This window comes from Triticum aestivum, chromosome 4B (genome assembly GCF_018294505.1).
Source record: "Triticum aestivum cultivar Chinese Spring chromosome 4B, IWGSC CS RefSeq v2.1, whole genome shotgun sequence".
Lineage (NCBI taxonomy): Eukaryota > Viridiplantae > Streptophyta > Magnoliopsida > Poales > Poaceae > Triticum > Triticum aestivum.
This window is the reverse complement of record NC_057804.1, coordinates 97,739,268-97,883,446: the sequence shown is the minus strand read 5'-3', so window position 1 is coordinate 97,883,446 and position 144,179 is coordinate 97,739,268. Positions and strand designations below refer to the sequence as shown.

Genomic DNA, 144,179 nt, shown 5'->3' with positions numbered 1-144,179 from the left:
CTCAGCCTCGAGGGTGAACTACTCCCTCCTCGTCATGGAGAGCGCCGGGATGATGAAGATGGCCACCGGTGATGGGTTCCCCCTCCGGCAGGGTGCCGGAACGGGCTCCCGAGAGGTTTTTGGTGGCTACAGAGGCTTGCGGTGGCGGAACTTCCGATCTATCTTGATATTCGGTGTTTTTAGGGTACGTAGGCTTATATAGGCGAAAGAAGTCGGTCGGGAGGTGCTCGAGGGGCCCACGAGACAGGGGGCGCGCCCAGTAGGGGGGGCGCGCCCTCCTATCTCGTGGCCTCCTCGAGGATCTTCTGACTTGATCTTCAAGTCTCCAGGATGATAATCTTCCAAAAAATCATGTTGCCGAAGGTTTCATTCCGTTTGGACTCCATTTGATATTCCTTTTCTTCGAAATACTGAAACAGGCAATAAAACAGCAATATGGGTTGGGCCTCTGGTTAATAGGTTAGTCCCAAAAGTAATATAAAAGTGTATAATAAAGCCCATAATCATTCAAAACAGATAATAATATAGCATGGAACAATCAAAAATTATAGATACGTTGGAGACGTATCAACACTGTTCCTATTTTTTATATATACTGCCTTCGCGGCTAAGGGTTGTGTTAATTATGCAAAGTCGAATACAATACTTTTATGGAGGAAAGCTAAAGGAACCCGCCTCGCAATGCCGAAGACAATCTGCATGACAAACACATCGTCATTGAAAACTTGTTCAGGGGATACTGAGGGAGTCCTGGACTAAGGGGTCCTGGGGCGTCCAGTCTATCTAGTATGGGTCGGGCTAATGGGCCGTCAAGATACAAGAAGAAGACCACCTCTCGTGTCCGGTGGGGACTCCCGTATGCGTGGATGGCAAGTTTAGGTGTCCGGATATACTGTTTCCTTTCTGTTAAACCGACTTTGTACAACCCTAAGCCCCTCCGGTATCTATATAAACGAGAGGGTTAGATCGAAGGCAGGATCATAACATTGATAGGCTAGCCAAGCTAGGGTTTAGCCATTACGATCTTGAGGTAGATCAACTCTTGTAACCCCTATACTCATCGAATATAATCAAGCTAGAATAGGGTTTTACCTCCATTAAGAGGGCCCGAACCTGGGTAAACACTGTGTTCTTTTGATCATTGTTACCATCGACCCTCAGACATACAACTTGGGCCCCCCTACCTGAGATCTACCGGTTTTGACACCGACAACCTCCTCCACATCATCGGGGTCTGCTTCACGCAACAGGCTATACCAGTCGTTGTCAGAGCCAGAGTCCCCACCATAGGCAGCGCTGCTTCGGTCGCCGGCCATCGGATGCCTTTGGAGGGGATCGACAGTGGAGTGGACGGAGAGGGGAGTGTAGTGGAGTTCGGATCGACCGTGGTCTAGGGTTTTCCGGATGGTGATATTTGTGGGGCAGGTGTGGGCTAGGCTGGGCCAAGTCGACGTGGCGGGCGCACCCGGACGCGCCCAGACCGCCCCATATCCGCCCCATATTTGGGCTGGATATGAGGGGTGTTGTTTAGTCCGGGCGTTTGAGGGCGGTTGGAGAGGCCCGGTTGGGTCGAAATTTTGTGATCGGTCAGTGACCGGGCGGCATGTCTGTGCCTTTAAGACGGGTTTGAGAAGTCCGATTGTAGATGCTCTAAGAGATGAAAGGAGTAATTGAGCAAACAGGACTGCTACACAAACGATTCTTCACGGACGATTTAGGACAACACTCCATATCACACCATCCATTCAAAACCCAATGTACAGAAAGTTTCGTTGAGTAAATTAACGCTATGTGCAAAACTTGTATTTCTACCCCAACTTCCCCTTTTTTGTCCCGGCACTCTCCTTTGCCAACCCCAACTTCCCCTATTTCATGCGCTGGTGCAAGAAGGCCAACTGTGAAACACCAAGCACGAGCTCACACGGGAAGACGTCGTTGTTCTCCCGGCTTGCGGCTTGCGGCTGTGAGACAGCGAGCACGAGCACTGGTCTGTGGTCTCCTGATGTTCCGGCTTGCGGCTTCTTTTACATCCGCTCTCTCCGGCCCTTCTTTGGCGTTCCCCTCGTAGATACCTCATTCCTGTAACCCGAACTCTATAATCAAATCAACTGGTACCTGCCAAGCTGTGACCCACGGTAGTATTACCAAAAAAGGCTTTCGCCCCGCTTTATAAATAAACCAAACCGCCAGAGAGCACACATACAAGGACTAGTTCACACACACACATCCAAGTCTCACAACACAGTACAAAGGTTCTGCTGAGGGCACAGCTCAACAAGCCCATGAATAAAAACAAGAAAAAGCCGGAGGGGGGAAGCGTCTAGTCTGGTTCCGGCGGTGGCGGCAGGGGCGGTGGCGACAGACGGACGGCCATCGAGCGGAGGTCGGTGATGAAGGCGGAGATGGCGTCGCGGTCCTGAGGGCGGCTAAGCGGCCGACAAAGCTGCAAGAAACCCGAAAGTTTGAAGAGCCCGTCGAAGAGGAGTGCGCTGGATCACAAGCTTATTGCAGCTCGTCCAGAGGGTCCAAGTAAGGACCCCAATCTCAAGCCACCTAATGTGGCGAGATGACAAGGGGGATGTCTGGAGTTCGGCAAATATGTCGGGAAAGTTGGTGTGGCACCAATTTCCACCGACCGCTTCGCGAAAGCATCTCTAGACGAACTGAGCGGAGATGCAGGAGAAGAAAATGTGATTCGAGTCTTCGGGGACACCACAAAGCGGGCAGATGCCAGTGCCCGGGCCATTCCGCTTGTGAACCTCAACCCCGGACGGGACCCGACCGCGAATCCATTGCCACATGAAGATACGGATCTTCAGAGGTAGGCAGATGGACCACACTGTCGAGAGGGGGAGGGGGCGGAAGAGGGGGCGATGGCCAGGTACAGAGACTTGGTGGAGAATTGGCCTGATGGCTCTAGGCGCCAGCGCACCTGGTCAGGGCCACCGTCCACCATAGGTTCGTGGAGGGCAACACAGTCTAGCAACCCACGCCAGGAGGCGAACTCCAAAGGCCCAAATGGCCTTCGGAAAGCAAGGTGCCCTAAGTCAAGAAGGGCCCTCTCGACAGAGATCATGGGATCGACAGAGATGGAGAAGAGGCTGGGAAAGCGTGCCGCGAAGGGGGTGTCTCCGGCCCAGCGATCAAACCAGGACAGAGTCGAAGCTCCGAAGCCGACCGAGATGGAGGTCCCGATACGGAGAATCGGAAGGAGTTGGATAATCGATTGCAAGAATTGGGATCCACCAGATCTCTGGCAAAAGGTGAGGGGCTGTCCGCACAAGTATTTGTTCTGGATGATGTTGAGCCAGAGGCCACCATGACCTTGCGAGATGCACCAAAGCCAACGGGAGAGGGGGGCGATATTCATCCGTTTAGAGCACATAATGCCAAGGTCGCCTTGCTCCCTGGGCTTGCAAATGTCCGGCCAGCTGACCTTTTTATACTTCTACTTATCGTTGTCGCCCTCCCAGTAGAAACGAGACTGGACCTTGGTGATCTCATGGTGCAGGGTCTCATGGAGACTGTAGAAGCTCATGAGAAATAAGAGGAGACTGGAGAGGGAAGAGTTGATGAGAATAGTACAGGCCGCCTTAGATAACCACCTCCCCTGCCATGGCTCGATGCGCGTTTGGAGCTTGGCCACGGACGGGCGCAAGTCCGCGACGGTGAGTCGGGAGTCACTAATGGGCGTACCCAAGTAGGTCGTGGGAAAGGAGCCCAGGCGACAGTTAAGCCGGTTGGCAATGGCCAAAGACTCCGTGGGGGAGTAGCCCATCACCATAACATCACTCTTGTCGAAGTTGATCTTAAGGCCAAACATTTGTTGGAAGCAGAGGAGGAGGAACTTGAGGTTGGAGATGTCTGTCTCCGAGACTTCGACCATGATGATAGTGTCGTCAGCATACTGGAGGAGGGAGATCCCGGAACCACCGGCGAGGTGGGGAGTTATCCCACGGATATGGCCAGCAGCTTTCGCCCTATACAGGATGGAGGCAAGCGCGTCCACGACCATATTGAAGAAAAACAGGGAGAAGGGGTCGCCTTGTCGAACCCCATAGAGGGTGGGGAAGAAAGGGTCGATCTCGTCGTTGATGTTCATGGCCGCGCGACCACATGAAACCATCTGCATGACTCTAGTGATCCACCGGTCGTCGAAGCCCTTCCGAAGCAAAACTTCCCGAAGGAAGGGCCAGCTAACCGTATCATAGGCCTTATGGAAGTCAATTTTCAGGAAAACCGCTTTGAGGTGTTTGATGCGGACCTCATGGAGGACTTCGTGAAGAACTAGGACCCCATCCAGGATATATCGGCCCTTAATGAAGGCAGACTGGTTGGGGTGCATCACACGGTCAGCCAGCAGGGTCACCCTATTGGCGTACCCTTTGGCTAGGATCCGAAAAATCACGTTAATGACCGTGATCGTGCAAAATTGACGGATGTCGGATGCACCAGGAACCTTGGGAATGAGAGAGACGATCCCATAGTTGAGTCGTCTGAGATCGATGGAGCCCACACAGAACTCGTCGAAGATGGCCATGACCTCCGGTTTGATCACATTCCAGAAGGTCCGGAAAAATTTAACCGGGAGGCCGTCAGGTCCCGGCGCCGAGGATGGGTTCATGCCCTTGATGGCATCCCAGACCTCACGCTCGGAGAAGGGGGCCGTAAGGGCCGCGTTCTCTGCATCAGAAACCAACTGGGGCCCAGACCAGCAATCGGGGGCCAGGGAGAGGCCGCTTCTAGGGGCGGCAGAGAATAAGGGTCTATAGAACCCGTCAACGTGGGATGATACGTCTCCAACTTATCTATAATTTTTTATTGTTCCATGCTATTATATTACCCGTTTTGGATGTTTATGGGCTTTACTGTACACATTTATATCATTTTTGGGACTAACCTACTAACCGGAGGCCCAACCCATATTGTTGTTTTCTTGCCTATTTCAGTGTTTTGAAGAAAAGGAATATCAAACGGACTCCAAACGGAATTAAACCTTTGGAAAAGTTATTTTTGGAACGGAAGCAATCCCGGTAACTTGGAGTGCAAGCCAGGGAAGCATCGAGGAGGCCACGAGATAGGGGTCGCGCCCACCCCCCTGGGCGCGCCCTCCACCCTCTTGGGCCCCTCGAGGCTCCCCCGACCGACTTCTTTCGCCTATATATTCCCATATACCCTAAAACCATCGAAACAGAAGATAGATCGGGAGTTCCGCTGCTGCAAGCCTCTGTAGCCACCAAAAACCTCTCGGGAGCCCGTTCCGGCACCCTGCTGGAGGGGGATCCCTCACCGGTGGCCATCTTGATCATCCCGGCGCTCTCCATGACGAGGAGGGAGTAGTTCACCCTCGGGTTTGAGGGTATGTACCAGTAGCTATGTGTTTGATCTCTCTCTCTCTCTCGTATTCTCTCTATGGCACGATCTTGATGTATCGCGAGCTTTGCTATTATAGTTGGATCTTATGATGTTTCTCCCCCTCTACTCTCTTGTGATGAATTGATTTTTCCCTTTGAGGTTATCTTATCAGATTGAGTCTTTAGGGATTTGAGAACACTTGATGTATGTCTTGCCGTGCTTATTGTGGTGACAATGGGATATCACGTGATCCACTTGATGTATGTTTTGGTGATAAACTTGCGGGTTCCGCCCATGAAACTATGCATAGGGGTTGGCACACGTTTTCGTCTTAACTCTCCGGTAGAAACTTTGGGGCACTCTTTGAAGTACTTTGTGTTGGTTGAATAGATGAATCTGAGATTGTGTGATGCATATTGTATAATCTTGCCCACGGATACTTGAGGTGACAATGGAGTATCTAGGTGACATTAGGGTTTTGGTTGATTTGTGTCTTAAGGTGTTATTCTACTATGAACTCTATGATAGATCGAATGGAAAGAATAGCTTCGCGTTATTTTACTACGGACTCTTGAATAGATAGAACAGAAAGGATAACTTTGAGGTGGTTTTGTACCCTACCATAATCTCTTCGTTTGTTCTCCGCTATTAGTGGATTTGGAGTAACTCTTTGTTGCATGATTGAGGGATAGTTATATGATCCAAGTATGTCATTATTGTTGAGAGAACTTGCACTAGTGAAAGTATGAACCTTAGGTCTTGTTTCCTAGCATTGCAATACCATTTACGCTCACTTTTATCATTAGTTACCTTGCTGTTTTTATATTTTCATATTACAAAAACCTATATCTACCATCCATATTGCACTTGTATCACCATCTCTTCGCTGAACTAGTGCACCTATACAATTTATCATTGTATTGGGTGTGTTGGGGACACAAGAGACTCTTTGTTATTTGGTTGCAGGGTTGCTTGAGAGAGACCATTTTCATCCTACGCCTCCCACGGATTGATAAACCTTAGGTCATCCACTTGAGGGGAATTTGCTACTGTCCTACAAATCTCTGCACTTGGGTGCCCAACAATGTCTACAAGAAGAAGGTTGTGTAGTAGACATCAAGCTCTTTTCTGGCGCCGTTGCCGGGGAAGCTAGGTAAGCGGCACTCATACCCCATCAACTAAGCTCTTTTCTGGCGCCGTTGCCGGGGAGGTGAGTGCTTGAAGGTATATCTTTAGATATTGCAATCGAATCTTCTTGTTTCTTTTTTATCACTAGTTTAGTTTATAAAATAAAACTACCAAAAAATGGAATTGAGTTTGCCTCTTACGCTTCATCTTTTTAATATCTTTCGTGAGAATGATGAAAAGGAAAATTGTGCTCAAGTGCTAGAAGAAGAATTACATAGAATGCTTGGCATAAAATATGTAGATGATGAGCATGATTGCAATGTTGTTAGCATGAATTCCTTGAATATCCATGATGCTAATGATATGCAAAGCCACAATATTGGGGAAGCTATGTTTGATGAAGATGATATGTTTAGTCCCCCAAGTTTTGATGAGAATATTTATTATGATCAAATCATGCCTCCTATTTATGTTGATTATATTGATGAAAGTGGGTTTGGAAGAGTGTCAACTTTAGGAAGTAGTGAACCCACTATTTTGGAGGATGTTGAATCTTATTGTGATGAATATGAAAGTGGATTTGGAAGAGTGTCAACTTTATTTAGTGATGATTCCACTATTTCGGAAGAGGTTCCAATTGATTATGAGAACAAAGTTGCTATCTATGATGATTATTGTGATGACTTGTATGCTATTAAGAATAATGAAAACCATGAAACTTGTCATCATGATTTTAGTTTTCAATTGGATTATGCCTCACATGATAATTATTTTGTTGAGTTTTCTCCCACTACTATTCATGAGAAGAAATTTTCTTATGTGGAGAGTAGTAAATTTTCTATGCTTGTAGATCATGAAAATAATGCTTTAGGTGCTGGTTATATTGTTGAATTCATTCATGATGCTACTGAAATTTTTTATGAGGGAGGAACATATGCTTGTAGGAATTGCAATAATATCAAGTTTCCTCTCTATGTGTTAAAAATCTTGAATCTATGCTTGTTTTACCTTCCTATGCTTGTTGATTATTGTTCCCATAAGTTGTTTGCTCACGAAATCCCTATGCGTAGGAAGAGGGTTAGACTTAAATGTGCTAGTCATATGCTTCATGATGTTCTCGTTATGTTTCAATTCTTATCTTTTATGTGAGCATCATTGTCATCATCATGCCTAGCTAGAAAGGCATTAAAGAAAAGCGCCTGTTGGGAGACAACCCAATATTTATCCTTACTGTTTTTGTGTGTTCACATGATTATGCTACTATAGTAATCATGTTTTATATATTTTGTTTCAATAAAGTACCAAGTAAGACCTTTAGGATAGCTACGGTGATAGTTGTCTTGATCTTGCTGAGAATCAGAAACTTTTTCACCTAGTAAATTAGTTTTGATAATTCAAAGAAACGTGCTTCTGATCTGATTCTTTTTTATCCTACAAACCTCTGCACTTGGAGGCCCAACAACGTCTACAAGAAGAAGGTTGTGTAGTAGACATCATGGGACCGGATGTCTCGGGGGTCTTGAAGGAGGGTCTCACCATCCCACAAGAGATGGATGGTGTTGCGTCTACGGTGTCTGTTGGCGATGGCCTGGAAGTAGGCCCTATTTGCGTCACCCTTCAAGACCCATTTCTGGGCACCACGGAGGCACCAATAGGCCTCTTCATCGGTGTAAATCACGGAGAGCTGGTCTTCAAGGTCATAACGGGAGAGCCACTCGTCAGGAGAGAGACCCACCACATCCGCACGCAAGTCAAGGGGCTGGATCACGGATAACAGCACCTTCTTGCGCTCACGGAGGTCACGACCCAGGTTAGCACCCCACCCCTTCATGAGCTGTCATCCGCGCTTCGCGCAGAAGTGCCACGAATCAATGGCCGAAGGGGGATGGGGGTGAGGGTGGGCGTGGGCCTTGATCCAACAAGCGCCAACGGCGTCAATGAACCCGGTTTGGGAGAGCCAGGTCTCAAACCGGAATCAAGGGGTGACCGGCGGATGCTCATCAGCAGAGGACAGGAGAAGCGGGACATGGTCCGAGACAATCCGAGTGATGGATCGAAGGGAGGCTAAGGGACAATGGATGTCCCAATCCGGGGAAACTAGGACCCGGTCCAGGACGGACTGGGTCGGGGAGGCCTGTCGATTGGTCCAGGTGAATCTGGCACCAACCCTATCAATCTCGCGGAGACCAAGATCAGCAATGAAGCCATTGAACATTTGCATCCGCGCAAAGCTGACATTAGCATTGCTCTTGTCTTCCACAATGCGAAGGAGGTTAAAATCGCCTCCAACCACCACCGGGAGGGAGGCCGCAGAGATCTTCTGGTGGAGCTCCTCGAGAAAGGCGGCAGACCGACTATGGTCTGCAGGCCCGTAGACGATGATGACCTCCCACTTGAAGTTAAGGGACCTCTCGAACAACTCCATGCTCACAAAGAATTCCCCCCGATCCATGCTTCCCACCTCAAAGGTGGCATCCTTAACGCCTAAAAGGATGCCACCCGAGTGGCCGGCGCTCCCACTAGAAGGGAGCCAATGCCACGCGAAGAGGTGGGAGCTCAAACGGTCAAGCTCAGGGAGCGACAATTCGGAACGCATGGTTTCTTGGATGGCAACAATGTCAATGTGTTCATCGCGCATGTACTCCACTAGTTAGCGGCGTCGGCCGTCATGGCCGAAACCGTGGATGTTCCAGAATAGTGTATGCATTATGGCGACATAGGGGAGCTGCTTGACCCCAGGACACGAGAGGCGCTTTGAGCCCGGAGGGCCGCGGTGCGGGAGCGAGTGCGGCGACGGATTTCAGCCCCCCCCCCCCCCAAGCGGGAGGAGGCCACCCGTCCGCCTCGATGGTGCCAGGGGAGGGGTCTCGCCGGTCGTGGGCGGGACGGGTGGCAGAAGAAAAAGCCGCACGGGCCATAGCAAGCCTTCCGTCCAGAATCTCGCGAGCTCTAATAGCCTCGATCTGGACTAGGGGGACCAGCTTCTCCCCTAAATATGATGACGGAGTCAGATGCAACCTTCGCGAGGTTTCCGAGAGGGATAGACTCGAGGGCAGACAAAGAACAAGACGAAGCGGAAGGGGGGACGGCAGGTGTACCTAGCTCTAGGTTCCGAGTAGTAGCACGGATCTCCGCCCGCTCAGGGATGGGCAGAGCTGGACTACCCTCGGGGTGAGCGGCATCCAGCCGAGCACTCCGACGGGACGCAATCACCAGGGAGGAGGCCGACCGGTCGCGGTGAGAGTAGGCGACGGATCATGGAGGGTGGGCTGGGCGGCCATGGAGGTGATCACCCGAGCCTCCCCATCCGTGGTCAGGGCCTCCGCGGATGAAGCCAGAGGAGCGGACATGATGCAGCTGAGGAGCAACGGAGCCGGGGACGGGGACAGAGGTGAGCACAGCAGAGACGGAGGGGGGACAGCATGGCACGAGGCTGTGGCCACTAGAGGAAGCGGCGGTGGGAGTGGCGCCTTGGCCGGAGGGGGCTGTGCGGCCGAAGGCGGAGACGCCGGAGGAGGGGCATCATCCTCAGTAGGCACAACCACCCCAGGGGCACCACCAAAGCCGCCAGGAGGAGGCCGGGAGCCGGAGCCAACGCCGGGGGGAGTCTGACTTCGGGGCCAGCGCGACAGGAGCAGGCGAGGAAGGAGAGCGCGGGGAAGAAGATGGGCAGATGACCAGGCCGACGCTGGAGATGTCACTCGCCTCGGAGGACGTCGCCACCGAGTCCGTGGGACCGAGGAGGAGCTGCCTGGGTGCGGCCTGGCAGCCCTTGCCCCTAGCGGTAGGGGGACGGGGAGAGGGGACGGGCAGCGGGAGTCCTCCGAGCCCCCTCCTCCTCCAAGCGGTGGTAGCGGGGACGGTGACATCCATGGAAGTCCCCGTCGATCCCCGGGTTGCCACCGGGAGGTCGGCGTCGAAGGAGCGGGGGCGGCCGACGTGGTTGGGGGGCTCGGGGGCGATCCTGAGGTCATAGCCCTGGTCGTTGAAGAACACCCAAACGGCGGTGCGGAGCTTGGAGGAGTCGAGGCACTTGACCTTGACCCGGACCTCCTCCTCCTTGCGCAGAGAGAGCTCATCGACCACCACCACCTTGCCCAAGAGTCGGGACATCTGGCGGATGACGAGCTCGGACCGTGCAATATCAGGGAGGCCGGCCACAAGGATCCAGGCGGTGTCAAGGACGGCCACGGCCTGAGCATCGAGGATCGGCTCAGAGATGTCGACGACCAGCTGGTTGAGAGTGAGCGTGATCCGGCCACTGCGCGTGGCGTAGCCGTAGCTAACGGAGTTGGGGAATACGACGGTGAAGATGTGGCCAGCGGTGGGGGTGACCATCCAGTCCCACTGGCGCCGGTAGAGGTGGTTGAGCTCGGCCTCAATCATCTCCGGGGAGGCCACCCCATTGACCACAGTGACGACCGCCTGGAGAGTGGGAGAGGTAGGCGGCACGTCGGGGACCTCGAGGTGGAAGAAGCCCAGCCCCTCGATGCCGTGGACGTACATCATGAGCTTCGACACCACCAGTCTATCCGGGCACAGGAGGGCGGGATGGCCCGAATCCTTGCAGAGGTAGCAGCATTGGGGATTGACACAATCAACTTACGAATGCCCCCCCCACCCCGCAGTTGAAGCAGGGGGGCGGGGAAGGCCGGAGACAGGGCCGGGTGTGGCGAAGGATCCCGAGGCCGCCGAGGGGGGCACGGGCGGAGAGCCGCGAGCACCACGACGCTTCTTCTTCTTGGCCGGCCCCGAGCGCCTGCGAGCGGCGCCACCGCCCGAGGCTGTCGCCGGGGCCGTAGCCGTGGGAACAAAGGCGTGAGGCGGCACATAGCGCCGGGGGGCAGGGACCGGGGGCGGGCCTTGGGTGCGAGGGGAAGCGGGACGCGACATTCGGGACGGGGAGGGAGATCGGTCGTGGTGAGACGCAGGGGAGCGGGAGCGGCGACGAGAGCGCCAGTCGCCAGAGGCCGATGGCCGAGGCGAGCAGGAGCGGCCCCGACCCTCACGGCGCGGGGAGCGACGGCCCTCTCGGAGCTCATGGAGCTCGCGGCAGAGCTCTTCCTCACGTCGGAGCGCATCCGGCGAAGGGCGGGAGGCGTCACGGTGGTCATCCGCCCGGCGCTTGTTCCGGGCCGCTCCGTCGTCCCATTCCCGTGGCATAGCAAGCCGCGGCAGGGGAGGAGGGGACAGGGTAGGCGCGAGCACGACGGCCGGACGGGGCGGGAGGGAGGAAGGAGCAGCAGGGGGGAGACCGAGACGGGGGAGGATAGGGGACGTGCGGTGGCGGCGGGGATGGGGACTGGGGGTCGAGGGAGACCACAGGGAAGCCAGATGGAAGAGGCCAGCTCCCTGGGCCAAGGGCACCCCAGAGGCCCAGCGCCTAGCCGGCCCAGACGGGGGGAAGGGGGGACTGGCCAGCCTGGAGGCACAGGAGCCGGGCTGGCTGGGGCCCAAGAGACCAGGCGCAGTGGAGGCCCGGTCCATGGGACGGGGCAGCACCGGCTCCCGTAGGGTTTCCCCCGCAGGGGCGGGCGCCGGCGCAGCACCGGCAGGAGCAGCCACGGGCAAGTGACCAAGGCGGATCGAATGGAAACGGAGGGACGAGGATCCGAAGGCCGCGATGAACGGCCGAAAGGGAGAGGAGCGCGCGACCGGGAGCGAGGGCGAGGGAGCGCAAGGAGCCGTCGGGGCCGCCGGAGAAACCACCGGACGGACCCCCGCCGCCGGGCGGCAGCATGAGTAGCGGGTGGCACCCTTGTCGGGGCGGCCAGCCACGCCCCAGGAGCGTAAGCGCCGGCGACGCGCAAACCCACCGGCCAATCCCACGCCTTGGTGTCCACCCGCCCGAGACGAGTTCGAGGGCGCCGTTGGCGACCGCAGCGGCCGCGGGCCGGTAGCAGAACCCCTCACGTGGGAGGCTGAGCCACCGGCCTGGCAAGGTTGCGCGGCGCGACGAGGAACGGCGGCGGGAGAGGGGGTGAGGTCAGCGGGGGGGTGGGGGGTCATCATCGGTGAAATCCGCCCATCGGACCTGAGGCGGGGGGAGGGGGAGAAGCGGGCACGGGCAGCGGGAGGACGGACGCAGCCTCCGGAGCCGAAGAGGGGGACGGGGCCGCGGGAGCCGGAGCAGGGCAGGCGCCGAAGGGGGCGCCGGCGGCGGTGGCAGCCACGGGCAGAGGAGGGGCGCCGGCGCAATCGCCAGGATCGTGAGAGCCAGCGGAGGCCATCTCCAATGCACACCAACATCACGCTTTAACGGGGATAGCGACTAACGCTCTCCCCACGGTAGTATTTCAATTGCCACTCTAGTGCTTAAACTTTTTCTTGTCATTTTACCCATTGGCACATACATGCCCTCCACTATGGCTTGCCGTGTCTGGTGGGGATAGTGATTAGATACTGGATGTCATGTGTTTGAACTTTGAACTTTGAAAGAGTCAGAGTTGACTTGTACTCCCTCCGTTTCTAAATGTAAGTTTTTTTAGAGATTCCACTACAAACTACATACAGATGTATATAGACATATTTTAGAGCGTGGATTCATTCATTTTGCTCCGTATGTAGTTCATAGTGTAATCTCTAAAAAGACTTAGGTGGCGTTTGGTCTGAAGGCAGCGAGGATTGGCTGGTGATATCCCTAGCCACGTGGTTGAGGATAATCAATTTTGCTTGTTTGGTTATAAGGATGGGAGACAGAAGGATAGCCAGGTTTTTTGTTTGGTTTGCATGGATAAAAATTGGATGACTGGTTCACCATCTGCCGTTTGTCATTTGTCCATCAGTCTGCACTGTCGTTTGTAGTTCCCCATCGCACTAGTTCACCATCTCACATGCACCGAGCTTTGGGATAGTGAGAGATGACCGGAGGAAGGTGAAAGGAGAAGGGAAAGCGGCTGCAACTTGACCGCGCCGCGGCCCAAGCTTGAACGCACCCTCGCCGATCCAAATCATGGTTGCCTTCCCGCGTCTAGGGTCAGCGACGCAGCCGTGACATGGCTAGCTCTACCGCCCCGCGCCCTGTATGTAGTCACCGCCGCTTAAATCCGGCCACCAATCTCGCCTTTGATGTGCCGCCGCCGTGACTTGCGCCACCGCACGAGGCCGGAGAAAGACGAGAGAGAGAGGAACGAAGAAAACGTTTCGTGAGCGGGGTGGTTGGCTATAGCCGCCAGATTTTCGCGGATGGTCTCAGCCACGTTTTTAGAGCATATTCTAAGAATCTTGGCTGCCCATATCCCTAACCATCACTCAACCAACCGCTGGGCAACTACCCGAAAAGTGGCTATTCCTAGCCACCTGAGAGATAACCACGGAACCAAACACCACCTTACATTTAGGAACGGAGGACGTAGTTGCAATTAATACAGGAATAAATGAACAGGTAAGTAGCTAAAATTCTTAAACCGCATAATGCAGCAAGTGGTCATATAGCGGATCAATCATATCCCTTAGGGCACTCCTGACCATGGCATACAGGTCCTCACTAACCAGGATTCGCTTCACTGTCGTCAACCACTCAACGAGGTTTGCATATTCTGGCATGATTTCTAGCAAATCTATGGACATCTTATGGCTCCTCTCATGAACTAGTTCGCAGGCGCTTGCAGTATTGTCAAGTATTCTGATTCTATCGGTTGGTGAACCATGCTGAACTATGTGATGAACTAATTGTTTTCTATTTGTATGCGAAAATTCATGCCGAAGCATGCCGAACAGCATCGAATATGGGCCGATTCACGCAGATATCGGGCTATTTTTGGACATAATTGGGCCGAACACTCGGCCAAAATCGGCGCCTAGGGGCGACGGCTGGGTGCCAAACCGCCCCCAGCGCCGAGTTCGTCGCCGGCTCACCCCCAGGCCGCTCTTTTTCGGTGCCCTGGGGGCCGAACGGCTGGAGATGCTCTAAGCCTGGGGGAAGCTGGTGGTGACGGGGTCTCTCCTTCTCTTCTGCGGGTTGGGGTGGGGCGAGGCCCCCGACATTTGGAGGTACGGCTGGTCGGGTCCTGCGGCGCGGCGGCCGGCACTGCCTTGCGGCGGGCGTCTTTGTGGCTGATCGGAGCTTGGATTGGCAGTGGCGGCATGGAGGGCCTAGTGGATGGGTCGGCTGTTTGTGTGGTCTGGCCAGTGCAGCCTGCTCTTCATGCGGGGCAGCGGTGATCGGTGGCGGTGTCGTGCACACGAGGTTGGATGGAGGTTCCTCGAGCGGATCCATATGAAAACCTACTCTTCGCTCGTTGCCAAGGCCGATGATGGCAGCGTTTTCTGCGTCATCACTCTTTTGAAGGCATCGTCATGGTGAAACTCTAGACCCTATCCGCCACCTCTAGGGCCTAAATCAGTCAATCAGATGATGGCGGCGCTCTTGTGCTGTATTTGTTAGATAATAACGAGAAATAAACGAGACAGAGAGACACGATTTTTTACGTGGAAACCCTTGTGGGAGAAAACCACGGATGCACGAAAGGCGCAAGCACTATGAGGAGGAGTATTACAAGCACAAGACGACAGACTGTCCGAGGTGCGACTACATGGGGTATATATGAGGGCAATACATGAGAATCCTTGGAGGACAAGTAAACGAGTTGTACTCATACACGTCAGTACCAACGCAAAGGCCCACACCGTATGTACTACGTCTAGTCCAATACGGTATAATTTGGATCACAATTTAACAATCTCCACCTTGATCCAAATTCCCTCTAGTAGTCGAGAAAGTGAATAACTCCATCCAAATCAACATAAACACCTTGTTTGTCAAAGTCCATAGGACTAATGAGAAATTCCAACTAAGCCTGAGCAAAGCTCAAACTTATTGGTCGGAACTGGGCTTTGTCATCATATCAACAGGATTATCGTGAGTACTTATCTTGCATACCTTCAAATCACCTTCAGCAACAACATCTCGAATATAGTGATATCTAACATCAATGTGCTTTGTTCTCTCATGGTACATTGGATTCTTGGTAAGATATTGTGATGCCCCCGATTCAATCGTACACTAATCATACACGCAAATGTGTACGATCAAGATCGGGGACTCACGGGAAGATATCACAACACAACTCTAGACATAAATAAAATAATATAAGCTTTATATTACAAGCCAGGGGCCTCGAGGGCTCGAATACATAGCTCGATACACAAGAGTCAGCGGAAGCAACAATATCTGAGTACAGACATAAGTTAAACAAGACTTCCTTAAGAAGGCTAGCACAAAAGCAACATGATCGAAGAGGCAAGGCCTCCTTGTCGGATTTCGGGTTCCGGCAGACCCTCCAGGTTCGAACACTGGAGTGCGCGCGGAGATCTCGCCCTCTACCTACCTGCACCTCGCCGCCTCGCTAGGATCTAAGCTATGAAAGGAACAACACAAGAGACACAGGGTTTATACTAGTTTGGGCCACCATTGTGGTGTAATACCCTACTCTAGTTTGTGTTGTGGTGGATTGCCTCTTGGGCTGATGATGAACAATACAAGGAAGAACAGCCTCGCGAGGGTCTGTTCTTCGCTGGTGCGATGAACTGCTAGGGGGAGTTCAGTCGCTCTTTCCACTGGTTTTCAGATGATGCATTTTTAGATGATTCTACCTTGTGGGTGGCTAGTCCTATTTATAGAAAAGGCCCTGGGCCTCTTCCCAAATATTGAGCGGGAAGGGCGCCAACAATTGGCCATTTTGAAGGGGAACATCCAGTACACTTATCCTGACTAAAGTTGGTCCTCGCCTGTCAAAGGCTCTGGTGGTGACGCCGGCTTGGGCTCCACAATGACTTCCTTCCTGCCGTTGCGACGGTCTTGGTCTTGTTGCACCGAAATGGATGCCTTTGCTTGATGCTCTCGCCTGCGCTTGCTCCCTTTGCACCAAAGAGGAAAGGAGGACACTGCGCGGGCTGGCGCCCACCTGGCGCCCTTGGTCGTCATGGCTTGCGTCATGGGCACCTCGTGAGGTATCCCGCCTTGATCTCTCCACCTCCTCGCGAGCCAGCCTGACGAGGCCGTGCCTGAGGAAGCTCCCTGTCGTCCACCCCACGAGGCTTGGCCCCTCGCGAGGGTCTTGAGCTCGTGCTGATGAAGATGGGCCATGCTGGGCCGCCCCTTGAGCCACGCCGCAGGCCACAGGCAGGCAAGTCTGGGGACCCCATTCCCAGAACGCCGACAGTAGCCCCAAGGCCCAAGGCGCCCGGACTTGGCTGAGCAGAGAAGCGAAGGGGCAAGTGCGAAGCGCTGCGGGCCCTAACAGCCTGCGGCCTCGGCCGCCGCGTGGCGGTTGATTGGACATGGGCGGCCCTGTTTCCCCACGCCTCCTTATTTTGCGCCCAGCTAGGCGGACCCGTGGTTGCACACAGTCATTCCTCTTTTCGCTGCTCGACCGTCCCCTGCTCTTCCTCCTGTCGAGCTCCAGTCTCTGCTTCCAATCCAATCTTGAATCCTCCCTCTTCCCATTGCCATGTCTCCGACGAAGAAGGGAAAGGGGAAGAAACCGGTGCCTCCGCCTCGCTCGTCGTCGTCGGCGGCTCCCGCCGTCGATCGGTCGATCATACTCAACCGAGAAGGCTTGGGCAAGGTTAGCTCTGCTCTGGCCACTATCTTCAATGAGTGCGGGAGGACGACGGCCTGGCCCGCGTCCCACTTCTCCATCAACAGAGTAGTCACCGAGGTCTGGTACTTTGCCGACGCCCTGTGGGCGGGATTGGTTCCCCCCTTTTCCAATTTCTTCAACGACGTGCTTTCCCATTACCAGATCCATATGATGCATTTGGGTCCTGAATCCATTACTCTCCTTGTCATCTTTGCCTTTGTCTATGAGGCAATGATGGGCATCCCTCCTTCAGTTGCCTTGCTGCGTCACTTCTTCTCTCTGCGCCTCGTCGACCTCACCCAATGCTCGGGGTGCGTGAGCTTGATTGTCGTACCAGAAACATCGGCCTCAGGGATTGATTTCAGCCTTCCTTCATCCGCGCCTGGGTTCCGCGAGCGGTGGCTGTACGTGGATGTAGGGGTGCCCAGCCCCCTGCTTTCGGAGCCAACGTCGCCCGCTGTCCCCAATTCAGGCTGGGGCCAGGAGACGCTCATGATCCCCTGGCTCATCTTTGTCTGGCGTCGCTTCGCGTTCTTGAGGGCGCTCGGCGTGACGGCGCCTAGGGTGGTGAAGGAGTTCCTGCTATGCCGCATTGCTCCTCTCCAGCGCCACTCCCGCTGGATGTGGGTCTTCAGCGGGCGTGGAGATCGCATGAGGCTTCAGGAGGAGGACCTGACGCCCGAAGCACTGAGGAAGGTGCTCTTGGTCTTGACTGGGGACCCTTCCCCTGGCAGCGTCCGGCAAGGGGGGGGGGGCTTTGCTATACCTTTGCTCGAACAGGGGCGACTTTGTGAATCAGATGCCCGGCTTTGATGAATGGGGGTTGCGCCCCGCTGGCCTCACGGGGCGTCGCGAGAACCCAGTGGTGGTGACTGCCCTTCCAGTCGCCCACGGCGGTCCTTCCTCGAGTGGCGGAGCACGGAGGCATGGGCCGCCGGAGGCTGAGGGGGTCCCCGCCGAGGTGACGATGCCAGGCGGCACTCCTGAGGGGGTAGCTTCTGAGGCCCGTACTGCTGCGGCTGAAGGCGTTCAGCCGCTGCCCGCGGCGCCCGTGGTTGAGGCCCCTGGGGCCCCAGCTACCGTTCTTAGTGAGGCGACCGGCGGCGTGCATCAGGACGATGCCCCTGACGCTGGGCACCTTGACGCTTCTTCCTTGTCGCAAGCTGACCCCTGCGCTCAACTCCTAGGCCGCTTCCGCGTGGATTTCGAGGCTCTCCGGAAGAGAAGGGGGGCCTTGGGTGACGATTACCCTTGCCGCCTGCTGAAGCGCAGGAAGTATTTCGCCATTGATGAGTAAGCCTTCCCCTTTCCTAGCTCCTGATCCTCCCGTTGCTTTCGCTGATCCTTGCTCTGCAGGGCCCTTCCTGCCGAGCTCACGGAGATGGCTGAGGAGCCACCCCCCAGGCTCCGCCCTCTCCATCGTCTTCGAGCACTCCGAGCTCAAGCAGAACCCTTGCGGTGAGGCCGGTCGGAAGGGTGAGCCATCCTGTGGCGCATCGCGGCTCTGCGCGCCTTGCGACCCTCCTTCGCGACCCTTCTCGGGGCATAGCCAGCCTGCCTTGGGCTTCGCGTCTGGTCGTGGATGGATATTGGCTGACGTCGGCCCTGCGCTCTTCATTCGGGGATGGGCTGGCTCCAGGCCGGGCTTCTAGCGAGGCGTGCCCGGCCATCGCAAGGGCGCCAGCCCCCAGCCCCCTGCCCAGAGGGGGAGTGCTGATTCGTGGCCTCCCGCGCTTACTTGGGGCGGATGACGATGCAGAAGACGTGCTCGAGCGCGCCCGGAGGTGTCACGTTCTTCGCCAAGGGTTTCTCCGGAGGGCGGCTGATGCAGTGAGCCGGCTTGGTGAAGAGCTTGCTGATGAAGACGCGCACCTTGAGGCTGAGGGTCTGCGCCTGGCTGAAGAGAGGCGCAAGCTGAAGGCGGCTGTCGCCCTTGCGCGCCACCAGCGTGACCTCGACAATGAGGAGGCCGAGGCGTCGCTGGCGGCCTGTCGGGAGGCCTGTTCCCGGGCCGTCGAGGAGGCCCGAGAGGCTGACCGGTGGCATGAGGCGGCGGAGGAGCGGGCGCGGGAACTCCAGGCCCGATGCCATTCCCTGGAGCAGCAGGTGGAGCTGCGTGAGACGGCTCTTGCGTCGATGAAGGTGGCTTCGGTCGACCAGGCAGAGCTCCAGAGGCGTAAGGAGGCACTGATGCTGGAAGCTACCGAGCGCGCACGCGATCTTGAACGTCTGGAGACGAGGTAGCGCTTGGTGATGCAGGCGGAGGATGACGTCACTGCGCGTGAGGCCCGAGCCCTGGAAGAGGTTGAACACAGGGTGGCGACGGCCCGCCTGAACCTTGTGCGCGAGTTTGAGGAGAGGCTGGGATTGATCCGGGTCGAGGCTGAAGGCAGGACAGCCGCCCTGAGGGCCAAGCTGGAGGAAGTGACGCGGCGGGCCGATGCTTCCCGGGCCGCCCTCGGCGTGGCGCAGGAGGAGCTGACTACCTCCCGCGCCGAGGCGCTTCTTCTCCGCCAGCGGGTGGACGAGGCTGAGGCCGTTGCGCAGCAGAACGAGGACGAGATACGCCGGCGGTGGATCCTGGAGCACGAGCACGGCTCCATGCTCACCACGCTCTGGGAGAGAGCCAACACAGCCTTGGGTAACATCTGTGAGGCGGCCGTTGGCGGGCCCCACACAGTCAACTATGCTGGCAATCTTCAGTTCTTCACCGACGTGGTGACGCAGCTGGAGGTGCGGTCGGTCAGAGCCGACAGGTTGGTGGAGGAGAGGAGCCGCGCCCTGCTCGGGCGCGCCTTTTCTCGTGTCTTCAGCCACCTTCGGGGCATGGACCCCAACTTCGACTTTGACGCCGCCATCGCCCCAGTACCCCAGGCCGTCCGGGGCGACCTAGCGCACTGGGTGGAAGACAACGTGGATGCCCTTGTCAGGGCCTTCTCTTCTGATAACAATGGCGTGGTCGTGGCTGCTGATGAAGGCGACGTGGTGAATGGCCCTGACGCCGCTGATGGTGACGCGGAGAGCGATGGCGAGGCCAGCGACGCCAGCGACAATTTAGGAGGTGCCCCTGAGGATGCATTGGGGGATCTATCCGACTGACCGTGTGTTGTCCCTGCTTCCTTACCCTGCGCAGATAGAGTTCGGGCCTTGCCCTGAAGGTTGTAAGAGCATTTTGGGAGGGGGAGCCCCTCGTGTAAAAACTCGCATTCAGCGTATTAGTAGGTGCGATATCACCCGTACGCCTGCGCCAAGCGGCTGACTTTGCGATGAGCTGGCTGGCTTGTTTACCTTCAACCCGCGTGGTCCTCAAGTTAGCCTGCGGAGGGCTGTGGTGTCTCGAGCGTCTCCTGAACGAGCCCATCGAACCTGTAATGAAAACCTCCTGAGAGGGTGCGGCGACGGCAGTCTGGGCTGCACGCAAGCTAGGCCTGACCCGGCTCGCGAGGGGCTCACGACAGGAGGCAGCTGACGCAGAGTGGTAACCAGAACGCGAGAGATTGCTCGAACGAGACTAAACACCCCTTCCCTGAACACACGCAAATCTTCGAGCTCAAATCCAACTTAAATCCAACGAGGGAAAACGATAGCCAAGGGGAAAAGCAATGAAAGCAGGAAAAAGGCCGCGTCCGGCACCTAGTCTAGCCTTGGACGTCTTCTCACCAGCGCGGAGCTAAGTGCTGCCACTGGGCGTGGGACGGAGCCCCAGGGCCTGAGGCCGGCACCCCTAAGACTCCGGGGCGTGTACAGCCCCACTCATTATTACCTGAGAGTGTCACAGGGCGGCGAGCTTCACAGGCACTGGGCCTTCTTCACAGGTACCGGCCTTGCTTCATATCGCCAGACGAGGGCCCCGTCTTACGCCACACTCTAGTGCCACCGACGACGACCGGAAACCAGGCCACCGCCGATGGGGTAGAGCGGTCGCCAGTGGTTCCCCCGACGACCATGGGTCCTCTGCCAGGGGCAGGCCCTAAGGCACCTCCCCAGCAGAGGTCCTACCTCCTGAGGACGCCTTGCTCCGAATGCCGCGATGGTGATGCCGGATCTTGGCCCCTCTCCTGCAGCTACCGGTGCCCTCCTCCTGAGGGGTAGGAAGCTGCGGGAGTGGGGCAGCCGCCCGTTGTAGCGACATGTACCTCCTGCGATCCATGGTTAGCGTACGCCTGCTCCTGAGGAATTAGTGGTACCCGATAATCGTTGCTTTCAGCGTGGCCGACGGGGCCTTCCCGGGGCTCCTGGAAGAGCTCAGCTTCTGGTGCCTCGTCCCCCTAGCTTGGGCCGAGGAGCGAGCCTTGTTCGTCCTCATGCGCGCGCCCTTGGTCCATCATGTGGGGCACGTACTCTTCTGGGGCCGCCATCCCGAAGGCCGCGCCGTAGTGCTCCACGTGCCACGCAGTTCTGCTTGAGGCGCCCACCTGGGGGTGGTAGCGCGGCGGCCCACTAGGGCCGTGGGTCGTGGCGAGTCCTTCGCGGGCCAGCGGCAGAGGCAGCGCCGCCGCTGGCCCGGTGCTGACGGCCTGGCCGGCGTTGGGGTGGCCTTGGAGTCCGCTTGGGGCTGCGCGGGCGTGCGTGGAGCCTCCGCGCGGGCCACCCTGGACCTGAGGTGGGAGTTGGGTGCAGAAGGGGTGAGCCCCCGAGGCGGCGAAGCCCAGGAGCTCTGCCACCCGCTCTAGCAGCACGTCGCGACCGCCTTCCAGCAGCCTGCATTGCAGTAGCTCTCGGGCCACTGTGAGCGCGGCCCTCAAGTTCGCCTGCTCCCGTTAGGTGTACGGCGTCGTGGCCGCAGCGTGGTTGGAGGCCCTCGCCGCCGACCGCCCCTGCCGCGGCGTGAGAGCTGTCGTTTCCTGTCCGCGCCGCCCGCGGCCCGCAGCGCCCTGCGGACCACGAGCTCCTGGGGCATGGGGTCGCCCGGGGCGAGCGGCTCTGCGTGGGCGGGCCAGGCCGCCCAGGGATCAGGGTTGCCTGCCTGGTCACCGGACATGATGATGACGATGCGACGGGACGTGAAGCGGCAGAAGGTGGATTCCGGCGCACCCCTACCTGGCGCGCCAAATGTCAGATTTCGGGTTCCGGCAGACCCTCTAGGTTCGAACACTGGGGTGCGCACGGAGATCTCGCCCTCTACCTACCTGCACCTCGCCACCTCGCTAGGATCTAAGCTATGAAAGGAACAATACAAGAGACACAGGGTTTATACTAGTTCGGGCCACCATTGTGGTGTAATACCCTACTCTAGTTTGTGCTATGGTGGATTGCCTCTTGGGCTGATGATGAACAATACAAGGAAGAACAGCCTCGCGAGGGTCTGTTCTTGGCTGGTGCGATGAACTGCTAGGGGGAGTTCAGTCGCTCTTTCCGCTGGTTTTCAGATGATGCGTTTTTAGATGATTCTACCTTGTGGGTGGCTAGTCCTATTTATAGGCAAAGGCCCTGGGCCTCTTCCCAAATATTGAGCGGGAAGGGCGCCAACAATTGGCCATTTTGAAGGGGAACATCCAGTACACTTATCATGAATAAAGTTGGTCCTCGCCTGTCAAAGGCTCTGGTGGTGACGCCGGCTTGGGCTCCACAATGACTTCCTTCCTGCCGTTGCGACAGTCTTGGTCTTGTTGCACCGAAACGGATGCCTTTGCTTGATGCTCTCGCCTGCGCTTGCTCCCTTTGCACCAAAGAGGAAAGGAGGACATTGCGCGGGCTGGCACCCGCCTGGCGCCCTTGGTCGTCATGGCTTGCGTCATGGGCACCTCGTGAGGTACCCCGCCTTGATCTCTCCGCATCCTCGCGAGCCAACCTGACGAGGCCGTGCCTGAGAAACCTCCCTGCCGTCCACCCCGCGAGGCTTGGACCCTCGCGAGGGTATTGAGCTTGTGCTGATGAAGATGGGCCGTGCTGGGCCGCCCCTTGAGCCATGCCGCAGGCCGCAGACAAGCAAGTCTGGGGACCCCCGTTCCCAGAACGCCGACACTCCTGCCTGGGACCTCCTAACTACTCCTGGTCATCAGCGGTCTCCATGTAGTAGCATCCATCAGCGGTGGCATCTGGCTCCAGGGATCCAACATCTGGTTGCGTCAACCGGAAAGAAGAAAGAAGGGGGAAAAGGGGTAGCAAAGAAACCGTGAGTACTCATCCAAAGTACTCGCAAGCATCAGATCTATACTAAGTATGCATTGGTATCAAATAGAAGGGTTGTATCTGTGGACTGAACTGCAGAATGCCGGAATAGAGGGGGGAAGGCCTAGCCTATCAAAGACTAGCATCTTCAAGCAGCTCCAAGCATCTTGCAGCATATAGAAGAGTAAAGAATAGCAGTTTAATTAACAAACATGTTGTAACATTAATGCCCAGAGATCCTTCCTCGACTCCCTGCGAGAAAGCAATCCCGGAGCCACATATTCAAGTATCCATTTGTAGTTGTATAAGATCAGGATATAAGTCTGAACGTCCATTACCGTGACACGGTATTCGAATATATAACTTCCCTGCAGGGGTGCACCATGTTACCCAACACGCTCGATCACTCTGGCCGGACACACCTTTCTGGGGTCAATGCCCGTCCTCGGAAGATCAACACGTCGCAACCCTACTGACGGTGTCCTGGACTAAGGGGTACTCAATGCGTCGTCTCCCGATCAGTTGGATTGGGCCGAGGACCCCCATGGCCGTATACTCATGGGCCAGTCCGGACAGCTGCCGCATACAAGGAAGAATCCACAAGACTTGGAGATCAAGACAATGACTCCTCCCCCACCGACGTATTCGGCTAGGACTCTTGTTATCCTGGGCCTCTGGTGCATTATATAAACCGGGGCCAGGCTAGTCGATAGACATACACAACAACAATCATACCATAGGCTAGCTTCTAGGGTTTAGCCTCCTTGATCTCGTGGTAGATCTACTCTTGTAACACACATCATCAATATTAATCAAGCAGGACATAGGCGTTTACCTCCATCAAGAGGGCCCGAACCTGGGTAAAACATCATGTCCCTTGTCTCCTGTTACCATTGATCCTAAGACGCACTGCTAGGGACCCCCTACTCGTGATCTGCCGGTTTTGACACCGACATTGGTGCTTTCATTGAGAGTTCCGCTGTGTGATCGGCGAAAGGATCAATGGCTCGACTGCAGGTCAACTGCGATGTCGGCTTCTTCGTCACCAGCTCGATTGGTGACCGAGGACTGCGCCCTACCTCCGATCGTCATGTTCGGATGAGGGCCTTCATCAACACCAACTCCAGTCTCTATCAAGATCATGGAGGAGTCATCCATGGAGCTCGGGGGCTCAACGTCAACATTGCCCTCAGGCGACCGTGCTGTTTTTCTGGACAGCAAACTTGTATCCGCTGCCACCGCCTCCTCGAGTGTCGCTTAAACGATTACTTCGGTGGAATTATGCGGAATTAAGTCTACAACAACCCTGCAAAAATTTCGTCGAGTTCCGATGGAGGAATCTCCAGCAATCTCCGATATACCTGAGCCCTGTTGAATATGGACGAGAATCCGGACGAGTTTAGGGCGTCGTATCCAGCATCTAGCTCGGATGTCCTTTGGAAGATCCAACCGTTGACTTGCTGCGGAATTACCATATCTACCACCTGCCAAAAATTCAGCTCGATCCGACCGTCCAAACTCCGGGAAACTTTCGATTAGTGCATCACTTTTTGGATCTACTTTCTGCGCGAGAACGAATCCGACCCGAATTCATCTTCTTTATGAACGGGATCTCGGACATCCTTTTTGAAGGAAGTTTTCGTATGGGGTGTTGTGTTTTATTCTCAAACACATCCCAGTAGTATTAAAAGTATTCTCGCAATACGAACTTCACCGTCGCGCCGGTGTCAAACCAGCCCGACAACATCACTCCACGGCGGCCGACCTGCGTTAGACATGTCGTCGCTTTGTTGAGCCGAGCTCAATTTCTTCGGATCATCATCTCGGCCAGCCGAACAATAGTTCGGCATCGCGAAGGACAAATCGTCACCAACATCGCCGCCCCACGGATTACATGGAGCGGGCACACCTGCATCGCCACGCGGTCACTTCATTAAGCCGGCATCGACCACGTCACGACCTGCATCACTGGACCGGGGGCTTCATCATCTCTTCATCAACCTACTCCGGAGACTTCGGCGTTGCTGGCCGACTAGCTCCGTCACGTTAGCTGGACCGAGGGCTTTGCCTCGGCGAGCCAAACTTCGCCAGCATCGCCATGCCGTTGCTTTATCGCCCATCAGGCGATAGGTGTGCGGATCGAGTCCTAATTTTGGGAATCACTTTTCTTCGGATTGCTACAACAAATAAACCAGGTGCTATTAATCTAGTATTTTTTGCTTGTTAGGATTCATTTTTCCCAATGAATTATTACTCTGGTTTGTCCGTCATATGTACGCAGGTCTATCAAATGGTGGTCGCATTAACGACGGTCGCATGGTGGTTCGGTCAGTTTCCGTACATAGTCCGGCGAACGCCGCATCCGGAACTCGAACCGACCTGTGAATTCAGGCCTTGCCATGCCTTTACCGCATCACGCCGCCGCCCTGCATCGACATTGACTTCGGCGCCAGGCCATATTTCTTTTATTACTCACTTTGCATAAATTATTTGTTATGCAACGATTTTTTTTATTTTTATTATTATTACTATTATCTCCGGTTTGCACTATTTTTTGTGCACAGGAAAATGATCCAGCCGGACTATATCCTTTGGCGTCACCTCGGCTGGACGGGGGGCTTCGTCAACACTTCATTACCCCATGCCGGGGACTTCGGCATCACCCTGCCGTCCTGCATTGACCGTGCTATGTCACCACTTCGGAGTGTCGAGCTCTTTGCTCCGCCACCTCGGGACCGGCTCGGGGATGGAACCTTGTCCCGCATCAAGCTCGGACCGCGTCATCAATACCGAACACATTAACGAACTAAGTTGTCTTCATGCTCAAAATTTTAAATTTTTAACTTGTGTTTGGCTCGGCCAAGCATTATACTTTTTTGGAAAAAAGTTGCTTGTAAAAATTTCCTTGTCCAAACTTTGTTTGTGACGCGCAAATTCAAATACCCCGTTTACTTGGGGGCTTCCTTCATGAAGCTTTTTCCTCTTGCATATGGTTATACTTGTACGGCTTCGTTCCTTGTTCGTGTATTACGCCACAATATGCACCATATTGACTTAAGCGATTTGCAAGCTGGGTTGCCTGGCTCCTGTGCTTACCCCTACGTTCCCGATTGTTCGGCTAGGGAGTAAAGGGAGCACCTCTGCGATTGTCACGATCGGGTCACCCGAGCCGGACCTCAGACTGGGTGAAGCCGAAAGCTAGCGCTCTTATTGTTTTCAATCATGGTCGGCACACAACGGAACTCATGAGTACAAAAAATCTATTGCACAAGTCTCATAATAACAATGAGCACCGAAGAAAGGTATCGGTGGGGGTACTATTTTCTTCGAAGATGCTTCTTACTCTTCGCAGTAATATAGCATAAGTTCCCTGAGCGCGCTTTGTCTGTTACAGCCTTATGGCCTGATTGCCTGGTTATTGGAAACACCGTCGATATTCTCGACAGATGGAGTACATAACACTTTTCGGTCCTTGACCGAAGAGGGAGAAGCCGACGGTCGGTTAAGACGCGTTTAAAGTTCGGTTGAACATAGATATGATATAAGTACTTCGGTACATGCAATCATTCTTTTACCCAAGTCACTTGGGGGCTCTTAAATTTATATGAGCCGTTTTATGATAAGTGTTTTTCTTCTTAGTCGTTGCAAAGTTTTTATTATTATTTATCACTCCTTTTTTCGACACAAGTGTGCGGTCACTAGCCGGGGAGCCTAATTTCTCTCTCAAAGCCGCTAGAGTTTAGTTTGCTAAACTGGCCTAGTAAGAAGTACTCCGCCTTCGGGATAGGAGGTTGAAGCCGTAGGCTGACCCGCTTGAAGTTTGAGATAGGATGTGTCATGTTAAAGCACGGCAGAAGCACCTTTTTTTTCTAAAGTCCAATTTTCGGATTGGCACCGAACACTTGATCTAGTTCGGACATTAACCTTTTGAATAAGTTTTTTGGCTTTTCGAGCCCATGGCACTTTTAAACTATTTGTGTGTTTTCAGCACAAGTCTCACAGTGCAACGCCGGACACCTTTAGAGATTCGGCAAAAACATTCTCGGATATTGCTATATATGCATCGGTTTCGAATTGTGTCTTCGGTCAATAGTTGGGTTGCCCGGCTCCTGCGCTTGCCTCCTATGTTCCGCTTTGTTCGGCTAGGTGTGCAAAGGGAGAACCACTGCGATTGTGCTTCCAGCTCACATGGTTAAGCACCTCAGTGGAGAAAGCCGAAAACTGACTGTCACAATAAGCGTAAACTGGTCGGCGATCCGATGACGGCGTTAAACGACGGGCCATTCATAACAATGGCCGAAGTGTTTACGGCTTGACCTCGACTGTCGCCGAACACTACCGGGGGCTATTAACTGGCCTCCCAAACTAAATCCTCGATATTTTGCTCGTACATTGGAGCTGAGGTTTCATGAGCATGCTTAGCATGATAACCCAAAGAAAGGAACCGATAGCGGGACTATTTTCTTTGGAAGACATTTCTTCTGTTAAACAGTAATATAACATGTCTGTCCGCGTACCTTTGTTTATAAAACCGTATGGCCAGATTGCCTTGTTTGTTGTAAATCTTTGCCCTCATAAAGGCTTTATAAAGTAGGACCAACACTCCTCGGCTATTGGCCGAGGAGGTGGAAGCCGATGGTCGATCAACAAAGTTTTGTATAATGCGGATCCGAGCATTAATGACGTAAAGTACTTGGATACATAGAGTCATTACACATAATTTGTGATTTTACTAGGGATATCGATCCTTAATTCGGCCTCCCGTGCCCGCATTAAGGCTCGGGGGCTACTGGGCTTCGGGCTTATTATTTACAAATATTAAAGGGGCACATCGATCCCCTGATCTGGTGTTGCCACCCAACCAGTGTCTCGGGGGCTACTGCATTGCCTGTTCTATGCAGAAAATTTTAAGTGCAATACAGTTTCCGAGGAGATTTTGATCCTCAGGTTGGTCGGCCGCACCCAACCTGAGTCTCGAGGACTGAGCACGCTGCTTTTTGTGTCCCGAAGTATTCTGCCGAGCTAGGACTTGATCCTCAGACCGATTTTGCAAATCAACCTGAGTCTCAACGGCTACGGGGATCAGCGGTAATATGTCATCCTTCATGTGCATCTTGGGTTTTAGACTGATACCCACCTTGAGGGCTACTGGCTATGTATCTCGGCAGAGAATAAATTGCACCAATCAAAAATATTGACAAAAATCGGCCCACATTTGGGGCGGTGCACCACCTCGGAAGCAGTCCGGCATAAAGCTCGGGCGCTAGTGGCTGGCTCCATAGAGGGCATTTCCGGCATTAAGCTCGGCTAAACTCCTTCAAACTTCTTTGAACCAAGGTGATTTACGACACCTCGGATACACAGTCCAGCGTTGGAGCTCGGATACTGTCCGGCATTGGAGCTCGGATACATAGTCCGGCATTGGAGCTCGGATACAGTCCGGCGTTGGAGCTCGGATACTGTCCGGCGTTGGAGCTCGGATACATAGTCCGGCGTTAGAGCTGGGAAGCAGTCCAGCATTGGTGCTCGGCTGCAAAAGATACCTCGAATGCAGTCCGACGTTGGAGCTCGGACGCAAGAGGACGTTGCCGCCCGGGAACAACTTCAAACCCGAGGTGTGGCATAAAAATAATAAGGCATTGATAAAGGCCAGAAACTTAAAGGGGCTCCCCGGATACCCGACGTGTAAACTCGTCGAATGCATTTCGGTGATCCTCAAGATAGAAGATGAGAAGATTTGTTGAACCAGTTTTCAAGACCGGCAACCGAAGATGAAGAACAGTTCGGAAGAACCGAGGAGCGTCCCTAACTTGAAGACCGGTTCAGGGGGCTACTGACGGTGTCTTGGACTAAGGGGTACTCAACGCGTCGTCTCTCGATCAGTTGGATTGGGCCGAGGACCCCCATGGCTGTATACTCATGGGCCAGTCCGGACAGCTGCCGCATACAAGGAAGAATCCACAAGACTTGGCGATCAAGACAATGACTCCTCCCCCACCGACGTATTCGGCTAGGACTCTTGTTATCCTGGGCCTCTGGTGCATTATATAAACCGGGGCCAGGCTAGTCGATAGACATACACAACAACAATCATACCATAGGCTATCTTCTAGGGTTTAGCCTCCTTGATCTCGTGGCAGATCTACTCTTGTAACACACATCATCAATATTAATCAAGCAGGACATAGGGTTTTACCTCCATCAAGAGGGCCCGAACCTGGGTAAAACATCGTGTCCCTTGTCTCCTGTTACCATTGATCCTAAGATGCACTGCTAGGGACCCCCTACCCGAGATCCGCCGGTTTTGACACCCACACCTACCTAGGCTCAGCAGAGAGGTCCCCGCCGGTCTACATCCTAAGCACTCCGGGGTCTTGGGCCCATCGCCCGCAGCACTCCGGGTCGTTGCGAGCAGGGTGGATACCAGCACCGCCTCGGATGGCCAGCACGATCCGACCGTGCCGCACTGCTGAACTGGACGTCTGACAAAGCTTCGGCTGATACCACGACCTCAAGGCCCATATCTATTCTTGTGTGGTGGTTAGTGCGTAAAGGCCAAAGGCCAACTCAGAATAAATACCCAAACCATAGTGTATTATTAGCTTGCGGAGACGAGCAGAGACTCACGATCGAAAGTGACCCCGTCGCCCCGTCTCGTGGACTTACGACAAGGGCCTAGAATGCCCGGCCGTGCCACTTAACCATCTTGTGGGTGCTCTCCGGGCCCGCCCGACTTTCACCAAGGTCTCAAGTAAAGTAAAGGTAACCGTGTGTCCAAACATCAAGGGGAAAACCCAAGGAATCACCCCTGATGGATTCCACTCAATGTAATCATCAAGGTGAACGTAAGAGGGACCACCCTCGAGGTTCACACTTGAGGTGTTGAACGACAGAGCCGTATCAGGAATGGTGAAAGAGGAAATCACCCTCGATGACCACGACCGAATAGCTACACTACAGAATTATCATCAGGAGTGCGTTATGAGGGATCACCCTTGGCACTCGATAGTAGCTTTGCAGAGTCGAGCAACAAAAGGGGCGTGATGTGATGTGAGGTGTCGGGCTCTGGTCGTCGATCACGCTGATCGAGTCGTCGATAATGAAGCAGGGGCAACAAGGACAAGGTGGGGGTCACTGATGGATCACTAACCAACCTATACTAAGTAGTTTAGGATAAGCAGGTAGGTAACAATAAGCAGGTACAAAAGCAGGCTATGCATCAGAATAGGAGCAAACAATAACAGTAGCAAAATCTAATGCAAGCATGAGAGTATAGAATGGACGATATCGAGATGATCAAAGGGGGGGCTTGCCTGGTTGCTCAGACAAGAAAGAGGGTCGTCATCGACGTAGTCGATCACAGGGGCATCAACAGCGGTGTCGGCGTCTACCGGAGAGAAGAGGAGGAAGAAACAGTAAATACACGCAACATATGCATAACAAGACAATAAGCGGTGCTAGAGGTGATCTACCGTAGCGTTAGGCGATACTGGCGAAGGGGGAAAACACCCAGGAAAGTTTTCCCGGTTCCGGACGTCTTTCAGACAGATGAATCGGAGGAGAAAAGTTCATCGTTTGCTATGCTAGGGACGTGTGGCGGACGAACGGGCAGCGTATTCGGATTCGTCTCGTCGTTCTAAGCAACTCTCATGTATAAAACTTTTTCATCTGAGCTACGGATTAGTTTCTATTAATTATTAAAGTTTTAACAATATTCTGAAATTATTATTAAATCTAAAATGGGGTTATTGCATCAGCATGACGTCATCATGACAACAGCAGGGTCAGCAGGTTGACTGAGTCAAACTGGACAGTGGGGCCCAATTGTCATTGTCTGTTTAATTAATTAACAGTTAATTAGCTAACTAATCGGACTAATTAAGTTAGGTTAATTAACAAGATTAGTTAAATTGATTAATTAATTAAGTAATTACTATTTTTTACACATTTTTTAGGGGCTGGGCCCCACGTGCAAGTGGCCCATAGGGCCAACCGGGTGTGCGGGCGTGTGGTTATCGGGCGTGGACGCCTGACGGGCGCAGCATCGCCCGAACGGGCGCGCCGGCGAGGCGCGGCTGCGGCCGGGGGGGAGGCATGGCCAGGGGCGGTGCAGGGCCCCTGGGGCGCGCGTCGGAGGCGGGCGACTGCCGGGGGGGCACGGCTGCGGTGGCCGTGGCGGGCAGCGGGGCCAGCGAGGCCGGTCGGGACTAGGTGCGGGCGACATGGTCGGGGTGCGGGCGGCGTGGGGGGTGCAACGACGACGCGACGAGTAGAGGCAGGGCGCAATCCGGTGCGGCGGGCGCTCGGTCAGGCGGCGACGGCCACGGAACCGACGACGGGGGAGAGAGAGGAAGGCGTACGGGGCTCACAACGAAGCGTAGGGAGGCGGCAGTGGGCTTGGGGAGGCGGACGGGGAAGCGACGCCGACGAGTTGGTGGTGAGCGTGAGCGGCGATGGTGCTGCGTCGGGGCTCGGGGTGCCGCGGGGGTCGACGACGGGGACGCAACGTCGCGATGGAGTCGCTGGGGAGGAGGACGGGGATGATCCGGTGAAGTCGGGGAGGCGGTCCGGCGAGGGGGGCTTCGTGCAGCGGCGGTTGTCGGGCGATGGGAGAGCGCCGGGGCGCAACGGGGTCAGCGGGCTCGGGCGCTCTACCCAGATCCAGACGGGAGGAGGAGAAGTGGATCGTGGGAACAGAGGAGTGGGGGCGAGTGGGGATGGAACCGGCTAGGGTTCGGCTCGGGGTGGGGGTTATGCGGGGAGAGGTGGGCCTTCAGAGGTGGGCTGCCGACTGGGCCGGCCAGTTGGCTAGCTGGGCCGGATGGCCCGGGGGGATTCATTTCCCTTTTTTTGGTTATCCATTTTAGCTACTGATCCTATTAAATTATAAAACTAAATGGGTTTTGTTTGATATGAGACTTGTCACATAAATCAATCACATTCTTATTTAGGAGTCACAAAAAGTTTGAGGCCAAAAGGAATTGTCTAACTTTTTAGAAATCAAAAAGGCAAATTTAAATGCTCCTGGACCACTAAATAATTTCCAGGGGCACTTTGGGAATTCAAAAGAGGTTGTTTCCAACATGAAAAATATCCAAGGATTATTTGCCACACATTGAACATTTTTATTTGCATGTTTGACAAATTTGAAATTGGACTCTCATTTGAACTTGAATTTGAATTAAAATCTGGATCAAGCGAGGATTAGCAATAGTAATGTGATGACAATGCTCCATTAGCAGAGGATTACTGTAGCTTAATTATTCGGATGTCACAATTCTCCTCCACTACAAGAAATCTCGTCCCGAGATTTAAGGGGGGAAGACTCGGGAAGGATGGAGCTCAACACAAGATAGGTACGTGGGGGATGTTTTGATGAACGCGGCATAGAGACATCTCTCGAGTTGATATTCAAGAAAGTCATCGATAGCAAGGTAAGGGGGTTGCAATAAAAAGCTTCAACCGGGTAGGCAATCATTTGTTGCCTGAAACAGAGAGTGAAAGGGGTTCGGAGCAATGGGAATAAGTATTGAGTCTGATACCAGAACAGATCACAAGGAAGGTGGCTCGCGAGTTACATACGAAACCAAGCGTAAGGAACAATTTTAGAAGACAGAGATGTACAGGAGAGTCAGGTTTCGATCCTGTGGAACTGTGGGTTATGGGCCCACCATGTGGGTTAAAAGCAAGAAGGCGTTACATTTTGTACGGTCATGATAGCAAGGCAAGTCAGAGGACAACCTGTCAGTTATGTTGGCAACAATGTTGGTACCAAGGGCGAGGGACGAAGAGAACCATTTTCCTACTCATTAAGACGAGGCAGACCAATAGGCAAAGTTCTCGTCCATCGGTGGCTACCGGAATATCACCGACAATAGTAACAGGGTCTTACTAACCGAGTTGAACACCGAGGCATATACATAAGCAGAGAATTATCACTGCTCAGATATGTTAGGTTACAATAAAGGTTAAACAAATCAATGGAAAGGCAAGTGTAGATTCAAATCAGTTTTTGGTGTCCTCGAGTGTCTAACAACTCAGAACCCGTGGAAAATTTGAATCGGCAAGAATTAATAGTTGATGAAGAACTCATAAGAAGTTACGTAGTTCCGTGATATTTCGAGATAACAGAGGGTAATACTCGAAGGTAGAACATGATAGAGGTTGGACAGGTGAAAAGATCTGTAAAAGACAAGTACTTTAACTTGTCTGTGAAATGGGATAAAACAAACAATATGGTCAGAACCACGATTGCAAAGGTCCAAACATAGATACAAGATGAACTTATCACAAGGGAATTATTATTATAACAAGAAGCTTCCATGATAAGTTCCACATCGGGTCCATGGGCATGAACACACAAGTTCAAGGTCGACTCCCACTTCATCAATGCATAACCTTCCATTTACTTCTCGTCTTCGACGATGTTGAAGAGGTCAAAATTTACTCGAAGAAATGCTAGTAGATATAACTCGCATAATCTTCGGCTTCACACAGATTAGGGAAGGCGTAGGAATAAACCACTAGAGCATCTTATGAAAATAGACCACAAACTTCACAAGTAAATAACTCAAGCTCGAAAGTAGAGCATGGTTGAGGAAACAGAGGATGCAATTTACCAAAGGCATTATGTATCCGGGGAAAAGGTCACAAGGTGATTAAATATGAAGGACACTATCGGATAAAATCCAACAAAGGACCTTGTGGTCCACGAGGGATCTGATTTGAGCATCAGTACTCAACCAGAAATAGAAAGAATGCAAGGATATCAGATTATAGAAGCAACTGACTAGTTCGGAGTTCAAATGCAAAGGAATTACGATTTTCAAAATCAAGGGATCAGAAACAAACACTCTGACCAAGGATGGTTAAGTTGAATAGACTTAGGGCACAATCGATGGCAATCTGATTGGCCGAGAACCAACTCATGTTCGGGAAGACGTCTGAGTCGGAAAGATAATCTATAAGGATCAACTGATGATTGCGACACAGACATATCAAATTGAAAGACTCAAGATGATAATGACAAATGACGTCAATGGATACTACTAGGCATATGGAATTAATCAGAGTGTAGGCAAGTAAGACTTTCTAGAGCAATAGGCGACAGAGGTCATCGAAAGCTCGGATTATATTACCAAGTATCTTATGAAGCATAAGAATAACTGGGGTGAATGGATACTCGATAAGAGCGAGTAATTATCCGAAGGGGTATTCATGCGGCAAGGACTGTAGGGCAGTAAGCATAAAGGATTCTCTAAACATCGAAGAGTATTTCAGGACATCTTGTAATAACAAGAGCAACTGGGGACGAAGGTATGAACGGCAACGTAGGTAGTTACGCATAAGGATTTATCGGTGGTGGGGATTGCAACGGCGAAGGGCACAAGGGTCTCGAGAAAGCATCGAAGAGTATCTTTAGAATCTCCTGGTGAAGCGGGCCATCATCTGGAATGAAGGGGCTCTCCGGGAGAAGTATTTACGAGAACCTAGAGTTATAGTTTGCAAAACCATTTAACCCGAATAGAAGAGAGATCAGATTCCCAGAGTATAGACGAGGAATAAAAGATCCTAATGCCACCCAATTGGCGACATGGGCCCGTAAGCCACACAGCCATGTTACTAAAACCGTTTTTTCAAAACTATACTCAACTTCGGCCAAGGAGTTGGAAAGGAGGATCCTACAGGCAGTCGGCTCTAATACCAACTTGTGACGCCCCCAATTCAATCGTACACTAATCATACATGCAAATGTGTATGATCAAGATCAGGGGCTTACGGGAAGATATCACAACACAACTCTAGACACAAATAAAATAATACAAGCTTTATATTACAAGCCAGGGGCCTCGAGGGCTCGAATACATAGTTCGATACACAAGAGTCAGCGGAAGCAACAATATCTGAGTATAGACATAAGTTAAACAAGACTACCTTAAGAAGGCTAGCACAAAAGCAACACGATCGAAGAGGCAAGGCCTCCTGCCTAGGACCTCCTAACTACTCCTGGTCATTTGCGGTTTCCATGTAGTAGCATCCATCGGTGGTGGCATCTGGCTCCAGGGATCCACCATCTGGTTGCGTCAACCGGAAAGAAGAAAGAAGGGGGAAAAGGGGTAGCAAAGCAACTGTGAGTACTCATCCAAAGTACTCGCAAGCATCAGATCTATACTAAGTATGCATTGGTATCAAATGGAAGGGTTGTATCTGTGGACTGAACTGCAGAATGCCAGAATAGAGGGGGAGGCCTAGCCTATCGAAGACTAGCATCTTCAAGCAGCTCCAAGCATCTTGCAGCATATAGAAGAGTAAAGAATAGCAGTTTAATTAACAAACATGTTGTAACATTAATGCCCAGAGATCCTTCCTCGACTCCCTGCGAGAAAGCAATCCCGGAGCCACATATTAAAGTATCGATTTGTAGTTGTATAAGATTAGGATATAAGTCTGAACATCCATTACCGTGGACACGGTATTCGAATATATAACTTCCCTGCAGGGGTGCACCACGTTACCCAACATGCTCGATCACTCTGCCGGACACACCTTTCTGGGGTCAATGCCCGCCCTCGGAAGATCAACACGTTGCAACCCTACCTAGGCTCAGCAGAGAGGTCCCCGTCGGTCTACATCCTAAGCACTCTGGGGTCTTGGACCCATCGCCTGCAGCACTCCGGGTCGTTGCGAGCAGGGTGGATACCAGCACCGCCTTAGATGGCCAGCACGATCCGACCATGCCGCATTGCTGAACTGGACGTCTGACAAAGCTTCGGCTGATACCACGACGTTGAGGCCCATATCTATTCTCGCGTGGTGGTTAGTGCGTAAAGGCCAAAGGCCAACTCAGAACAAACCCAAACCATATTATAGTATCAGCTTGCGGAGACGAGCAGAGACTCACAATCAAAAGTGACCCCGTCGCCCCGTCTCGTGGACTTATGATAAGGGCCTAGAATGCCCGGTCGTGCCACATAACCATCTTGCGGGTGCTCTCCGGGCCCGCCCGACTTTCACCAAGGTCTCAAGTAAAGTCATGGTAACCATGTGTCCAAACATCAAGGGGAAAACCCGAGGAATCACCCCCAGTGGGCTCCACTCAATGTAATCATCAAGGTGAACGTAAGAGGAACCACCCTCGAGGTTCACACTTGAGGTGTTGAACGACAGAGCCGTGTCAGGAATGGTGAAAGAGGAAATCACCCTCGATGACCATGACCGAATAGCTACACTACAGAATTATCATCAGGAGTGCGTTATGAGGGATCACCCTTGGCACTCGATAGTAGCTTTGCAGAGTCGAGCAACAAAAGGGGCGTGATGTGATGTGAGGTGTCGGGCTCTGGTCGTCGATCACGCTGATTGAGTCGTCGATAATGAAGCAGGGGCAACAAGGACAAGGTGGGGATCACTGATGGATCACTAACCAACCTATACTAAGCAGTTTAGGATAAGAAGGAAGGTAACAATAAGCAGGTACAAAAGCAGGCTATGCATCAGAATAGGAGCAAACAATAACAATAGCAAAATCTAATGCAAGCATGAGAGTATAGAATGGGCGATATCGGGATGATCAAAGGGGGGGCTTGCATGGTTGCTCAGACAAGAAAGAGGGTCGTCGTCGACGTAGTCGATCACAGGGGCATCAACAGCGGTGTCGGGGTCTACTGGAGAGAAGAGGAGGAAGAAACAGTAAATACACGCAACATATGCATAACAAGATAATAAGCGGTGCTAGAGGTGATCTAACGTAGCGTTAGGCGATACTGGCGAAGGGGGAAAACACCCGGGAAAGTTTTCCTGGTTCCAGACGTCTGTCAGACAGATGAACCGGAGGGGAAAATTTCATCGTTTGCTATGCTAGGGACGTGTGGCGGACGAACGGGCCGCGAGTTCGGATTCGTCTCGTCGTTCTCAGCAACTCTCATGTATAATTTTTTTTCATCCGAGCTACGGATTAGTTTCTATTAATTATTAAAGTTTTAACAATATTCTGAAATTATTATTAAATCTAAAATGGGGTTATTGGATCAGCATGACATCATCATGACAACAACAGGGTCAGTAGGTTGACTGAGTCAAACTGGACAGTGGGGCCCAATTGTCATTGTCTGTTTAATTAATTAACAGTTAATTAGCTAACTAATCAGACTAATTAGGTTAGGTTAATTAACAAGATTAGTTAAATTGATTAATTACTAATTAATTAATTAAGTAATTACTATTTTTTACACATTTTTAGGGGCTGGGCCCCACGTGCAAGTGGCCCATAGGGCCAATCGGGTGTGCGGGCGTGCAGTTATCGGGCGTGGACGCCTGACGGGCGCAGTGTCGCCCGAACGGGCGCGCCGGCGAGGCGCGGCCAGGGGCGGTGCAGGGCCCCTGGGGCGCGCGTCGGAGGCGGGCGACTGCCGGGGGGGGCACGGCTGCGGTGGTCGTGGCGGGCAGCGGGGCCAGCGAGGCCGGTCGGGACTAGGTGCAGGCGACATGGTCGGGGTGCGGGCAGTGTGGGGGGTGCAACGACGACGCGATGAGTAGAGGCAGGGCGCAATCCGGTGCGGCGGGCGCTCGGTCAGGCGGCGACGGCCACGGAACCCGACGACGGGGGAGAGAGAGGAAGGCGTACGGGGCTCACAGCGGAGCGTAGGGAGGCGGCAGTGGGCTTGGGGAGGCGGACGGGGAAGCGACGCCGACGAGTTGGTGGTGAGCCGTGAGCGGCGATGGTGCTGCGTCGGGGCCGGGGTGCCGCGGGGGTCGACGACGGGGGACGCAACGTCGCGATGGAGTCGCTGGGGAGGAGGACGGGGATGATCCCGGTGAAGTCGGGGAGGGCGGGTCCGGCGAGGGGGGCTTCGTGCAGGCGGCCGGTTGTCGGGCGACTGGGAGAGCGCCGGGGCGCAACGGGGTCAGCGGGCTCGGGCGCTCTACCAGATCCAGACGGGAAGAGGAGAAGTGGATCGTGGGAACAGAGGAGGTGGGGGCGAGTGGGGATGGCACCGGCTAGGGGTTCGGCCGGGGTGGGGGTTATGCGGGGAGAGGTGGGCCGGCCGGGGTGGGCTCCGACTCAGCCGCCCAGTTGGCTAGCTGGGCCGGATGGCCCGGGGGGGTCATTTCCCTTTTTTTGGTTATCCATTTTAGCTACTGATCCTATTAAATTATAAAACTAAATGGGTTTTGTTTGATATGAGACTTGTCACATAAATCAATCACATTCTTATTTAGGAGACACAAAAAGTTTGAGGCCAAAAGGAATTGTCTAACTTTTTAGAAATCAAAAAGGCAAATTTAAATGCTCCTGGACCACCAAATAATTTCCAGGGGCATTTTGGGAATCTAAAAGAGGTTGTTTCCAACATGACAAATATCTAAGGATTATTTGCCACACATTGAACATTTTTATTTGCATGTTTGACAAATTTGAAATTGGACTCTCATTTGAACTTGAATTTGAATTAAAATCTGGATCAAGCGAGGATTAGCAATAGTAATGTCATGACAATGCTCCATTAGCAGAGGATTACTGTAGCTTAATTATCCGAACATCACAGATATATGGCACTTTGACTGTCACTAAATATGGTAGGGCAAAATGAATCTCCACAAAGCTCAGTGTACAAACCTTTCGACCAGATAACTTATTTGCATGCCTCAGAAATAGCCATATACTCGGCATCAGTAGTGGAACAAGCCACAATAGACTGCAAAGTTGCTCTCCAACTCATAGCACAACCACCAATGGTGAAAACATAACCTGTGAGTGATCTTCTCTTATCCAAATCACGAGAAAAATCAGAATCAACAAAACCAACAAGTCCATCTCCAGTTTTCCCAAACTATAAATAAGTATTACAAGTACCTCGCATGTATCTAAAAATCCATTGAACTGCTTTCCAATGCTTTTTTCCAGGATTAGCCATGTATCTACTAACAACACTTAATGCATAAGATAAATCCGGACAAGAACAAACCATGGCATACATAAGTGAACCAACTGCACTCGAATAGGGAACTCTAGACATGTACTCAATATCAGCATCTGACTTAGGACATAAAGCTGATGATAATTTGAAGTGTGCAGCTAACGGTGTACTCACCGGCTTGGCATTATGCATATTAAAACAACGAAGAACTTTATCAATATATCCCTTCTGACTTAGATATACTTTTCCAGACGATCTATCTCTGGATATTTCCATGTCAAGAATTTCTTTGCTGCACCCAAATCCTTCACCTCAAATTCATTACTCAATTGCTTTTTTAGTTCATTAATCACTGACATACTCTTTGCAGCAATAAGCATATCATCAACATAAAGAAGCAAATAAATAGTTGAACCGTTAACAGTTTTCAAATAAACACAACTATCATAATTAGACCTTTTGAAACCTTGAGAGAGCATAAAGGTGTCAAATCTCTTGTACCACTGTCTAGGGGATTGCTTCAATCCATAAAGAGATTTCTTTAACTTACATACAAGCTTTTCTTTTCTAGGAATAACAAAACCTTCAGGTTGTTCCATATAAATATCCTCTTCTAATTCTCCATGTAAAAATGCAGTTTTAACATCCAGTTGTTCAAGCTCAAAATCATGCATGGAACAATACTGAGTAAAGTGCGAATAGAGCTATGCTTCATAACAAGAGAAAAGACTTCGTTATAGTCAATACCTGGAATCTGACTGTAACCTTTAGCAACTAACCTTGTTTTATATCTTGTCTCATCATTAGGAGAAACACCGTCTTCCCTCTTGAAAACCCACTTGCAACGAATAGGTTTCTTCTCTCTAGGCAATTTTACTAAATCCCAAGTGCCATTCTTTTCAAGTGATTCCATCTCATCATGCATAGCGGTCATCCACTTATTACTGTAACCAGAAATAATAGCCTCGGAATATGAAGAAGGCTCAGCATTACCTTCAATTTCTTCTGCAACAGATAAAGCAAAAGAAACAATATTGCACTCTTCAATTAACCTATCAGGTTTATTAGTACCCCGCCTAACTCTGCCACGTGCAAGATTCCAATTGGGCGAAACAGTAGGCTGATTTGGAGTAGGAGTGACATGCTCATCATCAACGACGGGTTCATCACGTGCATCAACAATTTCATTACCAGATGTATCACCTGTTTCAATAACATGCTCCACCTGAACAATAGGCTGCTGAATAGTAGGCTATTGTTCACTCTCAACAGGAACATTAGTAGATGAAACATCATGTAACATAGCAGTTTCGTTAAAGACAACATTTCTGCTAATAACAAAACCTTCTGGGTTCCAAGATTCCACAATTTAAAACCTTTAACACCAGATTTATAACCAAGAAAGATGCACTTAATAGCCCTAGGCTTAAACTTTCCATTATCAACATGAGTATAAGCAGTGCAACCAAAAACTCTCAATTGTGAATAATTAGCAGGTGAACCAGACCATACCTCAATTGGAGTTTTCTTACTAAGAGCAATAGATGGTGAATGGTTAATGAGATAACAAGCAGTGGAAACGGCCTCAGCCCAAAAACGCCTATGCAAACCTGCATTGGACAACATGCAACGGGCTCTGGAAATAATGGTCTCGTTCATACGCTCAGCAACACCGTTTTGTTGAGGAGTATAAGGAACGGTGTAATGTTTGACAATGCCTTCAGACTTGCAATAATTCTTAAATTGCTTAGAACAGAATTCCATACCATTATCAGTGCGAAGTATTTTTACCTTCCTTTCAGTTTGCCTCTCAATCATAATCTTCCACTCCTTAAATATTGATAATGCTTCATATTTATGCTTCAAGAAATAAGGCCAAACTTTTCTCGAATAATCATCAATAATAGTCAGCATGTAACTAGCACCACCTAGTGACTTCTTGCGAGATGGTCCCCATAAATCAGAATGCACATAATCAAGAATACCTTCAGTTGTATGAGTCGAAGTATTGAACTTCACCCTCTTGTGCTTGCCGAAGATACAATGCTCACAAAATTTCAATTTACCAGGTTCATATCCATCAAGAAGACATCTCTTATTTAACTCTGCCAAACCAAGTTCACTCATATGTCAAAGACGCATATGCCAAAGGTTAGCAGCATCACAATTAGAATTCTTTGAAATAACTAGAGTAGCGTTAGCTGAAATGGTAGAACCTTGAAGGTAATAAAGACCATTGGTCTAACTTAAGTCACCTTTCATCACAACAAGGGAGCCTTTGGTGACCTTCAAAACACTATCTCCACCTGAATACTTGTACCCCTTTGCATCAAGGGCACTAACAGAAATAAGATTTCTCTTCATCTTCAGAATATACCGAACATCTGTCAAAGTTCTGATTGTACCATCAAACATCTTGATTCGAACGGAACCTATGCCTTCAATCTTGCATGGTGAATTATCAAAACCCAAAATGGAACCAGCAGAAGTAGTGGAATCAAAAGTAGTAAACCAATCTCTATGCGGCCACATATGGAAAGTACATACAGTGTCAAGTACCCACTCATCATTGGTCTCAGCACATCCAGCAATAACGACAAGAGCATCATCAGAACTATCATCACGAGCAACGTTAGCAGAATTTTCACCTTGTTTGTTACCTTTCCTCTTTTCTTTATTCTGCAACTTGAAACACTCTGAGATGTCATGCCCGTCTCTCTTGCAATATCTGCAATATTTCTTGTCTCTGGATTGCGACCGGCCCCTATGGCCATTCTTACTTTTGCCTCTGTTTCCATTATTGGAGTTCTTCTCCTTTGTCCGGCCACGAACAGATAATCCCTCGGCTTGGTATGAACTGGAACTATCATGAGGCACCATTAATTTCATCTTCTCCTTAGAGTTCAAAGCTTCATAAACTTTATTAAGTATGAGAGTATTACGACTGTATAATATGGTGTCTCTAAAGTTTATATAAGAACTTGGCAGTGAACAAAGTAACATTAAAGTAGTATCTTCCTCTTCATACTTAACCTCCATTGGAGATAGATCAGATATGATCTCTTTAAATTCTGAAATATGATTCAAAACATTACCTCCCTCGGGTAACCTGTGCAGGAATAATTTTTGCTTCAGATGCATCTTGCTGGTGAGATCTTTAGTCATGCAAATCCCTTTCAACTTTAACCATAGAGCGGCGGTAGTTTTCTCGCTCAAAACTTCCTGCAAAATATTATTATGCAAATAGAGTTGAATTTTTGACAAAGACTTACAATCAATTCTTTTCTTCTCAGCAGTCCAGTCCTGAATTCGGTTCTTCCCAAAACTATCCAGTGCTTCATCATAGTCAGACTGTGCCAACAACGCTCGCATCTTGACTTGCCATAGGATAAACCTTATGTCACGGTCCAGAAATGGAAGATCATACTTCATGGATGCCATGAGTCGATAAAACTGGTAGAAAAATCCTTAATAGAATTAATATACGGACCAAGAACCAGAAGAAATAGCACCTAGTAGTTCGCTGGTGGCCGTAGCAATTGACGACAATAGTACTAGATGAGACAACTAGCTTCCACATGAGACTAGCCACAATGGGTAGTAACATAGAGTAGTAACATGAGCATTTTAATACTCTATGTTACTACATGTATAGTGGGAAGTAACATATGTGTGATAACATGCAACACTTCATTTATTAAGCTATAGACTCATCTTGCCTTGATATGTGTGATGTTACTCATACTAGTAGTAACTAGCTATGTTACCACATGACTCTCTTTCTTCATTTATTGCTTGCCACATCATCTATTTTATCTAGATATGTGTGATGTTACTACCTATGTTACTCCCATTGTGGGTAGTCTGAGCAGTACTCGATGGAACTAGTACTCCTAGACGAACTTTGCTTCGGTCTCCACGTGAGAAAGCAACGGCTAGTCAGGTACTCAGGTTGCTTGCCCCAGAACCCTAGGGACTTGGAGCCTGTACGTGGAGGCGTTAAGCGACAGCAGATGTAGACGCTGCGTACGGAGCAGCAGCGGTAATGCGCGGAACAGCAACGACGGCAGCTTTGAGGGATCTCCACGTGTTGGAAATCGAGTCGGTCTCGGTGGATTAAAAAAACCGATCGGATGAATCGAAGAACGGCGGCGGCGTGCACAATCGAACCCTAATCTCCCGTCTCAAATCTCGTATCTGCAACCTCAGCTCTGTATACCATTTGTTAGATAATAACGAGAAATAAACAAAACAGAGAGACACGATTTTTTACGTGGAAACCCTTGTGCGAGAAAACCACGGACCCACGAAAGGCACAAGAACTATGAGGAGGAGTATTACAAGCACGAGACGACAGACTGTCTGAGGTGCGACTACATGGTATATATGAGGCAATACATCAGAGTCTTTGGAGGACAAGTAAACGAGTTGTACTCGTACACGTCGGTACCAACGTAAAGGTCCACACCGTATGTACTACGTCTAGTCCAATACGGTATAATTTGGATCATAATTTAACAGTATTCCTCTTGGGGACGACATGCTTGAAGGTATGCTTATGCTCGAGAATCCAGTGGACGGCATCTGCGATGAAATTGCGTTTGATGTGACTCATCAACAACGTGGAGTCTCCCGGCTTGCGGTCGTGAAACAACGAGCACGAGCACGACGAGCACGAGCACTGGTCTCCTGATGTTCCGGCTTGCGGCTTCTTTTACATCCGCTCTTTCTGGCTCTTCTTTAGCGTTTCTCTCGTAGCCACCGCATTCCTGTCACCCGAACTCTTTTTTTTAGCATCAGTACAGACACAAGCGCTCATATACACGCGCATACACTCATCCCTATGAACGCACACACGCACACCCTACCCCTATGAGCACCTTCGAGAGACTGAGCCGGCATATTATCTTGAGATTTACGAAGCCACCATAGGCGCATTGTCGTCGACGAGAACGTCTCCTCCCACTGAAAACGCATCGCCGGAAATCCAGAAATAATGCGAGCACCAGGATTTGAACCCTGGTGGGTTGGGGATACCACTGTCCACCTAACCATCTCAACCACAGGTTGGTTCGCACTGTCACCCGAACTCTGTAATGAAATGAACTGTTACCTGTCAAGCTGTGACCCACGGTAGTATTTCAATCGCTATGGCTTACGGTGTTTGGTTGGTGGGGATAGAGACTAATTGACTGGATGCCATATTATGCCCATGTGTTTGAAGGAATCAAACCCAACTAGTATGAGTGGGATAAACAAAAGAATAAACAAAGGGGCAAGTGGCTGAAGTTCAGATTACAAGAAGCAAGTGGTTATATGTCGGATCAATAGCATCTCCCAGAGCCTGACTCCTGCCCTTGGCATCCAGGTCCTCACTAACCAGGGTTAGCTTCACTGCCGTCAACCACTCGACCAGGTTTGGAAATTCTGCCATAATTTCTCGCAGATCTATAATAAACATCTTATGGCTCTTCTCGGATGAACTAGTTCGCAACCGATTTCAGTTTTGTCAAGTACTCTGATTCTATCGGTTGGGAGTTTAGCTATTCGTTCTTACCGGAAGTTTTCTGGATCTGCTGGCAAGATCGTGGTTAGACGACCATTCTACTCACTCTGCTCATCATTAGATTCATGCCCGGGTGTTTTTATCCTTTTACACCGAAGAAATATTGGACCTTTTCGGTTCAGCGAGCATCCGCCTGCTTAGTTCTTCGGTCTGCGCACGAGTTGACTTCATCCGATGAAGATTCGGACGTCTAAGGCGAACTCCAACCGTCGACCCCAAACGAACGCGGACATTTATCCGTTTGGGTCGCGATTTGGACCATGTCCGGGGGGCGGACAGTCGCTGGAAGCATCTACGCCTAACGCACGGACGCGCAGCAGGAGCCCGGCCCCGCCTCGCCCCGAGATGCTCTACATGCCCAACGGCAGCGTAGACAAGTACCTGCACAGCGACTAGGAACGGCGCCGGCGGCGGAGGAGCGCGGCGCGGTGGGCCTGCAGGGCGAGGAAGCAGGTGCGCCGCGAGGGCGGCCTCCAGCGACGGGTGCGACAGGACGAGCTCGGAGTAGAACATGCCCAGCAGCGGCTCGGACTCCGCGTCGGCCTGCGCCTCGGCGCACATCTCGTCCCAGACGTCGCCGCCGCTGTTGCAGCAGCCGACTTTCCCGCTCACGGTCGCGCCCGCCGGTGCGCTGACCACGCGGTGGTCCGTGGTGTGGTCTGGCATGAACCGGTAGATGGATCGGGAGATGCGGTGGCAGGAGTATGCTGGGTTCAACTTGTCGACGGCGGGCCTAGTTTTGTCCGTCTCGATATCAAGTTGGGCCTAGTTTTGTCCCAAACGGACGTCCGTGGATGATTTCGGGTTCTGCGATGGAGTTGACCTTATTCGAGATTAAAAAGGAACATCCTTATCCTTAGGCTGACATCATTCATTCACTACTTTGCAGATCACTTTTGACGCCTTAAACTTTGATCCCACTGTCTTCATTGCAACAATTTGAGGGAGATCTGTGCCTTTTTTAAGTTCCTATATAGGTTGATTTTGTGGGGTTGAACACAAGAGGAAAACAGGTGCTTGTCTGTATGTTGTTTTTATTCAAACCTTTTTACCTTTCAACTATTTTCTGGCCACTAAGGATGCTTTTATGTTGATTATACATTTCATATGCGAACTAGCAATGGTTTAATAAGATTGCCCATATGTGCACTTCCAGGGTAAAGGCATATAATTGCAAATGCATCGCCATAGACTTACTCAAAGCGACCTGGAGTGCATGCTACGTGATGAAAAGGTAGAACCGAAGGCCTTACCATTAATACTCCTGGAAGATATCACTAATGGATTTTCTGATGAGCGGGAAATTGGCAGAGGTGGATTTGTGGTGGTCTATAAGGTACGACAACTCTCAACAATCACAGTTTTAACAACAGTTGATTTTGAGATTTTAGTTGATACAAGGCCTGCTGAGAATGTAGGGAATGCTTGAGAATGGGGCAGCCGTTGCTGTCAAGAGGCTATCCAATACACATATGTGTGATAAAGAATTCGAACAAGAGGTTGAATGTCTGATAAAGGTGAATCACACAAATGTGGTATGATTTATTGGATATTGTGCTGATTCACAAGGGAGAGCGGTAAGCAACAATGGAAAAATTGTTATTGCGGATGTACGACAAAGGTTGCTCTGCTTTGAATACCTGGATAACGGAAGTCTTGATACGTATATCGATGGTAATTAAGATCATGTGGCACATAAACTTTAGTTGGATATTTATTTTTTAATTTAACAGTATAAGACGTACCATGTGGTATACTACCTGCCATTCAAAGATTTAAGGTTACTAATAAAGTGCCTTCTCTTCCCTCTTTCATAGAAGCATCTAGTGGACTTGACTGGAGAAAGCGCTACCAAATAATCAATGGGATTTGCAAGGGACTACACTACCTCCACCAAAATCGAATTCTTCATTTGGATCTTAAACCTCCAAACATTTTATTGGATGATAATATGTTACCCAAAATTGCAGACTTTGGTTTATCAAGGTGTTTTGATGAAAAGCAAAGTCGCGCTTTTACAACAAATATAGCTGGAACAATGTAAGATAGCTAAGCCTCTTGAAATCTCATTCTTTTTATGCTATGATTGTATTATATCCACACTTTTCTCATTAACTGACTGGATCAATATTAATGTCATAAAGGGGATATTTGCCACCAGAATTCGATAGCGGTACAATCACATACCGGTTTGACTTGTACAGTCTTGGTGTTATAATTATGGAGATACTGACCAGAAAGAGGGGGTATAAAGCTGTTGAGGATGTAAGAATATTTCTGACGCATTTCTAAGATAAAGGTTTGATTTCAATTTAGTTTTAAGTGGTTATGATTAGTTTCAATACTAATTTTTTTTCATAGACTTTGCATTGATGGCATCACTCTCTTTATAGTAAACTACACAACAAAACATTCTTAAAAGGTGAATAATATGTAAATTATTGCCACATTACATCATATTTAGCAATAGAAATTGCAATTTAAACATCAGTATAACGTGGTCAACTTTAGCAACAAGAGGTCCACAGTGGAATTCAATTTTTTTTTGGGTAGGATGTTGTTTGATATCTTACCTAGCATATCAAATAACAAAAGGTCCATATGGACACATATAGAAACAATGTTGCAGTGAAAGCTACAAATGCAAATAAAGTGAGTGTAGTATCTAGAAAAAACCTTGCGAGTACTACTTAAAAATCAAGTGAAAATAGAAGTAAAAATGCCTCGGTATACTTATCCATCGTGTAAGTAATTATTTCTAAAAGAAAACCAACTATGGGTTTGATGGTGAGGATGGTGGTTTTATCCCTGATCTACCAAGGATCAAACCTAATGTTTGACTACTTGTGTCTCGGTAATATGTCTTATTCTTTTCGTCTGAAGCGATGTTCCCATCGATGGCAGATGACTGTGGTGACTTTGTTGATCTTAAAGCTCCATAACTAGTCTTTAGTAGATCTCCAGTAGATGTTGTGTGTGTCTTCATACATATGATGTTTTAATAAAACCATTACAAAATAAAATCATGCATGCTTTATTGACGAACATGAAAGACCTTATATGTAATGACAAAGTTGTGTGGGCAGTGGAGTACGTACCATCACGTCTCATTTAAAATTATCTCCAATTGGGTGTCAAAGTACTTTTCCTTAGTTGAGCTAACCGGCACACTTCAAAATGGTGTTTTGGCATAGCATGTTGGGGAATGGAGCAGAAATTCAAAAATTTTCTTACGTAACACCAAGATCTATCTATGGAGAGACCAGCAACGAGTAGAAAGGGGAGTGCATCTACATACCCTTGTAGATCGCTAAGCGGAAGCGTTCAAGTGAACGGGGTTGATGGAGTCGTACTCGTCGTGATTCAGATCACCGATGATCAAGTGCCGAACGGACGGCACCTCCGCGTTCAACACACGTACAGCCCGGTGACATCTCCCACGCCTTGATCCAGCAAGGAGAGAGGGAGAGGTTGAGGAAGACTCCATCCAACAGCAGCACAACGGCGTGGTGGTAGTGGAGGAGCGTGGCAATCCCGCAGGGCTTCGCCAAGCACCATGGGAAAAGAGGAGGAGGGAGAGGGGCAGGGCTGCACCAACGAGAGATCAAATCATGTGTTATGGGCAGCCCCTAGGCCTCATATATATAGGGGAAGGGGAGGGCTGCGCCCCCTTTAGGGTTTCCCACCCCAAAGGGGCGGCGGCCAGCCTCCAGATGGCATCTGGTGCGGCGGCCAAGAGGGGGGGAGGAGTCCATCCTCCCCAAGGCACCTCGGAGGTGCCTTCCCCCTTGAGGACTCTTCCCTCTAGGGTTCCCTAGGCGCATGGGCCTCTTGGGGCTGGTGCCCTTGGCCCATGTAGGCCAAGGCGCACCCCCTATAGCCCATGTGGCCCCCGGGGCAGGTGGCCCCACCCGGTGGGCCCCCGGGACCCTTCCGGTGGTCCCGGTACAATACCGATGACCCCGAAACTTGTCCCGATGGCCGAAACAGGACTTCCTATATATAAATCTTTACCTCCGGACCATTCCGGAACTCCTCGTGACGTCCGGGATCTCATCCGGGACTCCGAACAACATTCGGTAACCACATACAAGCTTCCTTTATAACCCTAGCGTCATCGAACCTTAAGTGTGTAGACCCTACGGGTTCGGGAGACATGTAGACATGACCGAGACGTTCTCCGGTCAATAACCAACAGCGGGATCTGGATACCCATGATGGCTCCCACATGTTCCACGATGATCTCATCGGATGAACCACGATGTCAAGGACTCAATCGATCCCGTATACAATTCCCTTTGTCTAGCGGTATTTTACTTGCCCGAGATTCGATCGTCGGTATACCGATACCTTGTTCAATCTCGTTACCGGCAAGTCACTTTACTCGTTCCATAACACATCATCCCGTGATCAACTCATTGGTCACATTGCGCATATGATGATGTCCTACCGAGTGGGCCCAGAGATACCTCTCCGTTTACACGGAGTGACAAATCCCAGTCTCGATCCGCATAAAACAATAGATACTTTCGGAGATACCTGTAGTGCACCTTTATAGTCACCCAGTTACATTGTGACGTTTGATACACCCAAAGCACTCCTACGGTATCCAGGAGTTACACGATCTCATGGTCGAAGGAAGAGATACTTGACATTGGCAAAGCTCTAGCAAACGAACTACACGATCTTTGTGCTATGCTTAGGATTGGGTCTTGTCCATCACATCATTCTCCTAATGATGTGATCCCGTTATCAACGACATCCAATGTCCATAGCCAGGAAACCATGACTATCTGTTGATCACAACGAGCTAGTCAACTAGAGGCTCACTAGGGACATATTGTGGTCTATGTATTCACACGTGTATTACGATTTCCGGATAATACAGTTATAGCATGAATAAAAGACTATTATCATGAACAAAGAAATATAATAATAACTTATTTATTATTGCCTCTAGGGCATATTTCCAACAGTCTCCCACTTGCACTAGAGTCAATAATCTAGTTCACATCACCATGTGATTAACACTCACAGGTCACATCGCCATGTGACTAATACCCAAGAGTTTACTAGAGTCAATAGTCTAGTTCACATCACTATGTGATTAACACTCAATGAGTTTTATGTTTGATCATGTTGCTTGTGAGAGAGGTTTTAGTCAACGGGTCTGAACCTTTCAGATCCGTGTGTGCTCTACAAATCTCTATGTCATCTCCTAGATGCAGCTACCACGCTCTATTTGGAGCTGTTCCAAATAACTGTTCTACTTGGAGCTAGTCTAAATTATTGCTCCATTATATGTATCCGGTCTCTCTACTCAGAGCTATCCGGATAGGTGTCAAGCTTGCATCGTCGTAACCTTTACGACGAACTCTTTTACCACCTCCATAATCGAGAAAATTCCTTAGTCCACTAGTTACTAAGGATAACTTTGACCGCTGTCCTGTGAGCCATTCTTGGATCACTCTTGTACCCCTTGACTGACTCATGGCAAGGCACACTTCAGGTGCGGTACACAACATAGCATACTGAAGAGCCTACGTCTTAAGCATAGGGGACGACCTTCGTCCTTTCTCTCTATTCTGCCGTGGTCGAGCTTTAAGTCTTAACTTCGTACCTTACAACTCAGGCAAGAACTCCTTCTTTGACTGGTCCATCTTGAACACCTTCAAGATCATGTCTAGGTATGTGCTCATTTGAAAGTATTATTAAGCATTTTGATCTATCCTTATAGATCTTGATGCTCAATGTTCAAGTAGCTTAATCCAGGCTTTCCATTGAAAAACACATTTCAAATAACCCTATATGCTTTCCAGAAATTCTACATCATTTCTGATCAACAATATGTCAACAACATATACTCATCAGAAATTCTATAGTGCTCCCACTCACTTCTTTGGAAATACAAGTTCCTTATAAACTTTGTATAAATCCAAAATCTTTGATCATCTCATCAAAGCGTATATTCCAACTCCGAGATGCTTACTCCAGTCCTTAAAAGGATCGCTGGAGCTAGCATACTTATTAGCATCTTTTGGGATTGACAAAACCTTCCGGTTGTATCACATACAACCTTTCCTCAAGAAAATCGTCGAGGAAACAATGTTTTGACATCCTATCTGCAAGATTTCATAAATAATGCAGTAATCGCTAATATAATTCCAACAGACTCTTAGCATCGCTACGAGTGAGAAAATCTCATCGTAGTCAACTCCTTGAACTTGTCGGAAAACATCTTAACGACAAGTCGAGCTTTCTTAATGGTAATTCTTACCATCATTGTCTGTCTTCCTTTTAAAATCCATCCGTACTCATTTGCCTTACGACCATCGAGCCGTTCTGCCAAAGTCTTCACTTTGTTTTCATACATGGATCCTCTCTCGGATTTTATGGCCTCAAGCCATTTATCGGAATCCGGGCCCACCATCGCTTCTCCATAGCTCGTAGGTTCATTGTTGTCTAGCAACATGACCTTCAAGACAGGATCACCTTACCACTCCGAAGTAGTACATGTCCTTGTCGTCCTACGAGGTTCGGTAGTGACTTGATCCGAAGCTTCATGATCACTATCATAAGCTTCCACTTCAATTGGTGTAGGTGCCACAGGAACAACTTCCTGTGCCCTGCCACACACTAGTTGAAGAGACGGTTCAATAACCTCATCAAGTTTCCACCATCCTCCCACTCAATTCTTTCGAGAGAAACTTTTCCTCGTGAAAGGACCCGATTCTAGAAACAATCCATATTGCTTTCGGATCTGAATTAGGAGGTATACCCAACTGTTTTGGGTTTCCTATGAAGATGCATTTTATCCGCTTTGGGTTCGAGCTTATCAACCTGAAACTTTTTCATATAAGCGTCGCAGCCCCAAACTTTTAAGAAACGACAACTTAGGTTTCTCTAAACCATAATTCATACGGTGTCATCTCATCAGAATTATGTGGTGCCCTATTTAAAGTGAATGTGGTTGTCTCTAATGCCTAACCCATGAACGATAGTGGTAATTCGATAAGAGACATCATGGTACGCATCATATCCAATAGGGTGCAACTATGATGTTCGGACACACCATCACATTATGGTGTTCCAGGCGGTATTAATTGCGAAACAATTTCCACAATGTCTTAATTGTGTGCCAAAACTCGTAACTCAGATATTCATCTCTATGATCATATCATAGACATTTTATCCTCTTGTCACAATGATCTACTACTTCACTCTGAAATTACTTGAACCATCCAATAATTCAGACTTGTGTTTCATCAAGTAAATATACTCAACATTTACTCGAATCATCTGTGAAGTAAGAACATAATGATATTCACTGCATGCCTCAGCACTTATTGGACTGCACACATCAAAATGTGTTACTTCCAACAAGTTGCTATCTTGTTCCATCTTATTGAAACCGAGGCTTTTCAGTCATCTTGCCTATGTGGTATGATTTGCATATCTCAAGTGATTCAAAATCAAGTGAGTCCGAACGGTCCATTTGCATGGAGTTTCTTCATGCATATACACCAATAGACATGGTTCGCATGTCTCAAACTTTTCAAAAACGAGTGAGTCCAAAGATCCATCAACATGGAGCTTCTTCATGCGTTTTATACCAATATGACTTACATGGCAGTGCCACAAGTAAGTGGTACTATCATTACTATCTTATATCTTTTGGCATGAAAATGTGTATCACTACGATCGAGATTCAATAAACCATTCATTTTAGGTGTAAGACCATTGAAGGTATTATTCAAATAAACAGAGTAACCATTATTCTCCTTAAATGAATAACCGTATTGCGATAGACATAATCCAATCATGTCTATGCTCAACGCAAACACCAATCTCGATGGTAGAGGGAGCGTGCGATGCTTGATCATATCAACTTGGAAACACTTCCAACACATATCGTCAGCTCACCTTTAGCTAGTCTCCGTTTATGCCGTAGCTTTTATTTCGAGTTACTAACACTTAGCAACCGAACCGGTATCTTATACCCTGGTGCTACTAGGAGTACTAGTAAAGTACACATTAACATAATGTATATCCAATATACTTCTATCGACCTTGCCAGCCTTCTCATCTACCAAGTATCTAGGGTAATCCTGCTCCAGTGGTTGTTCCCCTTATTACAGAAGCACTTAGTCTCGGGTTTGGGTTCAACCTCGGGTTTCTTCATTGGTGCAGCAGCTGATTTGCCGTTTCATGAAGTATCCCTTCTTTCCCTTGCCCTTCTTGAAACTAGTGGTTTCATCAACCATCAACAATTGATGCTCCTTCTTGATTTCTACTTTCGCGGTGTCAAACAACGCGAATATTTCAAGGATCATCATATCTATCCCTGATATGTTATAGTTCATCACGAAGCTCTAGCAGCTTGGTGGTAATGACTTCGGAGAAACTATCACTATTTCATCTGGAAGATCAACTCCCACTTGATTCAAGTGATTGTTGTACTCAGACAATCTGAGCACAAGCTCAACAATTGAGCTTTCTCTCCTTAGTTTGCAGGCTAAGAAAATCGTCGGAGGTCTCAACCTCTTGACGTGGGCACGAGCCTGAAATCCTAATTTCAGCCCTCGAAACATCTCATATGTTCCGCGACGTTTCGAAAACGTCTTTGGTGCCTCTACTTAAACCATTTAACTGAACTATCACGTAGTTATCAAAACGTGTATGTCCGATGTTCGCAACATCGACAAACGACGTTGGGGTTCAGCACACTGAGCGGTGCATTAAGGACATAAGCTTTCTACTGATCGCATAATCGCTACTATCAACTTTCAACTATAATTTTCTCTAGGAACATATCTAAACAGTAGAACTATAGCGCGAGCTACGACATAATTTGCAAAGGGTCTTTTGACTATGTTCATGATAATTAAGTTCATCTTATGAACTCCCACTCAGATAGACATCCCTCTAGTCATCTAAGTGATTACATGATCCGAGTCAACTAGGCCGTGTCCGATCATCACGTGAGACGGACTAGTCATCATCGGTGAACATCTTCATGTTGATCGTATCTACTATACGACTCATGCTCGACCTTTCGGTCTCCGTGTTCCGAGGCCATGTCTGCACATGCTAGGCTCGTCAAGTTAACCCTAAGTGTTTTCGCTGTGTAAAACTGTCTTACACCCGTTGTATGTGAACGTAAGAATCCATCACACCCGATCATCACGTGGTGCTTAGAAGCGACGAACTGTAGCAACGGTGCACAGTTAGGGGAGAACACTTCTTGAAATTTTGTAAGGGATCATCTTATTTACTACCGTCGTCCTAAGTAAACAAGATGCATAAACATGATAAACATCACATGCAATCAAATAGAGTAGTGACATGATATGGCCAATATCATATAGCTCCTTTGATCTTCATCTTCGGGGCTCCATGATCATCTTGTCACCGGCATGACACCATGATCTCCATCATCATGATCTCCATCATCGTGTCTTCATGAAGTTGTCACGCCAACGACTACTTCTACTTCTATGACTAACGCGTTTAGCAATAAAGTAAAGTAGTTTACATGGCGTTCTTCAATGACACGCAGGTCATACAATAAATAAAGACAACTCCTATGGCTCCTGCCGGTTGTCAAACTCATCGACATGCAAGTCGTGAATCCTATTACAAGAACATGATCAATCTTATACATCACATATATCATTCATCACATCCTTTTGGCCATATCACATCACATAGCATACCCTGCAAAAACAAGTTAGACGTCCTCTAATTGTTGTTTGCATGTTTTACGTGGCTGCTATGAGTTTCTAGCAAGAACGTTTCTTACCTACGCAAAACCACAACGTGATATGCCAATTGCTATTTACCCTTCATAAGGACCCTTTTCATCGAATCCGTTCCGACTAAAGTGGGAGAGACTGGCACCCGCTAGCCACCTTATGCACTAAGTGCATGTCAATCGGTGGAACCTGTCTCACGTAAGAGTACGTGTAAGGTCGGTCCGGGCCGCTTCATCCCACAATACCGTCGAAACAAGATTGGACTAGTAACGGTAAGCATATTGAACAACATCAACGCCCACAACTACTTTGTGTTCTACTCGTGCAAAGAATCTACGCAATAGACCTAGCTCATGATGCCACTGTTGGGGAATGGAGCAGAAATTCAAAAATTTTCTTACGTAACACCAAGATCTATCTATGGAGAGACCAGCAACGAGTAGAAAGGGGAGTGCATCTACATACCCTTGTAGATCGCTAAGCGGAAGCGTTCAAGTGAACGGGGTTGATGGAGTCGTACTCGTCGTGATTCAGATCACCGATGATCAAGTGCCGAACGGACGGCACCTCCGCGTTCAACACACGTACAGCCCGGTGACGTCTCCCACGCCTTGATCCAGCAAGGAGAGAGGGAGAGGTTGAGGAAGACTCCATCCAACAGCAGCACAACGGCGTGGTGGTAGTGGAGGAGCGTGGCAATCCCGCAGGGCTTCGCCAAGCACCATGGGAAAAGAGGAGGAGGGAGAGGGGCAGGGCTGCACCAACGAGAGATCAAATCATGTGTTATGGGCAGCCCCTAGGCCTCATATATATAGGGGAAGGGGAGGGTTGCGCCCCCTTTAGGGTTTCCCACCCCAAAGGGGCGGCGGCCAGCCTCCAGATGGCATCTGGTGCGGCGGCCAAGAGGGGGGGAGGAGTCCATCCTCCCCAAGGCACCTCGGAGGTGCCTTCCCCCTTGAGGACTCTTCCCTCTAGGGTTCCCTAGGCGCATGGGCCTCTTGGGGCTGGTGCCCTTGGCCCATGTAGGCCAAGGCGCACCCCCTACAGCCCATGTGGCCCCCCGGGGCAGGTGGCCCCACCCGGTGGGCCCCCGGGACCCTTCCGGTGGTCCCGGTACAATACCGATGACCCTGAAACTTGTCCCGATGGCCAAAACAGGACTTCCTATATATAAATCTTTACCTCCGGACCATTCCGGAACTCCTCGTGACGTCCGGGATCTCATCCGGGACTCCGAACAACATTCGGTAACCACATACAAGCTTCCTTTATAACCCTAGCGTCATCGAACCTTAAGTGTGTAGACCCTACGGGTTCGGGAGACATGTAGACATGACCGAGACGTTCTCCGGTCAATAACCAACATCGGGATCTGGATACCCATGATGGCTCCCACATGTTCCACGATGATCTCATCGGATGAACCACGATGTCAAGGACTCAATCGATCCCGTATACAATTCCCTTTGTCTAGCGGTATTTTACTTGCCCGAGATTCGATCGTCGGTATACCGATACCTTGTTCAATCTCGTTACCGGCAAGTCACTTTACTCGTTCCGTAACACATCATCCCGTGATCAACTCCTTGGTCACATTGCGCATATGATGATGTCCTACCGAGTGGGCCCAGAGATACCTCTCCGTTTACACGGAGTGACAAATCCCAGTCTCGATCCGCATAAAACAATAGATACTTTCGGAGATACCTGTAGTGCACCTTTATAGTCACCCAGTTACGTTGTGACGTTTGATACACCCAAAGCACTCCTACGGTATCCAGGAGTTACACGATCTCATGGTCGAAGGAAGAGATACTTGACATTGGCAAAGCTCTAGCAAACGAACTACACGATCTTTGTGCTATGCTTAGGATTGGGTCTTGTCCATCACATCATTCTCCTAATGATGTGATCCCGTTATCAACGACATCCAATGTCCATAGCCAGGAAACCATGACTATCTGTTGATCACAACGAGCTAGTCAACTAGAGGCTCACTAGGGACATATTGTGGTCTATGTATTCACACGTGTATTACGATTTCCGGATAATACAGTTATAGCATGAATAAAAGACTATTATCATGAACAAAGAAATATAATAATAACTTATTTATTATTGCCTCTAGGGCATATTTCCAACATAGCATATATGCAATATATAATAATATTTTTTGAGTCGCAAATTCCATTCGTAGATACTTGAAAGTTGGAGCATCAGATTGGAGCAATCACAAAAGGACATACAATTGAAACAAATACGAGTATGCGCTGAGATAGGAATAGAGTGCATGGAGTTCAATCCATTGAAAAGACCGGTTACACAACATATAATCGCTCGGCTCCCTGAAACTAAGGATGGTCCTATTGAACCTGCCGGTATCTTCAACGCCGCAGGTAATGTTATATCGAGGAACAAGACATCCTCCATCAACCTTATATTTAAGTGATTGTGTACCCTGGTTTTTCAGCTGACCTAAAAAATATTTGTTTTCAGGTTGATATTTAGCATTCCACTTGAAAATAGAAAGACTGTCTTCATTTCACTTTTATTTCCCAGTATGTGGATAAGGTGAAATATGGTTGCTTGTTCTGCAGGCAGATGGTCCACATAAAGGTGCGCTTAAGGCAAGCTCTGAGGTGAGTTCTTCTAAAAACTTTCCTTTTAATCTTAACTACTGATTTCTAGACAACCATTATTTATCATATCCATTAAACAAAAATAAGAGAAAAGGATCTTCATCGGTTGGATTTTGTGATCCTGATAACAATATATATCACTCCCTCCATTCCTTCTGCATGGCATCCTCGTATTTCGTGATCTACTTTGACTATTGGTTTGACAAATAAAACATTAGTCATGTGTCATAAAAAGTATACCATCGTGAACTTTTTGTTCATAAGTATTCTATGGTATAATTTTCAGGCACCTAATGTATGTTTCGGTGGTGAAATTGATAGTCAATTTGACCTTAGTCTACGAATGTCACATAAAGATGGAGTAATTAGGTAGAGCAGCTACTGCAATGTTCCACCAAAACATAAATACCATAATGCAACTAAAATTGCTTATATTCGATATTAATAGGCAATATAACCAACATAATTAAGTAAGAGAGGCCACTATTTTATTGGTGCACTTTGCATTGTGGTGGATTCTAATAATCACGTTTGTCCCACCCGTTTTTTTCCTGTTTTATAGTTTTTGTTTGACCCGATTTTGCCTACTTTGTTTCCAATTTTGCACAGTTAGTTATAAAATAAGCACAACACATCATAATTCAACAACCACAAACTGAGATTATAAATATATTGATAAAATGGCTTATATTACAAGCACTAAACAAAAGGACAATGGAATCCAGCGACCGGTAAGATGTATACTAGTACTATAAGACATCATCGTTAATGCAGTAACCAAGCATTTGCATAGCCTGGTGCCAGGAGATTATGCATTTTGTGTCGCTCGTGTTTTGTACGTAGCATTTGTTTCCTTCTGGCTAGACCCGCTGGGGCTCTTATACATTTAAACTCCCTAATTGGTTAACAAAAAAGCAAAGCTTTTGCTTCTTTTCAGAACAATAAATCAACGTTTATTCGCTCACAATTGCATATGATTTTTTGGTACCAGAAGTTCCATTTGGGAAGTTGGTATATACTCCCTCCGTCCAGAAATACTCGTTGAAGAAATGAATAAAAATAAAACAAAAATACATCTAGATACATCAATTTCTCCGACAAGTATTTCTGGACAGAGGGATTATACATCCCAGACGCACACAACATGGGAAATATAAAAGTATGTAGGGGCATCTCCAACTCCAAGGCAGACCTGTAAACCTCCCGCAACCGTCCGGACCGCGGAAGCCACCCAACACCAACCTGTATCGGTCGGCGGAGCGGTCCGGATGCGATTTCTCCCACAATCCAGAGACAAAAGTGGCGGAGGTTTGCGGGAGTCTGGACCACTCTCAAGCCCGCTTCTGACCGTCCTGACCCACCAACACCCAGTCACCCACCCCTCCCGTGCTTTTTTCCAATGCACGCGCCGCTTACCACGACGTATTCATGCCGGCCCAGAGCACGCGGAGGCCACCATTGATGTCGCGATTTGAGCGGAGGGAGGGAGGGCGGCGCTGACCGCCGCGACCTCTCAGCAGCCGCCACTTCAATGCGGACGCGGGTTCCCGAGGAACCAACTTCGGCTGTTGTGTCGCATTGAAGCGGCTGACCAGCCCTTCACATGGCCTGGCCGCGGCTATTTAAGCCGCGCTCCAGCGTCGTCCACATCGCTTCCTCCTCCTCGCCACCCCCCTCCCCCTCCACATCTCCGAGATGGGCAAGTGTTGGGCGTCCGCGTCGGCAGGCAGTTTTGGGGCGGGATCTGGTGGCTCGTGGAGATGCCGACCTCGGACTCCGGGGCCGCCTGAAGGAAATATGCCCTAGAGGCAATAATAAAGTTATTATTTATTTCCTTATAATCATGATAAATGTTTATTATTCATGCTAGAATTGTATTAACCGGAAACATAATACATGTGTGAATACATAGACAAACAAAGTGTCACTAGTATGCCTCTACTTGACTAGCTCGTTAATCAAAGATGGTTATGTTTCCTGACCATGAACAATGAGTTGTTATTTGAGTAACGAGATCACATCATTAGTTGAATGATCTGATTGACATGATCCATTCCATTAGCTTAGCACCTGATCGTTTAGTATGTTGCTATTGCTTTCTTCATGACTTATACATGTTCCTATGACTATGAGATTATGCAACTCCCGTTTGCCGGAGGAACACTTTGGGTGCTACCAAACGTCACAACGTAACTGGGTGATTATAAAGGAGCATTACAGGTGTCTCCAAAAGTAGATGTTGGGTTGGCGTATTTCGAGATTAGGATTTGTCACTCCGATTGTCGGAGAGGTATCTCTGGGCCCTCTCGGTAATGCACATCACATAAGCCTTGCAAGCACTGCAACTAATATGTTAGTTGTGAGATGATGTATTACGGAACGAGTAAAGAGACTTGCCAGTAACGAGATTGAACTAGGTATTGGATACCGACGATCGAATCTCGGGCAAGTAACATACCGATGACAAAGGGAACAGCGTATGTTGTTATGCGGTCTGACCGATAAAGATCTTCGTAGAATATGTAGGAGCCAATATGGGCATCCAGGTCCCGCTATTGGTTATTGACCGGAGACGTGTCTCGGTCATGTCTACATTGTTCTCGAACCCGTAGGGTCCGCATGCTTAAGGTTATGATGACAGTTATATTATGAGTTTACATGTTTTGATGAACCGAAGGAGTTCGGAGTCCCGGATGAGATCGGGGACATGACGAGGAGTCTCGAAATGGTCGAGACGTAAAGATTCATATATTGGATGATATGGTTAGGCCAAGGGGTCAAGCCCATGAGGCTTTAGATCGGTGCAAAAGGAGTTTTGCGGAGGCCAGGGGGCCAAACGCCGGAGACCCTGGCGTCTGGCCCTGGGCCAGACGCCGAGGCCCATGGCGTCTGGGCCAGACGCCAAGGATTGTGGCGTTTGGTCCTGGAGTCCGAGTGGGACTCTTGCCTTTCGGGCAAAACCGACTTTGAGGAGGCTTTTGCTCCAAGTTTCGACCCCGGGGCTCAACATATAAATAGAGGGGCAGGGCTAGCACCAAAGACACAACAAGTTGATCCACGTGATCTATTCCTTAGCCGTGTGCGGTGCCCCCTGCCACCATATACCTCGATAATACTGTAGCGGAGTTTAGGCGAAGCCCTGCTGCTGTAGTTCATCAAGATCGTCACCACGCCGTCGTGCTGACGGAACTCTTCCCCGACACTTTGCTGGATCGGAGTCCGGGGATCGTCATCGAGCTGAACGTGTGCTCGAACTCGGAGGTGCCGTAGTTTCGGTGCTTGATCGGTTGGATCGTGAAGACGTACGACTACTTCCTCTACGTCGTGTCATCGCTTCCGCAGTCGGTCTGCGTTGGGTACGTAGACAACACTCTCCCCTCGTTGCTATGCATCACATGATCTTGCGTGTGCGTAGGAATTTTTTTGAAATTACTACGAAACCCAACACCGCCGTCCTCGTCGGCTGGTGACGACTCAACGCGGGAGGAGATTGCCATCTCCTTCGGTGACGAGGAGGACTAGCAGTCACCGCCGCCGCCATCAGAGTCCGCCCCTGTGGTGCCAGACCAAGTCTACACCGGCACCGATGCAAAGTTCGAGGAGCAGATGGAGTTGATGCTCCGTCGCTCTATCATGCACACGAACGGCCCGGCTCCGCCACCGGGGGCGCTCCTCCCTGTGAAGCTACATCTGTCATCCCCTCCACGCTCTTCGCCGCCGCGTAGCCGCGGCATCCAAATCGGACACCGCGTCAAGGACGAACGACTCTTCCCGCCGCCCCGGCACGTCGTGAAGGAAGAGCGGCTCTCGCCGCCGCCTCACCGCGTCGTTAAGGAGGAGGAGCCCCGCATGCCGCCGCCCCTTGCCCAAGGCGCACGGGCGCATTTTGCACAGCCTCCGTGGCGACTCCTCCTCGTCCCAGAGTGCCATGACAGTGCAGGACTACGCCGACCGGGACCAGTGCCGGCGGGACAGGCACAACGCCGCGTGCCGATCTCAGTTCGCGGACTCCGACGTCCCGCTGCCATACATCGCGGCAGACCCAGACCTGGTGTACGCCTGGGCCCTGGACCGCTCCGTGACAACGTCGGATACGGCCAAGCGCCGTCTCCGACGCCTCAATGGGAAGATGGCCAGGTACAACGAGGAATGGTCCCTCATCGAGATCGCCGCCGAAGACGATGCCTCCAACAAACGCCGCCTCTACCCCAGCCCACATCCTTGGTGGCCATGGCCGCACTGCGCATGACGCAGCAGGAGGCGGAGAGGATCATCCGCGAGCATCAGGCGGTCGCTGGAAAGCCCTGCTTTGGTGCCACCATCTTCCGCAGCCCCAAGCCCGACTCCGATGACTCCGACGGCGGGTTGGGCGACGATGATGGAGGAGGAGCCGGCCAGCCTGTCATTGCCTACGAGGTCACGTGAAGTATAGGATAGTTTATGGTTTTAGTTTTAGATTTTTAGTTCATCGGACAAAATATCGTCCGGTTTTATGTACAAATTATCCTATTTTCAATAAAATCTGTTGTGTTTATATCAAAATTTGTCATGTTTGCATGAATTTCCTCTGCTTGGTTTGAGTTGTTGTAAAAATGTATGCAGCTAGCATTGTATATTGACCTCTCGCATCGATGCGGGAGGCTTTTTTACGGGTTGCCACTGGAAATGCCCTAATAGTGTGCCTTCTTTTTATTTTTGTTGCAGATAAGCTCTGTCTCTGACCTGGCAGATGAGGTGCCATTGATGACTATTTCTAAAACATCATCCGACCAATTGTGGCGAATCAATCCACCCAAAGGACTAAGAGAGACGAGAACCAAGGTGAGCTACAATCAAAAGGTTTATTTCGTTTTTACCAAGAGAGACGAGATACTTCTTGTGCACTGTTAGACTATATTTGTAGCCTATACCGTATGTGCTCCTGATGTATTTGTACGAGCACCTACGGCCAGTTGTTGTGCCCGATCGTGCAGCCGGTTCTCTCCTATAGTGGTGCACGATCGCTGGACGTGGGACTCCACATGATCTCTCTCGGCAGCCCCTCGAACTGTACATAATCAAAGTGTGGTTGAGTTTTCCCCCTAATCCCTCTGTTCAACATGGTATTTGATACCCTCGATTTGCACAAACCTTTTGTGCAGGTCCACGATCCCGCTTCCGCCTCCATGGAGCTGGAGCAGGTCGCCGACGGCACCCCTCTCCACGCCGTTCCCGCCGTTCCCCTAGCCAATGCCCGATTTTTTGTCCAAAAGGACCCCCTGCCGAACGCTATTGTCAAAAAGGACTATCTGCAGATAAAAACGTCAAAAAGGACCCCCTGACTAGTGGCGGCAGGTGCGGCAGGCGACACGTGGCACCTGCCGCCACTAGGTGAGGCGGCGGGCCCCGCCGCCACCGCAGGAGGCGGCCGCGCGGTGCACAACGGAATCTCCCACCGTGCAGTAGCTGTGACGGAACGGGCCAGGAGAGGCGGGCCCGGCCGCCACTAGGTGAGGCGGCGAGCTCTGCCGCTGTCGCTCCCCGTCCGACAGCCTCAGCTGCGCGCGGGCCGAGGCGTGGGCCAGGCCGCCACCGGAGGAGGCGGCATCTTTCTTCACGCCCGACGCATTTTCCTATTGCAGATGGCGCTGATTCCTGTGTGCAACAGCGACCTGACGGCGGTGATTCCCACGAGCGGGAAAATGCACGCTGATGCTTCTTTCGCCCAAGAATCAGTCTGGCTATTGCTTGAGAGGATGCGACGGCATCAGTCACTCGCTGCGGGAATCCAATACTGCGGGAAGCTATTGTGCCGACACTACAGGGATCCTAAAATTTACTGCTTAATTTTCTCGCCATTATTTATCGTCTGGGCTTATAAAAGGAGACACCGAGGCTCTCGTCCAGCCATCCTTGAAATCGCCACTGCGCAAAGTGTATAACACATTTTTTTTCAGTCGGTATGAGTTTGCCTTGCTCGGATCAAAGCATTAGGCCGAGGAAAATGAAGAACGCAAGTTTGCCTCCTGGGGTGGCAGTCCTGCGATGTTGGTGTGGCGATCTTTGCAAGGTGAAGGAGGTGACGGATTTTTCAGATTGGTTGGGCATGAAGTTTTTCATGTGCGCCAATTATGAGGAAGATCCTGCCGTAGCTATTTCAGAGTACGACAAGCCTCCGGTATGCTTTAACCATCACAAATAGATATTGTTGGTATTTTCATTGATTCTTTAGTAACATTCTTGTTTGTTGTAGTAGTCTCCTCCGCCTCTGTGCATGTACTATCATTGGATTGACACGGAAAAGCCAGCTTGGGCAGTGACTGAGATTCGTGAAAGAAGTCGCCGTGTGTGGAATAGTTTATTTGCGGAAGAGCGACGCGAGAAGGCGGAAGCTGAGGAGAAAGCAGAGCAAGAAAGAGAGTTAAAAGAATACTATGCGGAGCAACACCGTTTTTTTGAGGAAATGGGAAAGAAAAACAGGGAAGAGGCTCGTCGCATGGAGGAGCAGGAACGACAGCGAAAGGAGGCTCGTGAGGCAGAGAGGCAGAGAAAGAAAGAAAGGGCTCGTCGGGCTAAGGCAACAGAAGAAGCTGGCGATGGAAAAGGAAAATATCCACGCTGGACTTAGTAGATTCCTGTGGTAGTATTTAAAATTCCGCAATCATTTGTATCTTTATTTCTGCACTTTAATGTAGCTTTATTTCAGGAGTTAAATGTAGGTATATTCCTACAATGTATCTTATTTTCAGTTGTGCCGTGTCGTAATGGAAAAAAATATAGTTTAAGAATAAAGTAGTGGCATTTTCTTTCCCTCCACTAATATCGAACATCATGCAACAACTACAAAATAAATTTAAGATAGAACATAATGCCCTACAATAACAGAGTACAAACTAATAATGCAAGTACATCCGAATTAAACGGTAGAACTGGAATAAAACTACATGAAGACATCATCGTCATCCTCCATCGATGCAGAACTCTTGCCCTTCGAGGATGTAGAACTCTTACCCTTGGACGATGCAGAACTCTTGCTCTTCGAGGATGCAGTACTCTTGCCCTTTGACAATGCAGAACTCTTGCCCTGTGATGATGCAGCACCCGAAAGCGGCGGCATGAAGATATCATCTTCATCCTCGCTCTCCTCAGTCCATAAAAATGGATGCATTTCTGCAGTCCTTCTGAAAGTTTCACTCTTCGGCTCCACTACATTCTTCCACCTTGCATGCAACCTAAGAAGTTCTTTACGTACCTCCTCATAGGTCCTTTCAGGCCACCCAGACCTACGTAATTGGTGAGCTAACTCATTCATTATGGTGTCACTACCGGTGAGTTCGTCCCATCGAACTATCCTATTGTCCATCCTGAAAATCGGTAGCTAGCCTCAAAAGAGTCCTGCTCATCCCAGGGTGAAAACTACGATCGAAAGGATAATGGGACATCTCGACTACACTACACTCGAATGCTTATCCACCACCGTCTGAAGGGGGTTTTATAGGTAGAGAGGAGAAAATGGCGGGAAAGAACGAGTGCAGTATGGCGGGAAACGAGTGGCGGGAAGATATGGTGGGAAGGGGTTGGCGGGAAACGGGTGGCGGAACATATGGAGGGAAAGCGTTGGCGGGAAAATATTGAGGGGAAAGCGTTGCCTGAAAATATTGAGGGGAAAGCGTTGACTGGTGCATTTTTATTTCAGCAAACATAGATGTTCAAATCGAAAAGTCTGATACACATATATAGATACAATGGGTCGCGCACGTGCATAGATGAATCACCGTACTTAACGACGACCACCTGGCCTTTCCTTACGACCGGAAGGCGACAAGCGATTAGGTGGCCGGGTCACACGAAGACCGCGGCCGTACTCCACTTCGGCTTCATGTGTCTGCGAGTCCTGCGTAGGTGGTGGAGTCGCGAATCCTTGTTGCGAACCTGAAGCGTAATTGTAGGCGTATGGTTGTGACTCCGGGGGGATAAAAGATGGGCCAATAACATCCCCTCCGAAGAACTCTGTAACTAATGATGTAACCGTGTCGCCAAGATCATGTGATGCTCCCCGGAGGCCTGTGTTGACGCCATGATCATGTGATGCTCCCCGGAGGCCTGTGTTGACGCCGCGTTGGGTGTTCTCATCGCCCCAATTAACATCAGGTGTGTCCTGCACATAGAAACATTTTAAACAAACTGTTAGAGGATAATATATGATATCATTGTAAATGCATTGAAATGTAAACATGACTACCTGAGCATATCCCTCTCCTATACTGTCTGGCCATTGTACTTGGTGCTGGTTTAAATCTGGTACACGAGTCTCCTCGGGCATGGGGATCCCTCGCGTGGAGAGAAACGGCTGAGATCCCTCACCTTGGGTGTATGCATCATATCCTGTGTACGCATATGGGTTAGGGGAAAGAAACTGCTCGGGCATCGAATCCAAGCCCGTGCCATGGTCCTGAGATGTTTGCCCCTGACGAAGCTGCATCGAAGAAGAGCGATGCAGTGGCAGAGATGAGTCATGTCGTGGCAATGTCGTTCTAGTACTCGGACCCTCCCCCCATTGCTCATGGCTCGTACGCGCCTCGCTCGGTCTGGACGACGGTGCCGCACTCGGTCTGGCTAACCTCGCTACCGGCATGTATGCTCCAGTGGCAACGTCGTCGCCTCTACCGCATCTGAACTTCTTTGCCACGAATTGTTGCAAAAGTTTCTGGAATGTCTTGTGATATGGGCCCTGGGCCGGCATGCTATCCGTAGCCATCTGCCCTACTTCGTTGACATTTTCAAGCTGAACAATATTTGGATGTTATTTAGTTCCAATGATTATGAAATGATGGACCTAAAAAAGTTACAAGTGATTACCAGGTGGTCACGATAGTAAGCTGCATGCAGCTCAACATGTCTCCGCGCCTGCTCCTCTTGTGTGAGATGTGTTGGTATAGTAGCTGGCTGACTGGCCAGGCTAGCACGTGTGTTCATGCAGTACCACTGCTTGTATGCTTGATCTGTACTTCCATCGTACGGCCTGCAAAATTAAATAATTACATAAACCTTTGTGATGAAAGCAAAGCATCTTCACGCATCGTATGATCATCGTAAAAAAATAATGTACATAAAATATACCTAAGTTCACGCACTATATCTGCTAGCGCTTCATTTGTCCACTTGTGTACCCATTCACTGTTCTCTTCCCTCCAATCGTATAAACTCCAACCCCTGCCCATATTGGTTAGCCTGCAAATATGTAACAAAGTGTGAGTTTAGTAAATTAAAAATGGCACTAACTATTTAGGGATGTCACATCTTACTTATGTGTTTCCTCATCGATACGTCTGGGAAAAGGTGGTGGAATTTCTTGATAGAGACCGAACTGTCTCATCACACGCTCTGGGTTGTAAGGTTCAACACACCACAGGAACAATAAGTTGTAGCGAGTCAGCCAGAATGCACTATCGGTCAACATGCCTGGTGTGAAGTGTCGAGCATCAAAGACCAATTTTAGCTGGTCCTGAGTCCACGGGTTCCATGTGACTTCTGCCTCATCAAGTATCTCAAACTGCTGGTGGTACATAGGGTAACAATTTTTCGCAATATCTGGAGACCAACGTTTCCGTGCCTTTGTCCACCTGGTGGCCATAGTTGCGCTAGCACCCTCGCCAAAGTCATATGGGTATATGGGTTGTACTATACGAGGTCGTCCTACAGGGAGGTATTCCCAGGACCACAACTGTAGAAACTCATAGGCGACACAAAGTAATGGAGCTTTTTGTGCGAAAGAGGTTTTTTGCGTGGCATCACACAAGCCTCTGTATGTATGAGATAGCATGGCAGAACCGAAGCTGTATTTTGGCTGCTCGGGTAAAGGTTCATCTACCATATTCTCTGCAATGTAGATGAGACCAGGGACAACAACGTCCCCATGTGAATTTGGAAATAGATTCCCGAGGAGCCACAATAAATATGCAAACAGATGTCTTTTTCTCGTCTCCTCATTGGCGAAGCTAGATAAATTAAGAAAGTTATCACGAAGCCAGACGAGTGGGATGCCCCGAGGGTTACCAGAACGTTGTGATTCTGGCATTTCCATCCCAAGACGGGCTGCTATATCTAATGCCCAAGATGGAGACACTCGTGGAGAGACTACCGGCTCACCTCTAATTGGTAGAGCAGTGATCATAGAAACATCTTTCAGTGTAGGTGCAAGCTCCCCAAAACGAAAGTGAAAGGTGTGGGTTTCATGTCTCCACCGGTCAACGAGGGATGTCAAAAGGGATGGGTCCGAACGTACTTGGTCGTCGCATGATGTGAGCCTAGCAAAACCTTGTAGTCCATAAGCGTCAAGGTGAGCAAGGAAATGATTGTGTATTGGCCATGTTTTCTTTATGGTTCGAAGTCTGAAAGGCCGATAATCATGCTTAGTATTTGGTTTCAAAAATAGGTGGCAACGGTGCCCGGCGTCATGGGGCCCCTGCAAAAGCACTGGCACTTCACCCATAACCTGCACACAAACATACAAATATAAATTACGAGGAAGACAGAAATACAAATGCAAATCTAAATTAACTTAAAAAATACAAAGAGATACGATTTACATTAATTATCTGAAGTTAACATCAGGAGTACAATAATACAAAGAGAATGAATTTAAATTCAATATAAGTACACATAACGAGTAGAAATATAAATAGACATGGCGAGTACATATATATCAACATCATGCGTTGTTGTTGGCTCGATACGGGCAGTCTTTGCGTGAATGTCCAGGACACCTACAAACGCGGCATCGCCTTGGTTCTCCCATCTGGCTATGGTCCATGTCATTGCGATGACGCCTAGACTGACGTCGTCCCTTTGCGGTTCTCATCAAGTCGGTGTTCGGAACCCATTTCGGCCCATCTGGCCACAACATTTTGTAGTTCATATCAATGCCCCAAGCCCAGAACTCACCATTCCAAGTGTTGTACAGATTGTACATGTTAAAGTACGGCGATATGTATGGCTCGACGCTGATTTTTTGAACAGCAGCCGCCCGGAGCACATGACTGCAAGGGTAGCCCTCAAGCTTGGGCTTGTTACAAGTGCACTCACAGGAGGTTGAGCCAAGGGTGACAGCTTGCTTTTTTGATCCTCTGTGGTGACCCTTAACGTACTTGGCTCGCACATTGACCTCCCACTTATTCCTAAGTGCGTCCACTTTCCTGCAGCCATGACTTTGGGACTTCTTTGCTTTCTCGTCCAGATGTCTTTGCATCTTCTCGGACCATGGCTTGTTCAATTCAACTTGTGCTTTGGCGACGGTGACCCTGTCTGCAAAGTATGACAGGGTCCGGTTCCAAGTTTCTTCAATTAGGGCTGTGATAGGCAGTGCTCGCACCCCTTTAAGAACACCATTGTACACCTCTGACATGTTGCTGGTCATTATTCCATACCGAGCCCCGGTGTCGTGAGCCTGTGCCCACTTCTCCAAATGAGGGCAATTCTCGGTGATCCACTGGCTCAAATTTATGACCGTCCTACGACCCCTCCGGTCTTCTCTCTGCGGCAAGGCCGCGCGGTCGATCTCACCATTGATACCTGCCCATATCGCATTCATTTTGGCTACAGTTTTTTGCATGCACATCCTCTTGAATAACTTGAACCAATCCTTGTTTTTGAATTTGGAGTAAAAGTTTGCTGCCAAATGCCTCATGCACCACCTTCCCTCTAGATCGGGCCAGCCCCACTCTTCTTCCGACGCCTTAATTATTTCAAGAGCGCTTAATAATCCAGTGTTGCGATCAGAAATGATGCAAACACCTTTACGCTCTTTCACGACACCCATCTTCACGCAGCTCAGGAACCACAACCAGCTATCTTTGTTCTCGCTCTCGACCAATGCATATGCAATAGGAAGAAGCTGATTATTTGCATCCGCTGCAATCGCCACCAATAGTGTGCCCTTGTACTTTCCAGTGAGAAAGGTACCATCAACAGATAATACCGGGCGACAGTGCCTGAAGGCTTGTATAGTCTGGGCGAATGCCCAGAATAAGCGGTCCAGGATTAGCTCACCCGGGTTCATTGGGTTTGGACGTTCTCTCCGCCAAACTTGAGTCCCCCTATTAGCACTTGCTATTTGATGAAGCATTCTAGAGGCATAAGAATATGCCTCCTCATAGGTACCATACAAGTTCTTAAATATATTTTCCTTCGCATGCCTAGCCTTGCTGTAGCTAACAGGGAATCCAATTAGATCCTCTGCATCTTTTTGCAGAGCCCTAACACTAATGTTGAGACTTCCCTGCACAATTGTTTCCATCGTCTGTGCCACAAATTTTGCTGTCACATTGCAGTGATCTGAAAGAGTCCCAGTTTGCTCACAGGTATGCTCCACTATTTTTGTGATATGCCATGACTGACATACCCCAGGCTTCAGTCTAGCGAGAACTCTTCCGCGGCAACCTTTCGCGGTGTGGATGTATATGACCTTCAACTCTTTTTTATCAGACTGCTTCACTCTATGCTGGCGGTGGATGCCGATTGCATAGCTACCCATTGCCTGGTAAGCAGACTTCTTATCTGGGAAAACTTGCCCAACCTCCAGGCTTCCCGCTCCTAGGCCAGAAGCAGAGTGAAATTCGTTGGTGATGCTCATATCCTGTAAAAACCCAGGTTGCAGTGCCGCCGCGACCGCCCTCTGAGGAGGAACATCTTCTTCTCCGCTTGACTCCGAAGACGCAGAAGAATGATCATCATCATCTAGCGCCTCCGGCAATCCCTCCACGTGTTCGCTCATGTCAACGGCCGCCGACCAATATCCTGTGTCATACACAGGCTGGCCGCCCGTCGGTTCCGATGGGCCGATGCTAGGGGCTGATGTGATGGCCAACTCGACCTCACCACCCCTGCTACTGCATCCGGCAACATCAGTGACTGAAATGAACTCCACATACACCATCGGCTGACCATACATTGAGTTATTGGGATTGCTTGCAAACCTCATGTACGACCCCCACGACCGATCACCTGTGACAGGCCGCAAACCCCAACGGGCAACTGTCCCATCATTTCCTCCGTCAATGACGAAGGCCTCCATTGTCATTTTTTTTCCTGCATCACTGGGCCAAACACCGCTCGGATGCACCTTCTAACAGCTGCGTAACCCACGTTGACCATGTCTCTCACCACTACTGTAGTCGACTCGCAGAAGGACACATCCACCCCGCATGGACCGTCGCGTAAGATGTTCCCATAGTACACTACTAAATTTTCCATAGTACCTAACCAACATACATGTTTACATTTCAAATAATTAATAACTGAACATTTAGTAACGATGACAACATTTACATATCTTACGACTAAAATAATAATTGTATTTTCATTAGAAATATTCGGTTTGTTTTTAGAATCATTTGCTTAGACTTTAAGGGGTTGTTTGGTTAACGGGTATTTAAAGATCTATTTTTCTCAAACTTGTCTACGAGCGTAATAAACTAAAACTTTGTTTGCTTTTCTCTAACTACCCCAAAAATATCCTAAAATAGTTCTCGTAACATGCAAAAACTTAGCTTCTGGAAAAACGACTATTAGTAAAATGTGGTTTTCTACATAATTTCCTTACAACAGGTTATGACAAAAATATTTACAAATAATAATATTTGCAGCGGCATGACAGTACATCAATATAAAAAATATTAACAAAATTACGGCGTCATTTTATACCCATGTTATGACAAAACTCATGGTAATTACTCGCTATCCAAACAACCAGTAAACATAATAATACGATAATAACATTTTAATATCATATGAGTAAAACATTTAATTTCTTTCGGCTTTATATAATTTTTTTCACATCATACGATAACAATCATTTATCTACAAATAATAATATTTGCAGCAGCATGCACATTATTCACAATACTACATCAATACAAAAAATATTAACAAAATTACAGTGTCATTTTTCACCTTAGCTGCAATATGGATGTGCTTGCGAATGCAATTAAGCGTCAAAATAGTTCCAATAAATATCCGTCGCCGGTACTATATGAACCTCGTCCTATTATCACATTAACAACAATATTACACACGGATTTTTCTTCCTGCTAACAAAAGTATGAAAATAGCACTTTCATGTATGTGTTCATCACCTCAAAATGGGACAGCGAAAATGGAAACACAATTTCTTCAATCACGTCTTCTCCTCCTTGTTTGATACTAAGATGAATTATTTTACCTAATTACATACATCATACATTAGCAGCTAATCTTAACATATAAAATTTAGATTATTGCGACTTATTAATAAACATACCACATAAAATAACATACCACATGAAATAACATACCGCATGCAATAAACAATTACAATACAATTTTTTCTTAATTACCGTATTAAGATTTCCCGCATGTCAATACTAATGGACGCACCTAACATTGATGCAACATCTTCAACCTACTATTTCAAAAAAATAGTTTAAATGCTACATCTCTCGTCTGAAATTATTTCTAACCTCTAAGCACTACCATCACATAGCTAATAACGAGCTAAAGGATGAACTAATTACCACCCTGCATGCATAAATAAATAAATGTATTGCAAAGCTCATACCTTGATCTTCAACTTCGTAGTTCACTTTGCACGGCTATTCCTACTACAGAAACTCCAAATGACTCCTCCAAGTGCTGAAATAATGCCTAAAGCAACATAGAATACACACTTAGGAACTAATCAAATAGAATAAAAACATCGTGCATGCGAATGAAACCAACAAAAATGGATAGATCTTACCTTAATCTATCTTTTCTTCAACTTCATCATCCTCAAAATCCAACTCTAAATCGCCCTAAATCACGAGTGAAAGTGCTTACTGAGCTTTCTTTTCTCTCTGTACTTAGAGACTTAGAGAGCAAAGGAGAGGAACGAGGTTACAGAGTGCTTGCGCACGGAGCTGAAGCATGGCATATAAAAGGGAGAGGATCCCTGTAGTGTCGGCAGCCTCGGATTCCCGCGCGTGAAAATCAACATCATCAGCAACAGCATGCAAGGAGCAAAAGCAAAGCAACAAGCCACTCGTGAAATTCGTCGTTTGCCGCGCGTGGGAATCAGCAAAAGCAACAACAATCAGTGCCAGAGTGATTCCCGCCCCGCCAGTTTTCGCGCGTGGGAATCAGTGCCAGGACCTCGCCTTCCGTGCACAGTCAGAGCGCACCAGCTGCTGTCGACAGGGGTGGCCGCCTCAGCCAGTGGCGGCGAGGCCCACCGGCGGGGCCCGCTCGCATCAGGGCCTGTCGCCCAGGCAGCGACCGCGCCAGGGCTGGCCGCCTCGCCCGGTGGCGGCCGGGCCCACCTGGCCCGCCCCGTTCCGTCGCGGCGCGACGCAGAGTGGAGATTCCGTTGTGCACCGCGCGGCCGCCTCCTGCGGTGGCGGCGGGGCCCGCCGCCTCACCTAGTGGCGGCAGGTGCCACGTGTCGCCTGCCGCACCTGCCGCCACTAGTCAGGGGGTCCTTTTTGACGTTTTTATCTGCAGATAGTCCTTTTTGACAATAGCGTTCGGCAGGGGGTCCTTTTGGACAAAAAATCGCCAATGCCCCACCCACCACTGCTGCGGGCGCCCCAGCGCCCTCGGTCCCTGCACCGGCCATGGCACGAACTCCACCTCTCCCTGCTCTCCCTGCGCCTGCTGCAGTTGTTGCACCACCACCGCATCCAGCGGTCCCCTCCTCCATCCTCCAGACCCTGGACCTCCTCTCTAGCAACTACACCCAGTGCGGCGCCGCTTTGACACCGTCATCAGCATGTTTGGGCTCGGTGACCACGTCCATCCCGAAGCCGTGTCGGGCCTTGGATAACCCCGAGTGGCTCATGGCTGATCACGTCGTCGTGCATTGGCTGTACACCACCATCTGCCTTGAGCTTCTTGACGCCATCATGCAGCCCGAGGACATTGCGATCTCTGTGTGGACCGCCATCGACGGCATCTTCCGCGACAACCAACTTGCGCGTGCGGTCTACATCGACGTCGCGTACCATGCTGCCGTCCAGGGCGGTCTGTCGGTGATGCAGTACTGCACCAAGCTCAAAAACTTCACCAACCAGCTCCGCGACTTGGGCCAGTTGGTGACAGAGACGCGCTAGGTCTTCCACCTTCTATGCGGCCTCAACCTCCAGTACCACGCCGTCATCCCCACATCACGTCGCAGTTGCCCATGCCTTCCTTCCTGTAGGTGCGTTCCATCCTGCTCTTGGAGGAGCACCGTGTTGAGCAGGCTACCCGCATCCAGTCCACCCACGTGCTCATCGTCGGGCTGGCTCAGCTCCTTCGCCATCGCCCCCTATGCCGGCCAAGCTGAGCACAGACGGAAGTGTGTGCCGTGGCGAGCAAGCAGAGCACGAACAACAGAGTTGTCAAACTCACGTACGTTGTCAGTCCAAAGAGTGAGAATGGGGAGCTGGAATTGTGTCTGTACGTACGCAAAGAACTCGGTCAGTATTGCGATAGTTTCAGATTTGTGTTTGAGTGGGAAAGTCCATGCATAGTGAGTATAGTCATCAAGCACTGTCAAGTAGAACTAATAACTAGAAATGCTTACAACTGGAGATGTCTATATATCAAGAGTCAGAATCTAAAAAAGAAACATGCTCAATCAAACTACGGGGCGACTGAAAGGGTAAACACGTTCGTGCTCTGCTTTCATCGGGCGTCCCTACACTAGCCCACGAAATAGCAAAGCTGAGCGCACTCTTCGTACACTCAACGCTGGGGTGCGCGCCCTCCTACTGCATGCGGCCATGCCGCCGCACTTCTAGGCAGAAGCTCTCAGCACCTCCAGTTGTCTCTGCTTTTCTAACCTCACCGCCAACTCACGCCACAAGCTCGATCAGCGGTCCGCCGCGTGCATGTTCCTTGGCTACCCACCAGACCACCTTGGCTACCGGTGCTTCGATCCCATTTCACGGCGCGTGTTTACATCATGGCATGTGGTCTTCCACGAACTGTTTCCCTTTGCCTCATCCCCGGTCACTAAGGGCTCGTTTGGTTCTTGGGCAAGTGCTCGCTTAGCCTGGCCCGGCAAGGAAGAGGTCGATTTGGTTCCTAAGCGAGCTTACCTCGTTGCCCACAGTTTCCAGGTTTTTCTACGCTGGAGTGAGCAAGCCGATTTGGCTAGCCTTCATCGGTAAGGTTAGCCTTGCCTAGCAAGGTAAACTGGCAAGGGATCCAAACGCTACTTAATACAGCTCCCACCGCGCCGAGCGCATCGCCCACTGTTTTGTACTCCCTCTATCCCATAATGTAAGACGTTTTTTTTATATTAGATGTCAAAAAACGTCTTACATTATTGGACGGAGGGAGTAGATGCCAGTGGCTGCTCCACCTCTATCCATGCGCGTGCTGCCAGCCCCTTCAGTGTCGGCTGCCCGATCTTCATCTGACGGCCCCGCCCGCGCTCTTCAGCGCGTGCCTGCCCCGTCTACAAACTCGCCTGTCGGATCGCCATGTGACGGACCCTGCGCATCGTCTGCATGCACGCCTTCGCTAGATTCAGATGGGGGCTCGCGCGGTGGCTCTGGTGCGTCCTCCTCGTGCCCTGCCGCTAGCATGATGAGCAGCTCTTCGTTAACCCCGGTTGTTGTCCCGTCACCGGTCCTCGCGTAGGCGCCACCGCGCATGGTCACTCGTGCCTAGCACGGTATATTTTCAGCCGAACACGAAGTACTATGACGCCGCGGCCACAACCACGACGACGGCCATCTCGCATGTCCCTAGCTCGGTTTGCGTTGCCATGCGTGCCCCCGATTGGCTGGCGGCCATGCAAGAGGGGCATGACGCGCTCGTCCACAACCGGACTTGGGAGCTGGTCCCCCGTCCTCCCGGCGCCAATCTCATCACTGTCAAGTGGGTGTTCAAACATAAAATGAACTCCGACGGCTCTCTAGACCGCTACAAGGCACGCTGGGTCATGCGCGGCTTTCGCCAACGAGCCAGCATTGACTATGGCAATACCTTCTCCCCGGTCATCATACCGACAAGGATCCGCACGGTGCCCACGCTCGCCGCCTTGTGGGGTTGGCCTATGCACACTAGTAGAAAACAGGGCATACGTTCGGGCCAGATAACTCCATTAGTCCCGATTCAGTCACGAACCGGCACGAATGGGGGCATTATTCCCGGTTCGTGTCTAAGACCGGGACTAAAGGCATAGCCACGATTCAAATGAGCCCTTTAGTCTCGGTTTGAGACACGAACCGGGACTAAAGGGTGGTGTGCCCTTTAGTCTCGGTTCGTGTCTCAAACCGAGACTAAAGGACCCTTTTTCAAACTCTATACCCCCCCCCTCTCGCGGATCGCCTTTTCAGTTTTGTAAAAAGCAAAAGAAAATGATAAAAACTTTAAAAAATTAAAATCCTTCGAGATGTAGTTATGTTACTACATCTACTAGTTAGGAAAATTAAAAAACTTAAATTTGGACATGTTTTGCAAAAAAGTGTTAGGAAAATGTAAAACGGCCTGCATACGATGTCGAAAAAGAACGCATAATATATCAAAAAAATCAGCATCAAAATCCGCATCCGATTTTGACGTCCTATAGGCTGTTTGCAATTTTTTAGAATCCTCAAATTCTAAAAGGAAAAAAAAGTTATGCCCAAATTTCTTTTTTTTGAATTTTCGTTAAATCTGGTCAAACTACTTATTCAAGAAGTATTAGTGTTACTAAATAATTATTTCAGTTTTTTTGAATTTTGGTCAAATCTGGTCAAACTGTGGTCAAAATGTGCTCAAACTATAGTCAAACTATGGTCAAACTTATTATTCAAGAAATATTAGTGTTACTAAATAATTATTCAAGAATATTAGTGTTACTAAATAATTATTTCAGTTTTTTTGAATTTTGGTCAAATCTGGTCAAACTGTGGTCTGGTCAAACTATAGTCAAACTATGGTCAAACTTATTATTCAAGAAATATTAGTGTTACTAAATAATTATAGTTTTTAGAATAATAGTTTCAAACTCAAACAGTGAAATGTGTGACTTCATACTCAAGCTAAACTCCTGAGTGTTGGGGATCGTTGCAGAAATAAAAAAATTCTACGCATCACCAAGATCAATCTATAGAGTAACTAGCAACGAGAGAGAGAGGGGAGTGCATCTTCATGCCCTTGAAGATCGCGAGACGGAAGCGTTACAAGAACGCGGATGAACGAGTCATACTCGTAGCGATTTAGATCGCGGTGGATTCCGATCTTAGCGCCGAACAACGGCACCTCCGTGTTCAACACATGTGCAGCCCGGTGACGTCTCCCGCGCCTTGATCCAGCAAGGAGGAGGAAGAGTTGAGGAAGAAGACTCCAACAGCAGCACGACGGCGTGGTGGTGATGGAGTGACAGTTCTCCGGCAGGGCTTCGACAAGCTCTTGCGGAGGAGGAGAGGTGTTGGGGAGGGGAGGGGCTGCGCCTTGGATGTGGTGCTGCAGCCCTCCCCTCGCCCCTCTATTTATAGGGAGAAGGGGAAAGGGGGCCGGCCCCCTCTAGATGAGATCTAGAGGGGGGCCAAGGGAAGGGGGCTTGTCCCCCAAGCAAGGGGGGCGCCCCCTTTAGGGTTTCCCCCAAACCCTAGGGGTGTGGCGCCCAGCCCTCTAAGAGGCTGGTTCCCTTCCCTCTACAGCCCATGAGGCCCTCCGGGACAGGTGGCCCCGGTACAATACCGGTATGCCCCCGAATATTTCGGTGACCGTATGAAAACTTCCCATATATAAATCTTCATCTCCGGACCATTCCGGAACTCCTCGCAACGTCCAGGATCTCATCCGGGACTCCGAACAACATTCGGTAATCACATACAAAACTTCCTTATAACCCTAGCGTCATCAAACCTTAAGTGTGTAGACCCTACGGGTTCGGGAATCACGCAGACATGACTGAGACAGCTCTCCGACCAATAACCAACAGCGGGATCTGGATACCCATGTTGGCTCCCACATGTTCCACGATGATCTCATCGGATGAACCACGATGTCGAGGATTCAAGTAATCCCGTATACAATTCCCTTTGTCAATCGGTACGTTATTGACCGAAATTCGATCGTCGGTATCCCAATACCTCAATAAATCACGTTCCGGCAAGTCACTTTACTCGTTCCGTAATGCATGATCCCGTGACCAACCACTTGGTCACACTAAGCTCATTATGATGATGCATTACCGAGTGGGCCCAGAGATACCTCTCCGTCATACGGAGTGACAAATCCCAGTCTCAATTCGTGCCAACCCAACAGACACTTTTGGAGATACCTGTAGAGCACCTTTATAATCACCCAGTTACGTTGTGAAGTTTGGTACCCAAAGCATTCCTACGGTATCCGGGAGTTACATAATCCCATGGTCTAAGGAAATGTTACTTGACATTAGAAAAGCTCTAGCAAACGAACTACACGATCTTGTGCTATGCTTAGGATTTGGTCTTGTCCATCACATCATTCTCCCACTGATGTGATCCCGTTATCAATGACATCCAATGTCCATAGTCAGGAAACCATGACCATCTGTTGATCAACGAGCTAGTCAACTAGAGGCTCACTAGGGACTTGCTGTGGTCTATGTATTCATACATGTATTACTGTTTTCGATCAATACAATTATAACATGAACAATAGACAATTATCATGAACAAAGAAATATAATAATAACCATTTTATTATTGCCTCTAGGGCATATTTCCAACAGTCTCCCACTTGCACTAGAGTCAATAATCTAGTTACATTGTGATGAATCGAACACCCATAGAGTTCTGGTGTTGATCATGTTTTGCCCGTGGAAGAGGTTTAGTCAACGGATCTGCGGCATTCAGATTAGTATGCACTTTACAAATATCTATGTCTTCATCTTGAACATTTTCACGAATGGAGTTGAAGCGACGCTTGATGTGTCTGGTCTTCTTGTGAAACCTGGGCTCCTTGGCAAGGGCAATAGCTCCAGTGTTGTCACAGAAGAGAGTCATCGGGCCCGACGCATTGGGAATAACTCCTACGTCAGTAATGAGCTCCTTTATCCAGATTGCTTCATGTGCTGCCTCCTAGGCTGCCATATACTCCGCTTCACATGTAGATCCCGCCACGACGCTTTGCTTGCAACTGCACCAGTTTACTGCCCCACCATTCAAAATATACACGTATCCGGTTTGTGACTTGGAGTCATCCAGATCTGTGTCGAAGCTAGCATCGACGTAACCCTTTACGACGAGCTCTTCGTCACCTCCATAAACAAGAAACATATCCTTAGTCCTTTTCAGGTACTTCAGCATATTCTTGACCGCTGTCCAGTGTTCCATGTCGGGATTACTTTGGTACCTTCCTACCAAACTTACGGCAAGGTTTACATCAGGTCTGGTACACAACATGGCATACATAATAGACCCTATGGCTGAGGCATAGGGGATGACACTCATCTTTTCTCTATCTTCTTCCGTGGTCGAGCTTTGAGCCGAGCTCAATTTCACACCTTGCAATACAGGCGAGAACCCCTTTTTGGACTGATCCATATTGAATTTCTTCAATATCTTATCAAGGTACGTACTTTGCGAAAGACCTATGAGGCGTCTCGATCTATCTGTATAGATCTTGATGCCTAATATATAAGCAGCTTCTTCAAGGTCCTTCATTGAAAAACACTTATTCAAGTAGGCCTTTATGCTTTCCAAGAGTTCTATATCATTTCCCATCAACAGTATGTCATCCACATACAATATGAGAAATGCTACAGAGCTCCCACTCACTTTCTTGTAAATGCAGACTTCTCCATAAATCTGCATAAACCCAAACACTTTGATCATTTCATCAAAGCAAATGTTCCAACTCCGAGATGCTTGCACCAGCCCATAGATGGAGCGCTGGAGCTTGCATACCTTGTTAGCATTCTTAGGATCGACAAAACCTTCCGGTTGCATCATATACAATTCTTCCTTAAGGAAGCCGTATGCCGTTTTGACGCCCATTTGCCATATCTCATAATCATAGAATGCGGCAATTGCTAACATGATTCGGACGGACTTCAGCTTTGCTACGGGTGAGAAGGTCTCATCGTAGTCAACCCCTTGAACTTGTCGATAACCCTTAGCGACAAGTCGAGCCTTATAGATGGTAACATTACCATCCGCGCCCATCTTCTTCTTAAAGATCCATTTATTTTCTATCGCTCGCCGATCATCGGGCAAGTCTATCAAAGTCCATACTTTATTTTCATACATGGATCCTATCTCAGATTGCATGGCTTCAAGCCATTTGTTGGAATCTGGGCCCGCCATCGCTTCTTCATAGTTCAAAGGTTCAGCGTTGTCTAACAACATGATTTTCAGGACAGGGTTGCCATACCATTCTGGTGTGGAACGTGTCCTTGTGGACCTATGAAGTTCAGTAGCAAAGTGATCTGAAGTACCTTGATCATTATCATTAACTTCCTCTCTAGTCGGTGTAGGCACCACAGGAACATCTTCCTGAGCTGCGCTACTTTTCGATTCAAGAGGCAGTACTTCATCGAGTTCTACTTTCCTCCCACTTCTTTCAAGAGAAATTCTTTCTCCAGAAAGGACCCGTTCTTGGCAGCGAAGATTTTGCCTTTGGATCTGAGGTAGAAGGTATACCCAATGTTTTCCTTAGGGTATCCTATGAAGACGCATTTTTCCGACTTGGGTTCGAGCTTTTCAAGTTGAAGTTTCTTGACATAAGCATTGCATCCCCAAACTTTTAGAAACGACAACTTAGGTTTCTTCCCAAACCATAATTCATACGATGTCTTCTCAACGGATTTTGACGGTGCCCTATTTAAAGTTAATGTAGCTGTCTCTAGAGCGTATCCCTAAAATGATAGCGATAAATCGGTAAGTGACATCATAGATCGCACCATATCCAATAGAGTGCGATTACGAAGTTCGGACACACCATTACGCTGAGGTGTTCTAGGCGGCGTGAGTTGTGAAACGATTCCACATTTCCTTAAGTGTGTGCCAAATTCGTGACTCAAATATTCTCCTCCACGATCTGATAGTAAGAACTTTATTTTTCTGTCACGTTGATTCTCTACCTCATTCTGAAATTCCTTGAACTTTTCAAAGGTCTCAGACTTGTGTTTCATCAAATAGACATACCCATATCTACTTAAGTCATCAGTAAGAGTGAGAACATAACGATAACCACTGCGAGTCTCAACGCTCATTGGACCGCACACATCAGTATGTATGATTTCCAATAAGTTGGTTGCTTGCTCTATTGTTCCGGAGAACGAAGTCTTGGTCATTTTGCCCATTAGGCATGGTTCGCACGTGTCAAATGATTCATAATCAAGAGACTTCAAAAGTCCATCTGCATGGAGCTTCTTCATGCGTTTTGACACCAATGTGACCAAGGCGGCAGTGTCACAAGTATGTGGGACTATCATTATCAACCTTACATCTTTTGGTATTCACACTATGAATATGTGTAACATCACGTTCGAGATTCATTAAGAATAAACCATTGACCAGTGGGGCATGACCATAAAACATATCTCTCATAAAAATAGAACAACCATTATTCTTGGATTTAAATGAGTAGCCATCTCGTATTAAACGAGATCCTGATACAATGTTCATGCTCAAAGCTGGCACTAAATAACAATTATTGAGATTTAAAACTAATCCCGTAGGTAAATGTAGAGGTAGCGTGCCGACGGCGATCACATCGACTTTGGAACCATTCCCGACGCGCATCATCACCTCGTCCTTCGCCAGTCTTTGCTTATTCCGCAGCTCCTGTTTTGAGTTACAAATATGAGCAATCGCACCGGTATCAAATACCCAGGAGCTACTACGAGTACTAGTAAGGTACACATCAATAACATGTATATCACATATACCTTTGGTGTTGTCGGCCTTCTTGTCCGCTAAGTACTTGGGGCAGTTCCGCTTCCAGTATCTGTTTCCCTTGCAATAAAAGCACTCAGTCTCAGGTTTGGGTCCATGCTTTGGCTTCTTCCCGGCAACTAGCTTACCGGGCGCGGCAACTCCCTTGCCGTCCTTCTTGAAATTCTTCTTACCCTTGCCTTTCTTAAAACTAGTGGTTTTATTGACCATCAACACTTGATGTTCCTTTTTGATCTCCACCTCTGCTGATTTCAGCATTGAAAATACCTCAGGAATGGTTTTCACCATCCGCTGTATATTGTAGTTCATCACAAAGCTCTTGTAGCTAGGTGGGAGCGACTGGAGGATTCTGTCAATGACTGCGTCATCCGGGAGATTAACTCCCAGCTGAGATAAGAAGTTGTGCAACCCAGACATTTTGAGTATGTGCTCGCTCACAGAACCATTCTCCTCCATCTTACAACTTTAGAACTTGTCGGAGACTTCATATCTCTCGACCCGGGCATGAGCTTCGAAAACCATTTTCAGCTCTTGGAACATCTCATATGCTCTGTGCTGCTCAAAACGCTTTTGGAGCCCGGTTCTAAGCTGTAAAGCATGCCGCACTGAACCAGGGAGTAATCATCACTACGTGACTGCCAGGCGTTCATAACGTCTTGAGTTGCTGGGAAAATGGGTGCTTCACCTAGCGGTGCATCTAGAACATATGCTTTCTTGGCAGCTATGAGGATGATCCTCAAGTTCCGGACCCAGTCCGTATAGTTGCTGCCATCGTCTTTCAGCTTGGTTTCTCTAGGAACGCGTTGAAGTTGAGGGCAACATTAGCATGGGCCATTTGATCTACAAGACTTATTGCAAAGATTTTAGACTAAGTTCATGATAATTAAGTTCATCTAATCAAATTATTTAATAAACTCCCACTCAGATAGACATCCCTCTAGTCATCTAAGTGATACATGATCCGAGTCAACTAGGTCGTGTCCAATCATCACGTGAGACTGACTAGTCATCATCGGCGAACATCTTCATGTTGATCGTATCTTCTATACGACTCATGCTCGACCTTTCGGTCTCTTGTGTTCCGAGGCCATGTCTGTACATGCTAGACTCGTCAAGTCAACCTAAGTGTTTTGCATGTGTAAATCTGGCTTACACCCGTTGTATTCAAACGTTAGAATCTATCACACCCGATCATCACGTGGTTCTTCGAAACAACGATCCTTCACAACGGTGCACAGTTAGGGGGAGCACTTTCTTGAAATTTTATGAGGGATCATCTTAATTATGCTACCGTCGTTCTAAGAAAATAAGATGTAAAACATGATAAACATCCCATGCAATCAAATAGTGACATGATATGGCCAGTATCATTTTGCTCCTTTCGATCTCCATCTTCGGGGCGCCATGATCATCATCGTCACTTGCATGACATCATGATCTCCATCATCGTGTCTTCATGAAGTTGTCTCGCCAACGATTACTTCTACTACTATGGCTAATGGTTTAGCAATAAAGTAAAGTAATTACATGGAATTATTCATTGACACGCAGGTCATACAATAAATTAAGACAACTCCTATGGCTCCTGCTGGTTGTCATACTCATCGACATGCAAGTCGTGATTCCTATTACAAGAACATGATTAATCTTATACATCACATATATATCATCCATCACATCCTTTTGGCCATATCACATCACGCGGCATATGCTGCAAAAACAAGTTAGACGTCCTCTAATTGTTGTTGCATATTTTTACGTGACTACTATATGTTTCTAGCAAGAACGTTTCTTACCTACGCCAAAACCACAATGTGATATGCCAATTGCTATTTACCCTTCATAAGGACCCTTTTCATCGAATCCGATCTGACTAAAGTGGGAGAGACAGACACCCTCTAGCCACCTTATGCAACTAGTGCATATCAGTCGGTGGAACCTGTCTCACGTAAGCGTATGTGTAAGGTCGGTCCGGGCCGCTTCATCCCACGATGCCGCCGAAACAAGATAAAACTAGTAGTGGCAAGTAAATTGACAAAATCGACGCCCACAACAAACTTGTGTTCTACTCGTGCATAGAAACTACTCATAGACCTAGTTCATGATGCCACTGTTGGGGATCGTTGCAGAAATAAAAAAATTCTACGCATCACCAAGATCAATCTATGGAGTAACCAGCAACGAGAGAGAGGGGAGTGCATCTTCATACCCTTGAAGATCGCGAGACGGAAGCGTTACAAGAACGTGGATGAAGGAGTCGTACTCGTAGCGATTCAGATCGCGGTGGATTCCGATCTTAGCGCCGAACAACGGCACCTCCGCGTTCAACACACGTGCAGCCCGGTGACGTCTCCCGCGCCTTGATCCAGGAAGAAGGAGGGAGAGGTTGAGGAAGAAGACTCCAGCAGCAGCACGACAGCGTGGTGGTGATGGAATGACAGTTTTCCGGCAGGCTTCGCCAAGCTCTTGCGCAGGAGGAGAGGTGTTGGGGAGGGGAGGGGCTGCGCATTGGATGTGGTGCTACAGCCCTCCCCTTGCCCCTCTATTTATAGGGAGAAGGGGGAAGGGGGCCGGCCCCGTCTAGATGAAATCTAGAGGAGGGGCAAGGGGAGGGGGCTTGCCCCCCAAGCAAGGGGGGCACCCCCTTTAGGGTTTCCCCCAAACCCTAGACGCATGGGCCCTAGGGGGGTGGCGCCCAGCCCTCTAAGGGGCTGGTTCCCTTCCCTTTACAGCCCACGAGGCCTTCCGGGACTGGTGGCCCCTCCCGGTGGACCCCCGGAACCCCTCCGGTGGCCCCGGTACAATACCGGTATGCCCTCGAATATTTCCGTTGACCGTATGACAACTTCTCATATATAAATCGTCACCTCCGGACCATTCCGGAACTCTTCATGACGTCCGGGATCTCATCCGGGACTCCGAACAACATTCGGTAATCACATACAAAACTTCCTTATAACCCTAGCGTCATCAAACCTTAAGTGTGTAGACCCTACGGGTTCGGGAATCACGCAGACATGACTGAGACAGCTCTCCGGCCAATAACCAACAGCGGGATCTGGATACCCATGTTAGCTCCCACATGTTCCACGATGATCTCATCGGATGAACCACGATGTCGAGGATTCAAGTAATCCCATATACAATTCCCTTTGTCAATCGGTACGTTACTTGCCCGAGATTCGATCGTCGGTATCCCAATACCTCAATATATCTCGTTCCGGCAAGTCACTTTACTCGTTCCGTAATGCATGATCCCGTGACCGACCACTTGGTCACACTGAGCTCATTATGATGATGCATTACCGAGTGGGCCCAGAGATACCTCTCCGTCATACGGAGTGACAAATCCCAGTCTCGATTCGTGCCAACCCAACAGACACTTTCAGAGATACCTGTAGAGCACCTTATTAGTCACCTAGTTACGTTGTGACGTTTGGTACACCCAAAGCACTCCTACGGTATCCGGGAGTTACACAATCTCATGGTCTAAGGAAATGATACTTGACATTAGAAAAGCTCTAGCAAACGAACTACACGATCTTGTGCTATGCTTAGGATTGGGTCAAGCTTAGGATTGGGTCTTGACTGCCTCCTCCGCAGCTGTTCTCCGACACGTCATCGCCCGGCTCACCGGCGAGTTCGCCATGAAGGACCTTGGCGCTCTCCATTTCTTCCTTGGCATCCACGTGACACGCACTGCTGCCGGCTTCTTCCTCTGCCAATAGTAGTACGCCGAGGAACTTCTCGAGCGCACCAGCATGGACAGTTGTCGCCCCTCTCCGACACCCATCGACACCAAGGCCAAGCTGCTCGCCTCCGACGGGCCCTGCGTCGACGACCCCTCTGCCTACCGCAGCATTGCGGGAGGGTTGCAGTACCTCACCATCATGCGCCGAAGCTCGCCTACGACGTTCAGCAGGTCTGCATGCACATCCATGACCTGCGCGAGTGCCATCTCGCTCGGGTCAAGCGCGTGTTCCGGTACGTGTGTGGCACGGCGTCGCTCCACCTTCGTGCCTCGCCCACGCTGGACCTCCGTGCCTACACCGATGCCGGCTGGGCGGGTTGCTCGGACACGCGCAGCTCCATGTCGGGCTTTTGCGTCTACCCCGGCGACACTCTCGTCTCTTGGTCCTCCAAGCCTCATGTGTCGTATCCCGTTCCAGCGCGGTGGCTGAGTACCACGGTGTCGTATCCCGTTCTAGGGCGGTGGCCGCGTACCGCGGTGTCGCGAACACCGTCATGGAGTGCGTCTGGCTGCGGAAACTACTCGGCGAGCTCCTCCTGCCCGTGCACAAGGCCACACTGGTGTACTGCGACAACGTGTCGGCGGTGTACCTCTCGGCCAATCCAGTTCATCATCGCCGAGCCAAACACGTCGAGCTCGACGTCCATTTCGTGCGTGAGCATGTGGCACTTGGTGAGTTCCGCGTTCTTCATATCCCCACATGGCAGCAGCTCGCTGACATCATGACGAAAGGCTTTCCCGGGAACATTTTTTTCTGAGTTCAGGTCCGGTCTTTGCGTCACCGGCGACAACGTTACGGCTGCACCGGGGGGGAGGGGGGGGGGGGCATAATCAAAATCAAAGTGCGGTTGAGTTGTCCCCCTAATCCCTCTGTTCATCACTGCCACTATTTGGTACTGTCGCTGTTGCTCTTAGTGGTGGTGGTACTGCCAATAAGTTTGTATATATCGTATTGCATAACATAGAAGTCGAATTTGGCAGGGTGTTCATTTGCGATTTCAACTCAAACCCTGGGTTTAATTTGTATTCCTAAAAAAGGAAAGACAAACTCAAACCGTGGACCGGTACTTGTTTCGTTACTGGTTTTACCAGCATGGTTGGACCTAACGGAAAAAGGTGGACTCCTCCAGCATTCACTGTTTGCCACAGTTTGCGTTCAAACTGACTTTGAACACTGCTAACAGCAAGCGAAAACAAATCCTCTGTGTTTCTGGTTTTGAACTTCACATTAAATTTTTTATTCAAGCGAAAACAAAACGTCATCCCTGCAAAACAAAGAACTGGTAGAAAATATAGGTTAACAGAAAATGAGGAAGGAAATAGCCGATAGATAGATATATTGGTTTTCGAGATACATGATCATTTAAAATAGCTTTGTTTTTGTTTTTGCGATGAGTTACAAAAGCTGTTTGAACCTTGTACATTGTCCTGATACATGTTAAACTCTCTACCATCAATTTTAGCTCAGTTGTAGCTTTGCTAAAGAAAGAATGCATATAAGCTGGTTAATGTGGAATCTATATAATTATAATACTTTATTCATGCTCGACATGCAAAAATTAACATGCCCAAAATTATAGGATGATTTAGTATTGGTTTTACATTATTTATGGAAGAAAACTACTATTGGTATTTATCATAATTACCAAAACAAAGATTTTTTTTCCTTATGTCCCCAAAGTGACCTACAGAAAATGACATCTCAGTGATTTTACCATGCATGCACTGTTGCTTCTTATAAACTTGAGAAAAAAAGTTATACACGATTAATATGTTGCCCATATGTGCACAAGTCACTTAGCTAGTTACTAATAAAACTTTAAGCAAATTTCTCCATATTTTTTCTCCTTGTCACTCCTATAAAATTACATGGTAACATAACCTATTTTTCTTCCCAACATTGAACACCTATTACACTATGCACATTAATTTGATCATATAAAAAATTGAGCTTAAACTTTTCTTGGTGCTATCAGGATTTCTCATTCCCGGGGTTATCAAGTTTCTTGTTGGATCGAACTATGTCAGGTAATCCCTTTACATTTCCATTCCAATATGGCATTACTTCTCCAAGAAAACTATAAAGATAAAGAGTTTAACGGTTTAGAAAATATAGGTCATTAAACACAATGTGCATAATATAAACCACATGCGTAGTACATGTACAGATGTGTATCATGACCACTGACCTAATGCCAACGACATGATATACATACTATGTATTGTGTCAATGCCTTATCTATAAGGCTGGGTGCGAGCCTTTGTCGGTATTGTGTCAATGCCTGGCGGTGCACCACCTAGGACTCGTCAAGTCCAGAATTATGATCAATGTGAACAGCACTATGATCAATTAAGTGAGGCAACAATGATAGTTTGTTTTACTTTAAGGGAACGATAGGGCCTCTTTGATATGAAGGATTTTCATAAAAATCATAGCCAACATATCATCATAGTTACACTTAGACAGATCTCAGACCAAAAACATTTTAAAGTGTTCATACTAATTATTAGTTTAACTAAACAATTAATGTTATGTTTGATGTTATCACCAGAATATCAATGCTAGTACAATGCAATGGATACACATGAGTAGAACCCTATAAAAGATCATTGTCCATGAAAATATCTTCTTACCATCTTATGTAGACAATTAGTACTACCGGAAACATTAAAAAATCATAACCAACGTATCATCTATTGTACCCGTGGTGCTCATGCAGAGGGGAGCTGGTGCTCGAGAAACCATAGTCACGGCAGGGCATGACCTCCGGGGATGGTCGGGGCACGGCCTCCAGGGATGTGCGCTGCAAGGGAGGAGGCGGGGAAGCGTGGGGTCCCTACCGGTAGTGGGCGCTGCTCCTGGTGGTAGTGACGATGCATGACACACCAGGTGACAACGGGTGGTGTGGTGTGGTGTGGTAGGAGTTGGCCAGCCGAGGTAGCTTGCGCCGCCGCCGCCACATGGGAGGAAGTGTCGGCCGTGGGATGGAAGAAGACTGGGTGGATGCACGTCGGGAGATGAAGGTGGGTGGAGTGGGGTTCTTTTTAGGCTGTTGCGGTTCAGTTCAGGCGGGGGTAGGGGTTCGGTTAGGTGTTTTTAGCATTGCCTTTGATGTATAGAATAAAAGTTTTTGATGCATGGAATACGATCATAAGAGATCCCTATAGAATTATGTGGAAAGTCGTATGTACGGCTTGGAGGGAGATCTTTCCTATCTTTCGAGATCCACCCTCCAATATGGGGTCAAAAAGCCAAAAAAATAAGTGATTTTAGCCCTTATAAAAAGAAATGGATTCTTGAACCTCATAAGAGCATCTCCAATAGGTGATGTAAAATAAGGCACCGAGTTGTGGTTCGAGTAAAATTTACATCACCTAAAAGTGCTTTTTTACATCACCAAAAATCTCCAACTCCAACTCAAATATATGATGTAAAATAAGGCACTAGTGCTCCAATAGGTGATGTAAAACAGGGGAGCCGCGCCTGCCTTCGTCATCTTCGCCCGGGATGAAGCTGCGGCGTGCTCGCGCTGTGGCCGCTTCGAGCCACCATCATGTGGTTGTTGGGGAATGTAGTAATTTCAAAAAAATTCTTACGCACACGCAAGATCATGGTGATGCATAGCAACGAGAGGGGAGAGTGTTGTCCACGTACCCTCGTAGACCGTAAGCGGAAGCGTTATGACAACGCGGTTGATGTAGTCGTACGTCTTCACGATCCGACCGATCCAAGCACCGAACGTACGGCACCTCCGAGTTCAGCACACGTTCAACTCGATGACGATCCCCGGACTTCGATCCAGCAGGGTGTCGGGGATGAGTTCCGTCAGCACGATGGCGTGGTGACGATGATGATGTTCTACCGACGCAGGGCTTCACCTAAGCACCGCAACGATATGACCGAGGTGGAATATGGTGGAGGGGGGCACCGCACACGGCTAAGGAACGATCACGAAGATCAAATTGTGTGTCTAGAGGTGCCCCCTGCCCCCGTATATAAAGGAGGGAGGGGGGAGGTGCGGCCGGCCCCCTAGGGGTGCGCCTGGAGGAGTCCTACTCCCACCGGGAGTAGGACTCCCCCCTCTTGCCTTGGTGGAGAAGGAAAGGGGGGAGGGGAAAGAGGAAAGGGGGGCGCCGCCCCCCCCCCTTCCTTGTCCTATTCGGACTAGGGGGGAGGGGGCGCGCGGCCTGCCCTGGCCGGCCCTCCTCTTCTCCCTCATGGCCCATGTAGGCCCAATAACCCCCGGGGGGGGGGGGGGTTCCGGTAACCCCCCGGAACTCCGGAAAAATCCCGGTTTCTCCCGGAACGATTCCGATATCCAAATATAGGCTTCCAATATATCAATCTTTATGTCTCGACCATTTCGAGACTCCTCGTCATGTCCGGGATCACATTCGGGACTCCGAACAACCTTCGGTACATCAAAACATATAAACTCATAATAAAACTGTCATCGTAACGTTAAGCGTGCGGACCCTACGGGTTCGAGAACTATGTAGACATGACCTAGAACTATTCTCGGTCAATAACCAATAGCGGAACCTGGATGCTCATATTGGCTCCTACATATTCTACGAAGATCTTTATCGGTCAAACCGCATAACAACATACGTTGTTCCCTTTGTCATCGGCATGTTACTTGCCCGAGATTCGATCGTCGGTATCTAATACCTAGTTCAATCTCGTTACCGGCAAGTCTCTTTACTCGTTACGTAATGCATCATTCCCTAACTAACTCATTAGCTACATTGCTTGCAAGGCTTATAGTGATGTGCATTACCGAGAGGGCCCAGAGATACCTCTCCGACAATCGGAGTGACAAAACCTAATCTCGAAATACGCCAACCCAACATGTACCTTTGGAGACACCTGTAGAGCTCCTTTATAATCACCCAGTTACGTTGTGACGTTTGGTAGCACACAAAGTGTTCCTCCGGTAAACGGGAGTTGCATAATCTCATAGTTACAGGAACATGTATATGTCATGAAGAAAGCAATAACAACATACTAAACGATCAAGTGCTAGGCTAATGAAATGGGTCATGTCAATCACATCATTCTCCTAATGATGTGATCTCTTTAATCAAATGACAACACATGTCTATGGTTAGGAAACATAACCATCTTTGATTAATGAGCTAGTCAAGTAGAGGCATACTAGTGACGTTATGTTTGTCTATGTATTCACACATGTATCATGTTTCCGGTTAATACAATTCTAGCATGAATAATAAACATTTATCATGATATGAGGAAATAAATAATAACTTTATTATTGCCTCTAGGGCATATTTCCTTCAGTGGCTTGCCTGTCGGAGCCTTCTTTCTCGCCAGCAATTCCATTCCGGCGGTGTCCGCTGGACGTGGGGCTGCAAATCCGCCGCGGTGATTTGGGGGAGGCATCGTGGTTGTTAGAATAAATTTGAGGCATACCGTCGATCATCCGAGGACCAAGCAATCACACGAGGCACGACACCGAGATTTGTTAACGAGGTTCACTGATATGGCTACATCCCCGAGGCATGACTATGGGCGCTCCTCCCCATGACACCGCTACAATACCGCACACCGGTCGCCCTGGACACCGGCACATGCCGCCGGCTTCCCCTGCGTTCCGGTGCTATTATGTTGGCATATGTTACATTGTGTGTCTACCCCGCTATATATGAGAGGCCTAGGATACAAGTGTCCCACTAGGACACGACTCCATATCATATCTAAACACAATACAACTACAAGTCCAACTGTAACCTACCTTGTACACAATATTCAACACAACTCTAACAAACTCCACCTTGGCAAATATTCTCCACCACCTTGAATTCGTGCATGTGTCAAACTTCCATGTACATTGGACTTGAGCTTATCCCATGAGCACCGCTGCTACTCCAAAGACTCCACATGACTCCACCTGCAATTTGTAGTCCCTTCTTTTCTTGACCACAATCAACACTCGAGCGAAATTAAGTTCCACGTTACTCTAGTTTGCGCTCCCAACTTCCAGAGTATCAGTCCAACGCCATCACACACTGATCACTGACTTGCGTGAAAGTGAACAACTCACATATTGGGTGTCACACATAAGAGTTACTTGAACTCAACATCACCGCTCCTTTCTTAACCGCCTGTCTGAAATTTGAAGGAATTTCACCATTGCTTGTAGTCATCCCAAGTCAAATTCGCAGTTGTCTCACCACATGTATGACCATCAGAGCCCTGACCCGTCTCCATGTCCCGTGCATACCGCGCGCCTCGCCGCTATTACCGTGTCGAGCCTCCGCTGTCCTAATCGAGTCTCAAGGGTCGCGAACCCGCACCACTCAACCCCCACTATAGAGTACCACCGATCATCACCGACTGATGACGAGTTTCACGCTTCCATCACACCACTGGACTCCAGTCCGAATTGCGTGTCACTCGCTTTTTTCCCCTTTGCTGAATAGGCTTCGATTCCTTGGATCCTTACACCGTAGCCCCTCAATCCAGCTCCACCTTCAACATGACTCCATGGTAGATGATCAGTCCACCCACACGCCCCATTGACTTCAAGCTCTCATGTGCACCCCCGCGCCATAGTCTTGTCGAAGCCACACAAGCTCTCGGGGCCTGCGCCACGTGTTTCCACGCCCCAGAAGTCGGTCACCATCAGCATCACGCTCCTATGTCGTTGTCACCGATCCCACCACCGTATTCTGTTCCAACCAACTTGCATCGATCCCATCAGACTGCCCAGTCCGACCCAGCCAAACTCGTTCGACTGTATGACACGCTCAAGGCTCCCAAATCGTCTTCCACGAAATTTTCATCCATCACATGATAATTCTATCTTAACTGACATGACTTCCCGCAACGCCTTCAAGCATCCGTGTTGCGCCAACAAAAAAATTTCCACCCTTGTCTACCATGACCCAAGGTTTTCAGTTCCGTTGAACTTCTCCACCTCAAACCTGATGCCCGATGACGTCATGATTCTTTGTATGGCTGACGCTGTGAAAAATTATCCGAGTTTTCCTCTCACGTGATGCCCAAGTACACACCAAATCTGTGCTACTAGCAAATTGCAACCAAAAACAACTTCTGGTCTTCACGTGTGTAGCTCCCTGGTTCAACAGCTGATGCAACAGACGCGAATCGCTAGATGGACTTCTTTCGCCTGCCGATTGATCTGCCTGCCAATATCCGTGTCACGTGGAGACTCGGTCTTCCTTTTTTTTTGGTCCAAACAAATCTCTTGTGTCGACGCTGCCACACGCACCAGCTAGCCCTGCTGCGCCGGCCCACACCGTGCGTCGCTTGCCTTGGCTTTAGCCGCGCTGCCTGTACGTTCGCCCGATGGATCGCAATCAATCGCTGTACGTCTGCCGCCATGCTTTCGCCTCATACGGAGTAATTGACAAAAAACTACCACATTTCATGTAACCGTCCCACAAAACTAGCACATTTTGAAAAGCGACCAAAAAACTCCATATTAGTACTAATTTTGTGACAAAAAACTACCAAGTTGAGTTGATGACCATTTTTATGATTTTAAACCTGTTTATGACATGCGGGGCCCGCGTGTCAGAGCTGATGTGGCGGAAAAGTCAACTCCGTTTATTTCGACAGTTAGATTGACCGTTATTACAGGTGGGTCCCACATGTCAGCATCTACCTTCTTCTTCCTCGTCCTCTTTCTCTCTTAGGCATTTCAACGAACACCTCGTGTTCGTACCCGCGTGGTGGAACAGAGCTCGGCTTCATCGGGTTCTTGGCCGCCTCCAACGCCTGGTAGTGTGTGGCCGCCTCGATGGAGGAGGAAGGCCTGGCGTCGGCCACGGGCTCGCCCCTCCTCCTGCTCCGGGCGGCGGCGGCGACAGGTCCGGCAGGCTCTTGGCCGACCGCTTGCTCCCGAACCACCCCGCCAGCTTCAGCCAGTTGTCCCCGGCGCCTTGGACCAGCCGGTGGATGCCCAGGTCGGCCAGCAGCGGCTCCATGTCCGCGTCCAGGAGGATGTTGCTGGGCCTCACGTTGCCGTGCACACACTTCTTGTTGTGGAGGTATGCCAGGCATCTCGCCACGCCGCGCGCGATGCGCAGCCGCGCGCTCCACTCGAGGTTCATCGGCGGCGTCCCCGGCTCCAGCAGCGAACATGGCGCGACGCCGGAGCTGGACGCGTCGTGGACGCCGGCCGTTGAGAAGAGGACGAGGAGGAGGGCGCGGAGCATAGGAGAGGAGGTGCCCATGGGCGACGCAGGCGAGCACTTGCCTGAGGGCGCCGGAGCCGGCTTCTTTCGCGCGGAGGAGGAGGTCCTTGGCATGGACGGACCAGTCCGGCGACGGGCTGTGTGGATGCGACGTCGGAGGAGCCCGACCACATGCGTGCTAAATGATGCACATGAAGTGTTTGTTAAAATGTCAGACATGGAAAGAGGAGGAAGAAGAAGAACGACATGTGGGCCCCACCCATCATAACGGTCAACATGACAGTCAAATAAACGGAGTTGACTATTTCCGCCACGTCAGCCCCGACAAACGGGCCCCTCCTGTCATAAACCTGTTTAAATCGTCTAAAATGGCCATTTTATGAAAGTGGTAGTTTTTTGTCATAAAATTAGTAATAATCTGGAGTTTTCGGTCACTTTTTAAAATGTGGTTGTTCTGTGGGACGGTGACGTGAAACGTGGTAGTTTTTTGTCAAATACACCCTCATATATCCGCATCTCGTTCAGATTACTGCTCGAAGATCACAACACGACCAATCCTGCCTCGATGGTAACTCGCCGATGATATTCATCCCGATTACAATCGCTTCCCGCAGATTTATGTCGATGTATCTTCTTCCTCTAAGATCAACTTTCCACGGCCTTCAAAACAACCTAGCTCATGATACCACTTGTTAGAATAAATCCGAGGCATACCGTCGATCATCCGAGGACCAAGCAATCACACGAGGCACGACACCGAGATTTGTTAACGAGGTTCACCGATATGGCTACATCCCCGGGGCATGACTATGGGCGCTCCTCCCCATGACACCGCTACAATACCGCACACCGGTCGCCCTGGACACCGGCACATGCCGCCGGCTTGCGTTCCGGTGCTATTATGTTGGCATAGGTTACATTGTGTGTCTATCCCCGCTATATATGAGAGGCCTAGGATACAAGTGTCCCACTAGGACACGACTCCATATCATATCTAAACACAATACAACTACAAGTCCAACTATAACCTACCTTGTACACAATATTCGACACAACTCTAATAGTGGCGGCTGGACCGGCTGCAGGCACGGAGATGGCCATGGCAAGGTGTGCTAGTGTGGCATTGGCAGCGGCGGGGTCGGAGGAGGCGTCCATGCGCGGGAAGGTGGGCGCGCGGGAAGCGGCAGACGGGAGGCGGGAAGGTGGGCGTGCGACAGTTGGTGTTGCGTGCGCGACTGCTTACGTTTTGCTCGAGTGGCCCAAGTGATGCAAATTTGCATCACTTGGTGGCCTATTTTACATTGTGCCCATGCATCTACATCATCTATTGGTCCCTGGTGATGTAACATCTATATCATCTATGGAGATGTTCTAAGGGTTCTTATAGAATAGATCTTATAGGATAAGATCTTTTATGTGTCTGGGTGTTTATATGTATGCAAAATAAAGGTCTATCCTTTGTAAATATATCATCTTTTAAAGTGTTATGTATTATTCAATGAATGGGGGTAAACAAGAGCAGTTTTTAACATGATTCCTCTAACCTCCTTTTTTCACATGAGAGGTAAGAGTGTATTATAATAAATGTGAGCCATTGATTCCCTCACATTTGTGAGGGCCACCGTGCTAGTTAGGGCAGAATCACCTTTCAACTAGGGTAATGTAGATGACTTTAGGAGCTTAGTGTCAAAACTTAAACAACAGCAAATACTTATAAGTCTCTTCAATAAATAGATTGACACATTGTGATATATAGATAAAAGGTGGCCATGGAGAATATTCATGTTCATATATGGCAGGATGGGCTAAGCTTGAAGAAATTTGATCTTCTACCACATCCACTTAACATGCTTTGTGTATTTGTTTTCCAGAACAAATATCCGAGGTGGTACTTCTTGCTGTGTCGAAGATTGATGGCATTTTACTAGAAGAAGCCACCAAAATAATCATAGATAAGCTTTCTGAAAAAGTTACTAATATGAAGGAACTGCCGGTAAAGGTTGAGTTAATAAAGAAGCAACTGACCATGATGGGCAATGTTATAAGGCAGATAGACACGGTATACCTCACGGACAACGTTGTCAAGAGTTGGATTGGGGATGTCCGCAGGGTGGCCTATCAAGTTGAAGATGTAATGGATAAGTACTCGTACCACCTTGGTCAACTTGAGAAAGAAGGGTTCCTGAGGAAATTCTTCATCAAAGGAACACATTATGCCAGAGTTTTCAGTGAAATTACAGATGAGGTAGTTGAGGTAGAGGAGGAGATTCAACTAGTTATAAAGATGAAAGAGTGGTTGCAGCCCTCCCAGCTTGTCCCTAACCCACTTACTGAGATGGAAAGGCAGCGGTCCCAAGACAGCTTCCCAGAATTTGTCAAAGATGGAGATCTAGTAGGAACTGAAAACAACAGGATATGGCTGACCAGATTGCTGTACTCCGAAGAGCAAGAAAACACTGTGATAACAGTATCGGGCATGGGTGGGTTGGGAAAATCTACCCTTGTTTCAAATGTTTATGAACGTGAAAAGATCAACTTCCCTGCACATGCATGGATCGTTGTGTCACAAGTTTACATTGTTGATGCCCTGTTGAGGGGAGCTACTATGGAAGATCGGATATACCGAACAACCATTGTCAGCAGGTATTGACAAAATGGATGTGCATGACTTGAAGAAGGAAATACAGCAGAGACTTCAAAACAGAAAGTATTTGATTGTACTGGATGATGTCTGGGAGCAAGATATATACTTCCAGATACATGATGCTCTCCATGATCTCCCAGGCAGTCGGATTATCATTACGACACGGAAGGATCATGTCGCCGGAATTTCTTCTCCCACCCGTCACCTTGAGCTTGAGCCATTGAGCCAGTCTGATGCATTTGACCTCTTCTGCAGAAGGGCTTTTTACAACCGGGAGGGGCACATATGCCCCAAGGATTTTGAGATGATAGCTACTTCTATAGTTGACAGGTGCCGTGGCCTACCTCTAGCAATTGTTACCATTGGTGGCATGTTGTCTTCAAGACAACGGTTAGACATTTGGACTCAAAAATACAATCAACTTCGAAGCGAGTTGTCAAACAATGATCATATCCGAGCAATTTTAGATCTGAGCTACCATGATCTTCCATACAACCTCAGACTCTGCTTCTTGTACTGTTGTCTCTTTCCTGAAGACTACCACATGTCACCTGAAAGCCTTGTGCGACTGTGGGTTGCAGAAGGCTTTGTGCGGAGTAAAGATAAAAAAACACCGGAGATGGTGGCTGAGAGCTATCTCATGGAACTGATCCACTGCAATATGCTTCAAGTCGTGGAGTATGATGAGCTTGGCAGGGTTAATACTTGTAAGATGCATGATATTGTGCGTGAACTAGCTATTTCTGTTGCTAAAGAAGAGAGATTTGCTTCAGCAGATGATTACGCCACAATGATATTGGTACAGCAGGATAAGGATGTTCGTCGTCTGTCATTATGTGGATGGAAAGACCACAGAGCAGTGAAAATTAAACTTCCACATCTCCGAACAGTACTGTCACTCGGAGGAACTGCGTCCTCCCCTGGCATGTTGTCATCAATTTTGTCTGAGTCTATCTATCTTACAGTTCTCGAGCTTCAAGACTCTGAAGTCACTGAAGTGCCAGCATCCATAGGGCGTTTGTTCCATCTACGTTACATTGGCTTACGAGGCACCAAGGTCAAATCACTCCCCAATTCTATCGAGAATCTGTCTAACCTCCACACTCTGGACATCAAGCAAACCCAAATAGAGAAGCTACCACGAGGGGTTGTGATGATCAAGAAGCTGCGGCACCTTTTAGCCGATAGATATGCTGATGAGAAGCAGACAGAGTTCCGGTACTTTATTGGAGTGCAAGCACCTAAAGGGCTGTCCAACTTGGAAGAACTGCAAACTCTCGAGACTGTGCAGTCCAGTTTTGAGTTGGCCGAGCAGCTGAAGAAGCTGGTGCAACTAAGCAGTTTGTGGATTGATGACATTAGTGCTGACGACTGTGCAAATCTTTTTGCTACCCTGTCAACTATGCCACTTCTTTCGAGCTTGCTTCTTTCTGCAAGGGATGAGAATGAGGTGCTTTGCTTCGAGGCTCTCAAACCAAGGTCTACATATCTGCACAGGTTGATTACCAGAGGACAATGGGCCAAGGGAACACTAAATTGCCAGATCTTTTTCAGCCATGGGAAAAACCTCAAGTATCTAGCTATAAGCTGGTGTCACCTTGTGGAAGATCCACTGGGGATGCTGGCACCGCACATGCCAAACCTCACATATCTTAGACTGAACAACATGTACAGTGCAAAAACTTTGGTTCTGTCTAAAGACTCCTTTCCCAACCTGAAGACGCTAGTCTTAAAGCACATGCATGATGTCAGTGAGCTAAAAATCATTGATGGCGCTCTTCCCTGCATTGATGGTTTGTACATTGTGTCGCTGTCCAAGCTTGATAAAGTCCCTCAAGGCATTGAATCCCTTCGCTCCCTTAAGAAGCTCTGGCTGCTGAGCTTGCACAAGGATTTCAGAACTCAATGGGACACTGAAGGGATGCATCTGAAGATGGTACATGTTCCAGAGGTTCGTGTGTAGATGCGGCTCACCGGTTCTTTCTGCAGTGCCGTTCTTGGATGGTCCATCCAGTGCAACTGCATCATAATTATTATCATTACAATAAGTTTGCGATTATCAACATCACCTGCAGAATTTGGTCGGTACATCTATACTGTAAGATACTTATTCCTCAAACATCAGTTGGTGTCCAATTGCCTTCCGGAGGCATCTGTACCGTATGTTTTTTTTTGCTGGTAGTATTAATTTCATGTAACGGAATCTATTATTTGTAACCAAAGTCTTCTGTAAGTAATCCTGTCAAACATTTCATTTTATATCTTGATACATTTTGATCTATGTCACTATATCACCCCATGATCTGATTCGTCAAGAGGTATATACATGGGTAAACTGTCTTTACAGTAGCTAGTCTGGGTATTTTTCCTGCTGTTTAGGTCTCCAAATTTCAGATCAATAATATCTTTATTTTTTTTTCATTTTCCTTTCTTTTCAGTAGCACTTTGCTGGGCTTCACAGTTATTTTGGCCCCTTAATTCATCGGAGCTAAATTAGTAGTATCACCTTGGTCCGTCTGATTTTTTTTTTTAGAAAAGGAGGATGACCCCTGGCCTCTGCATCTGGGCGATGCATACGGCCACTTTATTAATTATTCTCATAAGACCTTACAAAGTCATACAACAGTAAGATTGAAGCCACCGTCTAAGCAATAACTGTCGCTACACCTATCCAATTGATGAAGGGGCGCTGATAGTCTGGGCCTAATACCAAACAGACATCGCAGCCAAACCTAAACATCTAAGACCTGAGGTCCCAACCAGGACGCCTGCCTGGTATGGGGCACCTACTAGTCCGGCGCACTCCTCAACCAGGACGCCTGCCGGGTATGGGGCCGCCGCAGCCACCTGCCACGAGTCCATCTTCAGAGCTGTACTGTTGCATCTACCGTGCCAGGTCTCTCTGCCATCGACGCCACCACGACGCCAGACAGCGTCGTCCTCCTGTGCGAGTCCATCCTCCCACATCGAACTCCGAATCTGCACTGCGCCACGCCGTCCAGATCCGTCTGATATGTGCATGTTATTATCGAGAACCATTTGTACCATCAACATCATCAAACAAATCATGTTTCATCAACTTGCACTAGTACAAATCTGCAGACGTTTCACATCCCTGTAGGTCGTCTGCAAATTTGAAGACGGACCAGAACGGTACCCTGCTGCTACCAGCTAATGGCTAGTTCGCAATCATCTACAGTTGTCTGCAGAGGCACTGTCATGATCACTGCACCATGCATCTTGTTATTTGGAAGAAATCATTAGCTGTTGTGTTATGTATGGATTTGTATATTGCAAATGTGTCATGCTTTGCATTTTATTCAATTAGGTTCTCAAACATTGGCTTTGATGCCATCAAGAAGACTACTCTCGGTTCTGTTGGTTCTGTTGTTTTGCAGTTTGATTTTCCTGTAGGAACATGGCTGTCTTGCTAATGAATTGCTAGCCAATAATGTTATTCCTTGGTTCATCTTCATACTGCAGTATCGTGCAGTGCAGAAATCAGCATTTAATTATGATCTCCTAGTGTTTTGTTCTATCAAAACTTCTGTTAAAACTGGAAGGAGTGTAATTCAGGGGTACACTATTGTATTATCAATTTCTGAAAGTATATGACAAATCTGAAAACTCAACGTTTAAGTGCATAGGTAACCTAGGCAAGGAGAAAGAAAGTCGATCTAATCGCTGAAACTAAGACAAACATAAGTTGATGCTGCCCTATGATTTTTTTTTCCTGTTCTACTTTGTTTGTTTTACTACTACTGCCTTTAATTGGCAAAAACTGTGTGGTTCGATTTCGGCATGGAATGGCATACTAGCAGTGGTGTATTACTGCATGAGTGCCAATTCACAATGAATTTTGTAGCTGCGAGGTGATCACTTTCAAACCCCATCCTTAGGAAGGAAGATAGAAACGAACACCAACGTATCATCAAAACACGCTACAGAAGCAAGGCGGCTGAAAGATTCGCATTGGCCAGGGCCCAAACTATGAACACGCTACAGAAACCTTAGTCGAAGCGGAATCGAACCAAATAGGACGCCCCCTAAATTACAACCAGTACAGGAAGTTACCGAATAAACTTACCAGACCGTCAGCCGGCGCCTACAAGGGTCAGCACGGTGCCCTGCTTCTACCAGCTCATGTGAAGGGCGCCCACTGCTCGCCGCCCAGGCTGCCGTTGCCCCTGCGGCTGCGGCGGCTAAAGCATTGAGTATGTTTTGGGGGAGATCGTATCTACTCCCGTACAGTAGTTAGGTTTTCTTAAGGCCAAGTTAGAAAAAAGGGATGGCACCCTAGCCGCCCCCAGGCCAATCTACCGGCGGCTAAAGCATTGAGTATGTTTTAGGCAAGTTAGAAAGAAAGAAAAAATTACACTTAGGTAACCCTAACCGCCACCAGCAGAGGCCAATCTACTGACGCCATCCTCCAGTGCTCCCCTCCACTGACGACCTCGGTGGTGATGGGGTCATCGGATCCCGCACGGGCGGACCAGGTAGCTTAGGTTTTAGGGCCCTAATGGCTTTAGGTTTTGGGTCGTTCGACATCTTGGCTTGAGCGGTAGCGATTGACGCTGAATAAAGAAGCCCCAATTCCTCCCTCAACAAGGTGATCAACTCTATGGCGGGTGATGGATTTAGGAACTAGCCTATCCAATAGGGGATGTCGTGGTGGCGGTGACATTTTTGTGACGGACTTGTGTCCTCGGACTCCGCCATTGTGCCAGCTCTGACATGGAGCTTGAGAGGTAGTCAAGGAGTGGATGCAGATAGTGGTCTGCATCAACGACATCTAGAAGACGGATCGTGTGCTGGGTTCGTGGTTGGTAGTAGGCAGATATGGTTTCCACTTCCGGCGCCGTAGTCATGTGGGGTGCCAGATCTAGAGTTCGATGATGTGTTCGGGGTGTTGCTGATTCATTCAACACAATGGTTTCGTCTTTGGTGAGCCATCTTGGAGGTTAGCAAAGCTGAATATCAACGAGCAGCCGCGTCGAGCTCGGATGAGGAGGTGATCCGTCATTTTTTCCCTTTGGTGGTTGTTGTGATGATACCAGAGGCAGGTGACAGGTGTTGGTGTCAAGCTCAGAAGATTCTTTGGTCTTGATTGTATTTTTTTCTTGGCTAGTAGAGTATTCCTTTGTGCAAAGCTAGCGATCTGCTATTTTTCCAGTTTTTGTTCTATCGGTATCTATGTGGCTTCTACTATAATATTTTATAATATAAATGAGTGCGATACTTTGTGTGTGTGACGAGATCATCAGGTCACGGATGGCTACTGACGTGGCGACCAACGTGCGATGGCGAGTCTCCTACGCCGCCGACTTCATGACGGGCAAGCTCGCCTTCTCCGACGGGGTTCTTCTCCTCCGACGAGAGGCTCTCCATCTGGTGCTGGTGGATGCGTGCGTCGTCATGATTGATGCGCGCTTCCTGCAGGCTGATGAGTCCATTGACATCGAGACATCGTGTCCTTCCCTTGCCATTTTGCGAGAATTCGAGATCGACTACCGCCGACGAGATCGGTGCCGGCGCCGACGAGTGCACCGATTGACAAGGATGCGGTACACGGGCGGTACACGGGGCGACATGCGGGAGGACCGACGCAGACTGGTGCGGGCGCGAGCTCCCCCACCTACCCATCCATGGAGGATGTGCGCCACGTGGGGGTGCATCCAATCCTCCATTCCCAGCCACGAGTTAGCAGCGAGGATATAAAACCCAAGCCGAACCCAGTCCTTGACCTAGAAACAGCCTTCTCCCACTTCTGGACAGCGGAGAGAAACCCTAGATAGAGTTTCCCGATCTCCTACGGGTGGTGGAAGGGCAAGGTGAGAGGAGATCCGTGTTCGTTCGTTGCAGTTGCAGCTTCCCTCCCCCCCAGCCCTCCCATGGATGCGGGGCGTGGATTCGATGGGGGTTGGCGCGGTGGCGCGGGAGCGGGCCGCTGATACGTCTCCGTCGTATCTATAATTTTTTATTGTTCCATGCTAATATTATACAACTTTCATATACTTTCGGCAACTTTTTATACTATTTTTGGGACTAACATATTGATCCAGTGCCCAATGTCAGTTCCTGTTTGTTGCATGTTTTTTGTTTCACAGGAAATCCATATCAAACGGAGTCCAAACGGGGTAAAAAGTGGTGGAGATTTTTTATGGAATAAATGTGAATTTTGGGAAGAAGAATCAACGCGAGACGATGCTCGAGGGGCTCACGAGGCAGGGGGCGCACCCCTGACCCTCGTGGACACCCCGTAAGGCGGTTGTTGTCCTTCTTTCACCGCAAGAAAGCTAATATCCGGAAACAAATCGTGTTCAAAGTTTCAATCCAATCGGAGTTACGGATCTCCGGGAATATAAGAAACGGTGAAAGGGCAGAAACAGGGAACGCAGAAACAGAGAGAGACAGAGAGACAGATCCAATCTCGGAGGGGCTCTCGCCCCTCCCACGTCATGGAGACCATGGACTAGAGGGGAAACCCTTCTCCCATCTAGGGAGAAGGTCAAGGAAGAAGAAGAAGAAGAAGAAGAAGAAGGGGGGCTCTCTCCCCCTCTCTCCCGGTGGTGCCGGAACACCACCAGGGCCATCATCATCACCGCGATCTATACCAACACCTCCGTCGTCTTCACCAACATCTCCATCACCTTCTCCCATCTATATTCAGCGGTCCACTCTCCCGCAACCCGCTGTACCCTCTACTTGAACATGGTGCTTTATGCTTCATATTACTATCCAATGATGTGTTGCCATCCTATGATCTCTGAGTAGATTTTCGTTGTCCTTTCGGTAATTGGTGAATTGCTATGATTGGTTTAATTTGCTTGTGGTTATGTTGCTGTCCTTTGGTGCCCATCATATGAGCGTGCACATGGATCACATCATAGGGTTAGTTGTATGTTGATAGGACTATGTATTGGAGGGCAAGAGTGACAGAAGCTTCAACCTAGCATAGAAATTGATGCATATGGGATTGAAGGGGGGCCATTATATCTTAATGATATGGTTGGGTTTTACCTTAATGAACGTTAGTAGTTGCGGACGCTTGCTAATAGTTCCAATCATAAGTGCATAGAATTCCAAGTCAGGGATGACATGCTAGCAGTGGCCTCTCCCACATAAAACTTGCTATCGGTCTAGTAAAGTAGTCAATTGCTTAGGGACAATTTCACAACTCCTACCACCACTTTTCCACACTCGCTATACTAACTTTATTGCTTCTTTATCTAAACAGCCCCTAGTTTTTATTTACGTGCTCTTTATATTCTTGCAAACCTATCCAACAACACCTACAAAGTCCTTCTAGTTTCATACTTGTTTTAGGTAAAGCGTGCGTAGAGTTGTATCGGTAGTCGATAGAACTTGAGGGAATATTTGTTCTACCTTTAGCTTCTCGTTGGGTTCGACAACCTTACTTATCGAAAGAGGCTAGAATTGATCCCCTATACTTGTGGGTTATCAAGACCTTTTCCTGGCGCCGTTGTCGGGGAGTTATAGCATGGGGTGAATATTCTCGGGTGTGCCTGTTTGCTTTGTCACTAAGTAGTTTTTATTTTGTGCTCTTGTTTTCTATCTTTAGCTATGGGTAGGAAACGCAAAATACCAAAAAAAATTAGTTGTACCTACAACACCAATGGTTGAAGAACCACTCAAAATCTATCACACTCCTGAAGCTTTTTACTTGGATCATCTTCGATCCCTATGTGTTCGTGCTGATACCCCAACTAGCTTAGTTGAGGGAAAATCTTTAGATGAGCATGCTTGTTATGTGCGACACCGCTTATCTCAAAAAAGGAGACTTTTACTAGATCAAATTCATCGTTTGCAATGCTATGCTTGAAATTTATGTGAAATATATGATTTTACTCGTTGTTTTGAAGACCCTAAGAAACACCTTCCCTACCAATGTGAGTTTAGTGATAATGGAATCGTATCTTCGTATGCTAAGGGTGTTTATAATTACTATGATGTTCAACAAATTGAAGAATTTGTTGCTTTTAAGGGTGCTTATGAAATTGCTTCTTTGGTTGGAAAGTATGATGCTACTCTTTACAAATCTGAAAATTTTGCCATACTTAAATATTGTTATGATAATTATGCTTCTAGTGCCTATGTTAAACCATATATTGAGGACTCCTTCGCTGTCCAATAAGAGATTAATATTTTGTAGGAGTCTATGGAAGAAGGAATTGATGAAACTATGAGCTCATTAGATGAAAAAGATGATGAGAAGAGCGAAGAAGAAAAGGAAGAAGAGCGGATTAGCTACCCGTGCCCACCTTCTAATGAGAGTAACTCTTCAACTCATACATTGTTTAATTTCCCTTCGTGCTTACCGAAGGATGATTGCTATGATGATTGTTATGATCCCGTTGATTCTCTTGAAATACCCCTTTTTGATGATGCTTGCTATGCTTGTGGCCATGATGCCAATATTGATGATGCTTATGGAGATCAACTTTCTATAGTTCCTTATGTTAAACATGAAATTGTTGCTATTGCACCCACGCATGATAGTCCTATTATCTTTTTGAATTCTCCCGACTACACTATATCGGAGAAGTTTGCACTTATTAAGGAGTATATCGATGGGTTGCCTTTTACTACTACACATGATGATTTTGATGAATATAATATGCATGTGCTTGCTGCTCTTACTTGCAATTATTATGAGAGGGGAACTACATCTCTGCCTCTCCATGTTTCCAATATGATAAAATTGCAAGAAACTGTTTATACTATGCATTGGCCTTTACTATGTGTGCATGAATTGTTCTTTTATGACATGCCGATGCATAGGAAGAGAGTTAGACTTCGTCATTGCTTGATATATGTTACTTTTTGCTCACTACTAAAATACAAATCATTGTTAATTAAAATTGGCTTTGATATACCTTGTGATCCGGGTGGATCCATTACTTGAGCACTATATGCCTAGCTTAATGGCTTTAAAGAAAGCGCTGCCAGGGAGACAACCCGGAAGTTTTAGAGAGTCATTTATTTTTGTTGTGTGCTTTTATAAAGTTTAATAATAAAAATAATGTGCCAAGGTTTGTCTTTAGGATGTTTACAATGCTTGTTGGTTTGTGCGGTGCAGGACAGAAACTTTGGCTGTTGTGCGCGATTTTACATTTTTTACTGGAATGTTGTCTTTCTATACAAATTTTTTATTTTTCGTAAGTTTTTTTAGAATTTTTGGAGTACCAGAAGTATGGTGAATGTTCAGATTACTACAGACTGTCCTGTTTAAGACATATTCTGTTTTTGATGCATAGTTTGCTTGTTTTGATAAAACTATCAATTTCTATTAGTGGATTAAGCCATGGAAAAGTTATATTACAATAGCTACAATGCAAAAACAAACTATGAATTGGTTTGCAATAGTACTTAGAGTAGTGATTTGCTTTATTATACTAATGGATCTTACCGAGTTTTCTGTTGAGTTTTGTGTGGATGAAGTGTTCGAAGATCGAGGAGGTCTCGATATGAGGAAAAGGAGGAGAGGCAAGAGCTCAAGCTTGGGGATGCCCAAGGCACCCCAAGTAAATATTCAAGGAGACTCAAGCATCTAAGCTTGGGGATGGCCCGGAAGGCATCCCATCTTTCTTCAACAAGTATCGGTATGTTTTTGGATTCATTTCGTTCATGCGATATGTGCAAATCTTGGAGCGTCTTTTGCATTTAGTTTTCACTTTTCTTTTATGCACCATGCTGGTATGAGATAGTCCTTGGTTTATTTATAGAATGCTCATTGCACTTCACTTATATCTTTTGAGTATGGCTTTATCGAATGCTTCATGTGCTTCACTTATATCATTTGAAGTTTGGATTGCCTGTTTCTCTTCACATAGAAAACCGCCATTTGTAGAATGCTCTTTTGCTTCACTTATATTTGTTAGAGTGTGGGCATATCTTTTGTAGAAAGAACTAAACTCCCTTACTTCACTTATATCTATTTAGAGAGGTGACAGGAATTAGTCATTCACATGGTTAATTAGTCATAAAATCCTACATAAAACTTGTAGATCACTGAATATGATATGTTTGATTCCTTGCAATAGTTTTGCGATATAAAGGTGGTGATGTCGTGCTAGTTAAGTAATTGTGAAATTGAGAAATACTTGTGTTGAGGTTTGCAAGTCCCGTAGCATGCACGTATGGTAACTGTTGTGTGACAAATTTGAAGCATGGAGTGTTTCTCTGATTGTCCTCCTTTGTGTGAAGGTCGGGGGCGCGCGATGGTTAACTCCTACCAACCTCCCCCTAGGGGCATGCGTAGTAGTACTTTGCTTTGAGGGCTAATAAACTTTTGCAATATGTATATGAGTTCTTTATGACTAATGTGAGTCAATGGATTATATGCACTCTTACCTTTTCGCAATTTGCTAGCCTCTACGGTACCGTGCATTGCCCTTTCTCACCTCAAGAGTTGGTGCAAACTTTGCCGGTGCATCCAAACCCCGTGATACGATATGCTCTATCACACATACACCTCCTTATATCTTCCTCAAAACAGCCACCATACCTACCTATCATGGCATTTCCATAGCCATTCTGAGATATATTGCCATGCAACTTTCATCATCAGCATATACATGACTTGAGCATTCATTGTCATATTGCTTTGCATGATTGTAAGATAGCTAGCATGATGTTTGATATCTTTGCTATGCTAGATCATTGCACATCCCGGTACGTCGCCGGAGGCATTCATATAGAGTCATATCTTTGTTCTAGATATCTAGTTGTAATATTGAGTTGTAAGTAAATAAAAGTGTGATGATCATCATTATTAGAGCATTGTCCCATGTGAGGAAAGGATGATGGAAGCAATGATTCCCTCACAAGTTGGGATGGGTCCCCGAATTTTATGAAAAATAAAAGAGGCCAAAGAAGCCCACCAAAAAAGTAAAAAAAAGAGAAAATAAAAAATGAGAGAAAAAGAGAGAAGGGGCATTGTTACTATCCTTTTACCACACTTGTGCTTCAGAGTGGCATCATGTTCTTCATATAGAGTCTCTTGAGTTATCATTTTCATATACTAGTGGGAATTTTCATTATAGAACTTGGCTTGTATATTTCGATGATGGGCTTCCTCAAATGCCCGACGTCTTCATGAGCAAGCAAATTGGATGCACACCCACTTAGTTTCCAGTTTGAGCTTTCATACACTTATAGCTCTTAGTGCATCCATTGCATGGCAATCCCTACTCCTCGCATTGACATCAATTGATGGGCATCTCCATAGCCCGTTGATTAGCCGCGTTGATGTGAGACTTTCTCCCTTTTTTGTCTTTTCCACACAACCTCCATCATCATATTCTATTCCAACCATAGTGCTATGTCCATGGCTTGTATTATGTGAGGGTTGAAAAGGCCGAAGCGCGTTAAAAAGTATGAACCAATTGCTCGGCTTGTCATCGGGGTTGTGCATGATGGGAGCATTTTGTGTGACGAAAATGAAGCATTGCCAAACTATATGATTTTGTAGGGATAAGATTTCTTTGGCTATGTTATTTTGATAAGACATAATTGCTTTATTAGTATGCTTGAAGTATTATTGTCTTGATGTCAAATGATAGATTATTGCTTTGAATCACTCGTGTCTTAATATTCATGCCATGATTAGATTACATGATCAAGACTATGCTAGGTAGCATTCCACATCAAAAATTATCTTTTTTATCATTTACCTTGAGGACGAGCAGGAATTAAGCTTGAGGATGCTGATACGTCTCCGTCGTATCTATAATGTTTGATTGTTCCATGCCAATATTATACAATTTTCATATACTTTTGACAACTTTTTATACTATTTTTGGGACTAACATATTGATCCAGTGCCAGTTCCTATTTGTTGCATGTTTTTTGTTTCGCGGAAAATCCATATCAAACGGAGTCCAAACGGGATAAAAACTGACGGATATTTTTTATGGAATAAATGTGAATTTTGGGAAGAAGAATCAACACGAGACGATGCTCGAGGAACCCACGAGGCAGGGGGCGCGCCCCTGACCCTCGTGGACACCCCGTAAGGCGGTTGTTGCCCTTCTTTCGCCGCAAGAAAGCTAATATCCGGAAACAAATCGTGTTCAAAGTTTCAATCCAATCGGAGTTACGGATCTCCGGGAATATAAGAAACGGTGAAAGGGCAGAAACAGAGAGAGACAGAGAGACAGATCCAATCTCGGAGGGGCTCTCGCCCCTCCCACGCCATGGGCCCATGGAGACCATGGACCAGAGGGGAAACCCTTCTCCCATCTAGGGAGAAGGTCAAGGAAAAAGAAGAAGGGGGGCTCTCTCGCCCTCTCTCCCGGTGGCGTCGGAATGCCGCCGGGGCCATCATCATCACCGCGATCTACACCAACACCTCCGTCGTCTTCACCAACATCTCCATCACCTTCGCCCATCTATATTCAGCGGTCCACTCTCCCGCAACCCGCTGTACCCTCTACTTGAACATGGTGCTTTATGCTTCATATTATTATCCAATGATGTGTTGCCATCCTATGAGGTCTGAGTAGATTTTCGTTGTCCTTTCGGTAATCGGTGAATTGCTATGATTGGTTTAATTTGCTTGTGGTTATGTTGTTGTCCTTTGGTGCCCATCATATGAGCGCGCGCGTGGATCACACCATAGGGTTAGTTGTATGTTGATAGAACTATGTATTGGAGGACAAGAGTGACAGAAGCTTCAACCTAGCATAGAAATTGATGCATACGGGATTGAGGGGGGACCAAATCTTAATGTTATGGTTGGGTTTTAACTTAATGAACATTAGTAGTTGCGATGCTTGCTAATAGTTCCAATCATAAGTGCATAGAATTCCAAGTCAGGGATGACATGCTAGCAGTGGCTTCTTCCACATAAAACTTGCTATCGGTCTAGTAAAGTAGTCAATTCCTTAGGTACAATTTCACAACTCCTACCACCAATTTTCCACACTCGCTATACTAACTTTATTGCTTCTTTATCTAAACAGCCCCTAGTTTTTATTTATGTGCTCTTTATATTCTTGCAAACCTATCCAACAACACCTACAAAGTCCTTCTAGTTTCATACTTGTTTTAGGTAAAGCGAACGTTAAGCGTGTGTAGAATTGTATCGATGGACGATAGAACTTGAGGGAATATTTGTTCTACCTTTAGCTCCTCGTTGGGTTCGACACTCTTACTTATCGAAAGAGGCTACAATTGATCCCCTATATTTGTGGGTTATCAGCCGCAGAGCAGATCGGAGCTCGGGTCGGGGAAATGGCCGGGGAGGAGAGTGGAGCAAGTACTCCTGGAAGCACGACGACGGCGGCGACCACACCATCTCGTCGTCGTCCAACGCGGCTTCGGGCTCGGGCAACACTTCAAGGTGGGAGGCGGCGGTGGCGACGGCTCCGACTCGCCGCGATCCCAAGGAGGGAGGCATCTGGGTGGAGAAGCACCAGAGATCCTCAAGCTCAGGGGGCAATGGAGGAGGAAAAGATCCATCCCCACCACCTAGTCGTCCTCAGGGGGAAAATCCCTGCCAGGTGCCTCCTACCAAAAACTCTAAACCGTGCCCGATTTGCAAATCTCATGAACATCTACCTGTCTGATGCCCACAAGCTTTCTGTGGACGTTGCAATACCTTAGGCCATCTTGCTTCCATATGCATGGCTTTTCTTCCTTGGGAATGCATTGCCCCGATGTGCGCATTTCAATCCAAAGGGCAGGGTTTCTATTACACTCATGATTCATGTACTGCTAATCAACTCAAGGAGAGATCTAATAGTGTCGTAGTCACCATTGTTGAGGGGGAAACTTCCACTTGCCAAATGGAAATTGATCTCACAAATTACCTGGCCACTGGATGGCGATGTTCTTCCCATGCCATTGGCCCTGGGGCTTTTGTGGTTCGCTTTCTTAACCCTCGCTCGGTTGCTCAAATCTGCTATGTGGGACGGGTAACTCTCAAAACCGCTGGGGTTGTGATACATGCTTCTCCTTGGTCATCTGCTATTGGGTCAAAAGTGTTGGGGATCGTAGCAGAAATTCAAAATTTTCCTACGTGTCACCAAGATCTATCTATGGAGAAACCAGCAACGAGGGGAAGGAGAGTGCGTCTACATACCCTTGTAGATCGCTAAGCGGAAGCGTTCAAGAGAACGGGGTTGAAGGAGTCGTACTCGTCGTGATCCAAATCACCGGAGATCCTAGTGCCGAACGGACGGCACCTCCGCGTTCAACACACGTACAACCCGATGACGTCTCCCATGCCTTGATCCAGCAAGGAGAGAGGGAGAGGTTGAGGAAGACTCCATCCAGCAGCAGCACAACAACGTGGTGGTGATGGAGGAGCATGGCAATCCTGCAGGGCTTCGCCAAGCACCTCGGGAGAGGAGGAGGGAGAGAGGTAGGGCTGTGCCAGGGAGAGGTGAAACTCATGTGTTGGCAGCCCCAAAACCCTCAAGTATATATAGGGGGGAGGGAGGGGGGTGCGCCCCCTCTAGGGTTTCCACCCCAAGGGGTGCGGCTGCCCCAATCCCATCTAAGGGTGGCGGCCAAGGGGGGAGAGGGGGGAAACTTGCCCCCCAAGTTAGGTGGAAGCACCCCCTCCCCAAACCCTAGGCGCCTTGGGCCCTTGTGGGGGGGCGCACCAGCCCACCTGGGGCTGGTCCCCTCCCACACTTGGCCCATGCAGCCCTCCGGGGCCGGTGGCCCCACTTGGTGGACCCTTGGGACCCTCCCGGTGGTCCCGGTACGTTACCGATAAAACCCGAAACTTTTCCAGTGACCAAAACAGGACTTCCCATATATAAATCTTTACCTCCAGACCATTCCGGAACTCCTCGTGACGTCCGGGATCTCATCCGGGACTCCGAACAACATTCGGTAAGCACATACAAACTTCCTTTATAACCCTAGCGTCATCGAACCTTAAGTGTGTAGACCCTACGGGTTCGGGAACCATGCAGACATGACCGAGACGTTCTCCGGTCAATAACCAACAGCGGGATCTGGATACCCATGTTGTCTCCCACATGTTCCACGATGATCTCATCGGATGAACCACGATGTCAAGGACTCAATCGATCCCATATACAATTCCCTTTGTCTAGCGGTATAGTACTTGCCCGAGATTCGATCGTCGGTATACCGATACCTTGTTCAATCTCGTTACCGGCAAGTCTCTTTACTCGTTCCGTAACACATCATCCCGTGATCAACCCCTTGGTCACATTGTGCACATTATGACGATGTCCTACCGAGTGGGCCCAGAGATACCTCTCCGTTTACACGGAGTGACAAATCCCAGTCTCGATTCGTGCCAACCCAACAGACACTTTCGGAGATACCTGTAGTGCACCTTTATAGCCACCCAGTTACGTTGTGACGTTTGGTACACCCAAAGCATTCCTATGGTATCCAGGAGTTGCACAATCTCATGGTCTAAGGAAATGATACTTGACATTAGAAAAGCTTTAGCATACGAACTACGATCTTTGTGCTAGGCTTAGGATTGGGTCTTGTCCATCACGTCATTCTCCTAATGATGTGATCCCGTTATCAACGACATCCAATGTCCATGGTCAGGAAACCGTAACCATCTGTTGATCAACGAGCTAGTCAACTAGAGGCTTACTAGGGACATGGTGTTGTCTATGTATCCACACATGCATCTGAGTTTCCTATCAATACAATTATAGCATGGATAATAAACGATTATCATGAACAAGGAAATATAATAACTTAATTTATTATTGCCTCTAGGGCATATTTCCAACAAAAAGGGGTTATGGAAGTCGCCTGGGTCAAAATTAGTAATATCCCTTTAGATAAGAGAAGTGAGAGGAACCTTGCTTATGTGGCATCTCTGGTTGGGGTACCACTTGAAATTGACCCTGCTACTCTTCATCGTCCTGCTTCTGCTCGGGTTAAGCTGGGATGTCGGAACGTTGATGAGATTCTTGTGATTGAAGAAGCTGTCCTGGGTGGACACTTCTATGATTTTCTTTATGAAGTGGAACAAGTTGTTGTGAGAGATCCAGAAAGAGAGAAGAAAACAGTTCATGTGTCTCCTAAGCCTGGGAAAGAAAACCCTAAAGATAAGGGGGTGCATACGACTCCTGGAGCTCAGATGGGCAGCTCCTCCTTCGGGCTTGGGGAGAAATCTCTCTCCATTCCCCGGGGGAGGTGTCTGACCCCATTCAGGAGTCACAAGAAAGTATAGAATCTGATGGTTCTCTGCATAATTCTCTCCTGATTGAGACCATGGCGTTTGATCAGATGGCCTATGAGGGCAAAGTAAGTGTCTCAGAACTAAATCCTGATGAGATACTGCTTTCAGTGAAAATAAAAAGAAAACCTATTCTGATGTTGTGAGGATATCCCATCAGGTGCTGGAGGCAAGTGATTCACAAGATGCTGGGATCAAGGAGATCAACGATTACATTGTGGAGTCCCCGGAGATGACTGTTGGTGTTGAGGTGATTCCTACTCCTCCCCTAGTCACTGAGGAAAATATGCGCTTCAGCTCACGCTATGTGCAGAGCAAGATGGAGCGGATGGATGACAAAGCCATTGAGGTGGCCAAAAAAAGGAATATGGAAGGTACATAAAAAACCCAACTCTTTTGATGTGTTATCTGATGATACTCTTATCCTTAAAGCTATCAAAATGGGGGTTAACATACCTGGTGCTGATTTCACTTGCGTTGACATTATTAGAGAGCTTGAGAAAACCCGTAATCCTGACCCTGTCGATGAGAAGGTAGAACAACCTCAGGAAGGGGGGCTCCTTATGTTAACTAATGCAAAAGGGGACCAAATACCATTAGATATGAGATGGGGGGAGGAGAATATTAGTGAGGAGGAGCAGTTCACTGTGGTGCACTCCAGGAAAAAAAGAGATAGAAAGACTAATGTTGTGACCTCTAGACCTGTGACTAGGAGTCAAAAATATAAAGCTTCCTTGGAGATAAAAAAGGGGAATGGTAAACCTACTCTGCTTCCTAGTAGAAATACCAGACGAGGGGGGAGGGAATACTATTATTAAATGAATGGAGTTTTCTCGAATTATCGAGGAGAAAGTAAAAAAGGAATGACTACCTGCTTCTATGACATTATAAAAGATCATTCCCTCGATTTTATAGGCTTGCAGGAAACTAGGAAGAAAGAGAATCTTCGTAAGTTCTTACACAAAATTGATCCCTCAGATAGATTTGCTTAGAACTGGGTACCTTCTATTGGCAAATCTGGTGGCATCCTTTGTGGCATCAAAAAAGAAACTCTGGAAGTTGTATCCTGGACAGTGAATAAATTCTGTTTGCAAGCTACCCTTTTTGACATAAACCTCAAATGTGTGTGGGCTCTTATATCTGTTTATGGAGCGGCACAGGATGAAAAGAAAGATGAATTCTTATGTGAGCTTGTATCCATGTGTTCTCACCTCCAAGTCCCTTACATTGTGGGAGGGGACTTCAACATCCTTCGAGAAAGCTGTGAGAAAAACAAGACTTTGAATCGGTCCCCTTACATGGATAAGTTTAATTCCATCATTCAATCCCTGAACCTACGTGAGATACATATGGGAGGGGGAAAATACACCTGGTCCAACCATCAAAGACACCCTACTTTAGAAAAGCTTGACAGAGTACTTATGAGTTTTGAGTGGGAGGACCTTTTTCCCCTGGTCACAGTCCAGAAATTGGTGCGGGATGTGTCTGACCATAATCCACTTCTACTGTCATCGAATTCGATGGCAGAGAAAACCTCGCGACAACGTGAGTTCAAATTTGAGCTCAGTTGGCTAAAGAATGAAGATTTCTATCCTACTACTAAGAAGATATGGGAGTAGCCAGTTGCCTCTGACGACCCCATTGATATCCTTAATATTAAACTCAAAAGGCTAAAAAAGTATTTCAAAGGTTGGGGCTCCCATATGTTTGGTCATGCTAGGAAGAGAAAAAAAGATATTCAAAAGGAGTTAGAAGAGATTGAGACCCTAGAAGAAGAGGGACCCCTTGAATCGAAGACTTATGAAAATAGAACAACCTTGCGGATGGAACTTGATGACATCCTAGCTAATGAGGAACTCTTCTGGCTCCAACAATCCAATGAGAGGTGGTTGCTGAAGGGAGACCAGAATACAACCTTCTTCCATCATGCGGCTAATGGAAAAAAACAAAAAAACACGATCCACTCCTTCACGGATGGAGAGACGGTGATTGAGGGCACAGACAACCTATTGGCACATGCCACGGCTTATTATAAGAATCTTTTTGGCCCGGCCAGGGGAAACATTTTCCATTTATCTGTGGATACCTGGTCGGAAGAAGAGAAGCTCACGGTGGAGGATAATATACTCCTGACCAGTGAATTCACGGAGGAAGAAGTCTGGAAAGTCTTATTTGGCATGGATAGTAATAGGGCCCCGGGCCCAGGTAACATTCCAGCTGAGTTCTACAAACACTGCTGGGATTTTCTTAAAACTGATATCATGCGCTTGTTTCATGCTTTTCACAATAACACCTTGGATGTGGCGCGCTTAAACTATGGGATGATCACCTTGATCCCTAAGATCAATGGTGCAAAAAAGATCTAGCAATACCGTCCCATTTGCCTACTTAGATGCCCGTACAAGCTGATCACTAAAGTGATGGATAATAGAGTGGCCATCTTTGCTGACAAGCTTATCAGCAAACATCAATATGCTTTCATTAAGCATAGAAATATCATGGATGGGATTCTCACCCTCCATGAGGTCTTACATCATACACATCATAAGAAGAAAATTGGGGTGGTTCTGAAACTGAACTTTGAAAAAGCATATGACAAAATAAATTGGGACTTTCTCCTTGAATGTCATAGAAACAGAGGATTTGGTACAACCTGGTGTGGCTGGGTGAAAAAAATACTAAGTAATGGTACGGTCAGTATTAAACTGAACAATGTGACAGGGCCTTACTTTCAATGCCACAAAGGGGTACGCCAGGGCGACCCTCATTCTCCTTATTTGTTTAATCTTGTGGTGGAGACTCTATCTAAGATGATTCGAAATTCCCAAAAGGAAAAAAAATGATAACTGGGCTAGCTCCGGACCTCATTGAGAATGGCATTGCCATACTGCAGTACGTTGATGATACGGTTATATGTTTTGAACATGATGAAGAGGCTGCTGTCAACTTAAAACTCCTCTTATACATCTTTGAACTCATGTCTGGTTTAAAGATTAATTTCCTTAAGAGTGAAATCCTGTGTGTGGGTGGAGATGATAACATCCTAGCATCCTATGCTAATATCTTTAATTGCCAAATTGGTCACTTCCCAATGAAATACTTGGGGGTACCTGTGAGCTATTCTACTTTACGTAACCTGGATTGGAGCTTTGTAGATGACAAATTCCTCAAGTGTTGTGAAACATGGATCGAGAATGTTGCTACATCGGGGGGGGGGGGAGACTAATTCTTCTGAACTCTTCTCTCTCAAGTATTGTTTACTACTACATGGCCATATTTTTGCTCCCTAAGATGGTGATCTATAAACTTGACAAACATCAGAAAAAGTTTTTCTGGCAAGAAAACAACGGCGGGAAATGATACCACCTTGTTAAATGGACCAGGGTTTGTAGATCAAAGAATAAAGGGGGTTTGGGGGTGAAAGACCTCCATAAACATAATATTAGTTTGCTGGCCAAATGGTGGTGGAAACTTGAGACACAACAAGGGCTTTGGCAGGATGTTATCCGGGCCAAGTACTTGAAAAAAGACTCTGTTGCCTCGGTTCGAAGTAGATTTGGTGATTCACTGAGTTGTAAAGCCATTATGAAAGTAAAAGAACACTACATTGCTGGGAGGGGGTGACCCCGAAACCTGGCAACCTGGCAAGGCTGTGGATTGATCCTATTGAGGGGGAATCCTCCTCTGCAGGACAAGTTCCCAGAGTTATATGACATCTGTAATGATCAAGAGATCACAGTGGCCAAAGTTAGGGGCGATGTGAACCCAGATTTCTTTAGAAGACGCTTGCATCCTCTGCTGGTAAAGCAATGAGAAGAGGTTAAGCAGATTGTGAATTCCTGGGCGATATCTGATTAACCAGACCAGGTTGTTTGGAACCTTGGAAAGAACAAGCGCTTCACAACCAAGTCTATGTATACTCACCTGGAAAGTCGCCTCGCTGGATGTAGTTATAGTTGGGTTTGGCAAGCTAAGCTCCCACTCAAGATTCAAATCTTCCTTTGGCAATTATTCCAAGATGCTGTGCTGACACGTGATGTCATGAAAAGACGTAACTGGGCTGGTAACCTGAAGTGCTCCTTCTGTCTGGGTAGGGAAACCTCTCAACACCTCTTCTTCACCTGCCCAGTTGCGAGGGTAGTTTGGAGGACGGTGGGATGTGTCTTCGGCACAGATTTGTGCCTCAATAACCTGTGGCAGTATTTTTCCTGGTGCTATATCTTCTTACCTGATGATTCTAAATTCTATACCTTTGGCCTTGCTGCGATATGTTGGGCTATGTGGAATTGTCGTAATCGGGCCACATTTGAATACAAGAAACTGAGAACCCCTTTTGATGTGGTTTTCTCTGCTTGTGGTTATATGAACTATTGGGCAGGCCTGATGGAGGGAGCTGATCGCGAGGCGATGGAGCGCGGCACCAAGATGCTCAAGACCAACGCAGCTTACATGATGAGGATCTGTGCGGCCCCAGCTGGAACGGCGATGGACTGAGGATGCTGCTGTTGATATGCCTTCATAAGCTTTCATGTAGCTTTTGCCTTTTCAGTTCTATTTGCGTTGGCATGTTTGCTCCTGCGTGGGCTATGTTCTCTGCTCAAACTGTGAGCCCTTTCCCTTGGTTGGAGATTATCTACGGACACCTCCGTTTGTTCTGGTTAGGATAGGTGGTTTTAGATGGCACTGGGTTTTCGCCCCATGGCGAGCTACTCAATGACGAGTGCTCGCAGTGGGTTTTCCAGTGTTGTCTCGAACTCGCTTTCCCCTTTCCAGTTCCCTTAAGACCTGGACGTTGTATTTCCGATATGTCAAAGTAATGGAAAGGGGTCATATGCCAGGTTCAAAAAAATCCCATTTGGAGCTCGGCCTCCAAATTCAAATTTTAAATTTCATCAAAAATCATATTTTTACATTTCAAAAAATTCAAGGAAAAAAATACAGATATAAATGAAGGCATAACATACATGTGTGTAAATTTTCAGCTCAAAATACTCCCTCCATTTCTTTGTAGTCTGCATATAAGATTTGGTCAAAGTCAAGCATTGTAAAGTTTGACCAACTTTATAGTAAAAAATATTAACATCTACAATACTAAACATATGTTATGAAAATTAATTTCATCATGCATCTAATAATATTGATTTCATAGTGTGAATGTTGATATTTTCTTCTACAAAGCTAGTCAAACTTTATATAGTTTGACTTTGACCAAATCTTATATTAAACTAAAAAGAATCAGAGGGGGTACATTGAAATGAGGGTTGTGCGAAAAAAGACAAATCTCGGGCTGTTTAACACATGATACTATTCATCCTCTCAGGCCATGAATTTGTCTTTTTTACAGGTCGCAACTCAAGGTATTTCATCATGAAATTTTACACACATGTGGGTTACATCCTTACATACGTGCATATTTTTTTCAGAATATTTTGAACCATAAAAATTTGAATTTGAAAATTTTAAAAATAAAAGCCTCCATGAAGCTCGGCCTCCAAAACGTCTCTCTCAAATAAGACGTCTTATAAAGAAAAGTTTGAAAGGAAATGGCTTTGTGTTTTTGTTGCCCCACTATCCGCTCTTGCTCGGACCATTTGCACCCAGCTCGTCCGGATATACTGGCCTAAGAGCATATTCAATAGATGATATAAAATACATCATCAAAAAATGATTGGCGTAAAATTTACATCACTAAAAAATGATTTCTTTACAACACCAAAAACGTCCAACTCCAATGGATGATGTAAAATAGCAGCCGCACGGCAGCCGCTCCAACAGATGATGTAAAATAGCAGCCCTGGATGAATTCAATCGATGTGCCATGAGGCTGGTCACCGCGGCGTGCATAAGCAGTACCATGGGAAAGTCGAGCGTAGCATAGCGCAGCGCACCACCAGCCGCCGTCACCATGGCTGCTGTGGAGGAAATGGTCCGGGAGACGCAGAGGTCGGGGCTCCCATGGAGACGGCCATGGTGGCTCGTGATCGAGTGGCGGCAGTCCCTTGATGTTGAATCCGGCCGGATCCATGGCGCCATCGGGCAGTGGTGGTGGATTCGCGGCTGAATTGGCTTGATCCATGGCGAAGCTGCAGGATTCGAGGCCGATGAGGAGGCGGCGGCTGCCGCGGAAGAAGAAGCGGGGGCGGCCATGGCGAGGTGTGGCGGAGGTGCGGTGGCAATTGCGGGTCGGGGGAGCTGTCCACGGGGTTTAGCGGGTGGCGACAAGGCGGGCACACGACGGGAAGACACCACGTGGCGGTTGGGCTGCTCACATTTTACTCGCGGAAATGTTAACGCCCACATGTGTGGGCGTTTGCACATCGCCCACACGCCTCCATCACCACTCATTTTGCCACGTATGAATAGATGGCATCAGCAGAATTTTTTTTGGTTTTCGGCTTAAAAATGTTGTATCTCCTAAATAAAAAAGCGAACTAAAAATCCGTTTTCACCATTAAATCCTTCTCGACGAGATCTTCAAAACTAGACCCCATGTTGATATGTTTTGACGATTTTTTTTGCCAGAAGTTGCCACGATGTTTACACTGCAGTTGCCATAGGGCTTAAACTAAAGTTGCCATGTGGCAATTTTAGTTTGTAGATCATGACAATTTTAGTATTTTGATGATGGCAACTCCAGTACTTTGACCATAAAAATTATTTTTTGTATGAACCATGGCAATTTTATGTGCATGTATCATGGCAATTTTAGTTTATGGTTCATGGCAAGTCTAGTTTCTTAATTCCCCGTTTTATAAATGTCAAAATTTACTTTTAAATGTAGAAGAAAATAGCTGAAACATATCATGGCAACTTCAGTGTAAACATCATGGCAATTCATATGTAATAGACATGACAACTTTTAATCCAAAAAAAATTTCATCAAAATATATCAACATGGGATCTAGTTTCGAAGATCTCATCGCGAGGGATTTCATGGTGAAAACGGATTTTCAATCGGATTTTTGTTTAAGAGATAAAACATTTTAAAAACTGAAAATCCAAAAAGATTCCTGCATGCATGCATGTGATGACGTGGCAATCTGTTTACATTAGAGACGTGTGGTGCGTCTCCCTTCCTGCCACACGTGTGGCAGTTAGCGCGACCCTTTACTCGGGCAGCTTCCGGTGATGTATATTTGCATCACTTGATGATGTATTTTACATCTAGAGTAAAAACCTGATAATTTTTTTAACATCTACATCATCATCAAGTCTAAAACACTTCATTATCCACCCAAAATATGGTCGCAAATACTTGACAGTATATATACCTGCAAACATATGACCCTACTAAATACACCACAAAGATCACATCAGAATTTGGTTACAAAAGCAGAGATAAGACGGTGGCACCCCGGAGTCAGAATCTACTCTAATAAAATTCAGCGCGCGCTTTTGCTGCAGCTCCACACCGGCGGGTTACCGCGCGGGCTACAGGACCCCGCGCACGCGTCCGTGAGCATGTTCACCACGTCCCTCATTGCCGGCCGCCCGGCCGGCAGCTTGGTAGTGCAGAGCATGGCGATCTTGAGTACCCTGAGCATCTCCTCCTTGCCCTTGGCGGACGACGCTGCGAGGCGCGGGTCCACGACGTCGTCCAGTCTCTGCGCGCCGAGCTTGCTCGACAGCCAGAACACGATGTCCTTGCCCTCGCCGAAGCGCGCGTCGATCGGGCTCCGGCCGGTGACCAGCTCCATCAGCACGACGCCGAAGCTGTACACGTCCGTCTTCTCCGTCACTTTGAGAGAGTAGGCGAGCTCTGAGGAAATGGCACGGAGAATTTGTAAGCTGAAGCTCACTAACATGGTTAATGAACTGGATAGACAATATAAATGTCGGACTCACCGGGAGCGAGGTAGCCGTGGGTTCCGGCGAAGCAGCTGAACTCCTCGGAGTTCCCGGCGGCGACTCTGGCGATGCCGAAGTCGGCGATCTTGGCCTCGTAGTCCTCGTCGAGAAGTATGTTGGTGGACTTGATGTCGCGGTGGATGACCGCCGGTGTGCAGTCGTGGTGGAGGTACATGAGCCCCTTGGCGGCGCCGAGCGCGACCTTGCACCGCCGCGGCCAGTCGAGCTCGGGCTCGCCGCCGCCGCCCTTGGCCTCCCGGCGGAGAGCCTGGTACAGGTTGCCCCGCGGTATGTACTCGTACACGATGAAGTTGAGCTCGCCGCGCGACAGGCAGGCGTGGAGCTTGAGGACATTCCGGTGCCGGATCGTACCGAGGATGGACATCTCCGCGGCCATGACCCGCGCCGCGTCGCCCTTCCACAGCCGCTTCACGGCTACCGTGCCGCCGCCGTCCTTGAGCTGAAGCCGGTACACGCGCCCCGTGCCGCCCGACCCGACGAGGTTCTCCTCCCCGACGCCGCATATCTCTTCGGCGTCCAGCTCCGGCGGGTGGAACGACTCCAGCTTCCACTGGTCGCACCCGTCGCCGCGCTCCAGGTCCCTCCTCCTCTGCTCCTCGAGCTTGAAGCTTCTGTAGCTCACGAACAGTATGCCAACCACAAGCAGCACCATCACGGACACAATGACCGGCAGGACGACAAGCGATCTCCTCGCCAGGCCGTCCCTGTGGTGGTCGTCCGTATTGCACGCGCCGAGCTCAGACCAACCATGGACGCAGAGACCGGGATTCCCGGCAAACGCCTCGTCGCCGGCGATCACGAGCAGCCCGGGCGGCACGCTGCCGGTAAGCCGGTTCGCCGAGAAGTCGACGGAGCTCAGCTTCAGCGCCTGAAGCTGGGCCGGGATCATCCCGGTGATGGCATTGCGTGACATGTTGAGTGAGTTCAGAGACGCCAGCAGCGACAGCGAAGCGGGGATCGGCCCCGTGAGCTCGTTCCCGGAGACGTCGATCTCGACGAGCCTGGAGCAGCTGCCGATATCAGCGGGCAATGCGCCACCCAATGCATTGTCTTCCAGGTGCAGCGCCGTCAGCTGTGCCAAGTTCCCAATCTGCCAGGGTATTGTCCCCGAGAACGAGTTGTTGGACAGGTAGAGCTTCTGGAGCTGCCCGAGCCGGCCGGTTTCCGCCGGGATCGTGCCACTGAGCCTGTTGTTCTGGACCCAGAGCTGGTTCAGATTCTGCGCCTCGCCGATCAGCGGCGATATGGTCCCGGTGAACCCGTTGTCCGATACGTCGATGATCGTCACGGCGGGGAGCCCCCACAACCTCTCGGGGATGCTGCCGGTGAGCTGGTTCTTGTTGATCCGGAACCTTTGCAGAGTTTGGCACGCCGAGTACTCCTCCGGGACCTCGCCGGAGAAGCCGTTCTGCAGGGCGAGAAGGAACTGGAGGCTCTTGCCGTTGCAGAGGTGCCTCGGGAACGGCCCGACGAATCCGTTCTCGGAGATGTCCACGCTGTCGAGCGACGAAAACCGGCCGAAGTTCGCCGGGAACTCGCCGGCGAAACGGTTCTCGTAGACGGAGATGCTCTTCAGGGACCGGAGCTCGGCCCACTCGGCCGGGATCGCCCCGGACAGGTTGTTCCGGTACAGCTGGATCACCTCCAAGTTCTTGAGCTTGGCGAATGCTGCCGGGATGCCGCCGCTGATCTGGTTACGGGAGACGTCGATCTCCCGCAGCTCCGCGAGCCTGCCAAGCTCCGGCGGGAGCTCGCCGGTGAGGCTGTTCTTGTACAGCTCGATCTTCCACACTTTCTTGAGGTTGCCGATGGCCCTCGGGATCTCGCCGGCGAGATTGTTCAAGGACAAATCCAGCGTTTCCAGCAGGGTCAGCTCGAAGACGGAGTCGGGTATCGTCCCTCTCAAGCTGCAGTTCGACAGGTACAGATACGTCAGGTTCTTGAGGTTCCCAATGCTGGGAGGCATCTCCCCTTGATCGTAGTTGTTGCAGCCGATGCTGAGGTACACCAGGCCGGTCATGTCGCCCACCCACGCCGGAAACCGGCGCGAGAAGCCATTGTTCGCGACGTCGAGGCTCTCTAGCACCGTCAGGGACGAGAAATCCGGCAGCTCTCCGGTCAGGGTGTTCCAGGAAAGGTTCAGGAACCGGAGCTGGGTGCAGCTGATCAGCTCAGAAGGTACAGCTCCTGACAATGAATTGGTGTCCAGATCGAGCCGCTCCAGGCCGCTGAGCGCGGCGATGGACGGTGAGATCGTGCCGGAGAGGTTCATGCTCGACAGCGCGATCTCAGTCACCAAACCTGCGTTGCACTGGATGCCATGGAACTGGCACGGGGGCGTGGCGTTTGTCCATGTCTGAAGATAGTTCAGAGGGTCAGCTAAGCTGGTCTTGAACTGGAGAAGTGCCTCGGTTTGGGGATCAGTTTGGCTGGTTGAGCTCACAGAGAGGGAGAGGAGTATGGTGAGATGGAGGCAGAATAGGATGTGTATTCTCATTGCAAAGATTGGTATTGGCAAATCTGGAAAGAACTGATTACATGGGTATTTAGTATTGCCCAGGATTCTGCTTTGGAAGACCTGAAAAATTGCAAGAGATGAAACTTGTTAGTTAACAGATCAGCATTTTTGTCATGACACTTGTACTACTTAGGAGTGCTTTGTATATTCTCTGAAATGGATATTTTTTGTCTGAAAAATACAAACACTCTCTGAAATGGTTTGTCTGAAAAATACAAACACTCTCTGAAATGGCATTAATCGGAAAAAAATAAACTCACACCTTAACCATCAGCATTCTTGTCATGGCACTTGTACTTAGGAGTGCTTTGTATATTCATTCCTCACTGTACATTAATGGATATGTGTGTGCACTATATATGTCTGCCCTACTGTTTGCTAATCATACCTCTCTTGTCTCTTCAGATAAAACCAACAAAAAAGGGAAGAAGAAAGGCTCCAAGGCCTCAAGAGACTTCTTTTTGGAGTGGAATCTTTGTCTCATGCACAAGATCACAGGACAAAGCCAATGTCAGCCTCAAACAGTTAACTGGCCCTCAGAACATTGTATAATTGGCATCTGATTTGGACATCCCAAAGTTGCTTTGGTCTGTTAATTACTACGTACATGTTCCAGAGAAGATGACCTCCCAGCTACCACCATCCACTCCCTCCCCTGTTTCCCTCTCATTTTAACCAGGGCCAAAACTGCACTGGATCGCCAAGCATGACACATCAACTATTTTCTCCACTAAATTAACCAGGTAATGGGGGCAAAAAAAGGCAGAGCACTTGCCAAGATGTAATGGGGTCAGATGATGAAATGCACACACCGGGAAGAAAAGTGGTCAAGGCAATTTCAGTGGGTTTATGCTTCACCACTTGCTGTTTTTGTGCGGCTTGTGTGTGCAACATGACACGTGGGCAAAAACCTGTGGTGCTTCGAGGGATAACCAGTGGAACTTATAAATGACACGATATGACCGACCTGTAAAGGAAAACTTATTGGCCAGCGAATTAAATCCACTTTGGGAATATATACGCATGTTATTATTTTGGAAAAAGAAATAGCCCAACTCATTTTGTCTCAAGACTGAATTACCTAACTCATGGTCATGGATATTACAAATGCTTGTGGTCTTGGATTCTATGTGGAGGATATAATTTTATTGAGAATTCCATAGACCGGTTGTACAATTCTTTGGAATCGGAAACTTGACAACTAATCTGCCACTTTTGGAGCTAGGGCAATGGTCCTCTATTAGTTGGTTAATTTTCTTGACTTGTCAAATTAAGAAAAAAATATATTTTCAGCATGCATATTTCATTTTCTATCAACAATCGGAAACTGGTGATGATGATTTTTAAAAAAACAGTTACCATGATAGTTTTTTTTGTTGCGACTGAACCACGATAGTTTCTATGAACATCTCTTACACAAACTAACTCAAAAAATTTGAACTGCCGAAAAAAAACTGAGGTTAAACTAGTACAATCTTTTTTGAAGGAAACTATTTTTTGAATAGGTCTCCTACCTGGTACTTTTTTTTTGCTCGTCTCCTACCTGGTACTTGGATTGCCCTAAATGCCTACCTATTTAAATCATAAGTAAAAAAACATATACATGTATTTGTTGTGCTTTATAACTGGTATATTTGGCCATCTATCCTCGATAAAATGCTTGGACGTGTGCGCTTTGGATTAGAAACCATCCAAAAAGCTTCATGGATCATTCATCTGAATTTCAATTGATGAAAAATAACTCCTGCCGGTGGTTTTCTGAAAGCCATAAATGTTTTAAATCCTGATTGTACAAAGATGAATTTGGTGGTCTTTTGGGGCCCTAATTATGAGAAGAAAAAAAGTCCATTTTCACGGGGATATGGGTTCGTTACAATGAAGAAACATTTAGAGTTGCCAGATCAGTTGCTATGAAGGAATGAGGTTACTTCAGAAACCCTTCATTTCAATGTCGAGTTGTCCACTATATTTTCTGAAGTGGAAAAAGAAACATAGGGGGGAAAACTCGACAAACTGTCATGGCGTTAACATAACTTAGAAAAAATGGAATGGGTAATCTGCTAACCGAGTCCTCTATAGCAAAAACTGGCGATGGTTGACACGGAGAAAGGTAAACATGATAGTTATTAGATTGTGTAAGCAGCAACAAGGACCCTGTCAGCTAAATAACGACATGTGGAAGGAACTCTACGACACCAACGAGAATGCAAATCCATGAAACAAAACAGAGTAACAGAGTACAGCTCGAACCCATATACCTCTCAGCATCTGCTCAACTCGATCCCACTCTGCTCGAACGCTTTTCTGAACCGAACTTGGCCTTCTTCTTCTTTTGTCCCCGCCCTCCAAGAATTCTCATCAAATGGAAAAGCAGACAGCCAAAGGAACCAGAGCTCACGAAGCTGGGCGCGAGGAAGCAGGAAGGAAGATCAGAGGAGAAGCTGAGATGGACAGGAGAGGGAGGGAGCTCTGCGCTAGGTGGAAGAAGAGCTTGCTATTTCAGGCGGCTGCTGGGAGTGATGTCTTTTGTGGGCGGCAATGATGCACAGACGAGATGTGCTGAGTAGATACATAAATACATAAATGCAGAGGTCAGTATCTGGGCACAGGGGGCAGAGCAATATTTTCGGATTGTTGGCCGGTGATGATGGGTGGGACACGAGCGAAGGTAAGGGAAAGGAAGCGAGGGGCGGAGGTTGTTGCTTGCTATGTTTTGTTTAATATCTTAAATGTCTGATTGTCACCTCTTTATTCATAGGAAGGATATTTCGGACGCTTACAAAATTGAAAGGAAGAAGGCTATCGAGTACATGGTTGCAAAACGATCAAGAGTGGCTATCACTACTGATTTATGGACGGCTGACAATCAAAAGAAAGGATACATGGCAATCACAGGCCATTTCATTGATGACTCTTGGAAACTTAGGAGTGTTATCATGAGGTATATGATGCTATAGTACATTGTTTGCTGTTGTAGTTCTTTGTTTGGTGTTGTTTGTATTGTAGTTGCTGCTGTAGTACATTGTTTGGTGTTGTTTTTATACATTTGCTGCTATAGTAAATTGTTTGGCGTTGTTTTTATCAACATTTGCTGTTGTAGTAAATTGTTTGGTGTTGTTTTTATCAACATATGATGCTGTAGTAAATTTTTTGGTGTTGTTTTTATCAACATATGCTGTTGTATAACATATATTCATTGCATTTGTAGGTTTATTTATGTGCCAGCTCCTCACACCGCTGAAGTTATAGCCGAAGAACTTCATGAATCATTGATATCTTGGAATCTTGATGAGAAGCTATCAACGGTGATTGTTGACAATTGTTCTTCAAATGACAAGACAATTGACTTGTTGGTGAAGAGGATAGGGAAGGACAAACTCATGTTGCAAGGTACCTTGACTCACATGCGTTGTTGTGCCCACATTCTAAATTTAATTATCAAAGATGGCTTAGATGCTATGAAACCAGCAATTGAAAAGATTAGAGATAATATAACTTTTTGGATTGCCTCACCAAAACGAATAGAGAAGTTTGAGGAAATTGCTAAGTTTCAAAAGGTCAAAATAACAAGAAGATTAATACTTGATTGTAAGACTAGGTAGAATTCAACTTTCACAATGCTTAGTGTGGCTCTACCATATAAGGTTGTATTTGAGCGATTAAAGAAGGTGTTGGAAATATGCCCTAGAGGCAATAATAAAAGGATTATTATTATATTTCTTTGTTCATGATAGTTGTCTTTTATTCATGCTATAATTGTATTATTCAGAAATCGTAATACATGTGTGAATACTTAGATCACAACATGTCCCTAGTGAGCCTCTAGTTGACTAGCTCGTTGATCAACAGATAGTCATGGTTTCCTGACTATGGACATTGGATGTCGTTGATAACGGGATCACATCATTAGGAGAATGATGTGATGGACAAGACCCAATCCTAAGCATAGCTCAAGATCGTGTAGTTCGTTTTGCTAGAGCTTTTCCAATGTCAAGTATCTCTTCCTTAGACCATGAGATTGTGTAACTCCCGGATACCGTAGGAGTGCTTTGGGTGTACCAAACATCACAACGCAAATGGGTGACTATAAAGGTGCACTACAGGTATCTCCGAAAGTGTCTGTTGGGTTGACACAGATCGAGACTGGGATTTGTCACTCCGCATTACGGGGAGGTATCACTAGGCCCACTCAGTAGTGCATCATCATAATGAGCTCAAAGTGACCAAGTGTCTGGTCACGGGATCATGCATTACGGTACGAGTAAAGTGACTTGCCGGTAACGAGATTGAACGAGGTATTGGGATACCGACGATCGAATCTCGGGCAAGTGACATATCGTCTGACAAAGGGAATAGTATACGGGGTTGCTTGAATCCTCGACATCGTGGTTCATCCGATGAGATCATCGAGGAGTATGTGGGAGCCAACATGGGTATCCAGATCCCGCTGTTGGTTATTGATCGGAGAGCCGTCTCGGTCATGTCTGCATGTCTCCCGAACCCGTAGGGTCTACACACTTAAGGTTCGGTGACGCTAGGGTTGTATGAATATGAGTATGCAGCAAACCGAATGTTGTTCGGAGTCCCGGATGAGATGCCGGACATCACGAGTACCGGAATGGTCCGGAGGTAAAGAATTATATATAGGAAGTGCTGTTTTGGCCATCGGGAAAGTTTCGGGGTCACCCGGTATTGTACCGGGATCACCGGAAGGGTCCCGGGGGTCCATCGGGTGGGGCCACCTATCCCGGAGGGCCCCATGGGCTGAAGTGGGAGGGGAACCAGCCCCTAGTGGGCTGGTGCGCCCCCTTTGGGCCCCCTTGCGCCTAGGGTTGGAAACCCTAGGTGGGGAGCGCGCCCCACATGCCTTGGGGGCCACTCCACCCCCTGGCCACCGCCCCCCTGGGGGCCTATATAAAGGAGGGAGGAGGGAGGGCAGCCGCACCCTGTGTCTTGGCGCCTCCCTCCCGCTGCTACACCTCTTCCTCCTCCCGCAATAGCTTGGCGAAGCCCTGCCGGAGTTCTGCTGCATCCACCGCCACGCCGTCGTGCTGCTGGATCTTCATCAACCTCTCCTTCCCCCTTGCTGGATCAAGACGGAGGAGACGTCATGCTGACCGTACGTGTGTTGAACGCGGAGGTGCCGTCCGTTCGGCGCTAGGATCTTCGATGATAGGATCACGACGAGAACGACTACCTCAACCTCGTTCTCTTGAACGCTTCCGCACGCGATCTACAAAGTGGTATGTAGATGCATATCTCTCCTATCACTCGTTGCTTAGATGAACTCATAGATGGATCTTGGTGAAACCGTAGGAAAATTTTTATTTTCTGCAAAGTTCCCCAACAGTGGCATCATGAGCTAGGTCTATGCGTAGTTCTCTATTGCACGAGTAGAACACAAATCTGTTGTGGGCGTAGATCTTGTCAACTTTCTTGCCACTACTAGTCTTTTCTTGCTTCAGCGGTATTGTGGGATGAAGCGGCCCGGACCGACCTTACACGTACACTTACGTGAGACAGGTTCCACCAACTGACATGCACTAGTTGCATAAGGTGGCTAGCGGGTGTCTATCTCTCCTACTTTAGTTGGAGCGGATTCGATGAAAAGGGTCCTTATGAAGGGTAAATAGAAGTTGACAAAATCACGTTGTGGTTATTCGTAGGTAAGAAAACGTTCTTGCTAGAACCCAATTGCAGCCACGTAAAAGATGCAACAACAATTAGAGGACGTCTAACTTGTTTTTGCAGCAATTGTCATGTGATGTGATATGGCCAGAAGTTGTGATGAATGATGAATGATATATTGTGATGTATGAGATCATGTTCTTGTAATAGGAATCACGACTTGCATGTCGATGAGTATGACAACTGGCAGGAGCCATAGGAGTTGTCTTAATTATTGTATGACCTGTGTGTCAATGATTCAACGCCATGTAATTACTTTACTTTATTGCTAAACCGTTAGCTATAGTAGTAGAAGTAATAGTTGGCGAGCAACTTCATGGAGGCACGATGATGGAGATCATGATGATGGAGATCAGGGTGTCATGCCGGTGACGAAGATGATCATGGAGCCCCGAAGATGGAGATCGAAGGAGCTATATGATATTGGCCATATCATGTCACTACTTTATATAATTGCATGTGATGTTTATTATGTTTTATGCTTCTTGTTTACTTAGAACGGCGGTAGTAAATAAGATGATCCCTTATAATAATTTCAAGAAAGTGTTCTCCCTAACTGTGCACCGTTTCTAAAGTTCGTCGTTTCGAAGCACCACGTGATGATCGGGTGTGATAGATCCTTACGTTCACATACAACGGGTGTAAGACAGTTTTACACATGCATAACACTTAGGGTTAACTTGACGAGCCTAGCATGTACAGACATGGCCTTGGAACACAAGAGACCGAAAGGTCGAACATGAGTCGTATGGAAGATACGATCAACATGGAGATGTTCACCGATGATGACTAGTCCGTCTCACGTGATGATCGGACACGGCCTACTCGACTTGGATCGTGTAACACTTAGATGACTAGAGGGATGTCAAATCTGAGTGGGAGTTCATTAAATAATTTGATTAGATGAACTTAATTATCATGAACTTAGTCTAAAATCTTTGCAAAATATGTCTTGTGGATCAAATGGCCAACGCTCATGTCAACATGAACTTCAACGCGTTCCTAGAGAAAACCAAGCTGAAAGATAATGGCAGCAACTATTCGGACTGGGTCTGGAACCTGAGGATTATCCTCATAGCAGCCAAGAAAGCATATGTCCTAGAAGGACCGCTAGGTGAAGCACCCATCCCAGAAAACCAAGACATTATGAACGCTTGGCAGTCACGTGCTGATGATTACTCCCTCGTTCAGTGCGGCATGCTTTACAGCTTAGAACCGGGGCTCCAAAAGCGTTTTGAGCAACACAGAGCATATGAGATGTTCGAGGAGCTGAAAATGGTTTTTCAAGCTCATGCCCGGGTCGAGAGATATGAAGTCTCCGACAAGTTCTATAGTTGTAAGATGGAGGAAAACAGTTCTGTCAGTGAGCACATACTCAAAATGTCTGGATTGCACAACCGCCTGTCCCAGCTGGAGATCAACCTTCCGGACGAGGCGGTCATTGACAGAATCCTTCAGTCGCTCCCACCGAGCTACAAGAGCTTTGTGATGAACTACAATATGCAGGGGATGGTAAAGACCATTTCTGAAGTATTTTCAATGCTGAAGTCAGCAGAGGTTGAAATCAAGAAAGAACATCAAGTGTTGATGGTCAATAAGACCACTAAGTTCAAGAAGGGCAAGGGTAAGAAGAACTTCAAGAAGGACGGTAAAGATGTTGCCGCGCCCGGTAAGCCGGTTGCCGGGAAGAAGTCAAAGAATGGACCCAAGCCTGAGACTGAGTGTTTTTATTGCAAAGGGAAGGGTCACTGGAAGCGGAACTGCCCCAAATACTTAGTGGACAAGAAGGCCGGCAACACTAAAGGTATATGTGATATATATGTAATTGATGTGTACCTTACCAGTACTCGTAGTAACTCATGGGTATTTGATACTGGTGCCGTTGCTCATATTTGTAACTCACAGCAGGAGCTGCGGAATAAGCGGAGACTGGCGAAGGACGAGGTGACGATGCGCGTCGGGAATGGTTCCAAGGTCGATGTGATCGCCGTCGGCACGCTACCTCTACATTTACCTATGGGATTAGTTTTAAACCTCAATAATTGTTATTTAGTGCCAAGTTTGAGCATGAACATTGTATCTGGATCTCGTTTAATACGAGATGGCTACTTATTTAAATCCGAGAATAATGGTTGTTCTATTTATATGAGAGATATGCTTTATGGTCATGCCCTGATGGTCAATGGTTTATTCTTAATGAATCTCGAACGTAATGTTACACATATTCATAGTGTGAATACCAAAAGATGTAAAGTTGATAACGATAGTCCCACATACTTGTGGCACTGCCGCCTTGGTCACATTGGTGTCAAGCACATGAAGAAGCTCCATGCTGATGGACTTTTAGAGTCTCTCGATTATGAATCATTTGACACATGTGAACCATGCCTCATGGGAAAAATGACCAAGACTCCGTTCTTCGGAACAATGGAGCGAGCAACCAACTTATTGGAAATCATACATACTAATGTGTGTGGTCCAATGAGCGTTGAGGCTCGCGGAGGATATCGTTATGTTCTCACTCTCACTGATGACTTAAGTAGATATGGGTATGTCTACTTTATGAAACACAAGTCTGAGATCTTTGAAAAGTTCGAGGAATTTCAGAATGAAGTAGAGAATCAACGTGACCGAAGAATAAAATTCTTACGATCAGATCGTGGAGGAGAATATTTAAGTCACGAATTTGGTACACACTTAAGGAAATGTGGAATCGTTTCACAACTCACGCCTCCTGGAACACCTCAGCGTAACGGTGTGTCCGAACATCGTAATCGCACTTTATTGGATATGGTGCGATCTATGATGTCTTTTACCAATTTACCGCTATCATTTTGGGGATACGCTCTAGAGACAGCTACATTCACTTTAAATAGGGCACCGTCTAAATCCGTTGAGACGACACCGTATGAATTATGGTTTGGGAAGAAACCTAAGCTGTCGTTTCTAAAAGTTTGGGGATGCGATGCTTATGTCAAGAAACTTCAACCTGAAAAGCTCGAACCCAAGTCGGAAAAATGTGTCTTCATAGGATACCCCAAGGAAACCATTGGGTATACCTTTTATCTTAGATCCGAAGGCAAGATCTTTGTTGCCAAGAACGGATCCTTTCTGGAAAAAGAGTTTCTCTCGAAAGGAGTAAGTGGGAGGAAAGTAGAACTTGATGAAGTACTACCTCTTGAACCAGAAAGTAGTGCAGCTCAGGAAAATGTTCCTGTGGTGCCTACACCGACTGGAGAGGAAATTAATGATGATGATCAAGGTACTTCGGATCAAGTTGCTACTGAACTTCGTAGGTCCACAAGGACACGTTCCACACCAGAGTGGTATGGCAACCCTGTCCTGGAAATCATGTTGTTAGACAACGGTGAACCTTCGAACTATGAAGAAGCGATGGTGGGCCCAGATTCCAACAAATGGTTAGAAGCCATGCAATCCGAGATAGAATCCATGTATGAAAATAAAGTATGGACTTTGACTGACTTGCCCGATGATCGGTGAGCGATAGAAAACAAATGGATCTTTAAGAAGAAGACAGACGCGGATGGTAATGTCACCATCTATAAAGCTCGACTTGTCGCTAAGGTTATCGGCAAGTTCAAGGGGTTGACTACGATGAGACTTTCTCTCCCGTAGCGAAGCTTAAGTCCGTCTGAATCATGTTAGCAATTGCTGCATACTATGACTATGAGATATGGCAGATGGACGTCAAAACGGCATTCCTTAACAGTTATCTTAAGGAAGAGTTGTACATGATGCAGCCGGAATGTTTTGTCGATCCTAAGAATGCTAACAAAGTATGCAAGCTCCAGCGATCCATTTATGGGCTGGTGTAAGCATCTCGGAGTTGGAACATTCGCTTTAATGAGATGATCAAAGCGTTTGGGTTTATGCAGACTTATGGAGAAGCCTGCGTTTACAAGAAAGTGAGTGGGAGCTCTGTAGCATTTCTCATATTATATGTAGATGACATACTTTTGATGGGAAATGACATAGAATTTTTGGACAACATTAAGGCCTACTTGAATAAGTGTTTTTCAATGAAGGACCTTGGAGAAGTTGCTTACATATTAGGCATCAAGATCTATAGGGATAGATCGAGATGCCTCATAGGTCTTTCACAAAGCACATACCTTGATAAGATTTTGAAGAAGTTCAAAATGGATCAGTCCAAGAAAGGGTTCTTGCCTGTATTACAGGGTGTGAGATTGAGCTTGGCTCAATGCCCGACCACGACAAAAGATAAAGAAGAGATGAGTGTCATCCCCTATGCCTCAGCCATAGGATCTATTATGTATGCCATGTTGTGTACCAGACCTGATGTAAACCTTGCCGTAAGTTTGGTAGGAAGGTACCAAAGTAATCCCGGCAAGGAACACTGGACAGCGGTCAAGAATATCTTGAAGTACCTGAAAAGGACAAAGGACATGTTTCTCGTTTATGGAGGTGACGAAGAGCTCGTCGTAAAGGGTTACGTCGATACTAGCTTCGACACAGATCTAGATGACTCTAAGTCACAAACCGGATGCGTGTATATGTTGAATCGTGGAGCAGTGAGCTGGTGCAGTTGCAAGCAGAGCGTCATGGCGGGATCTACATGTGAAGCGGAGTACATGGCAGCCTCGGAGGCAGCGCATGAAGCAATATGGATGAAGGAGTTCATCACCGACCTAGGAGTCATACCCAATGCGTCGGGGCCAATCACTCTCTTCTGTGACAACACTGGAGCTATTGCCCTTGCCAAGGAGCCCAGGTTTCATAAGAAGACCAGGCACATCAAGCGTCATTTCAACTCCATCCGTGAAAATGTTCAAGATGGAGACATAGATATTTGCAAAGTACACACGGATCTGAATGTCGCAGATCCGTTGACTAAACCTCTTCCGCGAGCAAAACATGATCAACACCAGAACTCTATGGGTGTTCAATTCACCACAATGTAACTAGATTATTGACTCTAGTGCAAGTGGGAGACTGTTGGAAATATGCCCTACAGGCAATAATAAAAGGATTTTTATTATATTTCTTTGTTCATGATAGTTGTCTTTTATTCATGCTATAATTGTATTATCCGGAAATCGTAATACACGTGTGAATACTTAGACCACAACATGTCCCTAGTGAGCCTCTAGTTGACTAGCTCGTTGATCAACATATAGTCATGGTTTACTGACTATGGACATTGGATGTCGTTGATAACGAGATTACATCATTAGGAGAATGATGTGATGGACAAGACCCAATCCTAAGCATAGCTCAAGATCGTGTAGTTTGTTTTGCTAGAGCTTTTCCAATGTCAAGTATCTCTTCCTTAGACCATGAGATCGTGTAACTCCCAGATACCGTAGGAGTGCTTTGGGTGTACCAAACATCACAACGTAAATGGGTGACTATAAAGGTGCACTACAGGTATCTCCGAAAGTGTCTGTTGGGTTGACACGGATCGAGACTGGGATTTGTCACTCCGCATTATGGGGAGGTATCACTGGGCCCACTCGGTAGTGCATCATCATAATCCGTGTCAAATCATGCATTACGGTACGAGTAAAGTGACTTGCCGGTAACGAGATTGAACGAGGTATTGGGATACCGACGATCGAATCTCGGGCAAGTGACATACCGTCTGACAAAGGGAATAGTATACGGGGTTGCTTGAATCCTTGACATCGTGGTTCATTCGATGAGATCATCGAGGAGTATGTGGGAGCCAACATGGGTATCCAGATCCCGCTGTTGGTTATTGACCGGAGAGCCGTCTCGGTCATGTCTGCATGTCTCCCGAACCCGTAGGGTCTACACACTTAAGGTTCGGTGACGCTAGGGTTGTATGAATATGAGTATGCAGCAAAATGAATGTTGTTCGGAGTCCCGGATGAGATCCCGGACGTCACGAGGAGTTCCGGAATGGTCCGGAGGTAAAGAATTATATATAGGAAGTGCTGTTTCGGCCATCGGGAAAGTTTCGGGGTCACCCGGTATTGTATCGGGATCACCGGAAGGGTCCCGGGGGTCCACCAGGTGGGGTCACCTATCCCAGAGGGCCCCGTGGGCTGAAGTGGGAGGGGAACCAGCCCCTAGTGGGCTGGTGCGCCCCCCTTGGGGCCCCCCCTGCGCCTAGGGTTGGAAACCCTAGGTAGGGGGCGCGCCCCACATGCCTTGGGGGGCACTCCACCCCCCTGGCCGCCGCCCCCCTTGGGAGATTGGATCTCCCAGGGCCGGCGCCCCCCCTGGGGGCCTATATAAAGGAGGGGGGGAGGGCAGCCGCACCCTGTGTCTTGGCGCCTCCCTCCCCCTGCTACACCTCTTCCTCTTCCCGCAATAGCTTGGCGAAGCCCTGCCGGAGTTCTGCTGCATCCACCAGCACGCCGTCGTGCTGCTGGATCTTCATCAACCTCTCCTTCCCCCTTGCTGGATCAAGACGGAGGAGACGTCACACTGACCGTATGTGTGTTGAACCCGGAGGCGTCGTTCGTTCGGCGCTAGGATCTCCGGTGATAGGATCATGACGAGAACGACTACCTCAACCCCGTTCTCTTGAACGCTTCCGCACGCGATCTACAAAGTGGTATGTAGATGCATCTCTCTCCTATCACTCGTTGCTTAGATGAACTCATAGATGGATCTTGATGAAACCATAGGAAAATTTTTATTTTCTGCAACGTTCCCCAACAGAAGGTTGAGAAGCAATACGAGAGTCTCCCTACTAAGGAAGAATGGGCATTTGCTAGTGATGTTGTAGAAAGGCTGCGGTTGTTCTTTGAAATCACTGAAATGTTTTCCGGGATAGATTATGTAACTGCCAACATCTATTTTCCCAAGATTTGTGAAATTAAAATGAATATGAGGCAATGGTCAACTTGTGGTAATGAGGTGATAGAAGCCATGACATTTAGCATGGAAGAGAAATTTAACAAGTATTGGACTGATATTCAAGGTCTAATGGGAATGGCTACACTTCTTGATCCTCGGTACAAAAATGAAATGTTACTTGTTTGCTTTGCTATGTTGCATGGTATTAGTCCTTCTAGTCCAGAATGTGAGGACCATGTTAATGGAATTATTGCCAAGATATGCACATTGTTGGAGGAGTACAATCTTGAGAGTGATGATGATCATGGGCAACCATCTTCCTCATTCTCTTCTTTGGAAGCTCCAGCCCTTATGTCACTCTTTAATGCACGTGTTGCTCAAAAGAGGCCTCCATCTTTTAGGATGAAATCTGAACTAGACCGTTACTTGAAAGATGAGCTAGTTCCATTGTCCAAAGATAAGTTTAGTGTGTTAGATTGGTGGAAAGTTTCTGGAACACGCTATCCAACTCTGAGGCTGCTAGCACGTGATGTTTTTGCAACTCCAGTCAGCACGGTTGCCTCAGAATCAGCATTCAGCACAAGTGGTAGAGTTCTAAGTGACCACCATAGTCGTCTTACCCCTGAAATCTTAGAGGCCTTGATGTGTTCACAAGATTGGATAAGAAACAAATATAAAGGTGTGTCTTTCTTTACATATCATCATATAGTTTATCATTATCTTGCTGCAATGTTTCATTAGATGTTCATTACTACTTATTTCATTCTTATAGATGCTGACAATGAAGATGGACAAAGCTTTTGGAGTTGTCTTCAAGACATTCAAGAGGGAATGCAGGTGAATTACAAGTACTTTCACATTTCATATACCAATCTGCATATTTTTCATATTTAACTTTAGCTTCAGTGAATTTTGATCTTCTATAGGACTTGGCACTCTGAATTGTCATGCTTTGAAGATTGTCTTTTGGAGGCCTGGAGATGTGAAATATGCCATGATGATGACCACTTTAAATTGATTTGTGAACTACAAAGTCTATTTTAGAACTTATGTATTGGACAATTTCGTATCATTTGTGCTCATGATGTGTGAACCATGATTTCTATTTCAGTACTTCTATAATTGGACATCTTGTTGAACAATGTATGACCGAAATATGCTCCTGTTTGTTGCTGAAATATGCTTATGTTGCTGCTGAAATTTGTTGAGTATTCTGCTGAAATTTGCTGTTGTTTTGCTGCTGAAATATACTATGTTGCTGCTGAAATGATATCATTGTTGCTACTACTTATCTTATGTTGCTGCCTCTGAAATATACTATGTATGTTGTTTAAATCTGCTGAAATAAACTCTATATAGCTCTTGAACCATCTACTATTGTTTTTGTTGAAATTTGCTCTCGTTATGCTGCTGAAATGTGCTTGTTTTGCTATTCAAATGTTGTTCTTTGTCGTCACTATGTTTGTTTAAATATTTTGATTTTCTCGTGGGTTCTCCGTGGGTTCCCCGAAACCCGATGGGTTTAGGGGACGGGCGGAAAACTAGCCCCGCGCACAATGATGGGGACGGGGACGGGTTTGCGATTTTCTCGTGGGGATGGGTTTAGGAAGGCAAAACCCGATGGGTTTCGTCCCCGTTGCCATCTGGAACGTTACCACCTGGGTCCTAGGATATGTCTTTTCTAAGGGGAAACCTGATAAATGCCTAGGAATAAATATACAATTTATATGTATCATGCATGCAATGTTTATGATAACAAATTCATTTTACCAAAAAAAACATTTCGATACAAAACTGACTCGCGGGTAACTGCCGGTGGTGGTCGAAGGAAATGTTAGCCACCGCCTCCCCTTCCCATTTACCTCACCACCACTGGAGGCAACCGACGGCCAAAGTGTGCACGTCGGTTGCCATGGATAGCGTGCATGCGGAGGCGGGGGGGGGGGGGGGGGGGGTTAGCCATGCTATTGAAGTTGTGGGTGTAGCGTGGCGGCCAATCCTGGCATTGTTTGCGGCGATGTTTGGTGGATGCTTTTCGGTCACTTATTTGTGGCTAAAGTGGATCTTCTAGTTACTGTGTCTTGTGGTGATGACGCATCTTTTCAGTCCCTGGCAGGAGACAATTTGCAGAGTTTGTGGCGGTCTTGATCTAGAGGATGTGAGCTGCCTCTAAGGTATTTGTGCGCTGTGTGTTGTTTTCATCTAGGCGGCGCAACCCCAGAATGTTGGTGGTCTCTATGGGGTACAAGGTCAACGTGTTTTTCCTCCTTATTGGTGGTTTTGTGCCTCTGCTTCTGATCGATATGTGAGTTCAACCCTTGTCTTAGGTGACATGCGTGATTGGCTAAATAGGCTATATGTGGGTGGCCTAGACTCATGGCGTCATGGGATTGATGTCGATGGTGAGCGTCCCTTGGTATTGTTCAACAACATGTGTTGAGCAGACATGGTTCTAGTTGTGTGGGTAGATCCACATCGGGGCTATGAGGGTGTGTGATGATGGATCAATGGGAGGTGGAAGTACATGGCGGCTTCGGTTTGGTGGTGCCCTCTGAGAGCTAGGTCTTAGATTCAAGGGTGAAAACTCTACTTTCAGCCTTTTTCTGGTTGAACTTGGCAATGTTGGGATCCATGCAATTGTTACCTTGGCAAATAAAATTCTATAATAAGGTCTAAGTGGTTATATGAGGCAACGACAATGCTCATGCGATGTTTCCTTCCTGAAGGCACCTTTGTCGTAGTACTTCTCATTTTGCCCTTGGTTTGCCATCATTGTTGGTTAACGTCTATTGCAACCTTACTGTTGATCGCTTTTATCCTTTCGTAATAATTTGGCTATGTGCATTCTAGTTGCCCTGTCAACCTCTTGAGTCAGTGCAGAGGTAGGATATAAATGATATCCTCTTAATATTAATATATTTTCTTTATTGAAAAAATATTTTTGAGTAAAAATTACCCGCAAAAGATTGTGGAATGTGCAAGAGGCGTATGACTTTATATATTATAAAGCTAGAACTTGGCAGCTAATTAGAGGTCTTGAAACAAACTTAAAGACATAAAATAAAGCGAAAACCAAGAGTTACACCGGCTCAGAACTGATAAAAAAGATACTTAGGATGCAGAAAGGCTTCTATTAGCCACACACACGCATACTTAACCTTCTGCAATGCTTCTGTCAATGATTTCTTGTCCTCAAGGTTGTCACAAATGCAATAACATGATTCTACAACTTTACGGTTGAAACTAAACCTTCTGATTTTACAATTTTGGTTAGTAGAATCTATGTCTCTACGATCCTGGTAATCAAGACTCTACGATATGTGATCTTACAATTGGAGTTCCGATCCGATTTAAAATCATGATTCTGATAGCGTCAACCATATAATCTCTTTGCTCAAAAAATTCCTCGTAATCCTTCGTTGCTCGAGAAAAAAACAAGCATTATCGTAACAGCCGCCTCATCCTCCCTTCCCACAATTGTTGCTTTCTACCTCTCCATCCTCCCTTCACTTTGCCTCGACTAAAGACTAGCGGTCGGGCTAAGTCCCGGTACCAGTCAATGTAGGCGGTAACACGGAGGCCAGCTCGAGTACGCTTCGGTAGCGAGGTGTGATCTATAGGCGAAGACTTGAGGAAGAGGGACTAGTTGTGCACGATGTCAGTGGTATTATGGGTCGGGCCGGTAGCCTCTGCTGGCGAGGTGTTGGTGGCCGCAATCCCGTATGTAGGTACATGGGAGGCAGCGACAGCCTTCTACATCCCAACAAGGCGGTCATCCTCTCTGGCGCACGAATGACGTCACGGTCCTACCCTGCTAAGTGGTTGTCATAAGAGACCGGAGGGTCCTGGACCTTAAGACCCGGGGGTAATGAAGAGTATTTGTTGTCGGTCAAGTTTTTTGCTAAAAATAAAAATAGGATCAACCAAGACATACAGATAGTTGGTGAAGAAAATGAAGAGGATGCAGGGTAGCCCCAAGCTTGGATCTTGAGATCTCTTCAAATAATTTCCCGAGGATGCCTTGGGCACCCCAAGCTTGAGCTCTTGTGTATCTCCAACTTTCTCTCATATCGCCCCCAATATAAGCCATGAATACTCAACTATAAGTACATAATAAAACTATAACAACAATCTGTCAAAATCAGAACAGTCTTTGATGATCTAATTAATATGCATACTTCTGTAACTACAAAAATTCTAAAAATGTAGATATGATAAATAATTTTTATGAAAGTACTGTGTAAAAATTTCAGAAATTTACCATGTTCCGGTAAAAGATGATAATTTAAACACTGCAAAAAAAGTATGTTTTTGCATAACACATATCAAACTTGCAATTAAAACATCCTAAAGGCAAACCTTGACACTATTATTATGGTATAGTGGTTTATACAAGGGATATTTTTTTAAAAGCTTCTGTGCTTCAAGGTTCATAAGGTTTTCATGGGCGTGAACAAAGTTCAAGGCTAGCCCCCAATTTCATGATGCTCATCTTCCACAATTGCAATTTTTTTTGAAAAAGTTTTAGGTTACCCACTTTGTTTTGTTTGTTTTTTGGAAAGTTTATTATCACACAAAGGAATAAAATGACTCTTTAAAACTTCTGGATTGTCTTCCGGGCAGCACTTGCTTTAAAACCATTAAGCTAATCATAAAGTTACAAGTACATCTTTTTTTGGTGTTTTGTGTTCCCTATACACAAGTAAAGATAAGAAACAACTAATAAAATTTACTTAATTATAGAAGCAAACAAGTGCAGACGAGAAATCTTCACCATTTGCTATTGCTCCCGACAACGTCAGAAAAGAGTTTGATAATCCTCAAGTGTAGTAAATTGCCGTAGCACTTTCCGATGATGGAGATAGTAAGTATGGAGTATCGAATCCACAAGAAGCTAAAGGTAGGATTGATATTCTCCCAAGTCCAATTTCCTACCAATACAACCCTTACAGTGAATGTTTGCTTTATCTAGAAACAAGAAATAAATCTAAGCTGCGAGTATAAAAAGATAGGTTTGCTAGAAACTAAGAATGTAAAAGTAAAGATTAGGTGATGTCTAAGTAAAAGTATAATATAATAGAAAGAGCAAATGTGCAAAAGTGGCGGTAGGATGTGCGAAAATTGTTCCTATGCAATTAGCTAAGGTACTAAACTAATTATCATCATTGCATTTTTATATGTGGAAGAGGCTTGGGCTAACATACTATCCATACTTGGAATTGTATGTACTTATGATTGAAACTATTAGCAAGCTTCCGCAAGTATTAACATGTTTATTAAGGTAAATTCAACTATGGCATTAAGATATATTGGTCCTCATCCTCCCATGTGCATAAATTTCTACACTCAAGCCTCGGTAATATCCATCATCCCGGACGACCTATCCATAGTCCTATCAAGATATATATTACTAACACTAAGGTGTGATCCACACGCACGCTCATATGATGGGCACCAAAGGACAACAACCTAACCACATGCAACTCAAACCAATCATAGCAATTCACCAATTAACCCATATAACAAAAATAATCTAGTCAAACATATAGAAGATGCAAAAAACAATCATATAATAATTAATAGCAACCAACACCATTTTCAAGTAAGGGATTACAACGGGTTGCGGGAGTGTGGACCACTGAATAGAGAGAAAGGAAGGCAATGGAGATGTTTGTGAAGACGTCGAAGTTGTTGGAAACGATCGCTGCGATGGTGGTTTCCTCGGCGGCACTCCAGTACCACCTAGAGAGAGGGGGAGAGAGCTCACCTCCTTCTTATTATTCCATGACCTCTTCCTAGACGGGGAGAGGTTTCCCCCTCTGGTCCTTAGCCTCCATGGCTCCCGGAGGGGCAAGATTGGATCTCCTCTCTATCCGTTCTCAGTTTTTGCAGAACTGTTTTTTAGGCCGAGCACTGTTTTTAAAATTGCTGGAGATCCGTAACTTTGATTGGGTTGAAAGTTTTACACAAACTTTCTCCGTAAATTAGCATTCTTGTAGAAAAAGAAGAGCTGCAACCGCCTTAGGGAGCTCCCAGGCAGGTGGCCCACACGGGCAGGGCCCTGGCCGTGCTAGGTGGCCGTGTGGAGCCCTCGGGCGCCACCTTACGATGATGATGATGTTTCTGCCCAAAAATCCGATATGTTCCATAAAATATTCATAAAAAAATTCAGCTTGTTTCGGTTGCGTTAATTTTTGACTTATGAACCCAAAAACAATAGAAAAAAGAAACTGGCCTCTGGGACCAGATTAATAGGTTTGTCTAAATAAATGTTATGTCAAAAACATAAATAAATAATGCAAATATAGCATGAATACTTAAAATTTATAGATACATTGAAGACAATCATTGACTAGGCTTGGAATGAAGTTTGGATGGGCACCAAATTATTGGTACTCCCTCCTTCCATATATATAGGACCTAATACATTTTTTAAGGTTGTCGTTGACTATTGATAAGATTAATAATATATGGGATGTATAATGTGGAAATTATATCAATAGAAGCTTCTTTCATGTATGAATTTGATGATGTGCTTTGTGTAACTTGCATGTCATATACTATTTCTCTAACATGTGGTCAAAGTTAGCCTCAAAAAACGCATTAGGCCCTATATACATGGAAGGATGGAGTACACCAGTCCACCTCCGCATTTCCCTCTTGTTTGCGCCAAATCATTGGTAGAAACGTGGGTGGGTGGCGTGTCAATGGCACCCATGATTTGGCGAGTACGTCGGCTGGAACCAAACAGCCCCATAGCACACAGCTTGGCGGGTGTGGCAGCCCACAATTTGAACCGTGTTCTACGGTATATTTTAATTAAAATAAAAATAAAAGTATGTTATAAGGGAATCAAAATATCCCTATATACAAGAGAAACTTAGCCAATTCCTTCTCTTGGAAACATTAGAACTGATTTAAAAAATGTTATCTAGCCACTGTTTGAAGCTTTCAAAGTGCTTCGCCGTTAACTTGTGATGCAGGAGCTTGAGGTCTTGTTTGGGGTGAAAACACCGAGAATGGATCGTATGCGGCAGCCCTCTAAAGACCTTTCCATTTCTCTGATTCCAAATATTCTAGCATCCAAGAATAACTATTTCTGTGGCAAATTGTTTTGCAAGTTGTTATGTCGCCAGTATTGTTTCCTCGTGTGAGGAGTACCTCTTGCCTTATGAGGAATTAGAGTGTTCCAGTAATCCTGTGCAAAATTACAGTCCCAAAGTAGGTGTAGAGTGGTCTCTTCAGCATTCTAATTGTGGCAGCCCACAATTAGCCACACTCTCCGTTTTTATTTCATCACTTTTTAAATTTTAGTTCATTCAATTGAACTAAATAGATCCACCGGGACCCTTAAGCTACCAGTTTGCACCTCTAGTTGTGCTTTAAGCCTTTAACAATTGAAACTTGAAATGCTTGCACGATCAAATCTCAAATTAATCTTGGGTCCTCAGTGTTTGTGGTCACACGACTTGCGGACGGGAATCGGACACAAATCATTTTCCATGACTCCCTTTCATGTACTGTAGGACGTGTAACGCAACGAAAGCTCATCGATCTACCTTTTACTCCACGTACCATCCCTCACATGAAAGTGCAGGCATCGATCGTTGAAGAGCATGATCCGAGATTGTGATCGGCCGTGATCTACATCGATCTGTTGGCAAGTGACTCCGCATGCATGTCTCCCCTAGACGAGTGGCAACTAAACTCGTTCTTTTGGGAACGTTTCTTTCTTTTTCTTTTTCTTTTTTGCTGTGGGGAACACATGTTTTTACTCAGACAAACGACTCAGTTTCCTTGCATGTCGCCACTTTGAAATTGCTACTTCCTCTGTTCCAAAATTAGTGTCGTGGTTTTAGTTTAAATTTAAATTAGAACCATGACACTTATTTTGAAACCGAGGGAGTAGTAAAACAAAATCAGAACCAACCATTGTTCTAAGGCTCATTCGTATGTAGCTTCAGTTTTGTTGATGACATTTTTCTGGCAAGCAACATGTCACTAAATAAATTCGGATACGGATAATTTCCATTTTCATTTTAGTTTGGATGCAGATGTTTCGGATATGAATAGGCATTTACCTGAATATCGGATAATTCGGATTATCCGCTACCAAGTTCCACCCCTATATGTAGGACAAAATCTGAAATATTTTTAGTGATATTATTTCGTGTTGCAAAGATTGATACCACGAAGTTGTTTTAGAGATATTTTTACTACAGTTCTTAGTAATAAAAGTTACTAGGTAATTTATTGGTTCTATGATCCAAAGCATTGCACCTGTAATATAAGTTATGTTTGAGTAAAGCTACAAGCCATTCGTAAAAAAAAAACTGCAAGTCATTCTTAAACAAAAACTATAATCCATTTTCCTGGTTATTTAACTGCATCACAAAAAGAAATTGGCTATATATTTAGGGAATCCCTTTTAACTAAATAGGAAATTTACCGTTGAAGTTAAATCCTATGTATTCTTTTTTTTCTGTGCCAGGAAAATCCAGTGTTTTCAATCTACGTAAAAATTTACTGGATTGTATTTTTTCTCAAAAATTTCAAAATAAAAATTGACGAGCCTCCACCAACTATCATTTTTGTTTTGGCAACAAAATAAAACAATTGTATCATTTTTGCTCCAGCAAGGTGGGAGTAGCCCTGCAACGCGGGCAACTCGCAGCGGGTCATCGTCGTGTTGGGTGAAAAGGCGCTCGGAAATGAGGTCAGCAGTGACCCATGCAAAACCCAAAGCTACAGGATTCACATGACACTATGCATCGCTTGGCCGGTACCCCTGTCAACTTTCTTGCAAACTCCTTGGATTTTGTAGATAGATCCGGGATTAAGCTTGTGGCGTCGCACTCTGGGCATGCAATGTTCTAGAAAGGCTTAGGCTCACACATCGTACTCCCTTCGTCTCAAAATTCTTGTCTTAGATTTGTCTAGACACGGATGTATCATATACGATCCAATGCTCTGTTATTCCAGGAAGACGCTTTGTGGCACGCACGTCTCAGGGCACCAAGTATGTCGCACGTGTTTTTTTTTTCAATATCAAACTTTATATCTTTTAAACAAAACATCTAGATTAGGTTCTGTTTTTATATTCGTGTTTCTCGTGATGAGAGCTTTTAAATAAGATTCTTTTTTAATATGTTTTGATAAATTTTGAAAATAAATGTTAAGCTCAAGCCCTTGAAACTTAGTATGAGTGATCCATAAAATTGTGATTTTTGTGCCTATGACCAACCCAAAAAATGTCTTCAAATTTTTTCCATGAAAGTTGGTTAAAGTGAGCAAAGAAATCGTAAGTTTCAGCTGAAAAATCGTAAGTTTCAACGATTGTAACTTAAAACTTACCATGCCCTGGTGCGGATCCAATTACTTCGCGAATCGCAAGGCAATCGAGTGGCCGGACATGGCTTGGCAGGTGCATGCCCCGGCATCTGCGTGCCACTGCGAATTTCCGATTATTCGGCGGCATTTCAAAAGAAGTGCTATTATATCATAGCATTATAAACGCTGAAATGCATCATCAATGTTCTTAAAGGGGCCATCATTGGATGGTATGATTCAGCTAGAAACGTTCCATCAAAAAA

The 144,179-nt window shown here is 47.5% G+C and overlaps 2 protein-coding genes and 1 pseudogene across 7 annotated transcripts; 1 reads left to right on the top strand and 2 right to left on the bottom strand.

Annotated features, from left to right (window-relative positions):
• Window positions 1-44,265: 44,265 nt before the first annotated feature.
• Window positions 44,266-97,779, top strand: LOC123091248 (disease resistance protein RPM1-like; annotated as a pseudogene).
• LOC123091249 (protein MAIN-LIKE 1-like) lies at window positions 64,769-72,168 on the bottom strand. Of its 6 annotated transcripts, none has more exons than XM_044512694.1 (9): window positions 71,807-72,168; window positions 71,627-71,712; window positions 71,166-71,251; window positions 70,984-71,074; window positions 66,339-67,528; window positions 66,154-66,264; window positions 65,893-66,055; window positions 65,398-65,818; window positions 64,769-65,191 (listed from the first exon to the last, which is right to left on the bottom strand). In XM_044512694.1, exons 5-9 carry the CDS (start codon window positions 67,523-67,525, stop codon window positions 65,181-65,183), a joined length of 1,893 nt encoding a protein of 630 aa, XP_044368629.1. In that variant the 5' UTR covers window positions 67,526-67,528; window positions 70,984-71,074; window positions 71,166-71,251; window positions 71,627-71,712; window positions 71,807-72,168; the 3' UTR covers window positions 64,769-65,180. The 6 variants fall into 6 exon arrangements, 4 of the variants coding, with proteins under 4 accessions (XP_044368629.1, XP_044368627.1, XP_044368630.1 ...); XM_044512692.1 differs by having other exon boundaries at window positions 65,276-65,818; window positions 71,807-72,158; XM_044512695.1 differs by lacking the exon at window positions 65,398-65,818 and having other exon boundaries at window positions 71,807-72,159.
• A 21,126-nt stretch (window positions 97,780-118,905) lies between the features above and the next one.
• On the bottom strand, window positions 118,906-124,661 carry LOC123091247 (receptor protein-tyrosine kinase CEPR2). Its single transcript, XM_044512691.1, has 3 exons — window positions 124,347-124,661; window positions 119,547-122,148; window positions 118,906-119,460 (listed from the first exon to the last, which is right to left on the bottom strand). The coding sequence occupies exons 2-3, from the start codon at window positions 122,065-122,067 to the stop codon at window positions 119,084-119,086; spliced, it is 2,898 nt and encodes a 965-aa protein (XP_044368626.1). The 5' UTR covers window positions 122,068-122,148; window positions 124,347-124,661; the 3' UTR covers window positions 118,906-119,083.
• Between the last annotated feature and the right edge of the window lie 19,518 nt (window positions 124,662-144,179).

Excerpts from the sequence above, each read along its gene's own strand:
- LOC123091249 (XM_044512692.1), bottom strand. The coding sequence starts at position 67,525 with ATGGGTGAAGTGCCAGTGCTTTTGCAGGGGCCCCATGACGCCGGGCAC. Across the intron at positions 66,265-66,338 it reads ATCGATGAGGAAACACATAA|GCTAACCAATATGGGCAGGG; the intron begins GTAAGATGTGAC and ends ACATATTTGCAG. Across the intron at positions 65,192-65,275 it reads TAGGAGAGGGATATGCTCAG|GACACACCTGATGTTAATTG; the intron begins GTAGTCATGTTT and ends TTCTATGTGCAG.
- LOC123091247 (XM_044512691.1), bottom strand. The coding sequence starts at position 122,067 with ATGAGAATACACATCCTATTCTGCCTCCATCTCACCATACTCCTCTCC. Across the intron at positions 119,461-119,546 it reads CCACGGCTACCTCGCTCCCG|AGCTCGCCTACTCTCTCAAA; the intron begins GTGAGTCCGACA and ends CCATTTCCTCAG.